The 140392-nt window shown below is 48.1% G+C and overlaps 5 protein-coding genes and 1 long non-coding RNA gene across 13 annotated transcripts; 4 read left to right on the top strand and 2 right to left on the bottom strand.

The window, feature by feature from the left end:
• The first annotated feature begins 29912 nt into the window (after positions 1 to 29912).
• Positions 29913 to 32270, top strand: LOC138809385 (collagen alpha-1(I) chain-like). Of its 2 annotated transcripts, none has more exons than XM_069995900.1 (3): positions 29913 to 30011; positions 30508 to 30885; positions 31622 to 32270. In XM_069995900.1, the coding sequence occupies exons 2-3, from the start codon at positions 30508 to 30510 to the stop codon at positions 31886 to 31888; spliced, it is 645 nt and encodes a 214-aa protein (XP_069852001.1). In that variant the 5' UTR covers positions 29913 to 30011; the 3' UTR covers positions 31889 to 32270. The 2 variants fall into 2 exon arrangements, with proteins under 2 accessions (XP_069852001.1, XP_069852000.1); XM_069995899.1 differs by having other exon boundaries at positions 29913 to 30099.
• A 3784-nt stretch (positions 32271 to 36054) lies between these two features.
• LOC138809378 (solute carrier family 25 member 48) lies at positions 36055 to 70439 on the top strand. 3 transcript variants are annotated; one of them, XM_069995889.1, is made up of 9 exons: positions 36055 to 36222; positions 42013 to 42056; positions 42257 to 42302; positions 44535 to 44606; positions 46596 to 46854; positions 57484 to 57741; positions 60242 to 60375; positions 63258 to 63407; positions 69463 to 70439. In XM_069995889.1, the coding sequence occupies exons 1-8, from the start codon at positions 36058 to 36060 to the stop codon at positions 63378 to 63380; spliced, it is 1101 nt and encodes a 366-aa protein (XP_069851990.1). In that variant the 5' UTR covers positions 36055 to 36057; the 3' UTR covers positions 63381 to 63407; positions 69463 to 70439. The 3 variants fall into 3 exon arrangements, with proteins under 3 accessions (XP_069851990.1, XP_069851991.1, XP_069851992.1); XM_069995891.1 differs by lacking the exon at positions 42257 to 42302 and having other exon boundaries at positions 36084 to 36222; XM_069995890.1 differs by lacking the exons at positions 42013 to 42056; positions 42257 to 42302.
• A 126-nt stretch (positions 70440 to 70565) lies between these two features.
• On the top strand, positions 70566 to 76290 carry LOC138809377 (uncharacterized). 2 transcript variants are annotated; one of them, XR_011366824.1, is made up of 4 exons: positions 70566 to 70914; positions 71161 to 71279; positions 72008 to 72171; positions 75902 to 76290. It is a non-coding gene; the product is annotated as an uncharacterized lncRNA (long non-coding RNA). The 2 variants fall into 2 exon arrangements; XR_011366823.1 differs by having other exon boundaries at positions 71609 to 72171.
• Positions 73087 to 76290, bottom strand: LOC138809376 (interleukin-9-like). Its single transcript, XM_069995888.1, has 5 exons — positions 76137 to 76290; positions 76014 to 76049; positions 75900 to 75932; positions 74136 to 74267; positions 73087 to 73203 (listed from the first exon to the last, which is right to left on the bottom strand). The coding sequence occupies exons 1-5, from the start codon at positions 76251 to 76253 to the stop codon at positions 73087 to 73089; spliced, it is 435 nt and encodes a 144-aa protein (XP_069851989.1). The 5' UTR covers positions 76254 to 76290.
• Positions 76291 to 87007: 10717 nt separating this feature from the next.
• LOC138809373 (F-box/LRR-repeat protein 21) lies at positions 87008 to 132574 on the top strand. 4 transcript variants are annotated; one of them, XR_011366822.1, is made up of 8 exons: positions 98023 to 98098; positions 103068 to 103164; positions 105760 to 106126; positions 106537 to 106659; positions 110772 to 110943; positions 111922 to 112055; positions 131748 to 131923; positions 132510 to 132574. XR_011366822.1 is itself a non-coding variant. In XM_069995886.1 (7 exons), exons 2-7 carry the CDS (start codon positions 103085 to 103087, stop codon positions 131826 to 131828), a joined length of 957 nt encoding a protein of 318 aa, XP_069851987.1. In that variant the 5' UTR covers positions 98023 to 98098; positions 103068 to 103084; the 3' UTR covers positions 131829 to 132087. The 4 variants fall into 4 exon arrangements, 3 of the variants coding, with proteins under 3 accessions (XP_069851986.1, XP_069851987.1, XP_069851985.1); XM_069995886.1 differs by lacking the exon at positions 132510 to 132574 and having other exon boundaries at positions 131748 to 132087; XM_069995885.1 differs by lacking the exons at positions 98023 to 98098; positions 131748 to 131923; positions 132510 to 132574 and adding an exon at positions 87008 to 87300 and having other exon boundaries at positions 111922 to 113199.
• LOC138809375 (leukocyte cell-derived chemotaxin-2) lies at positions 119091 to 126443 on the bottom strand. Its single transcript, XM_069995887.1, has 4 exons — positions 126178 to 126443; positions 124685 to 124781; positions 123021 to 123166; positions 119091 to 119513 (listed from the first exon to the last, which is right to left on the bottom strand). Exons 1-4 carry the CDS (start codon positions 126221 to 126223, stop codon positions 119347 to 119349), a joined length of 456 nt encoding a protein of 151 aa, XP_069851988.1. The 5' UTR covers positions 126224 to 126443; the 3' UTR covers positions 119091 to 119346.
• Positions 132575 to 140392: the final 7818 nt, after the last annotated feature.

The raw sequence follows: 140392 nt of genomic DNA, 5'->3' as shown, positions 1-140392 counted from the left end.
CTATAACCCAGGTCCCCTAAAGATCTCTTTCTAAAGGTGAACAGCAGTCACAATAAAATCTGGGGTACAGGGCTGGGAAGGTGGCTCAGTGGTAGAGTGCTTGCCTAGCATGCATGAGGCCCTGGGTTCCATTCCTCAGCACCATATGAACAGAAAAAAGGCCAGAACTGGCACTGTGGCTCAAGCGGTAGAGCGCTCGCCTTGAGGTGAAGAGCTGAGGGACAGTGCCCAGGCCCAGAGTTCAGGCCCCATGACCGACCAAAAAAAAATCTGGGGGGTACAGGTCAGTGGGGGAGGGGGCAGTATCAGAACAATACCATACACTGGCACCGTCTTATATGACACCTGTAATAATTCTCTGTACGATCTCCACTCGGAGGTGCAACAGGTCTATTGTCAGCATGACTATTAGAGTCTCCGTTTTGTGACTGAGAGGAGGCAGAGGCTTCACTGGATAGCTGTGGCTGAAACACCACTGGAGAAGCCCACGGGGTGTGCTCCCACTAGCAGCCTCAGCCTTCATCCTCAACCGGCCACCCCGACAATGCAGTATTCAGAGTGGACGTGGAGAAAGTGTATGTGCTTAATCAGCATGGGTGAGGAACGGTGGAAGAGGAGGAGGTGGAGGAGGAGGAGGAGGAGGAAGAGGAGGGTGGCAGGACATAGAGGTCTGGGAATGGGGAGAGAGCTAGTAAGTTCGAAAAGAGACAGACCTCATAAAGGCATTTTATGGAGTGACCAGGCCCAGAATTGTTGGCATCCTGGTAGTTACTAGCCCCCCAGGATCTGCGGGAGCCGGGAAGTGTCTCCACACCACCTCTCACCTTTGGCCAACTGGCATTCTTGTTGACTGAGAAGTATTTCCCCTCTTGGAACATTTCGGTTCTCTATTCACAATGAGGGTGAGGAAGAAACGTCTGAAAGCAAAGGCTTGGCAGGTTGTGAAGGCAGCTCTCGGGGCTGGAGAGCGCGCCTGGAAAAGCCACCCTGCTCCCCGCCGCCAAGTATGTGCTGAAGAGCTGGGTGGTCAGGAACGCCTCGGCGGGGCGAGGCCAGGCTTCCCAGAAACCGGCCCGATGGGAAGGAAGGTCAGCCCGTCAGCATCAGACTGCCCGCACGCACGCAGCCAGCCCGAGGACCCAAACTACCTCACATCCGGGCTCTTCCGGGATGGGAGGTATCCCGCGCAATGCTCAGACTTCGCAGGGAAGCCTGGAGGAAGCCGTTCTCATTCACAGCCTGGCTGGAGTCCAGAATGGCCCCCGTAGACTTGGGAGATAGCCGGGAAGCAACCCCCTCCTTACGTGGTCCAGCCAGGAGGTGACCGCGAACTCTGGTTTCAGTGTCATGACCATGCTGAGGTGGTGTCTAACAGCTGGAAGAGATATCTGAGGTTTTCCTAAACACCTTCCGCTTCACTTTGTAAAGCTACGGCTGCTCTGTTTCCTTTTATCAATAAGGAATATATAACTCACGAGACACAAAAAGGTAAAGCCGTGAGTTTTTTCTTCTTCTCCTGACCCTCAACTACCTAGTTTTCTCTCCAGTTAACCAATATTCCAGATGTTTGCATCCTAGAGGTGTGTGTGTCTGTCTGTCTGTCTATCTGTATATTTATTTTTTGCACAACTGCACAGGTTTATACATGTGCAATCCATTAATTGATTGATTGGTTGGTTGATTCATTGATTACCAGTCCTGAGGCTTGAACCCAGGGCCTGGGCACTGTCCCTGAGCTTTTGCTCAAGGCGATAGCTCTACTCCTTGAGCCGCAGCGCCACTTCCAACTTTTCCTGAGCAGTTTCTTTTGGAGATAAGAGTCTCACAGACTTTTCTGCCCAGGCTGGCTTTGAACTTCCCGAGTAGCTAGGATTGCAGGTGTGAGCCACCAGCCCCCCACCTATCTTTTATTTTTACTCCTCATCTTTCCCCCTGCCCCCCACAAATGGGAGAGCAGATAGGCTTTAGGGCAGGACATGTCCTGGAGAGGCCTTGAAGAATTACCTATAAAGGAGAGATAGATACAGGGGAGAACACAAAGGGAGGAATTAACCAAACTGTAATCCCAAGCCAGGCCCCACTGGAGCTAGAATGGCTTTTCAGAGCTGTTCCAGATGAGGGTGTGGTGAGCAGACCTTCTGCTAGCCATTGGCCGCAGACATAATCTGGGGAGGCTGCTGTCTTCAGCGAGGGGTGACCCCTGGCCTGGGTTGTCAGCCTGTAGCCCCTAGTTCTGCGGGGGGCTCTGGGAGGGGCTGGCCAGCCCAGCATGCACTCCAGCACATAGGAGGCCCATATTTCTGCACGGAGCCTTTTCACATGACAGTAGAACTTGAAGGTTGCTTTGCATGAGCGTATAAGTTTCCTTGTTCCATTTTTTTTCTTAATGCTGCAGAGAGTTTCGCTGTGTGGATACAGCATGCTTCATCTATTCTTTATTGGTAGACACTGAATTCATTGTTGGTCTTTTGTGGTTACACCCAATTTTGCACGAAAAGTTGTGCCTTCATGTCTGGACAAATAAGTCAAGTACAAGGGTCAAAGATTAGGTGCACTTATATTTAGGGATCTACGTGTGTGTGTGTGTGTGTGTGTGTGTGTGTCTGTGTGTGTGTGTGTGTGTGTGTGTGTCTGTGTGTGTCTGTGTGTGTGTGTGTCTGTGTGTCTGTGTGTCTGTGTGCCAGTCCTGGGCTTGAACTCAGGACTTAGGTGCTATCCCTGGGCGCTTCTTTTGCTCAAGGCTAGGACTCTACCACTTGAGCCACAACACCTCTTCTGGCTTTTTTTTTTTTCTGTGTATGTGGTACTGAGGAATTGAACCCAGGGTTTCATGCATGCTAGGCAAGCACCGTACCACTGAGCCACCTTCCCAGCCCAGGTGCAGTTAATGATTGAAGATATTATCAGTGCTGTGCATTATTGAGGCTTTATCAGCTTGCACACCCGTTCTTGGAGAACCACCTTTGTCCACATATCCCACGTGGTGTATTCAGTGATGAGTGTTGCTGTTGGCTGTGCCCAGGACCGCTGGTGGGTTTGTCGCACTGGGAGTCTGTGAACCTAACTAACCAGCAGATCACAGGTCTGCCTTTGGCAGTGAGGGGTGGGCTCCGAGCCTCTTTGACCTTCCCACAGTCCACTGCGGCTCAGAGGCAGGCTCTGTCCACGCCTTGGGAGGGAATCCACAGGCACTGTCTTCACCAGACTCCCCCAAACTTCGGCAGCTCTTGTGACTTCCCAATACCATGTAGTCTCTCTCTCTCTGCTGCTCTTGATGGTGGGGACAGAAATTATATAGTCCCACTGAGGCCTGTGCTCGACAGTTCCAGTCCCCGGGGACAAGGACGCGTGCTTTAGCAAATAAGTCTCAGGTAAAAGAAAGGGCTTGATGGAAGCGTAAACTCTACATCACCGCCCTCCAGTAACAGAGAGCCTCGTCCACGTTCTGTCCCGCGCATGAGCACATTTGGATCTGCAGAGGGTGAGAAGAAGGACAGGTCATTCTTGCTAGAAACCCACAGGTTCTAAAACTTCACCGTGCATCGCTTTCCCTTGTTAATGAGCGGACAGAAGGAAGGTATGCCCAGAAGCGCCCGCTGTCTCCGATGCTAGAATATGCCAGATTTTTCCTTTCCCATCCAAGAACAGCCCAGCTATGTCCTTAAAGGGAAAAGGATCTTCCTACCGTGAATGTGAAGATGAATTTTATTCCTGTTCTATATTCCGGCAGGTGCTAGCCCCAGGAGACTGCATCCTCTCGGGAGGGAGGGAGGGGCGTGGGGCTGGGAAGAGGGGGGAGAGAGGAACAAGGAGCTTGGGGCGTGGGCAGTGCTCTGTACTACCTACCGAGGCAGGATGAGAGTTGGTTGGTAGGAGAGAATTACACGTGGTGTAATCAGAGAGCAGGGGAGCAGGGGCTCGTGGTGTAGGAAGGCTTCAAGACACACTTGGAACACAAGCCACCCCTCAGAGGACAAAGCCAGCAGGAGATGAAGCCTGCCTAGGGACCAGTGTGCTGTAGAGAGGCCCTGGACAGTCAGACAGACTCGGTCTGGGTTTGTGCAAAGGGATTGTCTTAGAACAAAGCTTCTTCGCTACCTTAACCCCCGGTGCTATGCAGTGTTTACTTACTGCTCAGCTGTGATTTTTCCACTCTCTCCCATCCCTCCTCTCCCCCCCCATCTGTCCCCTGTTTTCTCATTGATGCTGTGCCACAGACGGAGCCCTCAAAACACCTGCTCATTAACTGGCCACCTGCCCCTCCCCAGGAGAGGTGTCTGGTGAGCCAGGATTAGGGAAGCTTAAGCTCAGAGAGGTTAAGTGACTTGCCAAGAATCACCCAGCAGATCAATTTTGGATCCAGAAACAGGAACCAGATGTCTGCACCTTGCTCTGTGCTTACTTTGGAAGGTGAAGCGTGGGGCCCAGGAGGGCCGGCAGAAAGGCTGGGTTCCTCTGGGGGAGGGGGGACGAATTCCAAGCCATCCTGTGATCCTGAACATGTCTTAGGGGAAGACCCTTTTTTAAATAAAAATTCGGCCTTGAAGACACCCTCTGAGGTAGAAGTTTCACCCCGGGTGCGAATTTCTCTCGTGTAGGAAAAGATGCCCCAATGAGCGGAATGGGTAGATGAAGTCTTTGGCGCAGGCAGTATCAAGTATCAAGTAATAAGCTTTCCATTTCCAGCCACACATTCAGTGCTTCTCCGTTCCACCAGAATTGGCAAGAGTTGTACTAGTTATTAAAACAAAACCTGGGGAAGGCAATTAAGTGCTCCCAGGGTTAGAAGGTGGAATCCCGTGGAAACGTGACTCATAAATTCTGCTCACAGATATCCCCGTTGATCAGGGGCTGCGCTGTAGCAGACACACACCGGGAAGAGAGCACCTCACCCCGGCCTGGGTCTTGCTGGCTTGCCAGGATGCTTTGGTGGGGGGTGGGGGGCTCAGTGTGGCTCCAGTTACTCCTCCAGAGGTTCAGAACCAGGCTTGGGGCATCTGTATGCACTTAGAAGCAGACTAAGCCTCTGTGCCCAGAACAAGATGGTGTCTTGGGATGGCTGACTTCCAGCTGATAAAACCAGGAAAGTCTCAGGATACGTTGGGCCCTCTCTGAATGACTCTGGTCTTGTTTTGCAAGAATTCTTATTTCCTGCCCAGGAATTCTACCCAGTGCACGTTCTTAAACCAAGAGGGTGGCGTCTAGACTTCAGGCTCTGCATTCACAGCTGTGCAATGGTCATCTCCGTCTTCCGAGCGTCCCTCAGCCCTGTGGGGATTGTGGGGGACTGAGCGGGCTGGTACTTGGTGCGGCTGGTCAGGGACTTCTCTGCTCCACCCCGCAGGGCTGCCTTAGGAAGCAGCTCAGAGCACCCCTGCAGTCTAGACAGATTCTGCTATTTGATCTAAGAAGTCTTCGGAAAGGAGGTGGAAGGTGCTAATTCTTCATCCTGCAGATTCTATTTTGAATAGTCTACAGCATGCGAGCAGAAACAACAACAACAAAAGACAATTCAGATCGGTTATCGATTTGCTAAGGAGACTTCTCCCATCTTTATTAGACAGAGGGGATACTGTGGGAAAGACAGGAAGCCCCCTTTTGGGAGCCCAGAGCAACCCTGATGCCTCTCAGTAAGTTTGGATTTCTTTGGGAAAAAGAAATTCCATCACACACATCAGTATACCATCTGCTTATCCCCGGAGATGCTGCGTTGCCAGAGCCTCTAGCAATTAAAATGGAATGCGGCTGCTGATTAAGCCTGCCACTCATCGGAAGGATGCTCCTTCCTTTTCCAATGGAGCTAGACCTGCCCCTGCCTGTCTCTCACCTAGAGCCGAGGCTGATGATCAGCCTTCCTCCCAGTACCTTGAGGTTGCCCACTATTGCAAATGGACACGAGTTAAGACCAAGTCAGAGACTCAAGCCAAACCATGGCGAATGTCAAAAGTGGCTGTGGTTATTAGGGTGCTTTTCCATTGGCTTCAACCTACTTTTATCCTTGTTTGACTTTCGTACTGTGAAAGGTTGGTGGATTTCATTTCACATTTTAAACTTCGTTGAAACTTTATGTTTAATTAAAAGATCTTCCATGTATCTTCGTATAAAAATAGCAGGGCTCTGAAGACTGTGTAGTCTAGTGTGGAGAGAAAGCCTGCTCAAAACGATTCTAGCTTCGAAATCTGTTTTAGTTGGAAATTTTGTGTCAAATCAAGTTGCCCGTCGAGGAGTTTTGCATCGAATCGGTGTGCCCACCAGGCCTGAATGGTGCTGGGTAATTCTCTTTGGAGGAACTGTCTTGTGACCCCAACACTGAGATGATCCGAGCCGACTGGAACTTAGAGGCTGGTTTTTTTCTAGTGGTCCTCAGCAGCCCCTTATTAGACCCAGCCCTACGCCAGGCCTCTTTCTGATGTCCCCACATTCGCCAGCCTGCGATAGAGTAGTCAGATGAATGACACTGCTTCTCCCTGTGCCCCAGGCAGACATCACCAATCAATCCATCGCTCTCTTTTTCCTCCTGAGTCCCAGGCAGACATCACTCATCCATCGCTTCCCTCTCCAGTCCCGATGGCAATCTGCCTTGGTAACACACCCCTCCCTAAGTAGTTGTGCTGTGAATTAAATGGAATGGAGACCCAAATAAAGAACAGGTAACATCCTGGCTTCCTAGCAGCCTCCTTGCTCAGCTTGCCAAGAGAGAGAAGAGAAGCTCTGAGTGGAAAGGAGAAAGAAGAAGGGTGTCTGGAAGGGCCTGGGGCCTGCAGCACCCCCCTCAACTCACAGCCGGTGTGTGGTGGGGTGGGAGGAGGGAAGGGCAGATCAGCCCCCCACACACATACAACCCTCCCTCAGCTTCCCAGAAAAGCCAGAAGCCTCCTGGATCCTTTGTCCTTCTGGCTTCCTGGGTCATGCGGTCAGAACACTCCAGAGAAAGACCATTTCCTCATCAAATGGTTGGGGAGACACTGGAAAGGCTGTTTAAGAAGAGGGTATGGCTGATAGGCCAAGGGTGTCTGTCCCCGGACACAGAGTCTCCGGAAGCCAGACAGCCGAAAGCAGAGGGCAAGAGCAGCCCAGGCCGGCACGCGGGCAGGAGAGACTTTAAAGAGGACTTTTGGCTGCTGGATGAAACGCCACCGGGAGCCTCCTGGGAGCCTGGTGTGCTGTATGAAGGCTTTTGATGGCAGCACCGAGCGCACAGATGTGTCCCTCCCACACAAGCGGCCAGAGGCCCAGTCGAGGCTAAAGCCACTGGGACCAGTCTTCCTTCAACCCCCCCCCCCCCCCAGCTCTGCAAAGACAAAACCTGCTCATGTGCTAGGCTACCACTACTTTGCGTGTTCAGACGGCTCCAGGAAATGGCAGGGACAAATCATATGAGAGCAAAGTCAGCTCTCCTGGCCTGGCTTGAACCTTTGTCCTTGGAAACGTATTATCTCTCTGGCAGCCAGAGCTGATGCTGTTGGATTTAACTCGTCACAAGGTCACAAGTCCCTCCCCCCCCCCCCCAAAGCCGTTCAGTGTCAAATCCCAGCTCCCGGCTGAGACAGGGTGCTAGACTGACCCTCTAGCCCATCACCCCTCCTCACCCCCTCTTCCCCATACCCAGCCTTGCAGCTAGTGGCATCCTGCCTGGCCCTGCCCGGCCCTGCCCGGCTCTGCCCGACAGAACCTCTATGTCTGTCCCTCTGCCTGGATTCTTGGAAGCAAGTTGCTTCTTGTCATTCACTGGTTAACTCCAAGGTCACCATACCCTGATGGGCCACTCACTGCCCTGTCTTCTTCATAGCTGTCTAAAATTACTGCTAGTTACTTTTTTGGGTTCCTCTTTGCTTCCTGTTTGTTCTCCTTACAAGAACGGAAGGTCTTTGAGAGCAAGGCCTAGTGGCCAGCATAGTGTATGTTCTCAATAAGTTGGACTACAAAGGGGCCTTTGCTCCTGGGACTACAGGATCATTTTCTTTGTGTGTGTGTGGGGGGGGGTGTGGGGTGGGGCGGGGGGAGTCGTGGGGCTTGAACTCTGGGCCTGGGCGCTGTCCCTGAGCTCTTCAGCCACTTGAGCCACAGCACCACTTCCAGTTTTTTGGTGGTTCACTGGAGATAAGAGTCTCACGGACTTTCCTGCCCCGGCTGGCTTTGAACCGTGATCCTCAGATCTCAGCCTCCCTGAAGTAGCTAGGATGACAGGCGTGAGCCGCCGGCGCCCGGCTCCAGGATCATTTTCTTTCCCTGTTTCCCCAGCCAGCATGGTGGGCAGAGGGCGAGCAGGAGCACCGTCTGACTGCCCCCAGCTGGATCCCAGCCGATGCCCGCACCAGCCCGGGCCTCTCCCTTCAGCCTCTGCTCCGTGAAGAGGGAGCGGCCTCCCACCCACCAGGCGGGCCTCTCTCTCTCTTCCCGCTTCCCCGGGCCGGCCCCCCATCTCGGGCAGCTGTGCTGGCACCCTCCTCCTCCCGCTGCCTGGGCTGGAGGCGGCAGTTTCCGCTGGGAGCCCAGCTGCGGGACAGCCTCTCCTCTGATGCTGGCCACATGTTGTGGCTCCTGCTCCGGCCGCCCCGCCAGGAGATGGGGTGTCGGGGGCGAAGTAAACACATTCCCAGTCACTGGGGAGGGGGGCGTGGGGGGGGGGAGGAGAAGGGCGGAGGGCTCTTCATCACTCGGCAAGAGATGATGCGTGCAGAGGTCTCACCAAGAGCAGGATCTTACCCACCCCGTCGTCACCCAGGGCACCCAGGGCGACAGGCTCCAGCCTGTGCCAGGATAGTACAGCACATCACAGGGTTAGGATGGGTCGGACGCACTGCAGGTGTGAAGGAGGACACACACACAGACACAGACACAGACACACACAGACACACAGACACACACAGACACACAGACACACACACACACACACACACACACACACACACACACACACACACACACACACCTACCCCTGCAGGTGAATCAGAAGCATACCCATGCCCAGTGAAGGTGACAGGAATGTGAACAGAAGGGTCAGGGGGCGTGGCCCCAGGGGGCAGGGGGCGTGGCCCCAGGGGGCAGGGCCTAGAGGCCCCAGGCAATTAGCACAATTAGCATCAAGCCTCCCAGTGTTTACCTCCAGGAGGAAGAGATGGAACAGAAGCATAATTAGAATCCCTCTTCGGGCTTTTTGTTAGGAGAAGCTGCCTAAGTGCTTGAAAAGCTCCATTTACATGTTCCGTCTGTACGTCTGTACTCTAACCTATAATTATGTTGGTGGGGGGGGGAGGGAGAAAGAGGATAATTATGAAAATTTCTAGGCTCATTAAAGGCACACAATTGACATCCCAAATTATTTGAGCTGGAAATGTTGCTGGGATGAAATAAATCTCTTTTGAGAGACCCAGGGGAAAGAAACTTTGCTTTTTAAAAAAGGTGTGTGTGTGTGTGTGTGTGTGTGTGTGTGTGTGTGTGTGTGTGTGTGTGTGTGTGTGTGTGTGTGTGTGTGTGTGTGTGTGTGTGTGTGTGTGTGTGTGTGTGTGTGTGTGTGTGTACACAGTTCTAGAATGGTCCAGTTCATCTCAAACCAACTGCCTCTGAGAATCAAGAGGCAGAGCATAACTGTAAAGGGACACGAGAGAACTTTCCAGAGTGATTGGAAATTGCTTACTAACTCTATCTGGCTTGGGGTGACGGTTCTGCTTGTCTATATAATCGTCAGCCTTTAGGATCTTTTCATGTTGGGTTATGTAAACTCTCACGTGTTTTATTCTTAAAGAAGCAGCATCTGTGGTCAACAGTGATGGAAAACTTTTCGTACCTGAGCTCCGGGGCAGATGGGCTCGGGGCCCTGGGGCCAGGCCCGCCCCCCAATCCTGCTTCTAAAGGTAGATTTGGTGCCGGCAGAGATCTGCCTCCCCCATCTCCCCCAGAGATACAGATGAGGCCTGTTGCGGGCAGCCAGGAACCTGGCTTCTCTCAGGATTGGAACTTGCGGGTGTGATCGCGTGAAGATGAGGTCACACTGGGAAACAGTGGCCTTACAGCCCATGTCTGGTGTCCTTAGCAGCAGGCCTAGGAAAAGGCCCTTCTTGATCATACTTGCCTGGGCTTATGATCCCTTCAGTGGGCCGGGACTGTTTCTCCCACGCCTCCCCATCTGCTCAGCCAGGCCGGGCACTGGAAAGCCAGCTCAGTACCACACCTGGTTCTCGGCTGCTCACTTCCCCTCTCCCCATCTCCCCTCTCAGCACAAATGCCTCCTCCTGCTCTGGTGATGTCTGAACAATGCCACGCCCGGTGCGTGGAGTCTGGAGTTGGTGGAGGAGGCTGTCAGCGTCCCAGGCTGGGGAGGCCAGGGATGGGTGGAGGCAGTGCAGTTGTCTAAATATGCACGTGCATAGGAGTTTAAATCGAGCTAAAAACAAGGCTCTTTCCTTCCTCCCTCCCTCCCTTCCTTCCTTCCTTCCTCCCTTCCTTCCTTCCTTCCTTCCTTCCTTCCTTCCTTCCTTCCTTCCTTCCTTCCTTCCTCCCTCACTTCCTTCCTCCTTCCCTCTTCCTCCCTTCCTTCCTTCCTCCCTTCCTTCCTTCCTTCCTTCCTTCCTTCCTTCCTTCCTTCCTTCCTTCCTTCCTTCCTTCCTCACTTCCTCCCTCCTTCCCTCTTCCTCCCTTCCTCCCTTCCTCCTTCCTTCCCCACTCCTTTCCCTCCCTCCCTCTCTCCCTCCCTCTCTCCCTCCCTCCCTCCCTCCCTTCCTTCCTTCCTTCCTTCCTTCCTTCCTTCCTTCCTTCCTTCCTTCCTTCCTTCCTTCCTTCCTCCCTTTCCTTCCTACTGAATTTAAGTTCCAAGGCCCAGTGTTTACCAGGCCAGTGATCTACCATGCCACCAGTCCTTTTTCTACTTTTAGGATTTTATTTGTTTAGTTTGATTTTTTTTTTTATTTTTCTTTTTTTTTTGGGGGGGGGTGGAGTGGGTGGATGGGTCAGATAGAATCTCAGGTTAATTTTGCCCAGGTTTCTGATCCCGCTCCTACCTGTGGTTCTCCTATGAAGGGTTGTGCACTGCCGTGCTCTGCCCACGCTGTTTCCGTAACCTGCTCAGTGTCTTAGTTCCACGTAGGAGATCTTCAACCTAAACCTGCTGACTACACTGAACAGGCCGCTTTCAGCCAGCCTCCCCTCCCTCCCCGCCTCCTCCCTCCCCCTGGTCAGTTTAGGGCCTTCTGAAGATTTTCCTCACACGTGAGTCGGCTGGCTCCTCTTGAGTAGTGGGTAGGATTCTGGCAGCGTTCTTACTTTAGAGAAGAGGGAGCTGAGGCCCAGAGGTTGGGTGGGTTAGATCAAAGCCAGCTTCTTGTGTTCAGTATGTGCAGACTTGGGAGTGTGGCTCAAATGGTAGAGTACCTGCTTAGCAAGCTTGAGGTGCTGAGTTTTAACCCCTGTATTATTATTTTTTAAATCGTGCCTATATTTAGTAATTACTGTGTTCAAGATATAAGCTGAGCCTTACTTGCATGATCTAATTTTATCCTTCCCCCCCATTAAGTCTAGACAGATCTTTTCTTTTGTCGGTCATGGGGTTTGAGCTCTGGGCCTGGGCGCTGCCCCTCAGCTCTTCAGCTCAAGGTGAACACTCTACCACTTGAGCTACAGCACCACTTCCGGTTTTCTGAGTGGTTTATTGGAGATAAGAGTCTCACCGTCTTTCCTGCCCAGGCTGGCTTTGAACCGAGATCCTCAGATCTCAGTCTCCTGAGTAGCTAGGATGACAGGCGTGAGCCACTGGCGCCCGGCCTAGACAGATCTTATCTTTATTTTATACATGAGGGAATGAAGGACATAGAGGAAAAATAATTGGCCCAGCACAGCCAATTCTGACAGAGTCAGAATTCAAACCCAACACTGACTGGCAAAGCTATGCTTTATTTATTAATATATAAAAGAATATTAACGTATATAATTATTTATATAACATAATATAAATATATAATATGGTATATATTATATCATAATATTAACATATGATACATATATACATCATATATAGATATATATATATAGATATATATACACACACATATATATATTGTCAGTCATGGGGCTTGAACTCAAGGCCGGGGCGCTGTTCCTCAGCTCTTCAGCTCAAGGTGAGCGCTCTACCACTTGAGCCACAGCACCACTTCCAGTTTTCTGGTGGTTCATGGGAGATAAGAATCTCATGGACTTTCCAGCCCGAGTTGGCTTTGAACTGCGGTCCTCAGATCTCAATCTCTGAGTAGCTAGGATGACAGGCGTGAGCCACTGGTGCCTGGCCCCTTTGGCTTTTTTGGCTCAAGGCTGGTGCTCTACCGCTTGAGTCACAGCTCCACTTCTGGCTTTTGTAATTTATTGGAGCTAAGCATCTCCTGGTCTTTCCTGCCCGGGCTGGCTTTGAACCGTGATCCTCAGCTCTCAGCCTCCTGGGTAGCTAGGATGACAGGCGTGAGCCACGCACGGGCACCGGCTTCTGGTCTGGATTTTATTGGTGGGTAGAATGGCTGTCAGCACATCCATTCATGGTCTTACTGGGAGCGGCGCTGGCTGCCAGGCAGCAGAGGAAACCAAGCTGTTCCAGGGCGGCTCAGGGGCCCAGCCAGGTCGGAGCCTGTGCTGCCTCCCACTGCTGGATGCTCAGCAGGGAGGAGGCCGGGGCAGGGCAGGGGAAGGAACGCTAGCCCTGAGTCAGGCAGAGCCCCAGCTGGCCTGCGAAAGCCCAAGTGTCTTCAGCCCCAGCCCAGGACACGCCCCCCCACCCCGTTTCAGCCCTGAGCATCCCAGAGGAGAACCCCAGGCCACGGCCACGGCCATGGCTCCACAAGCCCGAGCACCTAACCCCGTTCCTTCCCTCCTCACTTCTAGAGCGCCACATCCGCGCAGCTTGAGGCTGGTCAAATGCCATTTCATTTCACGCTTCTATTGACGACGGCCCTGCCGAGCTGATTTTCACTGTTGTACAAAAAATACAACAAACTATTCTGAGAAGAAAATGCACAGCAGATTTTTTTGCTTCGTGTATTAAAACCTGCTGTAGAATTGTCTTTTTCTGACAGCAGAGCAAAGACCCCTGCGGCTTCCTGAGGTGCCCTGCTCACGGGGGAGGGGGACAGAGGGGGGCCGAGGGCGCCCCTGTGGGTCTTTGACCTGTGGCCCCTGAGGACAGGGACGGGGTTCGCCTGGACCCCCTGGTCGCGGGCTAATTCCTCCAACCCCACCCAAATCCTAGACCAGAGTTCAGACAAATGGCGTGGAAAACTGGGACCACCCCCCCCCCCCCCGATCTTAATCCAGGTCTCTCTGAGCAGCCAGAGAGCTGGGTGCAAGTCCATTTTGTTTTTCTTTTGCTTCAGAGGCTTAGGCTTAGCCCAGGGCCCCGAGCGTCTCCGTGTTGTGGGCAGAGTCCTGAGCTTCCGTCTCAACCTCGAGACACCGTGAGCCCACGTTTCTCAACTCGACTTTCTCCTTTTTGAGCAGAAATAATAGGAATAGGTACGCCGCATGGCTGCTGCAGGTCCTATCGCATAACGCCGGCGAGGGATCTGAACCTGTCTTCCTGGAGACTCAGGAGGCATAGGGAGAAGGACCACCGTCCGAGGCCAACACCAGGCAAGAAGTACAAAACCTCAGTCCAAAAATTAATAGCTAAAGTGGACGCCGGTGGCTCATGCCTAGATCATCCTAGCTACTCAGGAAGCTGAGATCTCGAGGGCTGAGGTTCAAAGCCAACCCGGGCAGAAAAGTCCAGAGACTTCATCGCCAAAATAACTCACCAAAAGTTAGGATGGGGGCGTGGTGCCAGTGGTCGAACGCCAGCCATGAGCAAGTGCAGGACCCTGACTTCCATCAACCCTAAGTACCATCAGGATAAAAAACAGGTGTACCCCAGCCCAGCAATCACCCTACCCACCCCCACCATTCTTCACCTATGCATGTGCACCAACGCCTGTCCTGCTTTTCCCAAGAATATTATTGATTGGGTCTCTGGATTAAAAAAGAATAATAACGCTATGAAGTCTTTGTTGATCCTACCATGGAAATGTGTGCAGCCCAGCCAGTACTGACTCTACTCCAGGCTGCCGAGTGGGGCCTCTGGTATAATTGCTCCCTCTGAATGCAAGAGGTGGCTGGGTTTTGCACCATCTTGCAGACTGCGTGCGTTCCTGGCTGCGCAGGAAATGGGAATTACTGTCACCGGGAACCCAGGGCGGAAACGATCATCAAAGGGCAGGGAAGGCTCCAGCCCGCTAATATTTACCATGTACATGAACCGCATGAAAGAGCACCAGGCCTCTGAAGCCACTCTGTCTCCCTGGCTGGATCTGGTTTTGTTTTGTTTTATTTTGATCACCAAAAAAAAAGAGGCAGGCTTGTGTCAGGAAACAAGTATGGGTCTTGGAGCCAGGCTGTCTGGGATCAAATCCCTGCATGACTACTTAACAAGGCCTGTGCCACCCTGGGCAAGTTATATAACCTCTCTGGTGCTGTCCACTTGCTCCGCTGTGCAGGGAGAGCATTCGTGAACACCTGGGAAGAAAGCTTTGAGGAGTGACTGTAACGTGTGCACTGGGCCTAGGATAGGTCAGAAAGAGGAAAGATAAATAAAAGCTCAAGGAATGGGAACGAAAGTTGTGGCTATTTCTGGGAGGAAGAGCCAAGTGGCGCTTAGAAACCCGCAGGGAATCTGGCCTCGCTCACACAGGAGGCCTGGACGGTGTTCCCAAGGCTGTATGATGCTGCATGGATTGCGTGGGTGTGGACACCGCTCCTGCTTTCTCCCCTTGCCACTGAAGTGAGCTCAGGGGTGACAGGCACCCACTGGTGACACTGACCGACGTCAGGTGGGTGGTTTGTCCCCACAGTACACTTCTCACCGCAGTAGAACCCGACTCCTCGTCTAGGTCTGCGATTTTCCCCATCGTGTGTGATACACGTAACATACTGTCTTGAACACTAGTGAGGAAAAGAGCGTGCCCCCGAAGCCTTCTCCTGGTCAACGGTAGGTTATGCGTGTGTTTTAGTGAGTGGCTTCTGGTGGGGTGCCTGACATCCTAGCTACTGGGGAGGCTGCGATTGGGAGTATTTGAGTTTGAGGCCAATCTGGGCCTCAACCTGTAGTAAGTCGTAGTGCTATGCGCCTGTCATCCCAACTACATGGAAACTCTGGGGGGGACTGCAGTTCCAGACCAATCCATCCAGGAGCAAAAGGTCAAGGAACTATCTCAACAGCAAAAGCTGGACGTGGTGGTCTGAGAGTATAAATAGAAAGATGGAGGCCCAGGCTGCCCTGGGAAAACAAGGTGGATTTCACCTCAAATCGGAGTGGCTCGAGCCGGGCGCTGGTGGCTCACGCCTGTAATCCTAGCTACTCAGGAGGCTGAGATCTGAGGATCGTGGTTCAAAGCCAGCCCGGGCAGGAGAGACCGTGAGACTCCTATCTCCAATGAACCACCAGAAAACCGGAAGTGGCGCTGTAGCTCAAGTGGTAGAGCGCTCGCCTTGAGCTGAAGAGCTGAGGGACAGCGCCCAGGCCCAGAGTTCAAGCCCCACGACCGACAAAAAAAAAAAAAAAAAGCGGAGTGGCTCAAGCAGTAGCGTTATCTGTCAAGCCCTGAGTTCAAAACCCAGTACCGCCACCGAAAGACGTTATTTTGTGGACTTTCTACTCTGCAGTCAGTAATGCTCAGAGCAGCACAAGAATCTCGCAGGAAGTACCGACACCAGCAGTGTGTGAACACAGGCAGCAAAGATGGCGCTGAGAGGGAGTTGAGTGGGCAGAGCCCAGTTTACTGTAGAGCACATGGGCAGCAAAGATGGTGCTGAGAGACAGTAGAGTGGGCAGAGCCCAATTTGCCTTACGATCTGTGCGTAACCAGCCGGCTACCACGCCACCTGCCCTTTTTGGCTTTAAAAAGGGCTGCTCTCTGTTAATAAAGGAGTTTTCTACCTGCTGGAATTGGCTCCCCGCTGTGTCTGATGGTCTCCCCGGCTGAGGGAGGCTGGGGAACGGGCAACCACCGCACTTACCTTTCCTCCGACCCTGTCAGTCTTTTGTGGGACGGACGAAGACCCAACGCAGCAGCATTGAGAAGACCAGGGCAGAAGAAGCAGACGGCAGGTTCGAAGGCCAGCCCTGGGAAGGCACAAGGTCTGCGTGGTGGACAGTCTGCAGACACACCAACACCCAGAACTTTCCAAGGAAGCTTCTTCCAAATGACACCTATCCATGATCGCGCCATTTTAGGGACAAGAGATGCTGCTTTGCCCAACGCCACTGCAAAGACTGGACCCAAGAGGCAGGGCCCGGCCATCACCACCTTCTCAGGAGCCCCAGTCCCAGCCTCTCCTCCTGCAGCTCCAAGGATGCATGGGGCCTGTTGAGCAAGGAAAACCCTCCTGACTCCCAAACCCTTCCGACGATGGCCAAAGCCGTCTGTCCCTCTGTGGCCTGGACAGGACCCCCGTTTCCTGGGAGGCGGCTCTTCTAGATTGCTGTGATCTTTCGGTTCCGGGTCCACCCCAGGTGCCGATGCCACCTGGATGCTTCCTCCTGGCTTCGGCGGCTGCCACCCTCCCACCCTGGAGCCTCTGGGATTTCTCCCCTGATCTGCACAGCCCCTTCCCCCCACCCCCCACCCCTGCCCACCCACCCATCCTGCCGGCTGCATGCTTCCTCTAGTTCCCCCCTCCCGCTCCCCGCCTCCCCCAGCTGCTCTTAACGACTTGAAAACTTTCCACGTCTTACTTGCCCTTCGCCCTGAATCGTCGATGATTTTTCTAATGGAATCAAAGCGGTCTTTGTTCCCAAGTTCTCTCATTGTTTTCTTTCCATGGCATTGCAGAAAACATCTCCCGCCAGGCACACCCTACTGTTTTTGTGAAAATTATAGGCTGCAAATAACTGCTTCTTGAGTCAACTGCCAGACGGGGTGCTCTCCTCGGAAGCGGGGGGGGGGGGAATTCTGGCTGTTGAGTGCGTTCATGGGCTTTATTTCGGGAGTGCAGACTCCATCAGGAACAAAACTCTGAAGAAGAGAATTTTCCAGGTGACCTAATTCCATTCGTAGCACACACCATGGTATAGGAGATGTCTTGGGTGGACTACTTCCTTCAAGGTCACATTATGACCCCAGTACCTCTTCACTCTCTTGTTCTGGTGACTTCTTCAGGTTAGTCCTTTTCACTGTCTTATAGTAGACATTCTAGGGGACACAGCAGGAGGAGCAAAGACTAGAGACAAGAAAGGGGCTCTGAGCCGGGGTTGTACCCTCAGCGAACCCCATGGAGGCTGGTCTCATGAGTTGGGGCATTGTCCACGGGAGATGTTACCTGGATTCTTCTCTACCTGGGAATAACTTAGCCAGGTTATTCTCTCGGCTCCGTCTCAACTGTGACCCCGCCAAAACCGTGAAAAGAAGCTGCCAGAGATCTGTGCTCAAACCACAAAGATCTGTTTGGCTTTCACACCAGCAATAACCCAAGGACTTCCTCTTTTGCTTGTAGCCTTTAACAGACAGCCAGGCCCGGCCGGTGAGCGTGAGCCAGGCAGCCTGTCCCAGACCTCCCCAACAGCGATCTGCATGCTAACGAGACTCCCAGATGTCCCAACGGCACATTAGAGTCTGAGAAGCGCTCTCCTAGTCTGTATATCTGCCCCTTTCAGTAGCACAATTGCTTTTTGATTCCAGGCACTTTGCGTGAGTGATTGCCGGTAGTTTGGCCGCTCACACTTCTCAAAGCTCCTTTACGAGTAAGAACGGCCATTTCCTCAGAACTGCTACACTGTGCATTTCTGGAAACACCAGGGAGCCCAGCGGATTCCTCCCGGGCAGCCCTGGCTCAGCTTTGCCTTTCTGTCAGCTGCTTAATTAGTAGCTGACCCAGTGGCTGACACACACACACACACACACACACACGCACACGCACACACACCACACATCACACATGTAGAGGCCCTTGGAGAAGACAGGCCATTTTGCATGTGAAGAAAACAAACAAAAGCCAGGTGCCGGTAGCTCACGCCAGTCATCCTAGCTACTCAGGAGGCTGAGATATGAGGATCGCAGTTTGAAGGCAGCCTGGGGGAGAGAAGTCTCCATGAGACTCCTACCTCTAATAAACCACAGTATTCAAAAAAGCTGGAAGTGGCGCTGTGGCTCAAGTGGTAGAGCGCTCGCCTGGAGCACAAAGAGGCTCAGGGACAGAGCCCAGGCCTTGCGTCCAAGCCTCAGGACTGGCCAAAAAAAATCAAAACAAATCTAAGGCCTAGGTAGGTCAAGAGGGACCTAGCTCGTATAGGGTAGGCATCGAGACTGACGCTAGCCCCTGGGGAGGGCTGGCCCGGCCTCCATGGGTGCTTCCCCTTGGGGTGGGGGGAGTCTCCCGGAGGGGCTCCATGCAGGGAGTGGGGTGAGAGGGGCTGCTCTAGGAGGCTGAACACCTGCTGCTCATTCCCCCAGGACCCTGGAGTGGAAGCGGCTGGGGCAGTACTACTCCAAGGCAGGTGGAGCTTACGGATAATGGTTTCCGGGTTGGGGGGCGGGGGGCAGCTCGTGAAGTTGGAACCGTTTATCCCTTGGCTTCCCTTCCCTGCAGGCCTTGGGCTCCGGCCATCCACCTGGAGCTGGTTAGACGTGGTCAGAGCGCGGAGAGGGGCAATCCTGGAGGAGCGCAGGTCCGCCACCTGCCTGGCCAAGACGGACGGACAGACGGATGGACGGATGGATGGACCCTGGGTGGTCATCAGGAAAGGCAGGAATTCTCCACGCTGCAGAAAAGCGGACGAGGGCTTTTGCTGCTCTCCAAATCCCTCCCACCCTAGTCGCGGCCTTAGAAAAGTCCTACCCTCTGTGGAAAGAGGGGCAGGATGGGCAGAGGTCTCTCCGTGAGGACAGCAGGACAGTTTGGGTTGGGGGGGGCGGTGAGGGTCAGAGCACCGCACCTGCCCCTGCACGGTCACCTGACTTCCATCTGGGCGTGCGGGCTGCAGGCGCAGTAGAGGGAAGGCAATGCTGTCCGTGTGGGCACTCCAAGCAGTTACACCAGGAACTCGTGGTTATTATTTATTCATTTATTTAAATGTTTGCTGCATTTGGGAATTTGAACTCAAGGCTTTGGACTTGTTAGCCAGGCATGCTACGGTGTCAGTGAGTCACACTTCTAGCCTTTTGTTGTTGTTGGTGGTGGTGGTCGTGGGGCTTGAACTCAGGGCCTGGGCGCTGTCCCTGAGCTCTTCAGCTCAAGGCAAGTGCTCTACCCCTTGAACCACAGCGCCACTTCTGGTTTTCTGGTGGTTCATGGGAGATCAGAGTCTCATGGACTTTCTTGCCGGGGCTGGCTTTGAACCGTGATCCTCAGATCTCAGCCTCCCTGAGTAGCTAGGATGACAGGCGTGAGCCACCGGTGCCCGGCTTGTTGTTATTTTGAGATAGCGTCTATTTTTGGTCTGGGCCAACATAGGCCACAGTCTTCGTCTTTGTCACTGGGATAACAAGTATGGGCCCACTGTGCTGAGATTTTTCTGTTGGGGTGAGATCTCATGACCTTTTGGCCTGGGCTAGCCTTGAACCACTGTCTTCCCAGTCCCTGTCTCCTGAGTAGCTAGGGTTGCAGGCTCAGGGGCATTGCTCTGAACACTTTCTGTGCATGAAGTCGTTTGCCCACCGTTCTAGCCTTAGGAGACAGAGAAGTCCTGACCATCGCAGGTACAGCATGGCCACACAGAGGCCCAAAGCCACATGCTGGTGACAGAAGGTCCTCACCACCTTTCCAGGTTAGTATGGGGGGCAGAGCCGCGGGGTCTGCTGTACAGAATTGCAAGGGAGACATGCAGTGCTCTGGGCTCACCAGGCAGACGGGTGAGACCGAGCTCCGCCCCGTGACAGTACAGATTGGCATCCTGGGAACCTGGTGGGCTCTCCCATGGGGAGAGGCTGCGTCTCGGGGCAGGAGGAGGGCTGAGAGCTGAGCTTGGGCCCACACGGTGGCGGCAGGAGGCCAGCCGGGTGTGGGACAGCCGGGGCGTGGTCTCGAGGGTCTCTCTTCCGGGTGGAGGCTTCCTGCCCCAATGCCTCTTTCTTGGTCTCTTGTCTGTTAGTTACCGTGGCAGGGATGGAGCTGGACTCAGTTTCCCGGTTAGACCAGTGGCCGCCTTCTCCCCCCACCCCCCCCACTGCGCCACAGCTCCTCCTAGCAAGCAACATGGACTGAGCCATTGTCCCTCCCCGGCTCTTCTAGACAGTGCTGGGGGGGGGGGGGGAGGGATGCCACCCTGGGCCAGGACTTCATCCCTCAAACACTCCAAAGCCGCAGGGGAAGGGAGGAAGGGTAGCTATTTGGGTACCAGAGCATTGTAGGAAAGAACAAAAGGCTTGAATTACCAATAAGTTAATGCTTCCAGAAAGAAAACTTCCAGCTTGGCTCTCTCCGTTCTTTTCTCTCGGAACCACATGTATCTATAATCAGGAAGCTAGCTGGGCAGCGTTAAAACCTGTAGCCCTCCGTACAAAGCCTCCTTCTCCCCACCCCACCCCCCCCCGGCCCTGCTGGACCAGGTTGTAGCTTTCTGAAGCTCAGTTCAAATGTACCACCTGCGCCATGACAGGTCTGGGGGTTTCCACCTGGAACAAGGCAGTGCCTGCGCCCCCGAAAGGCAGGTCTGCGGGTGCGCTGCCCACAGCCTTATGGTGGCCGCGGCTTGGAAGCCCCATTGGAACGGAATTCTCATCACCGACCGTGTGTTTTGTCCCCCCCGAAGTCCTCCTCCTCCCTTCCAGTCAGAAGCTGCGGCTGCTTCCCACAGGGAGTGGGGACCCCTCCCACCCTGCTCCCCTCACTCCCCCAGCCTCTGAGCAGAGTGCGATCATGAGGGAGACTAGGGAGAAGGGCCAGGCCCTCGGACCCCGTGCCCTGCCACGTGCATGGCCGGCGTAGTGGCTGAGACAGCCGGGCATTGGCTGAAGGGTGTTATGTAGGTCACAGCTGTGCGGTTTGGATCTCGGGAGGAGGGCAGGCCTGTGGCGCATCGAGGAGGCCCCGCCTAGTCTTCCACGCTGCCCTGGAGGGCAGCTAGCGCTGTCAGAAGGACCCGTGGTCTTGGATCTCACCGGCTACTCTTGGTCATTAAGAGGAGGAATGAGCTTCTCAGAGCTGCCTTCCTGGGACAGCAGCAGCGTCCCTCGGCCTCTGTCTTTATCTCCCACAGGAGCCCATTTAGACTCAAGTTGAAGCTGGTACTCGGACCCCGGACCCACATTCCAGCTGTTCCACAGGTCCGATCCAACCACTTGGTCCTAGACACCAAACATTGAGATAGGATAGAGTGGAGCCAGGCGCTGGTGGCTCACGCCTGTCATCCCAGCTACTCAGAAGGCTGAGATCCGAGGATCCTGGTTCAAGGCCAGGCCAGCCCCGGGGCAGGAAAAGTCAAGGCCAGCCCCGGAGCAGGAAAGTCTGTGAGACTCTGATCTCCAATGAACCACTCAGAAAACCAGAAGTGGTGCTGTGGCTCAAGTGGTAGAGCGCTCGCCTTGAGCTGAAGAGATCAGGGACAGCGCCCAGGCCCAGAGTTCAAGCCCCACCACCAACAAAGAGTAGAGAAAGGAGAGTTTCCTATTTCCTGGCAGCCATGGGAAGATGGCACTTCCGTACGGCCGCAGCCATCCTCCTAGGGGGCAGACATTTGACTTAGGTTTGATGGATACCCGGGGGTGGGTGGAGAGGTGTACGCTTCGTTACTAAACAGTCTTGATGAAAGTATGGCCGCGGCAACTCCCCACGAGAACTGATGGCCCCTTGCGAACAATCAGACCAGGTCTGGGTGTCCAGCGGGAGAGGGAGAGCTGGGAGGGATAACAGGGGACAGCTCCCACCCCGGCGCTCTGGGTGCAGCCCAAGACCCCCTGCTGCCTCTAAGCATGCTCCAAAGAACACCCCTGAGAAGTTCAGCTATGGGGCTGTGGACTCTACACAGGCTGGGAATTGTGTTCTGTGGTTTCCTCTTTGTCGTCAGTTTGAGAAGGCCCAGGACAGAAAAATCAAATGTCTCCTCAGCCTGTGTAGCAGCTGAGCAGCTACAGATTGTTACTATTATTATTACTATTATTTTGTCGGTCGTGGGGCTTGAACTCTAGGCCTGGGTGCTGTCTCTTAGCTCTTCAGCTCTATCCCTTGAGCCACAGTGCCACTTCTGGTTTTCTGGTGGTTCATGGGAGATCACGGTCTCACGGACTTTCTTGCCTGGGCTGGCTTTGAACCACGATCCTCAGATCTCAGCCTCCTGAGTAGCTAGGATGACAGGCGTGAGCCACTGGTGCCCGGCTCTTACTGTTCTATTCATTCACGTTCTGCTTGAACACAGTATTTTGTCAGGCTGTCTGGCTGTCTCTTGGTTCATCTATCTGTGGTTCTCTGATGCCTGCCTCAAGCTCCTTACCTTATTAGCCACAGTGGTCCCCTCTGGGCCATTGGGACATCTAGATTGGTGTCCGAACGACCCAAGGGTGTGAATGTGTGTGTGCAAAAGAGGCTGGTGGTGTGCGCAGAACGTGCCTGCCTTCCTCTCCTGCGTGTGCTCTTCATTGTAGCAAAGAGGGAGGGAAGTGGGGAGGGCAGGGAGCTGGGGGGGATGGATTAAATCAGGCTCTGCCATTTTCAAACTCTGTTTTCTGTGGAGACTCAGTTTCCAGTTTCTTCACCTGCACGGTGGGATTTGATCAGAGCGCTCCTGCAGCGTCAGGAGGTTTGAACCATCTGTTTACACAGAGCTTGCCGGGGAGGGACCTTCTCGTAAGGGACTCACGTCTGATCCGACATGATCTCAACAGAGATCTTAGGGGAGCTCACAGACCCCCCCCCCCTGAGGTCCAGCCTGGATCACCCGGGCCTAACGGTTCTTAAGGAGCCAGGGCTGCTCGATTGACACGGCTTTCTCCAAGCACCCAGCTTTGTGGTCTGCGTTTCCCCCCAAAACTCTGTATGTGCTCTCTTGTCTCTTCAACTCCCTGCGGGGCTGATGACACAGCCCAATGGCGGCTTCTCATTGGCTGATCAGTTTGCACCTGCTGTCTGGGACCACCATCTCCTGTGGAATCTACCCCCAAGCCAGCCTCCCAGGAAGATGGGCCTCCAGGGCCGGGGGAGGGTCCCCCATCTTCCCATCAGCCAGCGCAGTGCGGTGACATTTTCTCTCTGCCACCACCTCGCCTCTTCACCAGTTAGCTTCCAACGCCCATGAAGCGTTGCGCTCAGTGACCAACTGAGGATTCTTTGGGCTTCTAGAACTTTCTCAAGAACTCCTCCGCGGCTCCTGTTGGAGTCATTTTAAATGGTAACAAGTAGGGGGGTGGGGGAGGAGAGGGGGCAGCTCCCTGGCAATCGTGTCTTTTTACTTAGGAACGGCACCAGCCGCACCGTAATAACCGTAGCTGAAATGTTGCTTTAATCACCCTCATCCTGGCACTCGGGCAAATCAACTGTTTTCCATCTTCCCAGCCGGTGCTTTCCCCACACGGCTCTGATCGGAGCCGGTCTTGCGTCCTGATTCCTTGCTCAACCTTGGCCCCTGCATCACAACGACCCAGATGCGCCCTCCCTCCTCGCCCTCCCGGTGGCTTTTTTACCTACCAGCTCTCTCCCCCTCCCCTCTCCCCCCTCCCGCCCCCCCTGTTCCCGGCAGAGTTCCCCCGCAGAAATCATCGTGGCGATTTCCATCATTTCTCAATGTGACTGGGCTCTAGAACCCTCTGGCATGAAAGCCCTTCCCCAGAACAGATGCATCACCATTTCCAGGGCTGGCTCTCCTCTCCTTCCTCAACAATTGCCTTCTTTGTCCAGAGAGGCTCCAGCCAGGCCCCTTACACGCACCCACGTTTTCACTTAGCGCAATGATGCCTTATTGTGTGTGTGCGGGGGGGGGGGGGTTCGTGGGGTCTGAACTCCGGGCCTGGGCGCTGCCCCTCAGCTCTTCAGCTCAAGGCGAGCGCTCTACCACTTCTGGTTTTCTGGTGGCTCATTGGCGATCAGAGTCTCACAGACTTCCCTGCCCGGGCTGGCTTTGAACCACAATCCTCAGATCTCAGCCTCCTGAGATGACAGGTGTAAGTGACTGATGCCCAGTGAGATTATGCCTTTCAATAGGGATTTTTTTCCCTCTTTGCCTTCTGTTCCATCATGATCATCATCATGATCATCATCATCATGATCATCATCATCATGATCATCATCATCATCGGGATATCATGTATAGCCATTTTTCCATGTATCAATCGCCTATTACCATTCACTGCTACTTTGATGATACTAGTATTATAGTGTTAACATCTCAGTGACGGACGGAAGGCACTGAGGCTCACAATGCTGACCTGGAGGAGGTGAGGTCAAGTTACTCTCATCCCAGAAGGGACCCACCTCATGTCATCCCAGGTCCTTGGAGGAACACCCCCCCACCATCGAGTATGGGGCCAAGGGCCTGGGGCACAGACTGGGGGGGGGGTGCAAGGCCCAAACCCGGGCCCTACCTACCCTTGCCTCTGCCCACTGAGCCGTCCTTCAGGCCTGCCACGGGCATTCTTCACGATGCCCACAGAGCTCTCCCGAGCAGAACGAAACACCCGCAGCCAGGCCGGTGTGTGGAGTGTGCAGGAATGGTTCTTTGGAGAAAAGGCCAGGAACCTAGGAGTCTGCAGGGTCCGCAGATGTGGGGACAGAGCCTTGAGGTAGGGAGAAGAACAAGTGCAAAGGTCCTGAGGTAGGAGACATCGCCATGAGTGCCAGGGAGACAAGCAAGGCCGCTGGCCTGGGTTTTGTTCCGGGTTCAGCCCTGATGGTGGTAGAACACAGAAGCCCCCCACCCCACGGCGGACCCTTCCTCGGGTCACCTGCTTATCTCCCCTTCTTCCACGCCATTGGGACTATGTTCCCTGTAGACGCCCAAGTCTGCACACACACACACACACACACACACACACACACACAATGCATGCGCACACACACACACGTCTGTCCGACAGCTCATTTACATCTGTGGTGTCTGTGTTCTCAGGAGGAGCTGTGAACAGAGCAAAATGACCTTTGTGGGAACCCTGGGAAGCTGCCCGCAACCAGGGAGTGGACTGGCCGGCCAGGGGGAGCCCCCCCTACCAGCGCCCCCATGTCTCTGCCCCCGATCCCCCCAGGCGCACCCCTTCGCCCCATCAAGTCTCCCCGCCAGGCTCTTGGGCCGTTCCTCCAGTCCTTCTGGCTTGGTTACTCCCAGGGTAGACGGTCTTGCTTCCTGCCCCGTGGGCCTAGGCCCTGAGCCTTCTGGTGCTTCCCAGCATTGGCCGGGAAGGAAGGTGTACGCCACCGGACCTAGCCATTGGTTGAAATGGAGGCCTCACACACGCCCTGTTGCCTGGGCTGGCCTTGAACTGTGATTCCTCTCGCCTCTGCCTCCCAAGCTGCTGGGATTGCAGGTGTGAGCCGCTGTGCTCAGCTGAAACGCAAGCTTGGAATGGCAAGCTTCACGTGCAGTCTCAGAGCTCAGGGCCCGGGCGCCGTCCCGCAGCTCAAGGCCAGCGCTCTACCTCTTGAGCCACAGCGCCACTTCCGGTTTTCTGGTGGTTCCTTGGAGATCAGAGTCTCATGGACTTTCCTTCCCAGGCTGGCTTTGAACCTGGATCCTCAGATCTCAGCCTCCTGAGTAGCTAGGATGACAGGCGTGAGCCACCCGCACCCAGCTAAGATTTTAACTTGGATGAAGTCCAATCTAAAAGTTTACTTTTATGAGTCATGCTTTTGATGTCAAGTTGGAGGATTAATTTCTGAAGACTTTTCTCTTAGGTTCCCTTTTCTTCCTTCCTTCCTTCCTTCCTTCCTTCCTTCCTTCCTTCCTTCCTTCCTTCCTTCCTCCTTCTTCCTTCCTTCCTTCTTTTCCTCCCTCCCTCTCTCCCTCTTTCCCTCTCTTCCCTTCCTTCCTTCCTTCCTTCCTTCCTTCCTTCCGTCTTTCCATTCTTTTTCTTCTTTTCCTCTCTCCCCTTTTCCCTTCTTCTATCTCTTCTCTTTCTTCCTTCCTTTCACTCTCCCTTCTTCTATCTCTTCTCTTCCTTCCTTCCTTTCACTCTCCCTTCCTTCCTTCCCTCCTTCTGCTTTCCCTCCCTTCCTCCCTCCCTCCCTTCCTTCCGTCTTTCCATTCTTTTTCTTCTTTCTTCTTTTCCTCTCTCCCTTTTTCCCTCCTTCCATCTCTTCTCTTTCTTCCCTCCTTCCCTCTCTCCCTCTCTTCCTTCCTCTTTTGAGTATGAGTTTGAAGGTATCTCTTTTTCTGTTTCCGTCTGGGATCCATTTTGAGTTAATTTTCATATACTACATGAGACTTGGGTTGAAGTGCATGTTTAATCTTTCTGATCTGAATGTTAATTGCTCCAATATCCTCGCAAAATCAAAAGGACCATCCAAGTGCTATTGATTTGCACTTGCGCTCTATGAAACATCGCTTGGCCCCGTCTGGGTGAGTCTCTTCCTGCCTTCTCTCTTTCTTCCTTGATCTGTGCGTCCCTCTCTCTGCTGACCTACAGCCCTGATTGGTGTAGCCACAGTCATTATGCTAGACCCTTGCAAGCTTCTCCCCAATGTGCTTTGTAGGAAAAGCATCCCTTTGCCTTTCCATGTGAATTCTAGAACAATTTTCATGGATTGTTTGGTGACCAGGTTTCACTTAACATAGCTGAGGCGTTCAGATTTTTTTCTAGCAACACACACAGTTCTAGATCCTAACTTTAAATTGTTTCATAAGACTCTTCTTGTTCATGGATCTGATTCACGGCCCATTGTTGGATCCCAAAGGATTTTCCTTTCTTTTTGAACTTTTTGTTTAGTTTTTCCTTTTACACACAGTACTGGGAGGAATGTCTGAAAACATATCTAGTTATTTCCTTAGGAAAGACTTCAAGTGAAATCTCTGGGTCGTCTTGAATCTTCTGTTGTGGGTTTGTTCTTTTTTTTTTTTTGACCCCAGATGGGCTTCCAGTTCTTTGAGCCGAAGCTGGTATTTTGTTTCCCGTCTGGCCCTCCCCTTCCGGGTTGGCCCCTCTTCTTCCGGGTCCCATACTCTTTGAAGGCCACAGACCAAAGATGGCCACGTCTCCAGTCTCCAGCCTTCCCATCGCCTTCCAGGCTCTCCGGGTAGCTCTGCGCTGTGTGTCCTTTCTCTCAGCCCAGATGGAGAACAGATGGGAAATGGATGCCGGGCCTTACTCTTTCTGCTAGATTCCCCTCACCCCAACCCCTCCATCGATTTCCCCGGTGATTCTGATGGGGAATGGGGAGGGGAGTTCTGATGGGGAATGGGGGGGTGTGCTCTTCCTTCCCGGAAGGTGGAAAAGGGGGTTCCACTGCACAACCCAACTCCACTGTCTCTGAAGAGGGCCTTTCCCTGCCCGGAGAAGCCTGGCACTATTTTGGAGGGGGGGTGAGGGGGAATTCTTTAAAGGCTTCAGAGAGTAATAGGATCGCTTTCTGGGATGCTTGTTAAAATTCTTGAATATGTTTAAGGGATTTGCATTTTCAAAGAGAGAATGTTTTCCCTTTGATGTCGAGGAGAAATGAGATGTGTGTGTGTGTGTGTGTGTGTGTGTGTGTGTGTGTGTGTGTGTGTGTGTGTGTGTGTGTGTGTGTGTGTGTGTGTATTTTTTTCCTTTCCCTTCCCTGCAAATTTAAACAATTTGCTCTGCTCTCTGGTGGTGAGACCACAGCGCTCTTCTGCTCGGGCTGTGGCATTGGTCAGAAATCCCCGGGACTGACTGCAGGAAAGGGGGGGGGGTGATTTTGAAGAGTATTTTCCAACAAATGGCCATCTGTAAATTGTCAGCTTAGAAACGTGGCACCCCTCCTTGAGCAGGAAGATTTCCTTGGAAAGAAACAGTCTCTGTCTCTCTCTGTCTCTCTGTCTCTGTCTCTCTCTGTCTCTCTCTGTCTCTCTCTCTCTCTCTGTCTCTCTCTGTCTCTCTCTGTCTCTCTCTGTCTCTCTCTGTCTCTCTCTGTCTCTCTCTCTCTCTCTCTCTCTCTCTCTCTCTCTCTCTCTCTCTCTCACACACACACACACACACACACACACACACACACGAGTGTGAAATGATCATCAGTGAGGGCCCGGTGGGTACCTCCTGAAAGACGTGGAGCCAGTCTGCCCCCTGCTGGATGAGATAGGGAAGCACCGTCTCTTCTCCCGTGAAGCCACGGCGGAGTTCAGAGAGGACCCTACCGCAAAGGCTGTCTTCCTTCTCACTTAAAAGCAATCAGAAGTTACATTTTAAGGAAGATTTGTATTGATCTAACTAGACGTTGCTATGTAGCAGTGAATGGACCTTGCGACATGTTTTAGAATGGCGTAAAATAAGTAAAAGGTGCAGAGTTATCTAATATGCAACATATACCGATTGTATATGGAAGTCAGTGCTGTCCGTCTCCTTGGTCTGTGGATAGGCTAGGGCGGCAGGTGACTTCCTCCTCCTGTTCCTTCTACCACCGCGCGAGCCGAGGGCTTCGGGCACACGGGGCATCGCGGATGAGGAGGTTTGGGGAGAAGGAACTGTCATCATTGTTCTTGTGACGACTGTTCACCGATTTAATTCCCGCCACCAGGCTGAACTGTTATCTTCCTCATTTCCTAGACGTGAAAGCAGATTCAGAGAGATCTGTGAACAAACGCCCAGCACCAAAGACCTGGTTCTGATCACCATGGCAAAGCTACTTCTGAGAGCCAGAGAGACAGACAGAGACAGACAGAGACAGAGAGAATTGACTTCCCCCTGTGATGGAGAGGTTGTGGCAGGGATGCAGCTGGGGCCCGTTCCCTGCCCTGTACAAATCACTCAATCCTGGGCTCGTTCTGATTTGCTTAGTCCCCAGGAGTGGGGGGTCCAGTGCCTGGCAAATAGGAACAAATGAGGGGAAAAATAGCTTGGATTTCATAGAAACGTAAAACTAGTCCCCAGACTTTGCAAATAAAATGAAAAAAATATAAATCTCTGACAAAGGACGTGTGCTCAGCATATATAAAATAGAGCTTAAACACACACACACACACACACACACACACACACACACACACACACACACAGAGGGAAGGCAGCTCAGTGGTACAGTGCTTGCCTTGCATGCATGAGGCCCTGGGTTCGATTCCTCAGCACCACATAAGCAGAAAAAAATGGAAGTGGCACTGTGGCTCAAGTGGTAGAGCACTAGCCTTGAGCTGAAGAGCTGAGGGACAGCGCCCAGGCCCAGAGTTCAAGACCCATGACCCCCCCCACACACACGCTAAACAAAACATGGCATGTGGACTGAGAGGAAAAGTCTAGAAACTGATGAAGTGGTTGTAGCTAAAAACTTAGGTTATTAGGCAATTTCAGATCAACTAGGAAGGGAGAGAAATGAGTTATTGGCACACACTGTTGAGTTAATGGACCATCCAAAATGCAAAATAAAAGTAGAGGTGAATCTATTACCACTTAAAATGGAGATGCCACGCGGATCAGAGTGAAGTCAATTTAAAAAAACCACAATGACGTTTGGCTTACAAGGCTGAGCAGTCCCAGGGCTTCGGGTTCTGTGAAAGCGGGGTGCAGACGTGGGGCCGGGGGGGAGTCCACCCGGGCCCCCTCCCCAAGAACTCCATTGGGGCAACTCCCCCAAGTCTGGGGCGGCAGGCAGGTAAGGCCCCCTGGGACCCGGTGGGGCGGGGCGGGAGAGCTGATGTGATTGCAGGGGGTTCTGCATTTTCTTTGTCCTCCCCCCCGCCCCCCAGTCCCTTGGGGAGTCGCGGATTAAGCTGAATTACAAGGCAGGTGCAGATCACAGGTGCAGGTGGGGCCAGGTCGCCCAGGTCGCCGGGGAGGGGGGGGGGGCTTGTGACATCATGGCGGAACCTTCTGGGAGCTGGAGGAGAAGGTGATGCCAAGGCCCGGAAGTGGAGGCCGGGCGGAGGAGGCCAGGAGGGAGGCCGGCCGGCTTGGGCGTGACCATTCCACTCCAGCACTGCAGGGGTGGGGAGAGGGGGATCTGAGGCTCCAGCCGACTCCGCAGGACACACACGCTCTGGCAGGAACCGGAGAGCCGGTCCTGCCCCTGGGGGTAGATACCAACCAAACGTTTGAACCGATACTTCAGGGCAGACGGGGTGCAATGGGTGACAGGTGTCAGGGTGGTGGCTTCAGTAATGGACAGTGATCTTGAGCCAAGCCCTGAGCAAGTCACGGGGAAAGAGATTCCAGGCAATAGAATTAGCATGTGCAAAGGCCCTGTGGCCAGAGGACACTTGACAAGAGAGAGGCCAGGGACCCTGTGTATGGTACAGATGAGTGAAGTAGGAAAAGATTCAAGATGGGGGGGCCAGCCTGGGCTCCCCAAGGCTCTCCCTGGATTCAGCCATGGGGTAGGGGCACTGCTGGGTTTCCCAAAGGCTGTGCAGGACCCTACCCCCCGCCCCCAGGGGGGCAGGAAGTAGGGTGCCGTCACACACCGAGCCCCCTCTCTTCCCAGATGTCGTGGAAGGGCCTTGGGCCGGGCCTCTTCGGCAGGACCGACCCGGGACTCCTACCCCAGCAGCCGCAGTCCACCAGCCACGGCCCCAACCCCCACAAGGGAGCCTCTGAGCCCCGGCCTCCCCTCTGTCCCCTCCGGGCTGGGGAGGAGCTGGCCCCGTGGTCCGTGGTTGGCAGGGCCGGCGGCACGGGGTGCAGCCACGGGGAGGAGCCGCCCCCAGAGGACCAGGCAGCGCCCGACCCCGGCTTCCTCCCCTACTACCGCTCCCCGGAGGAGATCCTCTGCCCCAGCCCCGGGGCCTCCCGCCACCCAGGCTCGGGGACGGAGGCCCAGGCCGGCAGGATCTGCGGGATCACTGTCCGGGACGCAGGCCGTGTGAGTTGGAAGCGGGGTACAGGAATGGCGGGGGACGTCGGGGCCATGCTCTCCTCTCTCCTTTAGGAGGCAACGCTTCTGTATTCTTTCTTTTTTTGGGGGGGGGGGTTCATTCAGTCATGGGGCTTGAACTCAGGGCCTGGGCGCTGTCCCTCAGCTCTTCAGTTCAAGGCGAGCGCTCTACCACTTGAGCCACAGCACCACTTCCAGTTTTCAGGTGGTTCATGGGAGATGAGAGTCTCACGGACTTTCCTTCCCCGGGCTGGCTTTGAACCGTGATCCTCAGATCTCAGCCTCCTGAGTCGCTAGGATGACAGGCGTGAGCCACGGGCGCCCGGCTAGCATTCCCATTTTATGGATGAGAAAACAGAGGCTCAGAGAAGTGATGTAACTTGGCCATGCACATGGGCGGGCAAGGGGAAGGCCTGTGTTTGACCCAGTGTGTCACCCTCAGACCTGGCCAATAACAACCCCACATCAGCATCCCAGGACGGGTGCCCAGTGCTGGAAAGCATTGAGGCTCTGGGTTCCAGTCCCACGCCCAGCCCGGCCCTCCCATTGTAGATGCCTGGGGACCAGCAGGTGGCCCGGCCGAATGAGCCCTTTCTGCAGAGCCAGCCGGGCCCAGCCTCCCTCCCCTGGGCACCGCCGTGGTGATCAGACCCCCAGATGACCTTGTGTGAAGCCTGGGCAGCCACCAGCACCCGGCTGATGGTCTCATTTCCTTCTGACCTAGGCCGAGTCCAGGGGCTGGGCTGGCCTCTCCGGGGCCTGGCGCTCACCAGCCTGCAGCCCGTGCCCCCCGGTCCACCTGGCACATGCCCGGTCCCATGGCCAGGACGCCCTTCCCGCCACCAGCCAAGCCCCGAGCCCCTCCGGGTTCACGCCTTACTACAGAAGCCCGGAGGAGCGGCTGAGCACCAGCCCAGGGCCCCCGACCCCTGCGCTGGGGGCGAATGGGCCTCCGGGGGAGCGATCCCCGCTCAGAGCGGCCACCCTGTGAGGAAGGAAGCCATGGACCCCCGCGGACTGGAGGTGAGGGTCTCACCGATCAGACATCTGGCCCCTGGTACCGGCTCCCTTGGGGAGAGGAAGCCGCCAGCCAAGGTCCAACGTATCGCTGCCCTGCAGAAACAACAGGACCAGCTTGCCCCCCCCCCCCCCGTGCGCCTGCGCTCCCGTGCTGTGCGCCCCCTCCCCCTCCCGTGGACCCCTTACCCACCAGGCAGGGCCTGAGACCCGCGTCTCCTTGGCCCTCCCCTGGGGGCCATTCTGCGAAGCCTCCCGTCCGGCCCTGCCCTCCTGGCCCAAGGCCCGCTGCTGTCTAACCAAACGAGACGCATGTCCCCAAATAAAAGCCGGTGCTTTGGCCAGAGCACGGCCCACGCACTTGATGACCTGCTAGAGGTCATCTTCCTAGATCCTTGGAGGTCATTTCCATGGCAGAGGTACAGATGGGTGCAGATGCTTGGGGGGGGGTTCCAGCGCCCCCTGCTGGAGAGAAGAGAGCTGTCACCCCAGCACATGGCCGCCGTCCCTAGCACTTGGGCATGCCCAGGTTCACGCAGCCATGGTGGGGGGAAAAATGGGTGTACACTCCTTACACAGAGGAGCTGGGAAGGGAGGGTGGAGGCGGGGGAGCCTGGGGGGCCCCCCGTGCTGGAGGGAAACCGTGTGGGCTCGATGCTGGGCGTGTCTTGGAGCTCCAAGCACCCCAGGTGGCTTCGGGCTCTCCAAAGTCTGTCCTAACGGAGACCCAGGTCCAAGCCTCCCGGGGCTGCAGGCGCTCTAAGGAGGGTCTCAGGAGAGACGGGCTGATCAGGCGTGGGAAAAGCGGAGGGCCGCTGACTCGGGGTGGGTCTGAAATCCGGGGTGTCTGATGGCGCATGTGAGGTTCCTCGTTGTCTCTTGGGAGGCCGTGTGGGGGACGCTTGACAAAATACCATGGTTTGGGGGGGACTTCTGGGACCCGAGAGACAAAGTCTTCAAAGCTCTGACCCCTCCAGCCTCGCCCGCCATGTCCTTTCTTCTCCGTGGCCCTGTGAACCGTTGCTTCCCACGGCGCCGAGTCTGCCCTCAGATTTTCTTTTTTGCTCTACAGCACCTCCGGCCTCTGTTCTTCACGCCAGGCATGCCTGAGCCCGGCTGGTCTCCCCCAGAGTCCTGTGGCTAGGGGCCGGTGAGTGCCAGATGGCTGCCGGGCGCCGGTGGCTCATGCCTGCCATCCCAGCTACCCAGGAGGCTGAGATCTGAGGATCGCGGTTCAAAGCCAGCCCAGGCAGGAAAGTCTGTGAGACTCTGATCTCCCAGGAACCACCAGAAAACCAGAAGTGGCGCCGTGGCTCTAGTGGTAGTAGCTTGGAGCCCTGGCTGGACACCGCAAGGGCTGTACACTGGCGCCCTCTCCTGGCATGCCTTGGTGGAGCACCCACAGCTGGCGTCTGGGGCTCAGAACTTCAGCCCAAAACACACACACACTCACACACACTCACACACACACACACAGCTGACTGGCCGGCAGTCTGTGTAGGAGGACTGACAGACATGTAAGGGATAGAGGGTCCAACACACTTGAGAGGAACGTGGCCTCCACCCAGGACTCCGAGGGGGCCCCCCGGGGCGTAGGAGACCTGCAGCTGAGACTCAGCGAGGAAGAGGTTGGCTTTGACAAAGTCAAAAAGACAACGTGGTCAGTGCAAAGGCCCTGGGGCAGAAAAATGCTAGTACATTGGAGGACCGGGAGGGAAGCAGGTTTCTGAGATGTTCCGGGGCCTCCCAGGAGCAAAGTGGCCTCCTCTGCTTTCCTTTGACCCTGGACGTTCCCCTCTGGCTTCCAGTCCCGCTGGTGACTGCCCTGTGATCTCAGTGATAAACCCTACTGGCTGAGTGCTGACCGAGCTCCAGGGGTATCAGGCTCTACACAACCGGGCAGGAAATGGCCCAGGCCCGGGCCGAGCTGCCAGTCACTCGGCGTCCTTCCCCTGCTCCCTGGGGGCAGTGGGGTCCTGACAGGCCGAGTCGGGCACACACTGGGGAACGGAGCAAAGCGGTTCATTCTGAAAAGAATCCCACTCCTTCCGCTCTTCCCCGGCCCCTTGGCAACTGGCTAGGCCCAGGACATTGTCCAGGGCTGCCAGGGACCCTGCCTGCCAACCCCCGGCCTCCCCAGGGGGGGGCCGAGGGGCCGAGGAGTGGGTGGGTGGCGGCCGGCCTGGCTGCACGTAGGTGGTCCTGGGAGAGCGGCCTTGGGAACTGGCGCTCTGGGGGGATGGACGGGCTCCAACGGCCGACTCCCCAAGCCGGCCACTCTCCAGAGGCCTGGCGTTTCCCATAACCACTTCAGGCACAGATCCCAGACAGGGCACGGCTCAGAGGCCTCAAGACTTGGGGGGGGCAGAGGGGGCAGGGGAGGCAGGGGAGGGCAGGGGGGACCCCTGGGGCGTGCAGGAGCTGAGCCGCACCATCCCGGATTCTTCCCTCAAAGGGAGCGCAGACGCAGTTCCTCTCTCCAAACACCTGGGGATGAAGGGGAGCCCCCCCCCATCACTGTCCCCCATTCCTAAGCAAGCTCTCTGTCAGGATCAGCTTCTGGGGTCACAGTGCTGGAAGAAGGATTGGAAGAAGGCCTGGCCGGCTGCCAAGTGGCTCACGCCTGTGATCCTAGCTACTCAGGAGGCTGAGATCTGAGGATCACAGTTCAAAGCCAGCCAGGGCAGGAAAGTCAGTGAGACTCTGATCTCCAATGAACCACCAGAAAACCAGAAGTGGCGCTGTGGCTCAAGGGGTAGAGCACTCGCCTTGAGCTGAAGAGCTGAGGGACAGCGCCCAGGCCCAGAGTTCAAGCCCCACCACCGACCAAAAAGAAAAGTGAAAACTGATTGAAGGAAGGCTACGCCGATGATGAGGGAGGATCTTTGTGTGTGAGTCCCTTGGCGGCAGCCCCTGGACCCGTGGTTTTGATGGAATCTAAGCCCCACCAGCCGGGCCTGCGTCTACATGTGTGCACAGACCCTGGACTGTAAAGACCCTGCTAGAGGGGGCAGGTGTATTGTGTGTGTGTGTGTGTGTGTGTGTGTGTGTGTGTGTGTGTGTGTGCGTGTGTGTGCGTGTGTGTGCGTGTGCGTGTGTGTGTTGATTTCGGCCGTCCTGGTGGGAGGATGGGCCTCCATGTCAGGAAGCCTCCGGTGTTGGGCCTTAGCCCTCCCTCCCCCTGGGGCAGAGCTGTCTCTACTCAAGGAGTGGTGGAGGGAGGTGTGCAGGGATCCCATTCTAGGCTGAGCCCCCCCCGCCCCCATCTTTCCCTGGGAGAGCCAGGCTTGGAGGAGGGAGCTGAAATCTGCCCCCAGACAAAGAAGCCAGTCAATCAGACACAGCCATGTTCCTCTCCTCCTTTTCCAGAAGATGGAAATCCCGGTGTGTGATATACCCGCGTGTCACGTACACTCGATGCATAGCGATCCCCCTTGCGTGCGGTGTGGGGTTTAATCGTGCCGGCCTCCCCTCTACCATGAGGAGCCGGGTGTGAGTTGAGGTTAAGTACAGGAAAATGTTGGCTCAGGAGGAATTAAGTAGGGCTGGCTTGAAGCTGACTTCTGGGGAAATGGAGGCAGTCACTCGTAACCCCAGGGCGTGGAGGGGTGAGCGGGCCTGGACCCTCTACTGTCCGTGGTATTTCTCATGGTTTTCCTGCCCGGGCTGGCTTTGAACTGCCATCCTCAGATCTCAGCCTCCTGAGCAGCTGGGATGACAGGCGTGAGCCGCCGGTGCCTGGCGCTCTTGTCATTACTTCACAGACAAGTAACCCCCTGGTACTGGTGACCGAGTACTTCCTCACCTGCTAGGAAATCTGCTGCTGCTGCTGCTGCTGCTGCCTGGTAGGAAACAAGAGGCACTGGTCATCCCAGCTACTCAGGAGGCTGAGATCTGAGGATCGAGGTTCAAAGCCAGCCTGGGCAGGAAAGGAGGTGAGACTCTGATCTCCAATGAACCACTAGAAAATCAGAAGTGGTGCTGTGGCTCAAGTGGTAGCTGAAGAGCTGAGGGGCAGCGCCCAGGCCCGGAGTTCAGAAACGACCGACAGAAACAAAAAGGCCCCAGCCCGGGTGGAGCCCGGGCGCCCCGCCCCTCCGGGCCCGGGCCGCGCGGCGCCTTTAAGGTCGGCCTGGGGCCGTGATGTCAGCCAGCAGCGCGGGCCGGGACTGGAGGCCAGCAGGACGACGGACTGACAGACTGACTCGGGACAGAGGAACAGACGGGACAGGGCGGCCGTGCCCCGCGGGGGACCCTGGGCCATGGGCCGCTTCCAGCTGGAGGACTTCGCAGCGGGCTGGGTCGGAGGTGAGCGGGGCGCTGGGGACCCCGCGCCAGGACGGGGAGCTGCCGAGGGGGGGGGCTGGAGCCGCAGGTGCCCTGGGGACCCCTCCCTCCCCCCACACCCCTGGCCCGGGTCCTGGCTCTTGGGTTCCTTCCCTGGGTCGCCTCCCCCACCCCCAGCTGTGCTGGGGCTGTGGGTGCTTTATTATTATTATTATTATTATTATTATTATTATTATTATTGATGATGATGATGTTGTTATTGCCAGTCCTGGGGCTTGAACTCAGGGCCTGGGCACTGTCCCTGAGCTCTTCAGCTCAAGGCTGGCCCTCTACCACTTGAGCCACACACAGCACCACTTAAGGCTTTTTCTGTGTCTGTGGTGCTGAGGAATCGAACCCAGGGCCTCCGGCGTGTTAGGTGAGCCGCCTTCCCAGCCCTGGAGCTGTCTTTTAAAGGGTATTCTCTCCCCCTCCCCACACCCTTTTCTTGTCTCTCATTCACACGCACACGCGTGTGCTCATCATTTCCTATCTCTACTGCGTGTTCCTTCCTGACGCACCAGGCCGCGCTGCACAGGCATCCCGGGCTGTCTATCCCTCTGTGTCTTTATAGAGAAGCGTCCGCCTCGGGGATGAACGGGGAGGTTGGTTGGCTTGATTCCTCTGTCACTCGGTTTTCTAGCTTCTGACACGAATGATGTTTCTTCTTTAAACAATCTTTGAACGAGCTGTTTCTTAAATGAATGGGATTTAACATTTTTTTTTAGTTGTAAAGATACTGTACGGAGGGGTTACAGTTACAGGAGTAAGATACTGAGTGCATTTCCTATGAGCATTGTTACCCCCTCCTTTGTTTTTCCCTTCCCCTCCCTTCCCTCCCCAACTCCCCAACTCCTCCCTCCCGGCCCCAAGTTGTAAAGTTCATTTTCAACGTAGTGTCTTGTACATCTCTTTGTTGCAGTGGGTCAACCTGTATCCTTACTTCAGCATTTTGTTATTTCTCTTCCCCTCCCCAGACTAGAACAATGTATATACAAGATGCAGGGCACCAGAATCTAATACAGTGACAACAGGGGTTATACCATGAGGGAAGAACATACAAAGGAACAACAAAAAGATCACATAATACATTGAAAACAACAACGACAAAGAAAAAGCCTTCTGTCCTTATCTTGGAGTTCATTTCACTTAGCATCATCTTACATGGTCATATGTGCATAGCGTTTGACCTTTTCTGCTTGTCTGGTAGGATTATCCTAGACATATACTAATTATTGCAAATAAGTTCTTTGCAGTGGGGGGGGGTCTGGCTTACTTCACATAATATAAATGTTTCCATGTCTTTCCATTTCCTAACAAATGGGGCAGTGACATTCTTTCTGATGGAGACATAGAATTCATATATATATATATATATATATATATATATATATATATATATATATATATGTATGTATGTACTTTTCCTGATCCTGAATGGTATTTTGCATTATCTTTTCCTATCAAAATTTTAGCTTTCTTGAACATAGCACGGAGCAACCCTCAGATTCAACCGAAGGACCTTTTAATTACGTATAACAAAAAGCAGAAGTTCATGCTATTCATCCTTTACATAATAAACTCAATTAAGTTTAAAAAAAGACTCCATGAGCCTTAGAGATCTTAAAGAAACTTGCACATGCGGAAAGAAGTTTCTAAAAGGTTATTCTCAAATACATCCCCCCCCCCCCCCCCAGCGAAAAAGACACTGAGATTAAAACAAAAGAAATAAGAGCAAGAAACAGATCGGAGGTGAGGTCCTCTCCTGGCAGGAGTTCGAGTCTCTCCTGCCCGCTCTCCCCTCGGTGCCTGCTTCCAGGGTGGTGGGTGGTTCTCTTGGCACCCAGCACCCTTGGGCTGGGCCCAGCCCTGCCCTCTTGTCCCACCAGTGGAGGCTGGACACACCCACACCCTCTGTAGACAAGCCTCCAGTCATTTGGAAAGGCAGGTGAAGAGGGAAGCGCTCCAAGCCACCGCCTTCCGCATCAGACCAGATTTGACGGGCTTCAGGGGGCTGGTTTACGAACTGGCCTGTGAGAGGGTGGGGGTGATTGGGTCCACAAAGCTCAAGGTGGCTCTGATTGGACCAAACCCTCTCCATCATCACCGCAGAGCTGACAGAGACGATTTGGTTCTGAGACTGTTCTTTGTGAATGCTAGCGTGCCTTTGTTTTGTCTTCATGAAAGTGATGGAGAATGTATGGACACTTAATAGGTGCCAGGTGCGCCCCCCCCCCCCCACACACACAGTTGGTCGTGGGGCTTGAGCTCTGGGCCTGGACGCTGTCCCTCAGCTCTTCAGCTCAAGGCGAGTGCTCTACCACTTGAGCCACAGCACCACTTCTGGTATTCTACTGGTTCATGGGAGATAAGAGCCTCACAGACGTTCTTGCCCAGGCTGGCTTTGAACTGTGATTCTCAGATCTCAGCCTCCTGAGTAACTAGGATGACAGGCGTGAGCCACCGGCGCCCGGCTGCTCGGTATATTTTTAAAGCTACTTCGTTGAGATTTATTTCACATACCATGAGAATTCTCCCATTTTTTGAATGGATATAGTTCTGTGGATTTTTTCCATATCTTTTATTAAGTGGTTGAAGCATTGCTTATAAATTAGAGGTAGAACATTTTCATCCCCAGAAAGACCCAGACCGAGAGACAGCTGAGCCTCGCCCCTCCCCTGTCTCCCAGAACAAATCACGCATCTACTTTGGGCAAATTTGCATATATTTGTATTCTTTTCTGTGAAAAGGTCCAGTGCATCTATAGCTTTTCTCAGGGAATCTGAAACAAAACAAAGCAAGAAAAAAAACCAAAAACCTTCAGAAGGGACAACAGCCACTTCTGAGCATCTTCTAGAAGTTCAAGCTCTCTGCTAGGACTTCACGTACATCACGTCGTGACCCTAGAGCAGGACCTATTATTCTCACCTGCACCTCTGAAAAGGGCAGTTTAGAGAAGTAACCTGCAGGTAAATTAAAACCTCCGGGAGATTCCCTTCACCTCCTCTCACTCTCTTAATTTTCATTCATTCATTCATTCAAACTGGGGTTTGAACTTACGGCCTCCTGCTCTCCCTTTGCAATTTTCCTTTCTCAAAGCTTGGCACTCGACTATGAGTCACACCTCCACTTTGACTTTTTGCTGGTTAATTGGAGGTAAGAGCCTCTTGGCTTTGTCTGCCCAAGTTGGCTTTGAACTTTGATCCTCAGATCTCAGTCTCCTGAATAACTGGGGAGTGGCTAGTATTACAGGCAGGAGCCATACAGGAAGGCCATTCCCACCCTTTAAAGTTGAAATCTACACGATATAAAATCAACCATTTTAAGGTAAGACAATCCAGAAGCATCTGGTACCTTCACCATGCCCAAACGGCCCCCTCGCTGTAGCTCCAAAGCATTTTCCTGATAACTATGACATTAAAATGGCAGCCAAGGCTAAAGAATCCTAGGGCAGATGAAGCCACTGATGGGTGCCTCATAAATGACTTTGACTTTGTCTGGACTATTTCTTGTAAATGCATAGATCAAAGATAAATCGAAAGGGCTGGGAAGGTGGCTCGGTGGTAGAGCGCTTGCCTTGCATGCATAAGGCCCTGGGTTCAATTCCTCAGCACCACATGAGCAGAAAAAGCCAGAAGTGGTGCTATGGCTCAAGTGGTAGAGCGCTCGCCTTGAGCTGAAGAGCTGAGGGACAGTGCCCAGTGCCCAGGCCCAGAGTTCAAGAGTCTCCTATCTGTGGCTTCCAAATAGCCAGAGTCACAGACACATGCCAACACGCCCAGCATTGACTGTAAATTTCTTCCAGCTTTACTTCCACATCTCTCTTTTAGAAGCCTCCCGCTTCGGTAGCTTTGGTGGAGCTCTTCAGCCACGTCTACGTTGGAGCTACTTGCATCATTGTTGTTTGCTGAGCAAATGCTTTACAATTTTATTGGACTTCAGTTTGTTTATTTTTTAGCCAGACCAAAGAAGATCCTGTACTCATTACACCATCACGAGCTGTTCCCCTTCCTCCCAGCCCGGCTACCTACTAACCTACTTTCTGTCTTTACAGACTACCCAAGTCTGGATTACTCATATAAGTAGAATATACAGAATGTTGCCTTCTATGTCTGGCCTCTTTGTCCTCACACTAATGTGTTTTTGAGGTTCCTCTGTGTGCTAGCATGGCGCAGTAATTCTTTCCTGTTCAATTCTTTCCTGTTCATCACTCAGTGGCTGTGCCATGGTTTATCCTTATACATCAACTGATGGGTACTTGGGTGGTTCCCACCATTTTTTTTGTTATTGTCTTTGTCAGATATGGGGCTTGAACTCTGGGCCTGGGCGCTGTCTCTCAGCTCTTCAGTTCAAGACTAGTGCTCTACCACTTTGAGCCAGAGCGCCACTTCCGGTTTTCAGGTGGTTCATTGGAGATAAGAATCTCACAGGGACTTTCCTGCCCAGGCTGGCTTTGAGCCACGATCCTCAGATCTCAGACTCCTGAGTAGCTAGGATGACAGGCCTGAGCCACTGGTGCCTGGCCTGTTCCCACCGTTTGTGCATGTGTGTGTAGGTACTCATTGGCATAGCTGCTTTTAATTCTTGGGGGTATATCTAGGAGCGGAATTGTTGGCAGTCATTCCTTGTGTACTTTCTTTGAGGAATAGTCAAATTGTTTTCTACAGTGACTGTTACATACAGAGTTCCAGTTTCTCTACATTCTTTGCCAATAGCTGCTATTTTCTTTTTTTTTAAATAGAATATTTCCATCTTAGGTATGAATGTGAATCTCATTATAATTTTGATAAGCATTTCCCTAAATGACAAGTGATTTTGAGCATTTATTCATGTATTTCTGTATTTGTATTCTTCAGAGAAATGTCTATTCAAATCCCATGTCCTTATAAACATTCATATTTGCCCCACAGAGCTCTTAATGTATTCTAGATACTAGACTTTTTTCAAATATATGACTTGTAAATGTTTTACCCATTCTACAGTTTCTCTCTACTTTCTTTCATTCTTTCATCCTTTCTTTTTTCTTTTTCTCTCTTTTTTTTTGTTGGTCGTGGGGCTTGAACTCTGGGCCTGGGCGCTGTCCCTCAGCTCTTCAGCTCAAGGCTAGCACTCTACCACTTGAGCCACAGCACCACTTCCAGTTTTTTCTGCTTATGTGGTGCTGAGGAATCAAACCCTCATGCATGCAAGGCAAGCGCTGTACCACTGAGCCACCTTCCCAGCCCCTTGGATTGTCCTATGACATACGGAAAGCTTTTGATTTGTACAAAGTCCATTTCATCTGTATTTTGTTTTATTTATTGTGCTTTTGGTGTCCTATTTAACAGCTCATCACAAATCTCAGGTTGTGAACCCTTTCTGCTATATAAGCGTCTGATGGTTTTCTTTCCACTATATAAGCGTCTGTTCTATCTTTTCTGTTGAGGTCCTCGATCTGGTTTGGCTTTGTGTTTTGAATCCATTTGGGATATGGTGTAAGGTGGGAGGGCTAACTCCGTTCTCTCTCGTATGGACATACAATTGTCTCAGCACTGCTGCGGCTTCTCCAGATGGAGCCCGGGTCTGACTCCCATTTTCTTCACTTTCCTTGATAGTTGAACCAGTGCCTCATACATTGGAAGCGCCCCCTAGCTAGTGAGTGCTGGACCGAATGAGCAAATACGTGTGCCCCAAACCTATGTCCTATGCCAGGATCCAGATGGTAGGAAGTTAGAACCACCACCACCACAAAAAGCCCGGATGGGAAGTGACCAGGTGTGCTCTGATCTGCAGGTGCAGCCAGTGTCATTGTCGGCCATCCCCTGGATACAGTCAAGGTAGCACCACGCTTCCCCTGGGGCCTGGGGAAGCGCTCAGGGATGGGACCACCCTTGGGACTTGGGCCTGCTGTTTCTGATCCCCCAGCCCATCACCAGCCGGGAGCAGGCTCTCTGCCTCCCAGCCCAGAATGGGTGTGTGTGTGGGGGGGGTACCCGGAATCCTGGTCTGGAATGGCTCTCTTCTTGTTTGTTGGCAGTGATTTTGTTTCTGTGACTGTCTCTTCTGCCTGCAGGTTCTCACAGGTTGGTAGGGGCAGGGTGGGGTCCCCCCAGATTTCCCGAGAAGCCAAGCCATCAGGAAAGGTTTCGCGTGTGAGGCAGCACCCGAACCCCAGATGTGAGGATTAGAAAGGCTGCAGGCTGTGTGTGTGTGGGGGGGGGAGTAGCAGGGTGGAGGCGGGGAGGGAGGGGCGCCGGGAGTGTGTGCGTGGGGGTTAGTTAGTGCTTGGGAAACTCCACGTGCTCGGCTTTGGGGGCGCATCTGGGTCTAGACGGCAGCTGCCCAGCAGAATTTGGGCAAGACGGGTCCGTGGGTCCTCAGAGGGGCTTGAGGGACAGGTTAGAACTCGGGTCCACGGTGGAAGTAGGGGGGCCTCGTAGAACGAGGAGGTGTGGGGTGTGGGGTGTGGGGACTGTGGATAGCAGGGTCCTCCCGGCATTGGGGTGAGCACAGATACAGAGAGGGTGAGGAGGCTCGCCTCAGGTCACGTGGGTTAAACACTGAGGGACGAGCGTCTGCAAAGGGACGCACTTGGACCCCATCCCATCCCACCACCCGTGGGTCCCGTGTGACCCACAGGGCTCAGCTGTTCCCTGGGAGCGTGGCCACCCATCGCCCACCCTCACCTCGCACTGGACCCCTGAGGCCCGCCTCGGGCGGGTGCTCTACACCCCTTGCCATCCTCCGCATTGCTCGACATAGGCCTGCTTGCTGCTGCTGCTTCTTTTTATCTTTGGCCAGTCATGGGTCTTGAACTCTGGGCCTGGGCGCTGTCCCTCAGCTCTTCAGCTCAAGGCGAGCACTCTACCCCTTGAGCCACAGCACCACTTCCGGTTTTCTGATGGTTCATGGGAGATAAGAGTCTCATGGACTTTCCTGCTTGGGCTGGCTTTGAACCTCGATCCTCAGATCTCAGCCTCCTGAGTAGCTAGGGTGACACCCGGCCGTACTGGCTTCTTGATGAACAGATCCGCCTTTTGTCTTCCCTGTTTGAGGTAACTGTGTAAGTAGAGAAGGAGGCTGTTCAGCTGGTGGAGGGCACAGCTGTAGTGCAGAGCCAGATGCAGCCTCGCACTGGCTGCGTGGCCCTTCCCCAGAGTGGCCCCTTCCAGGTCTGCCTGCCTCCCTGTGTCTTCCCATGCTGTTCCCCGCACACGGTGTAGCTTTTCCAATCACCTGAAACCCGGTCCTACATTCTGGGCTCAGCTGCCACCTCATCCAAGAAGGAAGGGCAGGTGCCTGTTTACTCTGGAACATTCGCCTTCCTTCTGGCTGACATTTTCTCTTGAGTCTCCGCCCTCGGAGAAAGGCCTGGCATATCCACATTACAGTCTACCTTCCTGCAATGCAGGGCATAGCTCTTCACCTCCCAAAGCCTCCATTTTCTTTTCTTTTTCTCTTTCTGATGGTTGTGGGGCTTGAACTCTGGGCCTGGGCGCTGTCCCTCAGCTCTTCAGCTCAAGGCTAGTTCTCTACCGCTTGAGCCACAGCGCCACTTCCGGTTTTCTGGTGGTTCATGGGAGATCAGAGTCTCACAGACTTTCCTTGCTGGGGCTGGCTTTGAACTGTGATCCTCAGATCTCGGCCTCCTGAGTAGCTAGGTTGACAGGCGGGAGCCACTGGCGCCAGGCCAGGCCTCCATTTTCTTGCCTATAAAATGGCTCCTCTCTGGTTAAAGTTGGGTCACAGGAGTTGGTCACACTGAAGACAGAGCCGGAGCTAGATAGTCCCACTCCAGTGAAGCGAGGTGCAAGGTAGCATCATCCCAGCTACGTGGCCAGAAGTTGAAAACCAGCTCCTGCAGATCTGATGAGCCCCAGGCTGAAAACCAAAATGCTAACGAAAGGCTTGGGGATGTGGCCCAAGTGATAGAGCACTTACCTATTGTGCACGAGGCCTCGGGTTCAATCCCCCACCACACATGTCCCTCGCCACATTAAGCACACTGAGAACCGTGTCACCCAGGTGTCCCCCAAGGACACTTAGTCGGGAGCGTAACGGCCGCAGGAGACAGGATAGAGACACAGAGGCAAGAGTCAGCCAGGCAACCGCGCATGGACACAGCTAACTGGCCTCGGTGGTCCTCTCGGACAGTGAACTGCGTTGAGTAAGGCTGAGCGGGGATGAGGGGGTGGTGCTGGCCAGGATGGAACCCAGGGCTGCATCCCAGACCCGTCCTTCGGGCATCTTTTGGGGCTTTGGGATGTGACTGATCTCTGAGCGCTCGCTCCCCCCATGCTTCCCTCTCTCCGCAGGCCCGCCTGCAGGCCGGCACTGGCTACGGGAGCACACTCAGTTGCATCCGCACGGTGTACCAGAGGGAAAGCGTAAGTGACCCTTGGTCGGGCAGCCCGAGCCTCCCCGACACAGGGGACCAGCCTTGCTCCCCGTCCATATGTCAGACAGGAGCATGCTCATTCTTGCTCATCAACCTCTTTGACCTAGCATTCACCCTACGTTATATTACCTTAACTTACCTGTCCCCTGTCCCTGGTGCCCCTCCCAACGTTATTGTCAAGGGGGAAAGTGGTGGTGGTGTGTGTGTGTGTGTGTGTGTGTGTGTGTGTGTGTGTGTGTGTGTGTGTGTGTGTGTGTGTGTGTGTGTGTGTGTGTGTGTGTGTGTGTGTGTGTGTGTGTGTGTGTGTGTGTGTGTGTGTGTGTGTGTGTGTGTGCGCTCCCTGGAGAAAGCTTGAAGAGTTTTGGAACCACAGTGTGGAAAATTCCTACCAACCCCCCCCCCCCCAATGTAACCTGTGTGTCTGTCAAGTAGGAATGAGGGCTGGGTTTGTGGGTTTGTGGGTGTCATGCTGCCCTTCGTCCGGGCATGGCATCCCTGTCATTAGCCACACAGGCTGGGCCTCTTCACAGGAGAAACCAAAGAATTCTCCCTTCTGGAGAGAAGATTAGCCAGGGACTTCCCAAGTCATGCTTTAGGGGAATTGGAAATAAAATTTCAAACTCAGGATGGACTGATGACCCAACTTCAAGAAGCAGTCAAGTGCCGGGCGCCAGTGGTTCACACCTGTCATCCAAGCTACTCAGGAGGCTGAGATCTGAGGATCGCAGTTCAAAGCCAGCCTGGGCAGGAAAGTCCATGAGACTCTTATCTCCAATGAACCACCAGAAAACCAGAAGTGGTGCTGTGGCTCAAGTGGTAGAGCGCTGGCCTTGAGCTGAAGAGCTGAGGGACAGCACCCAGGCCCAGAGTTCAAGCCCCATGACCAACAACAAAAAAAAACAAGAAAAAAGAAACAGCCAAGTGCAAGCCTTGTTTGTAACACAGCCTTGTAGGTTTTCCTTGAGTCCCGGAAATCTAGCCCATTACGACCATTGTGTCTGCTGGGCTTGATTCTCACAAGTGCCCTCCTCTAAGTTCCTTGATCATCCAACAGAGAAGTATATCCCGGCTTCCTGGTGGTGTCTTCGCCCTCTTGATTGGTGTCTTGAAAGTCAGAGCGATCGCTGCAAACCCAGTACTTAGTGTTCCGGGGTAATCCTGTGCCACTCCTAGATCTTTTGAAAGGTGGCCATTGATTCTTCCTCTTGGCACACATTCCCCACACTGTCTGCCCGCCAGCGAACCAACCCCACAGCCTCAGTGCTGACTTTGGATGGGATTTCTCAGATGCCACAGAGCTCCTGGCTAGGCCGTGTCCCAAGTTATTGACCGACCTTCGTTATGGAGAAGAGCCTGGAGCAGCGCGTGTGTGCATTTGTGTGTGCGTGAGTGTACACACTCGTCCGAGTGGCCTGTCTGCGGCAGCCAGGTGCAGCACACTTGGCCGGCATTTCTATCTTGTGCACGGTTTTGTACATTATCAGTTGGTACCATCTCTGGCAAGTATGTGTGTGTGTGTGTGTGTGTAGTCCCAACTCCTCCAAGAGCCTGTGGAATGTTCTAGTGTTCCTCAGAGCGTCTGTTGGTAACCATTGAGAACGGGTTCCAGGAAAACCCCCAACTCCAGGGAACAGCACTGCACTCAGCCTCTGACATCCTGTGTGTGATGCCAGCTCCTTCCCGTGCCCTTCCAGGCTCCCTGGCCAGGGATCCCATGCTCAGGAGCCCCATCTGAAGACGAGCTCCTCACAACAGGCTGCATGGATTGAACTATCATCATCTGTCCGTTTGTCTGTCCCTAGCAAACCGCCCACCCCAGGAGTGACCGTCCCCACCATGTCTCGGTTCTATTAGCCCCATAGTGGATGTTTCCACCCTTCCCCCTCTCCTGCAGGCCCTAGAGAGACAGGCCCAGAGCATCCTGGGAAATCTGTTCCTGGCTCGGAGTCTCTCTCTCTCTCTCTGGGTTTTGCCACAGGTGTCCGGCTTCTTCAAGGGCATGTCCTTCCCCCTGGCCAGCATCGCTGTCTACAACTCGATGGTGTTTGGGGTCTTCAGCAACCTGCAGAGGTTCCTCAGCCAGCACCACTGCGGGGAGCCTGAGGCGGGTCCTGAACGCCACCTGTCTGACCTGCTCCTGGCCAGCATGGCGGCCGGCTTGGTCGCTGTTGGGCTGGGCGGGCCCGTGGACCTCATCAAGATCCGGCTACAGATGCAGACACAGCCGTGTCGGGAAGGTAAGAGTTCCGGGGAGGGAAGCCTGGTGCCCCAGGCAGCCTGTGACTCTTCTCTGAGTCACCGCATCTGGGCTGTGATTGTTAATATCCTGTCATTGAGTGAGCAGGTGTGTGTGTGTGATCACGGCACGGCGGACAGTAGCGCTCTTTTCTTTGTAGCCATAACTACCATCTGTTACATTGGCACGTGCCAGGCCCCCGTGAAGGGCTCTGGCTGGTTTCTCTGAATATCGGAGCCCCTTGCTCAAAAAGGGTCTGTGTGCCAGGTGCCAGTGGCTCACGCCTGTCATCCTAGCTCCTCAGGAGGCTGAGATCTGAGGATGGAGGTTCAAAGCCAGCCTGGGCAGGAAAGTCCATGAGACTCTCATCTTGAGCTGTGGCTCAAGTGGTAGAGCGCTCGCCTTGAGCTGAAGAGTGCAGGGACAGCGCCCAGGCCCAGAGTTCAGGCCCCATAACCGACCAAAAAAAGTGGGGGGGTAACCACATTTTACAATGACAGTAGCATGAGACGCTTGGACTGAAGAAGAGAGAAGGGGCAGGCATGTGTCATGCAGAGCAGAGCTTGGTGGCTGTGCAGTAGCACACCTCGCGTGTCTGATGCGTATGAATCCTGAACATGAGCCACTGCTAAGGGTGACGGGTCGGCTCCCTCACCCTGGGGAGACTGAGGCACAGACTCCACAGCCGCTCCTCCTCCAGGAGGAGGTCTGACGGCGCTCACCAACCAAGCCTCTGCTTCTGCTCCAGGGTTGAGTAGACGCTGTAGCTCTGCCACCCGGCATATTTCCTTCCAGGAATCTCTCCAGGAAAGGAGGGCAGGCGTCATTTTCTTCAACTTTCTAGACCAGAAGTAGAAAAGGCAAAGACTCATTGGGACCAGGAAGCAGAGGTGTCCAGGAGGTGTGTCCGCTCCTGGTTTTGTTTAGACTCTACACTGAACACGAATACATCTCACCCTCCGCCTTCCTCTGCTATTGGAAAAGCCAGCTTAGGTATCTCAGGGGCAGTTGGAAATAGTGAGGACTGCGGCCCAGTGGACTGCCTTTCTTCCAAGGGGGTGGCATGACCCGCCTACCCCGCCCCTGTGTACCACATCCCTGGATGCATAGAACCTCAGATAGTCTCTTTCCTTTCCTTTTTCCTTTCCTCTTTTTTTTTTTGGTCAGTCGTGGGCCTGGGCGCTGTCCCTCAGCTCTTTAGCTCCAGGCAAGCGCTCTACCACTTGATCCACAGCGCCACTTCTGGTTTTCTGGTGGTTTATTGGAGATCAGAGTCTCACGGACTTTCCTTCCTGGGCCGGCTTTGAATCATGATCCTCAGATCTCAGCCTCCTGAGTAGCTAGGATGAAAGGCGTGAGTCACAGCACCTGGATTCCTTTGATTTTTCTTAAACACACACAGAGAGAGGAGACAGAGAGAGAGAGAGAGAGAGAGAGAGAGAGAGAGAGAGAGAGAGAATTTGACTGTTCTGAAAATTCTGAGATGTTCAGTTGGAAATGGTTAGATAATTCCAGTAAAACCAAACCCTGTGTGACCCCAACTTCTGACAACTGCACAGATGGGGCCAGGGCTGAGGGGGGCTGCAGGGGTAGGGTCTGCACTCTGGGTCAGGCCTCTCTCCAGGTGACTTTGCTGACAAGAGCGTCTCCAGGCAGCCGTGGGATCACGCTTGCCTTGTGGTGTTACCCCCGAGTTGCCAGTCCACTTTCGGGGGGATGGACGTGTGGTGGGAGAGGCTACTCCCCACACTGCAGCTGGCTGCCCAGTGGCTTTTGGCTTCCCTGCTCTGGGGCACGTGAAAGGTGGACCAGAGGCCACTCACTCTGAGGTGAAGGCCTGGGTCATCTAGTTCAATGAGTGGCAAACAGCGACCCAGAAACTCCCAAGTGAACGTTGATGGTGAGCCAGGGTTGAAAATTTACAGACTGGGGAACATGTGCAGTCTGGAAGGGGCCACCTCTGCTGGTGACACATTAACGGGCTCCCTGGCCAACCCTGCAGAGACGCTAAGAGATTGTGCCGGGCTCCATAGACAGTGTTATATTCTTTTGTACTCAATTACTTTCCACGTAATTAAAGCAACATATAAACTTATTTAAAATAGGTGGGTCCTTCTTCTTCTCCTTCTCCTTCTCCTTCTCCTTCTCCTTCTCCTTCTCCTTCTCCTCCTTCTCCTTCTCCTTCTCCTCCTCCTCCTCCTCCTCCTCTTCCTCTTTCTTCTTCTTCGACGGTCCTAGGCCTTGAACTCAGGGCCTAGGCTCCATCCCTAGGCCTCTTCGTGCTCAAGGCTAGAGCTCTACCACTTGAGCCATGGTACCTCTTCTGGCTTTTCTCCTTATGTGGTACTGAGGAATCGAACCCAAGGCTTCTTGCATGCTAGGCAAGCACTCTACCACTAAGTCACTTTCCCAGCCCATTCTAAAATAGATGTGTAATTTTCTTTCTCTGTGTCTGTCTGTCTCTGTCTCTGTCTCTCCCTCTTACACACACACACACACACACACACACACACACACACACACACACACACACACACACACACACACACACACACACACACACACACACACACACACACACACACACACACACACACACACACACACACACACACTGAATCAGTAGGGTAAGAATTTATTTTCTGGCTTAGATGGACTGCCTCTAATTCTACCTGCACCTAAGCTAAGAAACTGTGGGTGGTTGGCTGAAGATCACCAAGCATCAGTTTGTCTGAAAGACAGATATAACAATAGTAATCACATTCCAATGGAGAAGGAATGGGATGACATTTCACACATGAGGATCTCAGCATGAGTCTAGCATGTTAAAAAACAAAACAAAACAAAACACGAGAGCAGGGCACCAGTGGCTTACATCTATAATCCTAGCTACTCAGGAGGCTGAGTTCTGAGGATCATGGTACAAAACTAGTTTGGGCAGCAAAGTCCATGAGACTCTTATATCCACTAAACTTCCAAAAAAAAAAAAAAGCTGGAGGTAGAGCTGTGGTTCAAGTGGTAGAGCACTAGCCTTGAGCAAAAGAAGCTCAAGGATAGTACCCAGGCCTTGAGTTCCAGCCCCAGGACCAACACACACACACACACACACACACACACACACACACTTAGGCTGTTTACAGTTTGTTCTGTCCCCAAAACAGAATGTGACCAGCGACTTTGTTCATGAAGAGCTGCCTTCATTTCGTTTGCTCCCTGAACATGTGGGTGATTAGATTCTCGAGGGGGTCAAAGGGTAGAGCCATTTTTCACATTCTTGGTGCACATTGTGAGATTGTTCTTCAGAAAGGCTGACAGCCTTACCCTAGTCGTTGCTCAAGTTTTCGGGGGAATTTCCACTTGGTGCTGAGGACTTTTTACACACTAACAGAAGTGATCGGGGGCGGTCCAAGCTCTCCCCACGCGCTCGGGAGGTATTCTGGATGGCCAGGAGGGAGGGGAGGGTGAGGGGAGGGGATTTACTGAGGAAAGCTAGCAGGGTGGGCCCAGGTTCAGTGGGCGGTGCCCTCACAGTGCACCTTCCCGTTCAACATCATTACTATCCTTTGCATGACCACGAGCCTAACAGAGCCTCTGCCTACACCGGAAGTTGGAGCTGGGTCCTGGTGGCCAGCTACCCCCTGCTACCCAGCCAGAGAGTCCTTCCTATCCCAGAGGCCGATGGCCAGCTCTTAGGTCTGTGTTTTCATTTAAAGCCCCCACCCAGCTTGGGGGAGGAGAGGGGGACTTAACCATTTACTGTGAGCTGCTCATCTCGGTCCTTTGACCAGGCTCAGCTGCGCAGTTCTGTGAGAACTCACGCCTGGAATTCTCTTCCTTCACATAAATGCTCCCCGAGACCCCTCTGAAGTCTGGTGGAGTGGTAAAGCAGAAGTCCTGGGTGCACAGCTGTCTGTCTGCCAGCCCACACTGTGTACGTAGAAGGGTACAGATACATAGGGGAAGTAAGAAGGGGTTGAAAGGCCCCAACTCTGGCTGTGTGCATGAAGAAGGGGCTGTTGATAAGTCTTTGAGTGCGGGGTGGAGTCATGGGGAGAGAGGGTGTTTCAAACTAGGGAGAGCCAGGGAAAGGCAGGCATGCGGTGGGGGATGCAGCTGATTTATTTTACAGCGCATGGTGTGAGTGGATGTGGAGTTGTAGAGCGCACGTGTGCATCAGGATTCTCTCCACCAGACAGGGAAGAGGTTTGAACACCAGGAAGACTCAGGCAGAAAGACAGGTGCCCTCTCGCCCATCATCCTAGCTACTCTGGAGGCTGAGATCAGAGGATCGTGGTTCAAAGCCAGCCCTGGGCAGGAAAGTCTTTGAGACTCTGTTCTCCAGTGAACCACCAGAAAACTGGACGTGGCGCTGGGGCTCAAGTGGTAGAGCACTCACCTTAAGCTGAAGAGCTCAGGAACGGCGCCCAGGCCCAGAGTTCAAACCCCATGACGGACCAAAAAGACTCAGGCAGAGGTGTGTGGTAGGAAGGTGGACCCGGCCACAGGAGGTTGATATGGAGGTTACCCCAGCCCTGGGCGCCAGGCCGGGGAACAGAGGAGCGGTAGACAAACACCATCAGTGACACAGAACCAATAGCCCTGTATGAGGAGCGTGTCAGAAATGGCCCCGGGATTCCGGTGGCGGCAGAATGCCTTCCTGAGGTGACCGTGCTGTCACCACCGCTGTTTTGGAGCCTGATTGGCTCCAGCGAGGGCATGGCCGAGTTGGCCCAGATGCTGTGACGCAAGGTGCCTGCTAGACGGACAGGGTCAAGCTAAGGGGATGGGCGGAGGGCGCGCCGGGCCGGGGATGACGATCAAAGCCACGGCGTTAGGGGCCCATGCCAGGCAGGCGTAGGGACGAGGGAGGCTGAGGGCGAGAAGAACCAGGAAAGGGATCTGGGGAGGAGCTGAGCGTCAAGTGGGGTGAGCCGCCGTAACAGGCCGGCCGAGGCCATGGCGCACGCGCCAGGAGGCTGTCAGCGCTGCCGCTCGCTAACAGGCGCTGTCAGTGGCTGGGTTTTACACACGTGAGGCTTGCTCATACTCCTCCAGCCTCTCAAACCCCAGAGGCAGAGCCCCCGGGGCCGTGGTATTACAGGTCCTGGGGAAGGGAGAACTCATTCTAAAGAGACATGGATGGGAGAAGGAACAGAAGAAGGAAGTTATTTTCTAAGTTGGGAGGAAAAGAACGAGAAAAGACAGAATTTTGTTGTTGTTGTTGTCATTGGTCGTGGGTCTTGACCTCGGGGCCTGGGCGCTGTCCCTCAGCTCTTCAGCCCAAGGCACGCGCTCTACCCCTTGAGCCACAGCGCCACTTCCGGTTTTCTGGTGGTTCATTAGAGATAAGAGTCCCATGGACTTTCCTGCCCAGGCTGGCTTTGAACCATGATCATCAGATCTCAGCCACCTGAGTAGCTAGGATGACAGGCGTGAGCCACCACTGATGCCTGGCTTAAGACTGGAATTTTTGAGGGCAAGAGGAAGAGTATTGGGAGAGATGATATCAGAAGGCCTCACTCCGACATGTGTAAGATAATCTAGGTGGAGAAAGAGGACAGACGTTGCCCTATACTGGATATACCAAGACAATACGACAGGCTGTGCTGAGAGGTAAGCAGGGAGGCCATCAAACCTGTTCTAGAATATGAAGCCCTTTGGTAGAGTGCTTGCCTAGCATGCATGAAGCCCCGGGTTTGACTCCTCAGTACCAATAAACAGAAAAAGCCAGAAGTGGCGCTGTGGCTCAAGGGGTAGAGTGCAGGCCTTGAGCAAAACAAGCTCAGGGACAGCGCCCAGGCCCCGAGTTGAAGCGTCTAGACTGGCAAAAACAAACAAACAAAACACAAGATGTGTCACTCTCAAGAAGAAAATCCTCTTTTGTAGGCAGTGTGAGCTTGGGGAGCAGCAGCAAGTTTGGAAGACTCCCCTAGTACAGGGCAGGTATGATAGTAGACCTTTGAGAAGTCACACACGGTCCCATCCAGCTCCTAAGGAAAGACTTCGTGGAAAGTCAGAAAGCCTTGGGGACATGACAAGGGACACAAAATCCTGGAGCCAGCCCAGGACTATCCAGTCTGGGCCTTGGAGGGCACTGGATTGGGGCACTAGCAGCCCAGGAGCGGGAATGAAGCTTGTGGAGAGGCTTGGGTAAAGAGCTAGGCAATTCAAAAGAAGTCCTGGAGTTCTAGACAGTTCCGGACTAGATCTCCTTTTTCAAACTGTAGTCCCACATAGCTACCAGAGGCTGATGAAGGTACGTGCAACGTAATCAACCCTTGGAAGGCGATACGTTGTTGGTTGTTGGAGTCAACTGACCAGAGCAAGCATTGTCCTCGATTTTGAACTTGCTGTCAGTCTTGGTTATTCTTGGCTCTCGATGATGAGCACCAGCGATCATGGCTACAGGCCAGGACATCTGAGGTTGGCACGTCCAGTACTTTCAGAGTCATATCAGGACAGGTTCATAAACATAGGAATGACAGCTATTTCCTCTAAGGAAAGTGGATTTCTGCAGCACGCATTTGAATCGAGTGCACTTGTCGCCATTCTCCTTCAACACAGAAGCTGAAGGAGGCCACCAGTGCTCCTCCTGAAGAGGGGACGCGAACCCTCCACCCCTTTTGACAATGTGGAGGAGACAAAGGCAGCGAGGTCGAGTCCTTTGCACAGGGTTGTACAGCCCATAGCTGCTGAACTGGGATGCAAATGACCCCTGTGCAGGGCTTCTCCCACTAAAGCAGGAGCCTGTGTTGGCTCTCCGGGCCCTGGGGCAATTGCTAGACTCTTTAGAAAGTAGAACTCGGGGCTGGGAAGGTGGCTCAGTGGTAGAGCGCTTGCCTCCCATGAATGAGGCCCTGGGTTCGATTCCTCAGCTCCACATAAGCAGAAAAAGCCGGAAGTGGCACTGTGGCTCAAGTGGTAGAGCGCTCGCCTTGAGCTGCAGAGCGGAGGGACAGTGCCCAGGCCCAGAGTTCAGGAAGTAGGCCCCAGGTTCCCATTGGTGAGATCCTGGGAACATGCCCGAAGGGTTTGGCGGTCTGCTAAGTGATGACCATACTGGGTGCTACTAAACATCTCGGATGGGTGTGGTAGGTGGGATGAATGATTTGGGAAGATCATTGGAGTGTCGTTAGCCCAAGGGTCCAACAGCACAGGTGTCAGATGCTTGCTGAGCGGAGCCCATGAACTTGGGAGGCCACGATGCTGAACAATGTGCTCTGCTTTTAATGGCAGAGTGCTCACGATAAGAAATGAGTAAAGCTTGGCTTATCTCCATTATAGAAAAAAAAAGGAGAGAGCATCCTCGAGAAATTAAATAGACTTCACCAGAGAAGCATGTCTATGAGTTTCCAAGAGCTCTTTGCCAGTAACCCCCCAAATCAGCCTCGGAGAGTTACCAAAATGTAGTTTTCACCAACTACAACCTATGCCGTGGTAAGTGTTACTGAGAACTCTGTTTTGTCTCAAGTGGAAGAAGTGATTTTCTTTGGAAGGGTGTGGTGACGTAGGGTCAATGCAATTGTCACGTATCAGCCTCGTACTTAAGAGCTCAACCTTTTAGTGAGCGTCCCTTATACCTCCTTTTAGAAATAAACTAATATAAATGAAGATAGAAAGCCAGAGGAGACCAAGCCCAGAGGCTCAGGACAGTGACTGGTCTCTACTGAAAAGACAGGAAGGGAAAGAAATCCAGTTAAGCCCTCCTTGCCTCTGGGTATGACAAGGAAACTTCAGACTGACTGTGAATGAGGACTTTTCTCTTAACAAGAAAGGGGCGGGGCTGGAGGCGGGGCTCAGTTGGTAGATCGTTCGCTGGCCAATGAATGAAATCCAAAAAGGAAAAGGAAAGAAGTGGGATGCACTCTCAATACAATGCTGGTGTCAAAGAAAGCCCCGAAAGGCTGTGGGAATGTTCCCGATAAAGAGCTGGATGTTTCCGTTGGGAGACTTTGTCCCAGAGGGAGAAAATGCTACAGAGTTTACAGTGAGGTCAGATGAACAGTTTACAGATAGCAGATTAGATTAAAGGAGTATTACCAATGTAGATGTATAAAACTGATTACTGTCCTTATCAGACTGCATGCTTACTCAGGAAATAGGTTCAGCAGTATTTAGGGGTAGAGAGAGTCCTGATGTTTGTGCAGAAGAGTTTTCTTATTGAAGGGGGGGAAAAAGTAAGACTTGGACCTTTTGACAATGCAGGTTAGTTGACCTGTGACTTGCCAATAGAGTAGCCTGTAATCAGTAGCCCCTAAAAGCCACCACTACCCTAGTTGGGAGCTGGGAGAGAGCTAGAAGGAGCATCACAGTTTCTGGGGTTTGGACATGTGTTTCCTGCCCCCCCATGCATTAAGCAAAGACTTGATCTCCAAAGTGAGGCAGTCTGAAGGTGATGGAGGCTTTGGGAGGCGGAGCCTAATGGGAGGCGGAGCCTAATGGGAGGAAGTGAGGTCTTTGGGGATAGTAAGACCCCACCCCTCCCTTCCCCATTCCCTTTTGCTTCGTGGATGATGAGGTGAGCTGGTTTGCCCTTCCTTGCTCCCTCACCACGAGATACTTGCTCATGACAAACCCAGCTTGGAAAGGGGCCTCCCAAACGGAGAACCAACATGAATCCTTTCCCTCCATCAGGTCTTTTCCCTTACGCCTTTCCTTACTGTCACGGAAAGCTGCGTTAGCGCTTCAGTATGACTTGGGATCCATGGAGAGCTGTGTCAGCATCTTCACGACGGTGGCCGCCACGCCAATTACATTAATCGGCACTTAGCGAATTCTCAAGCAATGAAGAGGCGATTGCTTAGGTCCCGAATGTAGGAGAATGGGAATTTCCTTACTGCTTACCCTGGAAAGAAAAGGAAGAACCCCAGCTTCCTTCCCCTCCCACCCCCTCTCCCCAGCAAGCTGATCTGGCCGTTGGGCAAGCGTTCTTTCAACATCTCCACCTCTAAACAAGAGGTGGTTTGTCTGTACATTGCCTTTCAATCAGTAACTCCTGACAGCCACCTCCTACCCACCCAGAGTTGATTCATGAAAACCTTGACTCTTGCTCAGGCCGGCTTGAGCTAGAGAGGAAAAACAGCCAGCCGGAGTTCACACAGAGCAACAAGGACATGTTTCCCATCTGAGGGCCACATCACCATGTGTTTGGGGGAGGAAACGTATCTCAGGGGCTTTCCATGGCTGATCTCGCCCTAAGGAGCCTTGTGCCCCCTGCCCTGCCCCACCCCGAAGGAGGGAATGCCAGAGGCTCAGACTGATGTCCTCACCCCGGAGGTCTGGGATCTCACCCTGCTCCCCAACACCCTGGGAAGAGGGGAGGAGTTTGTTCAAGCTTTCCTCTCAGGCAGATAGAAACCTTCCCTTGACCTCAGTCCACACCAGGTCAGCACTAGTGGCTCACGCCCGTCACCCCAGCTAGTCAGGAGGCTGAGATCTGAGGATCGTGGTTCAAAGCCAGGCAGGAAAGTCCGTGACAAGTCTTTTTTTTTTTTTTGTCGGTCGTGGGGCTTGAACTCTGGGCCTGGGCGCTGTCCCTCAGCTCTTCAGCTCAAGGCGAGCGCTCTACCACTTGAGCTACAGCGCAACTTCCGGTTTTCTGGTGGTTTATTAGAGATAGGAGTCTCACAGTCTCTCCTGCCCGGGCTGGCTTTGAACCGCGATCCTCAGATCTCAGCCTCCTGAGTAGCTAGGATGACAGGTGTGAGCCACCAGCCCCCGGCCCGTGACAAATCTTATTTCCAGTGAATCGCCAGAAAAGCCAGAAGTGGAGTTGTGGCTCAAATGGTAGAGTGCTAGGAGTCCTAGCCTTGAGCAAAAAAAAAGCTGAAGGACAGGACCCAGGCCTTGAGTTTAGGCCCCAGTACCAGGATGCATGCACATGCGTGTGCATACATACACAGTGTATATATATGTATATATGTATATATATGTATATATATACATATATATATATATATACACATACACACAGTATATTAGGCTTTTTAGCCTTGGCTTCAAGAAAGAGCGTGCTGTAATTGTCACAGTGAATCCTAGGCATTCTGTTTAGAAACATGTAATGATGCTTGACCAGAAAGCAGTTGGAATCCCAAGCCACTAATCCTTATCACCTAGCTGGAGAGTCTCCAGTTTGGGTGCCTGTGTGTGCTTGCTTGCTTGCTTGCTTGCTTGCTTGCTTGCTTGCTTGCTTCCTTCCTTCCTTCCTTCCTTTCTGTCTTTCTTTTTGTTGGTCATGGGGCTTGAACTCTGGGCCTGGGTGCTGTCCCTCAGCTCTTCAGCTCAAGGTGAGCGCTCTACCACTTGAGCCACAGCGCCACTTCCAGTTTTCTGGTGGTTCATGGGCGATCAGAGTCTCACAGACTTTCCTGCCCGGGCTAGTTTTGAACCTCGATCCTCAGATCTCAGCCTCCTGAGTAGCTAGGATGTCAGGCGTGGGCCACGGGCGCCTGGCTGGCAGCGTTTCTCGTCGGGAACCCTGGTGGGAGTTGCCGAGATGATAAGAAAGGTTTGGTGACGACAGATAGGCCATGTGATGGCGAACTGCCAAGAGCGGGAGACGGGCCCTGGTGCCGGTGACTTACCTTCCTGGGTCACCCGTCATCTCCTCCCCCTCCCCCTGTCTTTGCAGCCAACCTCGGTTTGAAGCCCAGGACGGTGGCGTTTGGGGCGCCGCCAGTGTACCAGGGGCCCGTGCACTGTCTGTCCACCATCGTGCGGACCGAGGGCCTGGCGGGGCTGTACCGGGGAGCCAGTGCCATGCTGCTGAGGGACATTCCAGGCTACTGCCTCTACTTTATTCCCTACGTGTTCCTAAGCGAGTGGATCACACCCGAGGCCCACGCAGGCCCCAGCCCCTGTGCCGTGTGGCTGGCAGGCGGGGTGGCAGGTAAGGGAGCCCCTATTCCCGGGCCTGCCAAGGTGGGCAGGGTAGGGAGGTGGAGAGGCAGGATTGGTCCAGCAACACCCAGCAGTGCTTGCTCAGGTAAACCCAGGAAGAGCAGGAAGTGGGTGGTGACCCCTGGTACTCCCCTCCTGGGTGATTGGCAGTCCTTCTGTGAGTTCCTTTTTTTGGTGGGCCACGGGCCTTGAACTCTGGGCCCGGGCACTGTCCCTGAGCATTTCAGCTCAAGGCGAGCGCTCTACCACTTGGGCCACAGTGCCACCTCTGGTTTCCTGAGTGGTTTATTGGAGATCATGAGCCGTGATCCTCAGATCTCAGCCTCCTGAGTAGCTAGGATGACAGGCGTGAGCCACGGGCTCCCGGCCTCATTGGACCCTCTGTCTACACCCTGTGTCATGGCTTGCGGGTAAGAAGGATTGTCAGGAGGCCTGTGAGGTAGGAATCCATGTCAGAGATGCTGAGCCACCAACCCAAGATCACACAGCTTGGACAGGCAGGCTAGCCAGGACTCTGCCATCCAAAAGCCCCAAGTTCAAATCTACACTTGACTCATTTTGTGGCCAGGGGCTCGCCTCCTTCATCAGAATCCTGCACTGCACCCCCACTTTATTTGGGGGCTGAGGGGGAAGTGACAACATCTTCTGAGTGGCTTGCCCGTCCCTCTCTGGCCTCTCAGCTACGCCGCTGACCTCATTTGCGGTTCCTTTATCTCCTCCACGCTGTCCTCTTTGTTGCAGCTGGAACCACACTCTGGTCTTGGTCACCACAGGACCTAGCTGTACTTTAATCTCAGCAAACACACATCAAAGCTCTCCTCTCAGTGCCCCCACAATAGCTTTCCACCTGCAGGTTCTCTGGGAGCCCGCCCTGCAGAGGTGGTGGTGGGCATGCTGATTGGCTGGAAAGACAGCAAGTACCCACCTATCATCTGCTGAGAGCAGCCCTTGTGGCGGCCTGATTGACAGGGGCAGCCCCGAGGGAAGCGGCCCGCTGTCCTAGCAGAAGCAGGAGGGGAGTGGACATCAGAGAAGCTTCCAGAAGCCCTGGGAGGCAGAAGGCCTAGGGAGGAGCTAGGGTCCACTTTGAGAACCACTGAACAACAGATATAAAACCTGGCAAACCAGCTGTCCTGGACTTTGATATCTGTTTTCTCTTCCCATCCAAGGTTATTGTGTTTATACAGTAACCTGGCATGGTTTGCCTGGCGTCCTTCCCAAGTGGCAGAAATGCCCAAGCCAGGGCCCCTGGTTTCATTACCCAGCAAGCGTGACCAGTGGCATGTGGCTCCTGGGTTTTATGCCACAGCCCTGGACAGAAACTGTTCCTGATTTTCTTCTTACTTCTTTTTTTTCTCCACATTTTGTTGTTATCACCAGTTATATGTTTGCCTTCCTTCTCCAAATAGTGCCCACTGCCCAACAGAAACCTGACATTTCTCTTTCTTGAGTGTCTGCTAGTTTGTTCAAAGGGGTTTCAGCGTGGATTTCGTTGTGTTTTCTTTTTCTGTACTGGGGGTTGAATTCAGAGCCTCGAATTCGCTATCTAAACACTCTACCACGTGAACCACGCCTGCAGTTCTTCTTGCTTTCCGTTTCTTTTTCAGATAGGGCTTCTCGCTGTTTGCCAAGGCTAGCTTTGGACTGTGATCCTCTCTTTTCTGCTTTCCAATATCCCTGATCTTTTTTTATCCCCCCTAACCTCCAAGCTTAGCACTACTTGGAACGTCGCCTCTGTGCAAATGTTTGTACAGCTTCTCCGAGTCCAAAGTAAATCCTGCCTCCCGGGAGCTGCCAGCCACCAATCACAGACCCCAGGTTCTGTGTGCCCTCGGGAGGTGCTATGAAGTTCTGTGGAACATGTGGCCTGCCAACCAATAAAAGCTGCTAAGGGGTTGGAGACATAGCTCAGTTGGTGGAGCGCTAGCCAATGAGTGAAGGTATCAGGTACTGCGTTTGAGTCCTGGTCTCAGACAAAGAAAAGGATAAAAAGTGCTAATAACACTGACGTGCACCAAGTCCCGGCTATGAACTGGTCCTGTGTTCAAGGCTTCTTCATGGATATCGCTTCCCAGGGTCCATCAAGCAACCCCATAAAGAAGTGGCCCTAACACCCCAATTCTCAGATGAGGGGACCCAAGGCTCAGAGGAAGCAAGAGACAGCCACCAAGTCCCACAGCAGGAGGACCAGGAACAGATTCTGCACCCTGAGTTCTGCAGATTGCAGAATTTCTGAATGGGAGAAGTCCTCAGGGAGCCGGTCGTGGGGCTTGAACTCTGGGCCTGGGCGCTGTCCCTGAGCTCTTCAGCTCAAGGCTAGCGCTCTACCACTTGAGCCACAGCGCCACTTCTGTTCTGCCTGGTGGCTCATTGGAGATCAGAGTCTCACGGCCTTTCCTGCCCTGGGCTGGCTTTGAACCGCGACCCTCAGATCTCAGCCTCCCGAGTGGTTACCCGGCTAACACCCGTTCCTTGTCTCTCCTCCGCAGGAGCCATTTCCTGGGGCACAGCAACCCCTATGGACGTGGTGAAAAGTCGACTCCAAGCCGATGGCGTCTATGTGACCAAATACAGGGGTGTCCTAGACTGCGTCGCCCAGAGTTACCAGCAGGAAGGCCTGAAAGTAAGGTCCCCACGGCCCCGGGGGGGGGACTGGACAGCCCTGAGCAGGGGACCCTAGAGGGGGCTGGAGCTTAACGAGTACCAAGCACTTCTGGGAGTACAGCTGAGCAGGGTGGCCCAGCCCTGTCCGCAGTCACCACAGTTGGCCTTCTCAGGATGGGATGAGCAGCCTTTCCCCGCCCCTCCCACCAGGGGGCGCTCTCCCGTCCCTTGGTCACCTCCTCTTAACCCCCTCCAAGCCTCCCGATGGGCCTTCCCTTCCCCTGGCCCAGGTCTACAACGCCAGAGATCTGGGCTTGGAATGGAGTCTCTTCCATCCGGCTCCCTGGACTCTGCACCTCCTCTTCTCCTCTTCAACAACCCACGCCCCGGCCATCGCCAGCCTAGCCCAGAACAAAGACGAAGCTTCCCTGCCCACGGGGGAGAAACAGATTCATCGCCCTCCAAAGAGGATGCTTGGCTCTTAGAGTTGGCAGTCTTGAGTTCTAACTACCCGAGAGCTGAGGGATCCAAGCATATGGTTTTACCTCAGTTTCTCTAATCATCCCACCACAGAGTCCAGGGTGTACTTAGGATCTAGATGAAATTAGGCGTATGAAGGATGTTTAGTTCCAGGCTTAATCCAGGGGGGCAGAGTTAAGTCTGTGGTCTGTAATATTAGACACACATACATACACACGGATATACACACACGTACATACACACATACATGTATACACGCATACATATTTATCTATGTCATTGTTATCATGGAGCCTATCCCCGCCATGGCTAAACCCATGATGATTCACCCCATTCCCCTATGCCCAGTACACCCGTCCCCAGACTCTACTGGGCTTCTGGTCCTGCACGTGCCCATGCGTTCCACATCTCACCCACCACCATGGACAGCGCCTTCTTTCCCAGCCTCTTCTCCTCCTACTGTTAGTTGTCCGAGATCCTGGTCTGTTCCCTTTGCTGCTTGGGAATGTGCCGGACCTTTGGATGGCCCCACAGGGGAATGGCTGACATTCTGTGTGAAGCAGGCTGGATGCAAACTCCCCCAAAGGCCAGACCAAAGGGCCCACCAAAAGACAAAACGACCAGAGATCAGTCAGAGCTACCTTGGTAGGAGGTGGTCAATCTGATTTGACAAAAGTTCCTGGAGGGAACGCCTCCTGTCTTGCGTTTTCAGTTCCCCGATACCGGGGCCCCTGCCTACTTTGTAAACACTGATGTAGATGGGGTGATATTCTCGGGCCTGGGGAGCTTGGTCATGTTCGGATGAAGCCAGTTTTCTAGTGACTTGTCATTTCCCTTCAATTTCCTCAGTGGTGAGCCCAGACCTGATGGGTTCTGGGCCTGGGTTGGGATGCCTCTGCCCCAATCAGATCACAGGTGAATGCACATTCTCCCCAAACCACCACCCCGTTAATTAAGACACTGATGGTACACAAACAAAGGCCAGGAATTAGATACCACAGCCTATAAAGAAAGGCCCGGCACCAGTACTGTGGCATAAGACGTAAGATATAGACCACCTTGTTTCTGTCTCTGTGTTAGAAGAATAGTTCAACTTGGAGCTTTTCTATTCTCCATACTTGAACATTTTGTGTATTTGCGTTTGTTTAACCAGAGTTCCTTCTAGAAGCCTTGGTATGGCCTCTGCTGGTTTTTGCATTTGATTTTTTTTTTTTAAGCAGAAACACAGCTAAGAGATCCAAGTGGGTGATTGTCTTTTTGAGATGTCATGCTCTATTTCTCCTAAATTTGCGTGTCAGTTCAAAGAGATCCATAGAGGCAGAAATATACAGTTGATACGGTTTCCTCCCAAATTCACTGTGTTTTGTAAAACGGAAAGCCTAGGGGGCCGCTTTATAAAGGCCAGAAGATGGGTTTTGTGATCTCAAGAACATTTAGCTCCTGTGAGCTCAGGGACAGCGCCCAGGCCCTGAGGGCCTCAGTGACCTCCAGGAGCTTTGTCTGGGGTACAGGAGCCTAGTTCTCCAAGCTGGGCCTAGGCAGACTCAGCCTTGCACAACAGAGCCAAGCCAAGGCCGTGGGAGGCCTCTGTGGGTACCCGGCATGGAATTTTCCTCTTGGAGCCTGACCCAGTTCCTTGCCGCCACTCAGTCACTGTGAGTGAGCCCGGGGAATTCTGAAGAGATTAGACATTAGACGGGAAAAACGATCACTACCCAGATCCTGCTTGTCCCCTGACTGAGAGGCTTCAGCGGATTGGTGGAGTCACCTGCTTGTCTCTGTGCAGTCCAGGCCCTGGGCGGGTTTCCTGGATCAAGCTGACCTCTGTGGCCAATGACAGTGACCTCACCACAGCATGCTGGGAACCAGCAGCACCAAGGGCTTCTGAAAAAGACCAGCTCCATGGATTCAACTGAGGAGATGATACAGGAATCAGAGCGGCGGTGCTCACGTTGATGAGCGCGTGCCTGGCGCCACGCATGGATATTTAAGGAGATCATGAGGCGCATGCTCTAGTATTCTCTAGGGAACAGGTAGTGGCAGATGCAGATCTCAGCAGGAACATGGTGGGGGGCTCCTTCTTGCTAAGAGATGACAAAGTAACACAGGGACCTGGGAAAGCGACGTGGCTTATCCCACGGCTGTGGTGGGTCTAGTGGCTTTTCTCTGCCACTCTGGGGGGTGTCACGGGCAGGACCTATCACCATGTGGCAGAGCCTGGCAGACTCAGTGACCTGACTATGAGGCTCGGGGTCTTGCCTCGGTCTCCAGGACACTCAGGACCGGGCCGGCAAACGTGGCCTGGGTCAGCCTGCGGCGGGCCTGAGACAGGTCCTTTGCGGTTCCATCGAGGCCGGCGCGGGGCTGGGCCAGCCCCTTCCGTTTCCGACCCTGGCACTAACCCGACTCGTGCACCCGCAGGTGTTTTTCAGGGGTTTCACGGTGAACACAGTGCGAGGCTTCCCCATGAGCGCGGCCATGTTCCTCGGCTATGAGCTCTCCCTGCAGGCCCTCCGCGGAGACCACGCCGTGACCAGCCCCTGAGCGCCCCCCCTCCCGACCCCACCCCCGGTGAGTGTGCACCTCCTTTCTTCATCGTGCAAAAGCAGCCAGTCGGCAAATGTCACTCTGCCCGTCCTGGGGTAGGTGGGGCTGGAGTTTTCCCCCTTGCTCGTCTTCTCTGGTCTTCATCTCCTCCGTGACAGCACTGGCTGAGGAGCATTCAAGCCCCTGGGGAGGGGGGGGGGTCTCTGTGTCCTGTGGCTTCTTCTCACCTGCCAAGTCCAGGACACAAAGAGAGACAAGTCACAGAACTTTCTAGTCGATCCAGAAGCCCCCATGACTACAGATTTCCCCCCAGCAAGGAGGGTTACCTCCAAAGAAGCCCACCGGGCCTCAATGCCGCCTCCTCCAGGTAGGCCGCCGGCAGGCTTGGGTGGCGCCGCATCCTGGCCGCCAGAAGCGGGCACCACCGGCCACCCAAGACCTGCCCTTGAATCTGCGTTCCTCGGCTCCCTCCCCTGCCCCTTAGACACCCCGGATCCACAGCTTTTCTGGCCCTGGTCTGTTGCGTTCCCTTTGTAAAAGGAAGAGGGTAGAGACACATTTCACATACATGCACATCTTGGTGAGGAGTAACTGAATCCGGGTAATCTCCTGGGCAGGGCTAGGGACGTGGTTTGGTTATTAATGCCCTGTTCAGATGTCACAATCCCCCTGCATCCGAAGAGGTGAAGATGCTTTACTCCTATAGTAAAATCAATGTGTTGTCAATTGTAGACAAATAGAAAATGCAAAGAGATAGAACAAAACACAAATACCATCACCAGACCTTGTTATTATTCTGTTGTTTTGTGTCCTAAGGCTTGAACTCAGGACATGGGCACTGTCCCTAAACGTTTTTGCTCAAGGCTAGCGCTCTACCACTCAAGCCATAGCTCTACATCTAGCTTTTTTTTTGGGGGGGGGGGGATGTTCACAGACTTTCCTACCCAGGCTGGCTTTGAACCATGATCCTCAGATCTCAGCGTCCTGAGTAGCTAGGCTGACAGGCGTGAGCCACCGGCGCCCAGCCTTATGTGTCTACTTCTTAACTCTCTAAACTTGTTCCCCAGCACTGGGAAGGTTTGTTTTTTCCGATACCTGGGTTAAGACTCAGGGCCACCTGATTACTTGGCTGGTTCTCCACCATCTGAGCTATCAGTTCATAGGAAGAAATGAAAATTGGACAGGCGAGGAAGATGCCCTTTGTGGTAGAAATGGGGGTGGTCATAACCACCATTTGTCCAGGTCTTGTCTCTGGCCCACCACCCTGACCACGGCTCCAGAACTTTCCTAGAACGGTACCGCTCCGCTCTTTGTCCTGATACACACACTCCCAATTTCCGGGGCGGTTTGTATTCTTCCTTCCGGTACCAGGAAATTTCCCTTGAGGAAAAAAGATAGTCTTCTCCTGCCTTGTTCCTAAATAACGCACACAGCGCCCCCCCCCTTTCAGCACCCACGCGATCCTTGGCACGTGGCGGGCTCTTCTAGAACAGTCTCTGGCAGACTGCTGACCCCTACATGGAGAGCTGGTTCTTGTGGCTTCTCCTTTTCTCTCAGGGCGGTTCAGAACCTCAGAACCTCATTCCGTTACCTGACGAGGCTGACCGACTGAAAGCCAGCCATCGTGAATCTTCCAGAATCTCCCAGAAGAGGGAAGGAAGGGCCTAGCCACCCCGAGTGGGGGGGACTCTGGCCCACATGCTAGCCTCGGGGTGCCTTCACCCCCCCCCAGCTTCTGAGGTTGCCTGGGAAGGAATCAGTAGACTGGGGGCTGAGGGGAGACACCTCCTCTTTCAGTTCTAGACCCAGCACCTGGAAAGATCTGAGCCAAATAAACCCTGCACCCAACCCCGTGGTCCTCTCCCTTAGAATTCACAGAGGAGCTCCAAGTGGCTCTTAACGTTTCCAAATAAAAAGCCCTGGAAACCTCTTCGTGTCACGTCTGGGTCAGATGCCTCTGCCTGCTTGCTGAGAGGCTTCGGCCATCCGGGTCCCTGTCTCTGCATGGTATCTCCGGCCCCAGGAGACAACTGCTCTCCTCAGGTAACTCCCCTTCGCCTCGCTGCTGAAGCGGGCAGGGAGAAGGCGCTGGCTGGAAGGAGAAAGCCCTGCCGATGCTGGCCCCAGCCCGAGCAGCCTGGCACGTGGTGATGAGGCTTCGGAGGATGGTGGCCCTGGGCTTGGGTGGGGCGGGGCTCAATGCCTAAGGTCCTAGCCACAGGAGATGATGGCTGCCCAGCTGTTGGGGGCATCGTGTTCATGATGAGCTCCCGAAGTCCGTGCCTGCCGCAGCCCACACATTCCCCCCCGGAGCCCCTTCCTCTGGGAGATGAGGGCGGCTTGTGAAGCCTCCAGTTGTACCCCCCTAGAGTGCATCGTGACAGGCACTGTGGATGCTGGGCGGAGGTGCCCTGGGGTCTAGTTCATCTGGCTGCAGTCCAGATCATCTAGTTCATCTGCTTGTAGTCCAGATCATCTAGTTCATCTGGCTGCAGTCCCCATCATCAAGTTCATCTGCTTGTAGCCTAGATCATCTAGTTCATCTGGCTGTAGTCTAGATCATCTAGTTCATCTGGCTGTAGCCTAGATCATCTAGTTCATCTGGCTACAATCTAGATCATCTAGTTCATATGCCTGTAGTCTAGTTCATCTAGTTCATCTGGCTGTAGTCTAGTTAATCTGATGTAGTCTAGTTCATCTAGTTCATCTGGCTGTATTCTAGGTCATCTAGTTCATCTGCCTGTAGTCTAGATCATCTAGTTCATCTGGCTGCAGTCTAGATCATCTACTTCATCTGCCTCTAGTCTAGATCATCTAGTTCATCTGTCTGTAGTCTAGATCATCTAGTTAATTTGGCTGTAGTCTAGATCATTTATTTTTAGTTCATCTAGCTGTAGTCTAGATCATCTAGTTCATCTGGCTATAGTCTAGATCATCTAGTTCATCTGGCTATAGTCTAGATCATCTAGTTCATCTGACTGTAGTCTAGTTCATCTGGCTATAGTCTAGATCATCTAGTTCATCTGGCTATAGTCTAGATCATCTAGTTCATCGGGCTGTAGTCTAGTTCATCTGCTGTAGGTCTGCCATGTCCGGCCACGTGCTGGTCCCTGCCGCCCAGTTCGATTGAAAGTAGCCATTCTGTATGCTCACTGAGAAGCAACGATCTGATTTGTGTTTTTGGACCCTTCCAGCTTCTCTGAATTCTTTTTTTTTTTTTTTTTTTGGCCAGTCGTGGGGCTTGAACTCTGGGTCTGGGCGCTGTCCCTTGGCTCTTCAGTTCAAGGTGAGTGCTCTACCACTTGAGCCACAGCGCCACTTCCAGTTTTCTGGTGGTTCATTGGAGATTAGAGTCTCTAGACTTTTCCTGCCCGGGCTGGCTTTGAACCGTGAACCTCAGATCTCAGCCTCCTGAGTAGCTGGGATGACAGGCATGAGCCACCAGTGCCAGGCTCTCTGGATCCTCTTGATGCCCCCTTGAGATTAGGAGGAGAGGAGAGGAGATGGCACTGTTGACCCAGTTTGAAGAAACTGAGGCTCTCGTGAATCTGTGCCCCTGCAGAGGACTTGGATCTTCAGTCCCTCCTGGTAATTCACGAAGATCAGCATGTGTTGGCTTTGCCCCTGCTGAGCAGTCACTGGCCACAATGGTCAAGGCCATTTATAGCAGCAAAAGAGAACACTATTGGGAGATGGCTACATAGGAGTTGTGGATTTCTTTTTTGTCTTCCGTGGGGCTTGAACTCAGGGCCTGAGCGCTGTCCCTCAGCTATTCAGCTCAAGGCGAGCGCTCTACCACTTGAGCCATAATGCCACTTCTGGGTTTCTCTGCTTATGTGGTACTGAGGAATCGAACCCAGGGCTTCATGCATGAGAGGCAAACACTGTACCCCTGAGCCACCTTCCCAGCCCAGGAGTTTCGGATTTCCCTGGAGAAGGTGCTCTGGTGGTTCACGTGGGGCCACAGGTTCCAGTTCTCAGTCAATACACCATGGCCTTTCACGCATTCAACCATAAAAATGTGTGTTGAGCTGGTGCCGGTGGCTCTATTCCTACCTACTCAGGAAGCCAAGATCTGAATATCACAGTTCAAAGCCAGCCCAGACAGAAACCTGTGTGAGACTCTTATTTCCAATTAGCCAGCAAAAAGTTGGTATGGGAGGCGTGGCTCAAGCGGTAGAGCGCCAGTCGTTGAACAAATCAGGTAGCTGGAGCTTGACCTGACCATGTGCTTTTACTGGAAACATGACATCCATGTCCCAGCAGTACCCTATCAACATCAGTTCCCCAAAGAACGTTTGCTTATCTTCCACTACTTACCAGAAATGGAGAATTAAAAAATAATAATCACTAAAAGCAAACTAACAGTCATGGCTTGTAAATGTGAAGCTTCCTAAGACGCTATGTCGAGGAATCACCACTTGGTGGCAGCAGAGATCAACCCAACCCAGGCAGGTGTCCGCCTGGCAGATTTCGACCTTGGCCTAGATGACAAACCAATCCACCACACCCAGACCCTTGGCACCTCCCTTCCCAGATTCCCATTTCTCATTGCTTCTCCATGGGGGGTGGAACTCCAGCTAGGGAGACCTTCACCAGCTAGGGTTTCCTCCCTGGTAAAATGGCCACACCAACCTCCTGGCCTGCCATCCACAGCTCTCCTAAGAATCAAGTGCACATGCGGTTTTTTGATCTGTAATGTGCAAATACAGTTTGGGGTTGAACTCGTGGGTTTGGGTGTTCACCTGCCATGGTCCTCTCAGAGAGCCTGGGTTATAATTACCTTGTAATTAGAAATATGTAACGTTTGTGAAATACAGTTGCTTGGCTCTTAAGGCTTTGGGGCTCCGATCCTTCCATGAATTGTTGATTAAAGCCCTTCAGGATTTTGACTCCCAGAGTCTGCTCTGCCCAGCGAAGAGTAGTCTAGACTGTGTGTGCCAGAGAGCCAGAAACCCATCTGCTCGAGTACCGTGTCCGGTCTCTGGCTGAGCGTGGAGAGGGGCCCTGCTGGTTCAGTCCTCTAGCCACGAGTTCAAGTCCAGCCCCATTCCTCACCATACCCTGAGCGCCTGGCGTATTCTTGATGTTGGGATGGCCAAGCCGTCTGCTCAGGTGGCTTCAAATGTGTGTGGGAAATACACCGAGGCTTATTTTACTACTTTTCCCCCCTACCTAAATTTAGGGGGTTTTGTTTCCAAGCCTCCTTTCTACTAGTTGGCAGAAGATGTGATTTATTGATTGATTGATTGATTGATTTTGGCCGTTTCAAGGTAAGATTTAGACATTGCAAGAGAAACACTCAGTTCAAGATCTTCTTCTCCTCCTCCCTCTCAGGGGACCCAGGATTCTGGGGAATGAGATGTGAGGAGACTGCCAGACCTGGGGAGACCTTCTCCCCTCCCCTGGTGCTCTTCCCAGCCTGCCCCGGGGCACGGCTTCCCTTGGTACCAGCTCCTATGACAGCAGCTCTCTTCCCACCTAACCCTTAGACCCCTGGGTCTAGCCTCGGTCAAGCCTTGTTACCTGGTGGGAAAACCTTGTCTTCACTGGGACCCCCAAGGGGCTGTGTCAGGCCCTGCCTTAGGGGTAGGAGACTCTGCCTACGCCTTTCGTGGAGTTTAGCCACCTGCCACCCACAGGCTCTGCAGTACCCCCAGCAGGGGCTGGCCTTCCTTGCTCTCTGACTTCTCTTTCATCGCCCGCCCCTTGGCTGAGATTCCTATTAATAAGGAACCACCATCCAAAGCCGAGCGCCGGTGGCTCCCGCCTGTCATCCTAGCTATTCAGGAGGCTGAGATCTGAGGATCACGGTTCAAAGCCAGCCCGGGCAGGAAAGTCGGTGAGACTCTTCTCTCCGACAAACCACTCGGAAAACTCGAAGCGGCGCTGTGGCTCAAGTGGTAGAGCGCTCGCCTTGAGCTGAAGAGCTGAGGGACAGCGCCCAGGCCCAGAGTTCAAGCCCCAAGAATACATAGCTCACAGGGCTGTTGGGAGACAGTCCGTGAAGCGTGATTCACAGCGCCTGGGGTTCAGGAAACCTGCTGGCAATGTAATGATCTCCTCTCCTTTCTCCAAGGTGGCTTCTTGATTCCAGGTCTCACAGAGAGGGGAGAGCCGTGTTTGCAGACCTCAGCGCTCACCCGCACATGCGACCTCGGCCACAGGACGCTTTTCTATTTATTTTCTCTTTGAGAAGACCTAAGGGAAAACACCAGGTTTGCCAATTGGCTCATCTGTGGCAGTGAATGGTCACCTGCTGCTGCTGCTCTGGCCCATCTCCGGTGACAGGCTGCCTTCTCTGAAACCACCCCCAAACCACCAGATTCTGCCAGGTCATGATCCTGGGGCCCCCAGCACCGTGGAGGCGGGGTTTCCTGAGACCGCAGACTGCACTAGATTAGCATAACACAGCTGCCTCGGGACCAGCACTTAGAAAACCCAGATGGAAGAGGAAGTACCCCATTGCTCCCCAGCCCTCCCCCGCCCGCCCCATAGCAGCCTCTGTCCCTCCAGGAAATTGCCCGGGCCCCCCCAGATAAAAGTGTGGGTGAGCCCAGAGCAGGGGGAAAAGAAAGCAGTAATCCAATCCCTTATCGCCCATTGTGAAACCCAAATAGCTCAGACAGCTCAGGGGTGTTTTGACTCACTGGCCTTCAAACCTCGCCTCGTGTGAAAACTCATTTCGGCAGAAGACTGATGTGTTCAATTACAGAACCTTGCCCTGGGGCACCGCTGTGGGTGTTATATAATACATGGTGCATGGGTCTTGTATTCATTTTCAAGAAGGTTAAAGAATGAATCTCGGCTGGCCACTGGTAGCTCACACCTGTCATCCTAGCTACTCAGGAGGCTGAGATCTGAGGATCATACTTCAAAGCCAGCCTGGAAAGGAAAAGGCCATGAGACTCTTATCTCCAATAAACCACCAGAAAAGCAGAAGTGGTAGAGCACTCACCTTGAGCTGAAGAGCTGAGGGACAGCACCCAGGCCCAGAGTTCAAGCCCCATGACTGACCAAAAATAAATAAATGAATGAATGAATAAATAAAAATAATATCCGTGTCCTGTCATTCCTAGGACATGAAATGAGGGACTGTCTGTTTAATATATACTGTCAATGTTTAAACATTAAGTGCTTGATGCCGGTGAATAGAAACGCTTTATTTGCTAGAGCTTTTTACGTCCCCAGGAACCAAAAACGATGGGAGATTCTGGAATCTGCTCGTGAGAGTGGAAACCCGAATCCTTCTTCCCACGGGGATGGGAGGGGCTGCGTCTAGCCCAGCCCAACCTGCCCCCCCTCCCCCCGTCACGAGGGAAGCAGACAGGTCAGTAGTGGGTTGATGGGGTGACCCTCTGAATCCCTGCCTTCCCCCCAAAAGAAAAATGTCAGGTGGCCGCAGAGGACCCTTCACTGAGAAAACCAACATGTTGCTCTTTGATCCGTGTCTCCAGAACTAACTGAAAACGCGTCTCTTCTCCCAGCTTCGACAGGAAGCCTGAAGCAGCCACATCGTTGGTCTATCTGGGTGAGCACCTGGATGGGTGCTAAAATAAGGGGGGAAGGGCTGGACTCATGACTTCGTGGTAGAGCACCTTCTTCACGAGCATTAGGCATGGAGTTCAAACCCCAACACCACCCACCAGACCTACCCCTGTATGATTGCCTCTCCAGGCCCTCCTAAGTTCTGCACCCAGATAATAAGACCTTCCTCAGACTTAGTTCCCTGGACCCCTTGGCTAAGTCCCCATCTCTGTTACCCCTGTTTTGACAGCGTGGATATGGCGACGAGGAGAGGACAGATCGATGCTCACCTCATCGCCGAAAGAGCTGCACAACTCCATCCCTTGGTCCGTGCACCTCGACGCGGGCCGAGGATTGTCTGCAGGACAGGTGAGTCCAAATGAAGGACAAAGCCCTTTGAGGGTCTCTGTCTCTGGAGGCCCTGAGGTTTCTAAACCATTGGCCAGAGAAGTAGCCAGGGACAGGCTAGAGTACCCGGGAGGGAAAGCAACTGGAATCTCGGTATCTCCAAAGCAGGTTTTGCTACAAAAAGATGTCATCCTTTGAGAAGCCTCTGGTTTCTGGGGCTGGGGAGGTAGCTCACTGGTGGAGCACCTGTCTCGTTAGGAACAAGGCCCTGGGTTCCATCCCCAGCTATGCAAAAATGAACGAAGTAAATAATAAACAAGGCCTCTGCTATTCATTCCATGCCTTTAAAGCCACAGATGGCCGGCGCCGGTGGCTCACGCCTGTCATCCCAACTACTCAGGAGGCTGAGATCTGAGGATCACAGTTCAAAGCCAGCCCAGGCAAGGAAAGTCCGTGAGAATCGTATCTTCAATAATCCACTAGAAAACTGGAAGTGGCGCTGTGGCTCAGCCTTGAGCTGAAGAGCTGAGGGACAGCGCCCAGGCCCAGAGTTCAAGTCCCATGACCAACAAAATAAAGCCCCAGATGTTGGGGTGAGGGTCATTCCACGGCCAGACTCCTTTACCTCCTGCCTTGACCCTGCCTCCACCTGCCCACCACAGGGCTGGGAAGGCCAAAGAGGAGGTTGGCAGCTTCCCTCCCGGTATGGGGAAGGCAGCTGCGGTGTGCTCTGGCCGTTTCTCTTCCAGGCGTAGCCAGGCCCCATGTAGATACCAATATCTGGACCCCGTTGAGCATCTCCATCGCATGCCCACACCTCGTAGGCCTTCCATCCGGGTGGTCCAGGCTCACCGAGCACCTGCCCCACGCCAGCCCCAAGCGGGCACTTGGAACACACCGCAGAACCACACAGGTAATCTGCCCTGGAAGCAAAGAGGTGGGGGTGGGGAGCCCACACAGGGCGCACAGTGGAACCAAGGCCAGGATGGAGGCCTGCTGTGGTGGAAACACCAGCCAGGCCCGTGCTGACATAGGAGAGGCGCTCAGTGAAGAGCTTGCTGGTGACTGGACAGCGTGGATCCCAGGGTTTCTCGGGCTTCGGGATCCTAGGCAAAGGGCCTGCTGGATGCCAGTTCTCCAGCTCAGCACTGAACTCCATGCTCTTGCCTACTGTGTCCACAGTGCCCTGTGCCTCTCCTCATGGCTGGACTTCAGACTTTGCCCCCTAGTGAGCCTTCCTAACTGTGCCTACTGCCCAGCCAGGGTGACCCCAGGCAAGAGTGTGTGTGTGTGTGTATGTGTGTGTGTTGGTCGTGGGGCTTGAGCTCTGGGTCTGGGCGCTGTCCCTCAGCTCTTCAGCTCAAGGTGAGCACTCTACCACTTGAGCCACAGCGCCACTTCTGGTTTTCTGGTGGTTCATGGGAGATCAGAGTCTCACCAACTTTCCTGCCTAGGCTGGCTTTGAACCATGATTCTCAGATCTCAGCCTCCTGAGTAGCTAGGATGACAGGCGTGAGCCACTGATGCCTGGCTTGTTTGTTTTAAATAATGGAGTCTTTGATCTATTTTTGTCCCTTGTTAAAGTTTCTAGCTGCCTTTATTCTGCTCAGCAAGGAATAAATAGGAATAAGCTTATGTTCTTTTCTTTTCCCCCCTCCCATGTATTTATTCCAAAGTCAAGACATAAAAATTTCAAACCAATAGTCACAAGAGATTTTGATTTAGAAGAGCTTGCTCGCTTCATTGTTTTGTTTTGTTTTTTTAATTCACAACAACTTAAAGAGAAGGCCTTTAAAATTCAATAAATAGGATAAATAGCATTATTTCTTCACATTTGGCCTCCCATGGCTCCCGTGGCTTTCTGGAAGGTTTCCCGGAGTGTCCTCAGAAATGTCATGGTGTTACCAGCCATGGTTTGGTTGCACGGCTGTTCACAGGAAAATGACTGTAGAGATAAAAAGAAAAAAACGTTGGGCCAAAATTGGCAAAAAGCCTTGTGGGAGCAAGAGGCTTGGGGACCCCCCCCCCCCCGCCTAGAACCTGGGGGTTCCAGTCCTGAGACCCACAGTAAATCAATGAGAGGCCGGGGCTGGTGGGCACTTGATAGAATCTAAGTGGCTGACATGGTTGACGTACACACATGGGCACCATTCAGGTGGCCCTAAGACCCTCCTTGTACCCAATTAGAGGCCACCTCGAGGGCTACAATGCCTCATGATTCTTTTGACTGGTCCTTTCAAGGTCATTTCATTATCACAGTGAACCTGGGAGTCACCAGATCCAAGTTCAATCTCCGCTTTGCCACTTATCACGTAGACTGCATCAGGTAAATTCGAGGGCTTCCCTTTCCTCCTCCTCCTCACACAAGGAGAGCATTTAGAACCATACGTCCTCCAGTGTAGCTCAGTGGCCAAGTGCTGGGCTTCCTGCCTTCTGCACTTTCCTACAGATGCTCATGACAGGGACTTAAGAGATGCCCAGCCCCCACCCCACATCGCATGGGAATGTCCACTCCGATGTGGGTGCATGTCCTTAAAAACAAACAAACAAACACCTTTTTCAACCAATCAAAACAAAAAAGAAATCTGCTTTAGCATATAGGCCAGCATATCCATCTTGATAGCAAATTGAATCTTTAGGATAATTGGGTATTGTATGAGGCACGGGCCTGATTTTCTTGATTACACCTTCTCTTGACAATCAGGACAGATTCTTTCATTCGCCAATAAACAGAGAGAAGAACGTGGCCTCATCTGTGTCAGCATTATTTTTTAAACTACGGGGAGCAATGGAATATCTGGTGGATTCCGTTTTGATTCTATTGTTTAACAGCCACATAAAACCCTCACCATGACGTATAAACTCATATAAACTCACCGGACACTTGTTGTACTTTAGAACTTCAACTACCTTTCTCACTCGATAGAAAATCTGTTTTCTATCTGTTTTCTGGGTGACGTTGATCAGCTGGGACAGCCCCTCCCGGAGACAGGGTGTTGGACAGTTGTCCTGGTAAAGAATAAAGATTTATGTAAAAAGGAAACACTCTCAGGATAGCTTTCAGCAGGGATCACGAGAGAGAATGGCCTTTACTTTGGACCCAAATGACCTTGCACTATTTATTTGTTTGCCAGTCCTGGGGCTTGAACTCAGGGCCTAGGCACTGTCCCTGAGCTTCTTTAACTCAAGGCTAGCGCTCTACCCCTTGAGCCACAGCGCCACTTCTGGCTTTTTCTATGTATGTGGTACTGAGGAATCAAACCCAGGGCTTCATGCACGTTAGATGAGCGCTCTACCCCTGAGCCACCTTCCCAGCCCCTTGCGCTATTTTTTGATAGGTCCCTTGCCAATCTAGGAAATGAGCTTTCAAGGATTTCAAGAGTGAGGTCACTTTTCATTTCTGGAGATTTCCAATGCATCCCATCCAAGAAACCTGAGAACCCTGGCAAATTGACATCCCTTATCTCTTTTCCAATGGTGCCCCTACTCCAAAATCTAGTCGCAGTGAGTTTGAAAGTTTAGAGAAAGGGAGAAGCTCTGGGCACCAGCCACTAGGGTGCGCACTTGGGTTGTGGCAGGTGTGCCAGTGTAGCTGCAGTGGAGGGGGCCTGGGCCAGGCTAGGACGGGCTGTCTATGCAGGATCCCCTCCTCTCCGCTTCTCATCTAACTGAGGATGGTATGACAGCGGACATCCACTGGGGGGCGTTTAGCTCTGGCTGAGAGGAGTTAGGAGTCAGATTGGACCATCCCTGCCAGAGCGAGGGCTCTTCTCTCCCAGAGTCCCTTCCTTCTCCCTCCCCTCCCCCAACACAACCACAAGGGCTCTCTGTCCTCTGCAGCAGCCGTAAGAAAATCATCTTAAGAGCCAGAGGCCGGTGGCTCACGCCTGTCATCCTAGCTACTCAGGAGGCTGAGATCTGAGGATCGTGGTTCAAAGCCAGCCTGGGCAGGAAAGTCTGTGAGACTCTGATCTCCCACGAACCACCAGAAAACCAGAAGTGGCGCTGTGGCTCAAGTGGTAGAGCGCTAGCCTTGAGCTGAAGAGCTGAGGGACAGTGCCCAGGCCCAGAGTTCAAGCCCCACCACTGGCCAAAAACAAAAAAATCATCTTAAGGACGCTGATGGGAATAAGAGGAGGAGGGAGGGAGGGCGAGAAGAAAGGAAGGAGGGAAGGGAGGAAGAAAGGAAGGAAGGAAAGAAGGAAGGAAGGAAGGAAGGAAGGAAGGAAGGGAAGGGAGGTTTGACACATCAAAGACAGAGTTACTATTTTATTTATATTACTTCATCCAATTTTTCTACATATGCATTAGAAAGCAATATCATATCATTTACTATATTCCTTAGAAGGCATTTACTATATTAATTCTAGTTGTATTTCATCATATGTGTGGCCATTCATTGTAAAAGATACCCATATATTAAATATATGCTATATAATATATAAATATTAAAGATACTAAAAAGCCCTCAGAGTCTTCAAGGATTCTAATGCTCACTGCTGAGAAATGTCTACCTAGTAGAAAACTTCCAGAGCCAGGTTTTACAGGGACAATAGTGATCTGTAACAATTGCAGTAGAGTCACAATCCCTAATGTAAAATATGGAATAGAGCCGTTTATAGTTTTCTTTTTCTTACTTACAGGAGGGATGGGCAGACACAAACAACTGGTCACCTGCAAGAGACAAATCTCAGTGTGAACACTCTAGCTGCAAACCCCCAGACCCGGCTAGGATGTCGCCCAACGTTTACTCACGTTGGCGCTGCAGCTGCAGATGGAGGACGGATCTTTCTAAAGGTAGACAGGCGAAAAGCCGCCGTGAGTGGTACATTTCATTCCCCCCTCCCGGATCTATTTCCCTACAGCCCCCGAGCCTACCTGCAGCTTCTCGATCAGGAAATCAGCATTGAAGATTGCTATCGAGGAAGAGCATCTTTGGGCCTCTGTGGAGCAGAGGGAGAGCAGGGTAGAGGTTAGGACCACAGCCAGAAGCATCTTCGACAGGACACTGGAACTAAGACCTGCAGACACCTTCCAGTCTAGTTATATTTAAAGCTCCTTCAAACAGGGTGGGTCGGGGGGCGGGGGGGGGTGGGAAACCCCATTATCAAACTGATACCCTGGCCCACTTTTTCCCTGTAAGTTGGGGCCACTTGATATGAAAAATTAAACACACACGCACACCCAAATCATACTGAGTCACTTGACTGAAGCTGTGTGGTGCCAGGAAATAACATTCCCCAGAAAAGATGCAAAAGTTGAGTTGTGAGATGCTGAAGAAAAATTAAAGATTAAAAAAACCCCACATAATTAAAAAAAAAAAAAAAACAACTAAAAGCAGGGATTCTGGTTGTGAAAGTCAGCATGCTTTTCTATGAAAAAGCCCAGATCTGTGTTTTCCCTTGTGTTGACTGATTCACCAGTCCTGGGTGCTGTAATGCATGGGGGGGAAGAGGGTACAGCCTAGGGATGGGGGAAAGGGGGGGGTCGAGACAGAGCAGGACGGTCCAGTGACTGGACAGCACAGGACACTTTTTCTTTGCCTGATGGGGGTTTTCCTTAAGTGCTTGCAGTCTTAGTGCTGAGTGAAGGCATCTGTAATTGTCTCTTGTGCCCAGGAACAAACCCCTCCACCTGGGTGGAATACAAGCGTCAGAAGGCCACACAGGTGTGGATTATAACCTCCTCCAAGCTTCCCCGCCTTTCTAGAGGCCTTCCAGAGGGAGCATTGTATAACACAAGTGGAGGCTCGGCGCTTATAACGGGCGTGTGCCTCTTGTTTATTGAGCACTTACTACATGCCACTCACCGTTCGTGCGCTTTATATCAACCGAGTAGTACCACCAAGTGAAATCAGTACATATTTGGCACCTTCCCTTTCTAACTCTTCAAATGCAGTCTCCCTTTTGGCTTCTGGGTGCTTTGGTGTGACTCTGTTACTTTAAATCAGGAAGTAAGCTCATTGAGGACCTCTATGTAGGATCATCATTGTCAGTGTTTTATAGCTGGAGAAACTGAGGCACGGAGAAGCAAATCATTTTCCCAAAGTTGAGCCACTGGAGGCCATAGAGTCTGTATTTAAGTCTGGTTCTTGAGTATAGCTCTTAAACTCTGTTGCCTCTCTTCTATTCATCTGTAAAAAATATACACTGTATGTTGTTACCAGCTGCAGTATTTCCATGTGATATAGAAATTAGACATCATTCTTCTGCGTTTTGTATTTCCTACCCGTACTCCCTGTCTCCTTCCTCCCCATATTCTTCTTAGCCTCTAATAATCACTCTTCTACTCTCTTCTTATTTGAGAGTGACATTTTTTTTTCTTGCCAGTCCTGGGGCTTGAACTCTGGGCCTGGGAGTTGTCTCTGAGCTTCTTTTGCTCAAGGTGAGAACTCTTCCACTTGAGCCACAGTACCGCTTTCAGCTTTTTTTGAGTAGTTTTATTGGAGATCAGAGTCTCATGGACTTTCCTGCCCGGGCTGCTTTGAACCACAATCCTCAGATCTTAGCCTCCTGAGAAGCTAGGATGACAGGTATGAGCCTGGTTTGAGACCAATTTTCTTAGCTTCTACCTATAAGAGAGAATATTTTGTTATTGTCTTCTGAGTCTGGCTTTTTCCACTCCCTTGAATGCCTAGCTTCATCCAGGATTTATTCTTTCTTCTGGCAGAGTAGCATTCTAAGGTGCACATATACCATGTTTTCCTTGTCTGCTGTTAGACAGGTAAGTTAATTCTGTATCCTAGCGATGTGGACACGAAGGTGTGTCTTTGGCATGCTGATTTTATGTCCTTCAGATAATATCCCAAAGTGAAATTTCCAGATCGTCCCTGCAGTATCTGTTTGTGCACATCTGTTTTTAGTTTTGTGACCAACCTCCAAACTGTTCTCCATAACGGCCATGATGATTTCCGCTCGCACAAGCAGTGTGCAAGTTCCCAACACGCCACATCCCAACCAGCATTTGCTGTCTTCCTCCTCTCCCCCCCCCCCACACTTTTGACCATAGCAATTCTTCCTGGAATGAGATGATATCAAGAGAAAGAAACAGAAGGCGCTGGGCACTGGTGGCTCACACCTGTCACCCTAGCTACTCAAGAGGCTAAGATCTGAGGCTCACAGTTCAAAGCCAGCCTAGACAGGAAAGTCTATGAGTTTCCCATCTCCAATTAGCCACCATCAAGGTGAAGGAGAGCTGTGGCTCAGGTGGTAGAACACCAACCTTGGCTGAAAAAAGCTAAGGGACAGTGGTCAGACCCTGAGTTCAAGCCCCAGGATTGGCATACAGGAAGGAAGGAAGGAAGGAAGGAAAGGAGGGAGAGAGAGAGGGAGGGAGGGAGGGAAAGGGAAGGAGGACATAGAAATATGAAGGGAGAAAGTAAAATGATCTTTTCTTATTGATGACTTCACCAGAAGTTGACTGGAGTTGCTAAATAAATTCAGTGAAATTTCAGGAGGCAAGGGTCAACATATGGAAATTGGTGGCATTTTTATATACTAGGAATGAGACCGCAGAGAAACAGATCATGAAAGCAAGCCATCCCATCCATAACAGTGACAGGAATAACATAAAATGCTTTGGAATAAGAGTTCTGGAGTGTACACCCGTCATCCCAGCTGCTCAGGAGGCTGAGACAGAAGGATCGGTGCTGGAATTCAAAACCAGCCTGGACAGCATAGTGAGACTCTACCGCAAAAGAAAAAAGGAGCAGCCTAGAAAGAACTCAGTCAGGAGGTAATGACCTCTTAGACGGAAATTACAAAATACTGATGGAAGACATCGAAGAAGGTAGGTAAGTAGAGAAGAATTGCTCATGTTCACAAGCTGGGAGAATTCGTATGAAAATATCTATGCTTCCCAAAGGGATTAACAGATTTGATACCGTTTCTGTCCAAATACACATGGCTTTCTTCAAAGAGATCGGTAGTTCAGGAACAGTGATTCCAAGCTCTTCTACATATGTATGCCTTCTTCCTTGCCTGGAGTTAGATTCCACAGGAATCTATCCCAAACAGCTTCTCCTGTTCATTACCTTACTCCCAGGGTAGCAAGTGCTGGTAACTCTTTTAGACAACTACTTCAAGATAGTTTTTTTTAATGAATAAATAACCCATACACTTAATTTTGCAAATCATGATCAGATTCGTACTCTTTAGGAAATGACAGGAGCATGGTACCCAGGGAGATCATTAACACACAAAAAGCGGACTACGCTGGAAGATCGCAGGCAGGAACAGCCTTTGAAGAATGAACTCACAGTGGACCCAACGAGAACCTCCCATTCTCATTCTGGGCCGACTTGAGGCACAGTTAAGTCTCTCCTTCTCTATCTCCCCAGGAAAGCCAGTATGAGCCCCAGAACTCCCGCTAGGAGCCAGGGGGAGGGTTTTCTTCATAATTCTTTCCCTCTTCCCCACCCATTCAAGTCAGGAAAAGGAGCAAAATAAAAACCAGTGGCTCTGTAGTTCAAAACACCATGAAACCAGCAGATTTCTATCTAAGCAGTCTACAACTGGTGAGGTTTTTAGCTTCTAGGATTTTCTCAGTATCAGAAGGCCCGCATGCAAATGAGCTCCCAGAGAAATCCACCCCGCTTAGAAATTACTCACCGACATGACATATTAAGAAAGCCAAGATTCAAAAGAGATAATGCATTTCACAATAAATGACAAAAGATCCTAAGCGACCATTTATTTGGGGCCAGAGATAAAGTCTGACACAATTGTTTTGTGATTTTAAAAAAAAAAAAAGCTCATGTGTCATGGACGATTTCTATAGGAATATATCTGAATGGTTATTAGTTCTAGGAAGCTACAGCCGAAAATGCCCAAATTTTTTTTTAAACTACTAAATTTCTAAGTAAAACCCAGCCTGCATTTTTTTTTAAACTTTAGATCCAGAGATAACCACTCAGGATGGGCCTTGAGCATTAATCAAATAGTCACTTCTAGATCAGCATTTCTTAGCCACATATGATGGGGTAAGTAAGACCTTCTTGATATACTTCTCTCCAGAGGAGGGTGGATTTTCAACAGGCATCCTGGACTTTTTCCTTCTCAGATCTCTCCTAAGCAGAATTCTATATTCCCCGCCCCCCAAACAAGACCAAAAAAAAACCTGTGAAGATGATATAGATAGTTCTCACTACCATATACCTACCTCTAGTTGCCTCTGGCATTAGTATCATATATTAATAAGGGTGCATTTGCTGCCATTAGTGAGCCATTAGTGTATTATTAGTTGTGGAGGTATATACCTTACCCAATGTCCTTTTCCTGTTTTGGATTCCATCCAGGGTGTCGCATTACATTTAGCCACTGTCTCTCATTGAATGCTTCTCAGAAGCGGTCATCTCCCGGACATTCCCGGGTTTGATGATGTTGCTGGTTTTAGGTGATACTTCTCAAGCCTTGTATGGATGCTCTTCAGGTGGGATTTGCCTATTGTGTTTTTCATCTGGTTATATTGGCCATATGGGTTTGAGGAAGAAGACCACCAGAATCAAGTGTATTTTATTCACATCCTATCCGAATTACATATTGTCAACAGGATTTTATCACCTTTGATATTACCTTGATCCTAAGCCTGAGGCAGTTTTTGATAGATTTCTCTACTCTAAGATAAATATTTTCCCCCTCTTTTCTATACTGTGCTCTTTTGGGGAAAAATCCCATCATTTTGTAACAGCTGTATTTAGGTATTTAGAGAGATATGTCCACCTCAAGTAGGACTGAGTACTTCTGTCAAATTCATTGTAATTCTTATGCATGGAATATTTGTTTCCTCCCATGCATCCCTTTGATACTTATATCAGTATAGAATCATGCATCATTATTACTTCATGTCACAGTTCAAGGCTGCTTTATTGATCTTGTTTGACAAATGGACTCTGTGTGCCCTTTGGCCCTGTCTATGTGGGGCTTTTTAATTTTTAGTTTTTTATGATGGAGAAGGAGGCTTTCTGCCATCTCTCTTCTTTTCTTTTCTTTTTTTCTTTTTGTCGATTGTGGGGCTGGAACTTAGGGCCTGCGTGCTATCTCTGAGCTTTGGTGCTCAAGGCTAGCACTCTACCACCTTGAGCCACAGCTCCATTTCTGGTTTAGGGAAAGTTAATTGGAAATAAGAGTCTCATCAACATTCCTGCCCGGGCTGGGCTGTCTTTAAACCATAATCCTCAGATCTCAGCCTCTTGAGTAGCTAGGATGACAGGCTTGAGTCACCAGTGCCCAGCTTTCTTTTTTGTCTTTTTTTCTTTTCTTTTCTCTCCTTCCCTCCATCTCTCTCTTCCTCTCTCTCTCTCTCTCTCTCTCTCTCTCTCTCTCTCTCTCTCTCTCTCTCTCTCTCTCTCTCTCGCTTACTTTCCTCTTACGTAGAAGCTGCCATTTATTCAGAATCCTTTATTCAAAAGCAAGTGAGCCAGGCTTGTGTCTGGGAAAAGAACACTTGAGGGAAATGAAAAGTACAAATCAAGATGGTAGGTAAGTGGACTCCTCCATACTTGTGTTCCACTGAGAGTGTTTTCATGGTGTGATCATATCTTTATCTTCTGGAATTGTTCAACTATCCTTTCCTTTCCATAACAACCTGCTATCAGTGCAATGTAAGAGCAAGAATTATAGTTAACACAGGAAACAGAGATGGTGGGAAAGCTCTCTATTAAGTGGCTCTCTGATGAGGGTCATTTGCTCTAAATGCTCCATTTAAACTGCTGAGTATTTTTACATATCTGGTAATTTTTTGCTTCACTGATGCAAATGGACAGTTGTTCAGAAGATAATCAGCATTAGTAGCTGAGAAGGTTTTCAACTGAGACTGTGTAAGTCAGTGTTATTCCTTTTAGCCCTTGACAAAAATAGAAAACAAATGTACGTGTGTACTTGTTATCTAGCAGCTTAGAGACCCAGTCGTTTTAGAACAGAGATGGTGCTATAAGCAGTTCTCGGTGGCACTTTGATTTTTCCTCTTAGGAGCTGGAATTAGTACAGCACTTGTCTCTTCCTTCTCTTCCTCCTCCTCCTCCTCCTCCTCCGCCAGGGCTTAAACTCAGGCCCTGGGCTCTGTCTCTGAGCCTCTCTGTGCCCAAGGCTAGCGGCTAGCACTCTACCACTTGAGCCACAGCACCACTTCTGGCTATTTCTGTGTATGTTGTACTGAAGAATTGAACCCAGGACTTCATGCATGCTAGACAAGCACTCTACCACTAAGCCACCTTCCCAGCCCACGGCACCTGTCTCTAGGAGACATCTTGCCTCTGGCTGACCTCACAGAGTCCTTCTCTATCCGGAAGACAGCCCCGTTCTTTGTAGACCCAGGCATGTATCTACTCAGCCTCCAGCATCGGTGTTAGGTCTTTGAAGTGGAATTTTGTCTCTCGGTACATCACTTCCTTGTAACCTGCTCCTGCTCTGATTCCATGGAAAGATGACAGAGATGGCTCATGGTTTGGTAATTGGTCATCCCTCTTACTCTTCTCCTACCCCTGCCAGTCAGATTGAAACGTCACCAAATGACAAGGCTAATGCATTAATGATTTACCGTTGTGCAATGAATTACAGCCTAGTTCTATCTTAAAATGACAATATCTTGGTTCATTTGTAGTACCACATGGTTTGTCAGGAATTGGGCCTGGCTCACCCGGGTTCTCTCAGAAGGGCTGGTGAGGATGAAGGTAGCAACAGAGGGGGCATGGTTGCAAAGGGGTTTAGTAGCTCTTTAGGGGAAGATCTGCTTCTAAGCCCACAAGGTTGTACCCACTAGCTCTGTGGAGGTAATGGCACAGTGCCCTTTTACACAGATATAAATTGCCTTGATGAACTCTCCTATAGCTCGTGTATGTCTACTCAGTTTCTCGGAGCCAAGGGAGGCAGAGGCAGCAGGAGAAGGGCAGCTGGCTCAGCCCAGTGATTTCTTTCATTTCTCCCTTGGGTGAAAAAGAAGCTATTGTCTCTGGTACCACTAGAGTATTCCTCGGATACCAAGAATAAGACTTAGCAAAGGCGTCACCCTGATGTCTGCCTGAATTAATAAAGATGGAAACATCTTCCAAGCTGACTTCAGAATGAGATAAAGCAAAGCACAGGACTCGATCACCCTGCTCGTCATGGTGCTTGCTATGAGGCAGACTGGGGGCTCCTGCGGAATCCTCCAAACCTCGGTGACAGTGGGGACCCCTGCTGGCCAACGATCATCACCACGGTTCATCTGATAGGGTTTCCATTTGGCTCAAGGAGCATTTGCCGAGTGGAGCATGGTCTTAAAATGGTGACATCATGTTATGAAGTTTTGTTGCCAGTGGTCTCCTGAGGTCAGTGACTCATTCACGTATGCTTTGGGAAACTCATCTCCAGTTTCCTTCTACAGAGTCTAGCCATGTTTGCTTCAGCTGAATGTCCCTGTCTCTCCCACCCCCACCCCAAAAATCTGTTTGTTTCCTGGCCTTGGTATCCCTACATATTATTAACTTTCTTCCAGTCTCCTGAACGACTTTCTCCCAATGGTCTTTGAAGCTGCTTTGTGTTTTCCAGTCCTTACATATGGGGTTGAGGCAGGGCTTTGTACTGAGCCTACAGCTTTTCTGTCATGGCTTAGATGTCTTTATTCAGTCTTAGCTCTCCACCACCACACGAGTGAATGTCCTTTGAGAGTTCTCTCCAGCTCCAACAGCTCTGCTGAATTACAAACTCGTGTTCAAGTAGAGCGTATTTCAACATGAACGTATTTTCTTTCCTTTACCAAAAATCAGATTATCCTTGTAGCAGCCAGAATGGAAAGGGGTTTTGATTCAATGTGTGCAGGACTCAAATATATAAAGATAGGATAATCTTCTTAGGTGATGACTGAGCTGTGTGGCTAGCTTCACCAGGGCAGAAGAAGATGTTCAGAAGTTGGATGTGTACCTCTCCTAGAACCAAGGCATTATGGGGAGAGCAAGTAGGACAGGGAGGGCAGATGGGTGCTTAATTCCCCTCATTGAACCCTATCGAGCCAGGGCAGATGTGTTATAGCTCTGGAGGATAATGCTGAATGGAGAGGGTTTTTTGGTTTGTTAGTTTTTTTCCTGATTGACTTTTGGGCCCCTGCAAAGAGATGATCCTGCAGTTGGCCTTTAGGCTGCTGACCTTGATAGGGGAGAAGAAATGAGGGAATGTAGCAGAGCACCATGAATGGTCCAGGTTGGTCAGGTAGAGATTGGAGGGTGCTTATAACTCTCTAAAGTTCCCTTGAGGTGAGATGACGATTCTGCAATTCCCATAGTACCAGAGGAACATCATCTAGTGGGGGACACCTGGTGGACATTATCTATGGGGGATAATGAAGCCCACTGGGCTGGGAGAATACAGCATACCCAGAGGGGGATACAGGACCCACCAACATGGGGCTGCGTCAGTCAAGGCACTGAAATATCTCCACCAGCCACACAGGCAGCCAGCTTCACAGGATCACCTGCAGGGCAGGTGAATATGGACCTTGTAAGTTCATGGAGTGCAGGGGAAGAAAGAAGTCTAAGCCACATTCTTTGCCCATGTTTTGTTTTCTTAATGGCATTTATCAGCCATTAACAATCATTGTTTTTCTGGGAATACACTTTTTTTTTTATACCTTCTCTCCCACAGTAATACAAAATTTGAAAACTCGGGGAACATTTCCATCTGGTCTGCCACTATTTTTCAGGCTTGAACAGTGAATGGTGCGTAATTACTGAATGAACAGCTGAATTAAAGAATCAGTGGTTGAAATTACGTTTCAGAGAGAGAGACTGCAAGTTGTTAACTAGCAAAGCTGAGTCTTTACAATTTCTCCAAGAGAGAAGGACGTGGACCTAGAGAAGACACACGCAAGAATAAACCCAGGGAACCAATAAAAGAATTGGCTGAGAGCCAACCATGCATTCATGTTATAAAACATTCAGTACTAAATAATATGGCAGGCAGAGGTCAAAGCCATCAGTGAGTCTTAACGTATTTTATACTTAAGTGTTATAAATTATTCAAAAGTTCAAAAGTAGTTATAATCCTATATTATGCTTGGAAGACAAAACTCTTAAAGAAATTATCTGGAAAGCCCACAGTCAAAAATTAGTATGAATTACACAAAATATTTTTTAACCAAAGGGAAGTATTTTTTTTTAAAGTTTATTCTTTCTAAATTTATTGAGGCTGGTTTGTTGAGCACTATAGAGTCTTTAAGGGAGAATGTGAGTTACATTTAGCAGACTGTGTGGTTTGCTTACTGGAGATGGAATGTTCTATAAAAGTCTGTTAATAAGCCGAGCACCACCGGTGGCTCATGCTTGTAATCTTAGCTACTCAGGAGGCTGAGATCTGAGGATCGCGGTTCAAAGCCAGCCCAGGCAGGAAAGTCCGTGAGACTCTAATCTCCAATAAACCACTCAGAAAACCTGAAGTGGCGCTGTGGCTCAAGTGGTAGAGTGCTCGCCTTGAGCTGAAGAGCTGAGGGACAGCGCCCAGGCCCAGAGTTCAAGTCCCACAACCCTGTCCAAAAAAGGAAAAAAGTCTGTTAATGACTATCCCAAGAAGGCCTTAATTTGGTCCAGTTTATATAGTATATTCCGTTTTGCTAATTTGGTGGAATCATTTCCCTTTTCCATTGTTATAATGTCTACATCTAGATAAATAGAGCATGGTACAATACAACCTTCAGTCGTGCGATTAGAATAGCAAAGAATCTCTTGAGATGTTGCCCACCAGAAAAAATAATAGCACGTTATTAAGTGGCTGACTACTTTTACAAAGCCATGTAAAAGAGAATCTTTCAATGACCATCTTTTGTTCTGACTCTGAAACCTCTTCCTTTTCCTTTCCACCATTTATCTGCATCCTGTTTGTGGTTGACAAAAAAAAAAATCTGATCATGAAGAATGATATAGCTTATATGAAACAGTAGTGAGAATCACCTTGCGATCTCTTCATCAGCATGTGTTCAAGGTTACTAAAACATCACTCATTGTGTTACTAAATCCCAAAACACACCATTTCCTCCAGCCTTCAGCCTTCCACAAATGACTCTGCATGGCCATGACAGAGCCCTGCTACTGGCAGTTCACAGAAATGCTACAGAAGGCTTCTATCGAGTGTCATCATCTTCTGTTACCTCATTTACTCCCGACCTTCAGCTCTGGTAAGGCAGCCTTGAGGTCTGAGGTTCTGCTTTGAGGCTTCTTTTCTCACAGTTTCTTCTGTTCAGCTTAGGAGAAGGAGTCGTACACACACACACACACACAGTGTGCTAGGTTTCAGGGCATCCTTCTATGGCACTCTGAGAGTCTGGTTAGTAAATAGAAACTCTGCAAAACAGTAGGAAAGGCACTATTTTTCCTTCTTTCTCCCCTTCCCTTTTTGCCTTCCTGTCTTTCATCTTCTTCCTTTAGCCATCTGTTGAGTTTTATCAGTGGAGGAAGCTCAGTGGGAGCTTATGGGCATGTGTATGAAGAGTTGTAGAACATAGTAGGCCTTCTATTTGGGAAAACAAATAGTGTCAAGTTCATGGTTTTTGTCTTTCCTGCCGACATGATCGAATCTTTTCTTTGGGCCTATTTAGAAGCAAACCAGTTGGCCTAAACTCTTTTTTCCCTTCTTAGATCCTGAATAAATGCTCCTCCATCTTCGCTTAGATGAATGGATTTTGTGGTCATGGAGTTTGGGATGTACAAAGATCCAAACCATCATTCCGAAGGGTTAGAGTGATTCATGAGGGCAACATTTAAAGTACCACATTTCCATTTTTTTGGAAGGGAGATCAGTAGACTTGATTCAAATCCAGATTTGCTTCCAACATTTGAATGATCAGAAGATGATTCTTTACATCACAGTGCTAAAAGTAGCTCAGGTATTGTTTTCAGACACTAGCAAAAGTAAGGATGGAGTTAGAGTTAGAGCCCAAGTTGCTTTTTGTGGACCACCTTTGTATCGTTGATAGATGGAGACAGAAGCAGATATCTCATTTTAAGACAAAATCATGACCCATATCCTCTGCTCATCTCTCTGCTCTGTCCTACAGGAACAGTGATTTTTGAACTTTCCAGGTAAGTTTCTATTTCCAAACGAGACTAAGGCCCCATACAAAGTGAAATGATTGTGTCGTTAACCCTGTCTGGCCTGACACTTACACCTACCTCTTTCCATCCAGGGTTCTTTCCACACCAACAATCTCTTTTTGCTTTTGTTTTGCTGGTCCTAGGCACTGTTGCTGAGCCTCTTTTGCTCAAGGCTAGCGCTCTATCACTTGAGCCACAGCGCCATTTCTGGCTTTTTTCTGTGTTTGGGGTACTGAGGAATTGAACCCAGGGCTTCATGCATGCTAGGCAAGCACTCTACCACTGAGCCACCTTCCCAGCCCGCATACCACCAGTTTTTCTTGGTCATGTAGCTTGTACTGATTTATGCTTTGGAGCCTGTGATGGTGCTCACCTTAAAAACAAAAACAAAAAACAACTTCTTTATATGATTGGTATTCTGAAGCCATTTTTAGAGCTTCCTGCCTGCCTGGTCAGCTCAGTTGCTGCTTCAGATTCAAGAGAAGTGCAGAATGTCCCATACTGAACCTCAGGGTCTTTGTATTCTGGTCATTTCCAAGCTTACCCTCAAGTTATGAGTTCTTCAGAACTTTAGTTCCCTTACCTATAAAACAAGAAGAATAGATCCAATCATTTGAAAGGCCCTCCAGCAGTCTGTGAACAGGATTCAAGAAAGAAGACCTGTTGCCCTTTCTTTCAGACTACAGCACAATTGGTCCAGGAGAGGTTCTAATACTAGATAGGTTTACCAGGCGCTGGTGGCTCACGCCTGTAATCCTAGCTACTCAGGAGGCTGAGATCTGAGGATCACAGTTCAAAGTCAGCCTGGGCAGGAAAAGTCTGTGAGACTCTTATCTCCAATAAACCACTCAGAAAACTGGAAGTGGCACTGTGGCTCAAGTGGTAGAGTGAGACTCTTATCTCCAATAAACCACTCAGAAAACTGGAAGTGGCACTGTGGCTCAAGTGGTAGAGTGCTCGCCTTGAGCTGAAGAGCTCAGGGACAGCGCCCAGGCCCAGAGTTCAAGACCCATGACTGACAAAAAAAATAGATAGGTTCATGCCAAATGTGCTTGGGGAACTGTTCCTACCAGACTTTACCTCTAGATTGTTGACCATCAAAGTCCTGTTCCCTAACACTAAGACTAGATCTGGTTTGTTGAATTCTAAAATTTCACTATAAGACATCTGTCTTTATGTTTTTTTTAAAATTTCTATTTTTGTCATTAGGGGGTCTTGAACCAAAGACCTCACACTGTCGCTCAACTTTCTCATTCAAGGCTGGAGCTCGACCACCTGAGCCACCCCTCCAGCCCTGCCTTTTGCTGGCTAATCGGAGGTAGAGTTTTACAACTGTATCTGGCCCTGGCTAGCTTTCAATTGCCATCAGTCCCTCCAGGTCTCAGCCTCCTAAGTAGTTAGGGTTATAGGGGTGAGCTACTGGCGGCTGGCCCTTTATTTGTTGGGCTTCTGGTTTGAATTTCTCCAAGAAGGATTAAGATTCCTGGAAGAGGCGAGTGTGTGAGCTGTGACCAGAGAGCTTTCCCGTGTGCTACTTTTGAGGAAAAGAAGAAGAAGGGTTCTGTGTGTCTCAGAGGGGGCTTAGGTGTCGAAGAGGTGCCCCATTAGGACACAAGGGCCCGAAGCCACACTGTAAACATCTGGAGAGTTCCTAAGGGCTCCTTATCTGAAAAAGACCTGTCTTGACCCCAGGTGAGGTCAGCACAGGGCACACGTGTTATCTGTACTTTGAACCCCAGGGAAGTACTCTTGGTTAACCACCAAGAGTGAGCCCCATTTCCTTCTTGGTCTCCCCCCCCACCCACCCCGCCCCCACCCTGTCTGTTCAACCACGGCAGACCCACAGAGACCAAAAGGAAAACTCAAGTGAACTTAGCGAACACAGCAGCCCAGCCTGCTACATTGCCAGGGCTGCTGTTGATAGTCTACGCATCACTCCACTCTTTCGTATGCTAATAACGAATGCAGCAATAGACTTTGCAAGACTTCATGTAAATGTCAAACTGCCACTTGGCCTTATCTTGCATTTTTCTTCTCTCATGTAAACATGTCAGCAGGCGGCAGATCTTGAATCCCTTAAGATTTCCCCTGCTATTTGATGTCTAATAGTGAGGTATAACTGCGTGTAATTACGGTACCGTTGATAGCATAGTTGAAGATGTTCAAATGAAAGGCATTATTTAGCTCTTCATTTATGAGAAATATAAAGTGTTTAATGATTATAACCTGTCTTTAGCCTACCAGGGAGGTATCCTATCTATAACTGTATATTCGTTCTTGTGCTACTTTTCCTAAGAAGGAGAGAAATGGTAGTGACTGGTCATACCAACCTGTCTATCACTGATGTATGTATTTGCTGTCTGTCTGTCTGCCTATCTATCTTCTTATCTCTGACAACAGAAACAATTTTTTTGTTTAGAATTCAGGGCCTTCATTTCCTCATTTCCTCTGATTTTACGCATTACGTGCTTGCTGTATACCAAGCCCTACTCCAAGAAGTGAGAACACAGCAAGGAACAAAGATAAAAATTCTAGAAGCCGGCGCCGGTGGCTCACGCCTGTCATCTTAGCTACTTAGGAGGCTGAGATCTGAGGATAGTGGTTCAAAGCCAGCCTGGGCAGGAAAGTCCATAAAACTCTTATTTCTAATAAACCACTCAGAAAACCAGAAGTGGCGCTGTGGCTCAAGTGGTAGAGCGCTCACCTTGAGCTGAAGAGCTGAAGGACAGCGTCCAGGCCCCGAGTTCAAGCCCCACGACCAACCAAAAAAAAAAATTCTAGAGGGGGAGACAGTCAAGCAAAATTGTGTCAGTCATGTATTATATTATGGATAGTGCTAAGAAGAAACAAAACATGCTATTTCAGTCAAGTCCTGAAGGGGGAGAAGGAACAAGCATCATAGATGTTACAGACAGAACCTTCTAGAAAGGAGGGAAAGTGAGTGCAGAAGCAGAAATGTGTCTGGGGGGCAGAGTGGGGAAAATTGAGGACCAATTAGGAGGACTCTATTTATTTATGTATTTATGTATTTATTCTATTGTCCAGGTGATGTACAGAGGGGTTCCAGTTACATAAGTAAGGTAATAAGTACGCTTCTTGTCAGACTTGTTACCCCCTTCCCTCGTTTTCCTCCTACTTTCCCTTCCCCCCACCCCACCCCCAAGTTGTACAGATCATTTCCAACATGTTGTCTTGTGAATATCGCTGCCACACTGGTTCCCTCCCTGGTCCTTTGACTCACCATTGTGTTGTTCCCCTTCTCTTCCCTAATTCCAATAAACATATATACAATAGCAGGGTACCCAAATCAAATACTGTGACAACAGGGGATAAACCATAGGGGGAAGAAGACATCAAGGAAACTAAAAAAAAAAAAAAAAAAAAAAAAAAATCACATAGTACATTATAAACAACATGGAGGGCTGGGAAGGTGGCTCAGTGGTAGAGCGCTTGTCTTACATGCATGAGGCCCTGGGTTCGATTCCTCAACACCACATAAGCAGAAAAAGCCAGAAGCGGTGCTGTGGCTCAAGTGGTAGAGCGCTCGCTCACCTTAGCTAAAGAGTGGAGGGACAGCGCCCAGGCCCAGAGTTCAAACCCCATGACTGACAAAAAACAAAAAGCATGGAGTGGAGGGAAGAAAAAAAGAAGGAGGCAGTAAAAGATGAATCCAGAGAAATGGGCAGATGGGGAGAAGTCCTAGATCCTGATGAGACTTAGCTTTTAGAGGGGGCCGAGGAGAGGAGAGATGCAAACTGACGTGGTGAACCTCCCCTGGTTACTGTAGTGAGATACTATGAGCTGGGTACCGGTGGCTCACACCTGTCACCCTAGCTACTCAGGAGGCTGAGATCTGAGGATCACAGTTCAAAGCCAGCCTGGGCAGGAAAGCTGGTAAGACTTTTATCTCCAATGAACCACCAGAAAACTGGAAGTGGCACTGTGGCTCAAGCGGTAGAGCACTCGCCTTGAGCCGAAGAGCTAGGGGACAGCGCCCAGGCCCAGAGTTCAAGTCCCACAACTGACCAAAAAAGAAATCAAATAGAGTACAGGTCAAGGAGGCAGTCAGCACTGAAGATGAGAACCTAGGACTCAGCCACACAGTGAGGAGAGGGAGAGGTGGCCTTAGGAGCAGCTGAGCTAGAGGAAGGCCCTGCAGGGTCTAGAGGCTGGGGAGAGAAGAGAGGAACTGCCAGGAAGACTGGCTGGAGCAGGTGGAGGACAGAATTTAAGTGCATAGTGTTTGACAGTGGACTAGTTTACATGCTCTGATTATTTTATGTTAAAATATTATAGAATTGTGTAATAGATTAATTAGACAATACAATAGATTATAGATTAGATTGTATAACAGTACAGTAAATCTATATGAATTTGTAAGTATACAATTAAATCATATGTAATTCATTTATATGTTTCTATTCATCTATATTTATAACAATATCTCTGATTAGGCCCAAGAGCAAGCTAAATTAAGCTAAAAGAGTATTCGATTATGTCATTCAATCACAGAAATCTGTGTTGCTATTCCTCCCCTGATTTTTTTCTACTTTATAAAGAAGCTTTACGCTAAAGTTCCGAATTCAAAGTATTTGATTTCAAAATGATTTGGAAGAGTTTGTTCTGCATAATTCAGAAAGATGATAATTGCCGTTCTCAACATCTTTATAGGGGATGATGCCAAAAAGCAATCTAAAAATTGAATTTAGATGACTTGAAAATAGATCTCAAATGAATTCCCAAATTTTGAGAAATCTGAATTCATGAAAGGGATCTTTTGCTCAGATTAATTATCTTTCATGATTGGATGACTGTCTGTAACCCTAACCAGAGACAATTCTGGAAAACACTGGAGATGCTATGAGTCTTCTATAAGCAGTGTTTTGACTTGTTAAATTTCTAGATACATAATTTAATGTACAACTGAAGTGTTTATTCTTAGGAGCCAATAAAGTGTTTGTACACTATAGCCACTTCTAGCTAAAGATGACATAGGTATGTTTTTATCTATCTAATTCCTACAAGTTTTTAATATTTGAAAACTCCCCTGGATTGAAAACAGAAGCTCTTTTCTATAGAGAACGTGTCAATATAATGAGAGTTTCTCTGGGTTCTCATCTGAACCTGAACCATCTGTGTAATTATCCTTCTAAAATTAACAAGACACTTCAGGATATGACTAACTAGCCATTGACTGTTAATGAAACACATTTCAATCAATAGTGGATGATGGTGTGATGTCCTTTCAAATATCTGAAACGTTCCTGAACAATAAGCATATTTGTGTGATTGATGTTGATAAAGAAAAACATGTAACAAAATACTCTCTGAAGAGAATAACTTCCCTTTATTATTAAACAAAAGAGCAAAAACATTCAACAAGGGTTTGGGGTATCTAAAATATACCTTTTAATCAAATTCAGTCCAAACTGAATATATGTGATGAGAATGGTCATATATTGGGGAAAAAAATACAGTTTCAGTTCTCACCAGAGGGGTCAGTTGCTTTCTCCTTCTGGGAGGAAGGGTTTTGTTGGCATTTGGAAAGGCTACTGATTTTTGTGGGTTAATTTTGTCTCCTGCTACTTCACTGACGTTATTGATAAGCTCTAGGAGCTTGGGGATGGAGTCATTTGGGTCCTTTATATATGATATGTCATCTGCAAATAGGGATAGTTTCATTTCTTTTTTCCCTATGTGAATCCTCTGTGTGTGGCGGGGGGGGGGGTAGTTGGGGGGCTTGAACTCTGGGCCTGGGCACTGTCCTCAGCTCTTCAACTCAAGGCGAGTGCTCTACCACTTGAGCCACAGCGCCACTTCCGGTTTTCTGGTGGGTCATTGGAGATAAGGGTCTCATGGACTTTCCTGCCCAGGCTGGCTTTGAACTGCAAGCCTTAGGTCTCAGCCTCTTGAGTAGCTAGGATGACAGATGTGAGCCACTGGTGCCTGGCTTGTGAATCCTTTTTAGGTCTTTTTCTTGCCTTATTGCTCTAGCTAGGAATTCCAGAACTATCTTGAAGAAGAGTGGAGAGAGGGGATATTCTTGCCTTGTTCCTGATTTTAGAGGAAATGATTTTAGTTTTTCACCCATCAGTATGGTGTTAGTCTTTATTATTTTGAGGTATGCTCCTTCTATTCCTACCATCTCCAGAGCTTTTAACATGAGTGGACTGTTCTGCATTGTTTACAGAGTCTTCGGTTGTTAAACCTTGTTGGTGTTGGTTAATCTGTTTCTTCGTCTTCTTAAGTAACTTCATTACAAAGAGCTGACCTACTTTGTTGGTAATGGATTGATGTTTTTTCTGTAGTGTTTTAAATACCATTCCCATTCAATATTATTGTATTTTTGTCCCGTTTCCTTCTCTGATTGAAGTATTCTACTTCACCAAACCAGTGTTCAGTGGTTGGCCATACAGTCGGTTCTTAACGTAGTAATACTGATCATCTTTTTTTATTTTAATTTTATTGTCAAGGTGATGTACAGAGGGGTTACAGTTACATAAGTTAGGTAGTGATTATATTTCTTGCCTAACTTGTTACCTCCTCCATTTTTCTCCCTCCCTCCTTCCTTTCCTAATCTCTCCCCCCCACACACACACCAAGTTGTAAAGATCATTTCCAATATATTGTCTTATGAACATTATATATATTATATATATATGCTTATCTATAAATGGAAGGGGAACAATAAAATGGTGAGACAAAGGACAAGGGAAAACCTATGCAACAGTGATCATCTTTTTAAGAAATACCTTGGACCATTTTTTTTTTTCTAAAACCAATCAACCAAATTAAACTTCGAGGTGATACATGTCTAAGTGTCTCCAGTTCCAGGACAGAGATCAGCAAGATTGTGGTCCAAAGGCAGCCAAGTGAAAAAGTAGGTAAGCGTCCTCTCCCCATTTTAGCTAACAAGCCATACCAGGTAGATGGCATCTATACTATAACCCAAGCAGTGTGAGAGGTAGAGGTAGAGAGATCATGGTCTGCGACCAACCCGGCAAAACATGTGAGACTGTTCAATGAAAAATGACTAATGCCAGGAAGGATGGGAAACATGGCTCAAATGATAGGCTCCTAGCCTAGCAAGCATGAGGCCTTGAATTCAAAGCTCCGTTCAAAACGAACAAACAAAAAACCCTATTATGTACCCTAAGATATATCCATTTTAAGATATTGGGAATTTCTTAACAAGAGGGAACTTGCCATAAACAGAAAAATTAAGGTATAGAACACTGAATAGGCTTATAAAAATATATCAATGTTAACATTTTCCTTTTGTTCCAAAGGGAAAAAAAATCTAAGAATTTATCACTTTTGCTAAGGATCATATTTTGAAAGATCTTTGAAGGGCCGATCACCAAGGCAACTGTGGAGCCTGACCTAGTAACTCGCCTACTCACATTAGTGCTTTTGAATGACTGACCCTATTTCTCAATGATTTACGCCAGCAACGAAAATAATAATACAGGGTTTTGTCTTTCACAAATACAGCGCCTACAGAGAGAAGAGTCTCTCGATTGACAAAGTATTTCTGTGGCATTTTTAGTTCAATATGGCAACAGATCCATTTGGTTTTGAAGGAACTAATTGTATGTACAGCATATATTCCTTGATTTGCTGCTTCTAAACCACAGACTCAATAAAGAGGCGAAGCGGATTCAGTGTAACATGTTAAAGACCTTTCAGTATTACAAGCTTGGCCAGAAAAGCAGCGGTGGGTGGAAAGTAACAGGTTACAGATGATTATTTTTTCTTTCTTGATTTTTTTTTTAAAGTAGTAAGTTCTGATCTGGAAGTCTGCGCGGGACAAGGCTGCTGTCACCGGAAGAGGCTGGTGTTAATGAAATCGTGAGCTCCACGCAAGTCTTTTGCCTTTATTCACCCTTCACAGCAGACTAATAGCTGTGAATCAATGTTGTCAACGGTGACTAAGCCTGACCCATTTAAGAGAGGCTTGTTTCATAACTCCTCGTTTTCAGGGGCTTTATAACCGAATACAATGCAAAAAGGAGTGAGTTCTGTATTTCAAGGGTATGCTACAGGGAGAGTTTGTGATTTTTAAATGAACAGCATTGGTCTTTAAAGTTCAATCTTTCTTTTGCTCATTTCTCCTAAGAAACAGCTAATCTAAAAAGAATATATATGTAAAATAAATATAGAAATACATATATTCATCTATCAGTTTTTATTATGTATATAATAATATACATACTACCTATTTGACCCCTATACATTCTCTATAAAGTTACTGTGTTAATTTATAATGTATTTTTGTTGTGTATTGATAAAGAAATATAAGATAAAATACAATAAAGCTTTTTTTAAAAAAAAAAGCTGAAGAAAATGAAGAGCTGTTTCTCAAAAATTTCGATACATTTGTATCAGCAAAAGAATACTTATTTAGAGAGCAGAGTCTACATCCTCTTAAAATAGTTAAGAACCAAATTCCTAAAGGAAAAATACAATAGATTCTCAAAGCATCATTATGCCCACAGTAGATGGAACAAAGGGAAATCTCGAAGAATTTCCTACAAAGGGAAACCCTGAAGAATCTTTTCAGGCTGGGAACCTGTTTTTGTCAAGATGCAATGTGAAAAGGTAGTTTTTAAATATATATATATATATATATATATATACTTTTGTACAGTGCCATTAGATTATTATTGTCCATCACACGGCCAGAAATACTCCTCAACACATAGAAAATGTTAAAAAACATTTCTTGTAAAAGTGCTTTTCTTTTCGATAAGCTAATATAAACATGGTTTCATTGTGGACTTTGGAAACAATTGTTGCATCAGGTCTGCTTTGACCCTGATGTGGTTAAAAAAAAGAAATTAATCTTCCCTTAAAGAGCGATCTAGTCTTTGTGCTCAGCTCCTGCAAGTTGATCTCTTAGTCCCTGGACCCCACTGGACACTCTTAACAAGGTGACATGTGAGGGAGATTTTGGGTCATAGCTTGACCTTGAGGATAGTGGTGACTGGAAACTAAAAGGTCAACCACGCAGGCAAATGAATCCTGTCTACATGACCGAATCACAATCAAAAACCTAGGTGAGCTTCTTGGGCAATGTCCAATGCACAACAGTCACCGTTTTACCTGGAGAGAGGTTCAGGGCCAGCCACGGTTTCACCAGGAAGAGTTCTCCTAGGAGTTTTGCATTCAGGGATCTCTCCTGGATTCTGCCCTGGATACTTTGTCCTAATCACTATTCTTCTGCTTTCATAAACCATCACCATACCTCTCACGGCTTTCAAGGAGATGTGTGTGCATTTTAGGGAACCATACAATTTAAGTGTGGTCTTGAGGACCCCCCCGCCACTCAACTCTAGTTGGTGTCAGAAGTGAGTGTGATCTTGAGGAATTGTTCACTCAAAAAAACTATGCTCCCTCCAACCCCCCCCAAAAAACCCCCAAAAACCTGGGATATCTTTTCTTTTCATTTGTAATGCTTGAGAATATTTTGGTTGCATCCTTTTACTCCCTAACCCTCAGTAGAGTTGTTCCCGAATGTTCCAGGCTCACCCCTCTTGGTGTGAAGGAAGATTAGACTTCTGGACTACTTAAAAGTCAGGTGCTGCTGATTCAAATAGCTTTGGCCAGCAGGCCCACCCCCCTCCCCTCCCTTCCTCCCCTTTCCTTCCCCCCCTTCCCCCATCCCTTCTCTCCTCTGTGTGTTATAAACTCCAACTTTACACAGAGCCCACAGTGCAGCACAGTGGCAGAATGCAGAGCCCCGGGTTCGAGCCCCAGCACGGGTAAAAGAAACTCTTCTCAAGGGAAGGGGGCGGGGCGAGGGGAGGGAGCAAGAGGACAAGGAGGAGAGGGGCGGGGCGTCCAGGGAAGACGTGCCAGGGACTAGGAGGGGGCGTGGCAGCAAGGGGAGAGGGGCGGGGCGTCCAGGGAAGACGTGCCAGGGACTAGGAGGAGGGGGCGTGGCAGCAAGGGGAGAGGGGCGGGGCGTCCAGGGAAGATGTGCCAGGGACTAGGAGGGGGCGTGGCGGCAAGGGGAGAGGGGCGGGGCGTCCAGGGAAGACGTGCCAGGGACTAGGAGGGGGCGTGGCGGCAAGGGGAGAGGGGCGGGGCGTCCAGGGAAGATGTGCCAGGGACTAGGAGGGGGCGTGGCAGCAAGGGGAGAGGGGCGGGGCGTCCAGGGAAGACGTGCCAGGGACTAGGAGGGGGCGTGGCGGCAAGGGGAGAGGGGCGGGGCGTCCAGGGAAGACATGCCAGGGACTAGGAGGGGGCGTGGCGGCAAGGGGAGAGGGGCGGGGCGTCCAGGGAAGACGTGCCAGGGACTAGGAGGGGACGTGGCGGCAAGGGGAGAGGGGCGGGGCGTCCAGGGAAGACGTGCCAGGGACTAGGAGGGGGCGTGGCGGCAAGGGGAGAGGGGCGGGGCGTCCAGGGAAGACATGCCAGGGACTAGGAAGAGGGGGCGTGGCGGCAAGGGGAGAGGGGCGGGGCGTCCAGGGAAGACGTGCCAGGGACTAGGAGGAGGGGGCGTGGCGGCAAGGGGAGAGGGGGCGGGGCGACGAGGCGGGCGTGGTCTCCAGGGCAGGAGGGCGGGGCTAGACGAGGGGGCGGGGAGCGGCGCGTGACGCAGGTGGGGGCGTGGTGCGCGCGCGCCTGCGGGCCGGCCGAGCCTGTGGGACCCGCGCGGCCAGGTGCGGTCCGCGGCGCACCTGAGGAGCCGCTCCGCCGCCGGCGCGTCCCGCCGGGCCTGGGCCGGGGGCTGACCCGGCGGCCACCACCCGCGCCTCGGCACTCGCACCCGCGTCCACAGGTAGCCTTTCTCCGCGGGGGGCGGCCGGGTCCGCGTCGGGAGCTGGGTTTGGGGGGGGGCTGGACGACCCCAGAGCAGGCCGGGGCTGGGGCCTCCGCACGGGGCCGGGGTCGGCGGGGCCGGCTCCCCTCAGGGTCGGCCCGGCCCTCAGGTCCGGACGGGCCCGGTTCCCCACAGGGTCGGCCCGGCCCTCAGGACCCCGGACCCGGCTCCCCTCAGGGTCGGCCCGGCCCTCAGGACCCCGGGCCGGTTCCCCTCAGGGTCGGGCCGGCCCTCAGGACCGGATGGGGCCGGTTCCCCTCAGGGTCGGCCCGGCCCTCAGGACCCCGGGCCGGTTCCCCTCAGGGTCGGCCCGGCCCTCAGGACGCCGGGCCCGGTTCCCCTCGGGTTGGGCCCGCGCGGTTCCGTGGATCTGTCCACCTGGCCGTGCTGAGTTCTCCCTCAGGACAGTGGACGGACTGACTGACGGACGGACGGACGCACGCTGGCTCGCTGCTCATGACGGCTCGGGTCTTCGGCAGACGTGCTTCTGACTATTCGTTTTCCAAAGTAAGAAAAAAGAAAAACCCAAACCCAGGATTAAATCCTCATTATTTTCTCTCAGAAAAAAGAAAACAACTGCAAAACACAAAGGAGACTTACGAAATCCCTTGCGTTAGTGTCTAGATGGCCTTCACGTTTAAAAGTGGGGGACAACACGCCTCTAAGTCCTAGGTCCCCAGAAGACTGAGAACTGGAGGAGCCCCCTTAGAGGCCAAGCCCCGGGCTGAAAAGTTCCCTGGACTCCATTTCCAAAGAAAACAGTTAAAAAAAAAAAAGTAGGACTGGAGGTGTGGTTCAAGGGGGTGGAGCACCAGCTGAGTGAGCAGCCAGGCCCTGAGTTCAAACTCTGGTACTGCTAGGGGGTGAGGAAAAGAGAGGAGAGAGAGCTTCCCAGTAAGCCTCTCCACACTTTGTCTGAGTTTGGGGGTGGTGTGGAGTAGGAAACGGCTGTCTCAACACCGACCCCCCCTTCCCCGAGACGTTTTAACTCAGTCCTAGTTAAGTTCTGTGTAGTGTTCTTCCTGCCTCTCCAAAGGTGTTTGCATCCAAAGGCATTTTGCAAACTTCAGTTTTCAGGTGTTTTATTTATTTTAAAAAAATAGACATGCTCAAAAGGTTTTCTTGAAACCACCAAGAGACTTGGCAAGTGCAGAAAACTGGGAATAAATCAGTGGTGAAATGTGAAAACACTTAAGCTGACTGCATTAAGAGAGTTTGACATTAGCACTCCTTATCTTCTTGAAGCCCAGATGCTATCTGATCTGATCCACTTGATTTTGAGATTTTTTTTTAAAGATTGTCTCTTTTAAACCAGAAGTCATGCAGGCTACAAGGAAAACACAGCTTTCTGACACCATATTTAAATTCCATTTTTGTCTTTTGGTTTACAACATGCCATTCCTTATTGCAGGGGATTCTTTGGGTAGAAAGCTGTGTTTTTGAAAACTGTGTTTTGGAGCAAGTCTTTCATTTTTTTTTTTTTTTTTTTGTGGTCCGGTCGTGGGGCCTGAACTCTGGGCCTGGGCGCTGTCCCTCAGCTCTTTTAGCTCAAGGCTAGCGCTCTACCACTTGAGCCACAGCGCCACTTCCGGCTTTTTTCTTTTTGCTTATGTGGTGCTGGGGAATCAAACCCAGGGCCTCATGCATGCAAGGCAAGCACTCTACCACTCTACCACTGAGCCACCTCCTCAGCCCTGTCTTCAGTGGAGCAAGTCTTCAGTGATCTGGCTTGACTGAATTGTCCATGTACCAGTCATGGATATTGTCTGCCTGTGGTAGAAACACAGTTTCTTTATATACCACTTTAAAAAGTAAATACAGGACATTGGATACTTCTGTCCATTTTCATCTTGCTGACAGTTTTCATTTGTCCAGCCTTTTGAGGTAATTTTGAATGTCTGTTTTGTCAACTGATGTTTGCACATTGTATCTATTGTTATAATAGTTGAGAATTTAAGGGTTTTCTCTTATTAAAAAAAAAATTGCAGCCGGGTGCCGGTGCCTCACACCTGTAATCCTAGCTACTCAGGAGGCTGAGATCTGAGGATCGCAGTTCAAAGCCAGCGTGGGCAGGAAAGTCCGTGAGACTTTTATCTCCAATAAACCACTAGAAAACCAGAAGTGGTGTTGTGGCTCAAGCAGTAGAGCACTCGCCTTGAGCTGAAGAGCACAGAGAAAGCGCCCAAGCCCAGAGTTCAAACCCCACGACCGACCAAAAAAAAAAATTGTCTCCCCTTCCTGTGGTGCTGGAGATTGAAACAATGGATTTGGGCATACGGGGCAAGAACTGTACCACTAACTACATCCCAGCTCTTGCTTTTTTTTGACACATAGTGAGCTGTGGCCTCACTCTGTAACCCAGGCTGGCCTTGAACTTGTGATCTTCTTTGCCTCTACCTTCTAAGTGCTGGGATTACATGGGTGCACTACCAACCACATCCAGAAGAAAAAAATTGAAGTACCTGTTGTGTATGCATTTAGCCAGTTGGAAAGAACCTAGTGATGATTGAAAAGATCTTCACTCCCATCATTGCCTTAGCTTTGGGATATCTGATCAGTCTGACCCTTGATCTGTCTTTGATAATCTTGCCCTCAAATCTCTGTGAGATTACTTTTAGAGGACCTGAGATTTATGTACCTACCTAATCTTTGTTTGCCAGATTAGTCAGTATACCTAACAGGAATTTGGGTAAAGTAACCACTAAATGGACTTTGAGTTTCCATCACATTGTTTCCTAAATAATGTTTCTGATATACTTGTTACAAATTCTGGAATTGGGCTTCCCATCCACAGCTCAATCATGTCTCCTATTTTGAGAAGTATGGCTTACTTGGTAGAGTATGGTATCCTGGTTCTCATCCCTCATAATTTCACATAGCAACTTAGACAGCAGTCACGTTCTTTCTGCTGCCAAGGAAGAAAGTCATCTGGCCCTGAACACCTCTGAGAATTGATCTGAGATTGACCCTTGTGTGCCAGTAGGAAGCAGTTCCCACCTTTCCAGATGACTTCAGAATTCTCTGCTTAAATATTGGTCCACAGGCAGATACAGAGGGATGGTCTTTCAATGTTTTTCATGTTCCCTTGAGTGTGGTAGCCACAGGCTAGAGGGGAAGGCAGGGTAGGGAGTAGCAACACCTTGAGGAGGAGTAAGATCTAGTGTTCCACAGCCCAGAGGGGTGACTTAGTTCACTAGAGTGAGAACCAGAAGAGAGGAGCTTGAAAGCTCCAAACACAAGAAAGGTAAAGGAAATGGAACTCCAGGCACCCGATTTGATCAGTTCCTGTTTTGCATGTGTGTGGAAATTGACAATGTACCCCCTACAAAGGGACAGGTGTTGCCTGTTAACAATTTTCTAAAAGATTAAAAGGAGTGGATTAGGGAGAAATGATCAGGTCACTTGACTCGTGTTGCTTCTGTTTATGGTGTTTTTCAGAGTGTGTTCAGTAGCTCCTCTTACTCTTCTGGATAGAATGTACAGAAGGGAGAGCTGCCTCTGCCATTATCTGGAAACAGTGATTTGACAGATGGCATCAGAGATCAGATTGCAGTAAACCCAAGTGCATTCCCTCATTTGCCTTTCAAAGGTCAGCTTGATGAGTGGAATTCAGAAGGATACTGAGAGAGAGTGAAGCCTTAAAAAAAATTTTTTTTGCAATGCTGACGTTTTAAGCTCAGTGATATTCTGCTATCAGTGGCATGCTGCAGCCCTGTTTAGAATAGATTCTTGCTTTCTATCTGGGCACATGCCTGTGTCACAGAACATGTATGTTAGCATTCACTACTGTGTCCAACTCCCTTCATGGAGATGGAGGCTTTTGCAGACTTTTCTCCCCCAGGCTGACCTGGAACCATGATCTTCCATGATCTCAGACTCCCAGGTAGCCTAGGATAACTGGTGCACATTATAGCACCCAGTTACAGGTTAAGAAGGGGGTCTCATGATCTTTTCTACCTGAACAGGCCTTCATGAAGCTAGGATTACAGGCATAAGCTACTGGCACTCAGCTAGATTTAAGAAACATTTTTAGTAGATTAATGGGTTGCTTCACTTACTACTTTTATGTAGCTTACAGAAGTAGAAATAGCACTTACTTGTTTTACATTTACCCATGATGCCAAGGACATGATTTTATCCAAGTAACTTGCTATTATTTTCTTCCTTTCTTTTCTTTTTTTCTCTCTCCTAATTTAGACAAATCATTTGCCTGGATTGGCCAAACCTCAGATAAACTATGAATGAGTCTATGATAGATCTATCACTATAAATGAAAAGTTGAAAAGCTCTTGTGTATGTTCCATTAATAGCAGAGCAGTTGTGTTCATATGGAAACAATAATACTATACAAATATTTTGGTTATTATTGCTGTGATTGTGTTCTGTGCTGCAAACATGAGATCTGAAAGATGTATACAACCTGTAAACAGATAAGTGTAGGGATGGAGCATGGTAGTACACACCTGTAATCCCAGCTACTTTGTAGGTGTAGGAGGAGGATTGCAGTTTGAGGCCATATAAAAATGCAGGCAAGCCTATCTGAAAAATAACTCAGAAAAGGACTTGGGAGCATGGTTCAAGTAGTAGAGCATGTGTCTAGCAAGAGTGAGGCCCTGAGTTCAAATCCTAACATCACACACACAAAAAGCCTAATCAACTAACCAAACAAATCAAATAAATAGAGGCATGAGCTACCTTAAATTTTTGTTAATCTCTCTCCATAAATGTTAATTCAAATGTGAGTTTTCAGGCTTTGCTCCATCTATAGGAGAGCCTCAAGTATTGTAATACTTCCAGGCTAGTAATTTGGAATTAGTAATTCCCTAGCACAAGCCTTTAATATGTACACAATGGTATATAAATAAACTGACTGGACGTGCACTTCTATACCCTGATGAGTATGTTCTGTGGCATTTTGCTGAGACAGGGGATGACATCAGATGGATGCTGGTGAATTTCTCCTGGCTGAACTTGCTCTATTTCCTTGGCTCAGAGTTACTTATGACATCAAAGATTTCTTTAAGGTAAGACTGCTTGGGGAACAAATACCAAAAGGACAACAACAAAATACAGTAAAAAAAAAAAAAAAACTTAATCAATTTCTTTAACTTGAAGCAATGATCAGTTTTGTAAATAATCACATATTTTGACTAGAATTTTTTTGGGGGAGTCGGTTATGGGGGCCTGAACTCTGAGCCTGGGTGCTGATCCTCAGCTCTTCAGCTCAAGGCTAGCGCTCTACCACTTGAGCCACAGTGCCACTTCCAGCTTTTTCTGCTTATGTGGTGCTGGCTTTTTCTGCTTAATTTGGTGCTGAGGAATGGAACTCGGCCTCATGCATGCAAGGCAAACACTACCACTGAGCCACCTTCCCAGCCCCTTGACTAGAATTTTTATATCCAACTTTTCAAGGATAAAAGATGGATTTGAGGGCTGGGAAGATGGCTCAGTGGTAGAGCGCTTGCCTTGCATGCTTGAGGCCCTGGGTTCGATTCCTCAGCACCACATAAGCAAAAAAGAAAAAAACCAGAATTGGCGCTGACTCAAGTGGTAGAGCGCTAGCCTTGAGCTGAAGAGCTGAGGGACAGAGCCCAGGCCCAGAGTTCAGGCCCCACGACCGGACCCCAAAAAAAGATGGATTTGACTTACATTCTACAATATATTTTTGTGGTCTGCATTGTCATAAACTTGCTTTATATAAAGTTTGTAATTTGTAGGGGTGTTTATGTTCCAATAATTAATATACATCAGGAAACAAGAAATTGAAAGCATTATTTTTACTGTCATCAATATTAATATAATATCATGTAATTATTTATGCTAATTCTACTATTAGTCATTTGCCAAAATGACTTTACTCAATTTTAACGGTCCACATGACATAACAATGAGATTTAATATGTAGCACAATGTTTAAGAGAATTTGCAAAGCAGTTTTTTAAGATGACATTTGGATGAAGCCTGTGTTTTATGTTTGGCATCACTTTTTCTAATAAAGGATTATTTTAGGAGTAACCTTTTTTTAGAAATTAAGTTGAATGAAATGTTCTCCATTTTGTAGATTACTAAATGAAACTGATATAAGCAATATTAATGAGTGTGTTCAATCTTCTGAGTTCCAAATCCAGTTTCCACTCCTTACCTTAATATTTTATGGACCTAGTGTTACAGGCTTATATATTTCTATTTTGTGGGGCTGGACAACCCAGGAGATAGTTGTGTATGTAACTGTCTTGTGTAAACACTGAAGTGGATGTAGCAGCTCTTTCTCTAAAGAGATACAGCTTTGCAGCTGTTTTTGTTTTCCACTTCAATTTTCAAAGTCCTAAAGATGACTTTTCATTTTGTTCAGTAATTTTATAGGTCAGTCATGCTCCTGGGAACCAACTCTGTGTTATGGTTAAGAAATGCTTCCCATCAGACAGAGTGAATCACAAAGCAGATATATTTTCGTATTAAATAAGCACTTTATTAGATTTGAAGGTATGTTTTAGTTATGACACCTAATCTCCCAGATATGTTCTTAACATTGCAGGGAGAAAGTGGGACTAGTTTTCCTAAAGTTTAGAACCTCACTTAGTATTTTTTCCCCCATTTAAACAGTTGTATACTTAAGATGCTTTGGATTCAGCGCCAAATACATGTAGAAAGTGACCATCCATATTTGGATCTATCTAGGCTTCAAATTAATTGGAGCTTAGTGGTATCCAAGGATGGCTAATACGTGAAGATGTCATCATTTCTTTGGGGGAAAGGGGAAGAATGTCTGCTACCAAGCTGTTTGTCATTGCTTAGAGAAGATCGAGTGTGTTGCTTGAACAAAGACTGTCCCTGCTGAATCCCCCTTCTCTAGAGCCCCGCCTCTCCCATGTGTCACCTGTCATCTGAAAACTATTGCAGATCATTTGACTTTTTGTTAGAATTGTGCTTTGAATGAAGCAATGAAAATAGTTCAGAAAAAGGCATCGGGATGGTTTCACATAGAGCAGCACAACTGCAGCACTCAACTGAGCGTGTGCTGTGAACTGGCACGTCAGGGAGCTTCAGTTCCCCCAGCAGCTCCAAGTAGTGCCTTTGTCCCTGCCCCCACGACTGGCACGGGGAGGCCTTGCCACCATCAGATCACAGGGCCAATAAGCGGCTCAGCTGAGGGGTACTAGAGTTGTTCCTTTGGTTGCACTGTCTCCCAGAGCTCTCCGGTGTTCTTAGCAGAATGTCAGTACCATGCTTCCTCCTTGGTAGGAGATACAATCATTATCCAGGAAAACAAACAAACTTGAGACATTACCTCTGGAGGTCTCCTCATCCCATACACACTCAGTCACATGACGTCTCTTTATTTCACTGTAGCCGGTCCCATCTGTTTCCATGCCGCTGATTTCTACTTTACCATTGATTATAGCTTTGAGACTAGATTTACGCTTATTTATCTCTGTGTCTTCAGCACGGAGCAGCACCCATCAGGGCATAAAAGTGGAGGAGGATAGAATTTACATTAATTAAACAATTTTCTAGTTTCTGATATCATTCTTTGCAGTCAGAGTACAAATATTTTACGGAAATATTTGGCGGGGAGGTTGGGGAAGGTCATACATGTCACACTTTTCTAATGTTTGCAGGATGAAGAGGAATAACCTCTCTGTGGTGAATAAAATTGTCCAGTGTTCCCCGGCGCTAAAGCAGCCCAAACGTGGGCTCTGCTCTTCTCTCCACCAGACTCACATGTGTGCTGCCGCTGTCGACTGGGGGGGTTTGCCTCACCATGTGGTGTTGCAGATTTTTCAGTATCTTCCTTTAATAGATCGAGCCCGAGCATCTTCTGTGTGTAGGCGATGGAATGAGGTCTTTCATATTCCTGACCTTTGGAGGAAGTTTGAGTTTGAACTGAACCAATCAGCAACTTCGTATTTTAAGTCCACTCATCCTGATCTCATCCAGCAGATCATTAAGAAGCATGCGGCCCATCTCCAATATGTCAGCTTTAAGGTAAGGAAAATAACACTAAGTGGAAGCATGACTGACCATTTGCTAACAGCTCTTGTGTAGATCCGGATCTGTTTCTTGAGGCACTTGATTAAGTGGCAGCATTTTTATCACAAACCCTTTCCCTGGGTTTCCCTAGTTAGCGTAGGGATTGAAGTGGAGAACCTAAACTGTAACTGAACAACCCAAAGTTTGGTTTTCTTCATCTGGCTATTACTGTAAAAGATTTGAAAATGTGAAGTGTTTGGAAAGTTAATTTGTCTTCTTTATAATCCCAAGACATTTTGTATAAAGAAAGATATTTATATGGATGGCAGGGATGAATAGAATTTCACAACTTGTTTAAGTGACTCTATTTGTAGTAACTCTGTCAAGTCGTCTTCAGGAAGTTCAGCTGGAAACTGTCTTTCTAGGTGGATAGCAGCACTGAGTCAGCAGAAGCGGCCTGTGACATCCTTTCTCAGCTGGTAAACTGTTCCATCCAGACCCTGGGGCTCATCTCCACAGCCAAGCCCAGTTTCATGAATGTGTCAAAGGTAGGGATGCTGTGCTTTCTTGTCAGGTGTGCTAAATTTCTTAAATACTGTCAAACCAGTCAAAAAGGATTCTTTTGGTAAAGACAGTCCGTATCCCATGATTAGTCAGAGTATTTGTACTTACAGCTTTCTCTTGACTAGTACTTGTTGCTGGCTGATTTTTTTTAAGCTATCTTGTCATTTTAGTAATTTTTCCACAGTAGATGTCACTTACATAGCACTTATATAGATGCTATGCTGACTATGTTCAAGTGCCAGTGTATGTAATTGCTTTGACTATAAAGCCATAAAGGCTATTCTGGGTACTTTTCTATAATACTAGGGTCTCTTGCTTGGCAGTAGAAGAATACAATATTTAACTGAATAAACTATGCTAGTTAGAACCATGTTTGGTTTCATATAGTAAAGCCTATATCACTGAAGTGTGTTTCTCTTACATTAAAGAAATCCACAGGTGAGGTATTCTGTAGCTGGTCTGGAATTGTTAAGAACTGAGGCTCCCACTAGCTTCTCTCCTCTCCCCAGAGTGCTTTCATTGTTTTTCAGGGTCTTGCTGGCTTTCTGAGGGCCCTCCATGATCCCGTGCTGGCTGAGTAGCTGGCTGGAAGGAATGGGGAAGAAGGGACCACTTCCTTCTCGTGGAAACTTCCCAGAAGTACTTGAGACAATCCCATTTATATCTCAGTCTTGGGGCCTGAGGTTTCAGGGAAAACAGGAAATCTTTTAGCTCAGTGGCATTGTACCCATCTAAAAATTAATACTGCATTCCCAAAGAAGGCTAGTTGATTGTTAGGAAAAAATCCACAGACTCTGCCACAGAAACTGCTACCTTCCCTTCACTCAGTTCCTCATCTGAGTGTCATCTTCTTAGAGGCCTTCCCAAATCACATTTGTGAAAAAAGCACCCTACTTTCTGTTGTATTGCAGTATTTTACTTTTATTTTTATTTTTATTTTTGGGTCCAGTCGTGGGGCCTGAACTCTAGGCCTGGGCGCTGTCCCTCAGCTCTTCAGCTCAAGGCTAGCGCTCTACCACTTGAGCCATAGCGCCACTTCCGGCTTTTTTCTTTTTTTGCTAATGTGGTGCTGAGGAATCGAACCCAGGGCCTCAGGCATGCAAGGCAAGCGCTCTACCACTGAGCCAACTTCCCAGCCCTGCAGTATTTTATATTCAGTACTTGAAGTCTCTTCCGTATTTAACATGATCCTTGTCTTCTCCCCACACCAAAACAGATTCACCAAAGAAAGACGTTCTGTCTGTTCCCTTTACCCCAATAAACCCATAATTAAAACAGTGTCTGATCTGTAATAAGCTCTAAACTATGGTTGTCAGTAAACTGGACAATGGAAACCCCTATCATAGAAGATAGAGGGACAGCAGCATCTTCACTCTTGCAAACTGGGTCGTGTTCTCTTCAACAAGCCATCTGCTGGCCTGTTTATCTTAAAGAGTATATGGTACACTGAAGGAAAATGGGTCATTTAGGGATTAAAGTAATACAAGTAATCAGATGAAAACTTACACTGGCAGTTACTTTCCTGGTTATGAACTACAGGATAAGAGTGACCTGAAATGCTTTGTAGATACTAGCAGTTATGCCTCCTGTTGTACTCCAGCCTGTAGGGCCAGAGTCTAGATTCACTAAGGCAATCACAGATGAGGTACTTACGGGCTTCTTCTCAGCCTCCTTCCGTTCAGTGTGAGTGGTATGGTTGCTGTGACCTTGCTCAGTGGCACTGGAACTTTTTTCCCCCATGTAATCTAAGGGAAAATGGGATAAAATTATTTAGCACTTTACTAAGCATAAGAAGTGCCTATCATGCCAGGCGCCAGCGGCTCACACCTGCCATCCTAGCTACTCGGGAGGCTGAGATCTGAGGATCACGGTTCAGAGCCAGCCCAGGCAGAAAAGCCCGTGAGACTCTTAATAAACCAATAAACTACCAGAAAACGGGAAGTGGCACTGTAGCTCAAGTGGTAGAGTGCTGGCCTGAAGAGCTCAGGGACAGTGCCCAGGCCTAGAGTTCAAACCCCATGACCGAAAAAAAAAGTGCTCACCAAAGATATTACCATGATAAAATATGTATTCCAATGCTCAAATTCTATCAAGATTAACATCGAATTGAGAACCAGTTAAAGAATTCCATTTCTCAAAGAAAAATGATTCATTCTGTCATAATTTGTAATTGTAGATCTGTCTTTTTTTCTAAATAATTATGTAGCATTTATGGCATTATAGTTGTACATTCTAATGAGGGCCAGAGAACCTTTAATAGAATTCAAATTGATTTTGAAAAAGAAAAAATGATTATGCCTAGATTTGATTTCCAGACCTTTTCTATCTTTCTCAAAAAGAAAAACTAGTGAGTATGAAAGTGTTTAGAATTCTGTCAGAGAGGGGTGCCCGTGGCTCATGCCTGTCATCCTAGCTACTCAGGAGGCTGAGATCTGAGGATCACAGTTCAAAGCCAGCCTGGGCAGGAAAGTCCATGAGACTCTTTATCTCCAATAAACCACTAGAAAACCGAAAGTGGCGCTATGGCTTAAGTGATAGAGTGCTCCCCTTGAGCTGAAGAGCTGAGGGATAGCACCCAAGCCCAGAGTTCAAGCCTCATGACTGACAAAAAAAAAAAAAAAAACCAACAAAACTTCTATCAGTTTTGGAGTGAAGCTATGAAGCTGTAAGTTTTAATTTGTAAGTCTTCATTGCATGTAAAGATTTGGATTTGTGCTGCTTAGATAATTTACTAGGAAAAGCATGTCATTGAAGAATGTGATATCCATTCATTCATGCCTGCATTCCTCACTCATTTTCAAGAAACACTTACCATCTACTAAGTGCCAGAGGCTATTTGAGGTCTGGAAATATGGGAATGAATAAAATGCATTAAAATGGCGTGTCTTCTAGGGGAGGAGTTGAAATCCTCCAACCAACAAGCATCATGGGCTTTGAGGTTCTGCCAGCTCTGCCTCACGTGCTCAGCTCCAGAAAATACAGACTACAGAGGTGGACAGACATGGCTGCATGCCAGACATACTGTGTTTGTAGACATTGAGATCAGTTCCATATAGTTTTCATGTCATACAATATCGTTTGGTTATGTCATTCAATAAAGGTGTGACTGTGAAAGCTGTTAGCTCATAAAGCATACAGAGATAGACCATGGGCTGAATTTCACTGGTGGTCCATTACATGCCACCCCCTCTTCTAGGAAACAAGTGTTCATAGATCTTCGGTATCCTCAGGGTTATGGTTTCAAGGAGATCGCCACTGAGGAAAAAACACACATGCTCAGGATGAAGAGAGTTCAGTACTTGATTTTTGCTCTCATTCCACCACCCAACTTTTACTGAAGACATGTTACCTTCAACAAATCTCAGGTTTTCACTTTGTCACTAAAATTAGGCACTTTCACTTTTGTCTTGCATTTGCTTTTCTGGGGAGGCATATTTTCCCAAAATTAAAGGTGGAGAAACTGCTGACCACACCATGATTTAATTACAACTAGTGATAATACCAGCCTGAGAGTTCCCCTCATCATCTTAGCTGTGTAATGAGAATGTAGAAATTAAAATTTTTTTGCTGTTGTTTTTAAAAAATATACATATTTGTCCTTTTAATACTAAAAACCAAATCCCTTAACATTGAAAATAACTGCAAGTCCTTATTTTGTGAAGCTTTGGAAACTTGTTCCTTTCTCATCACTCCATTTATCATAAAATGATGAATGTCCTCTGGCTCATGATACTATGGAAAGAGAAGCATTTTGACGGTGTTTTTTTTTTAATTTTTTTTTTTTGGGTCCCGTCGTGGGGCCTGAACTCTGGGCCTGGGTGCTGTCCCTCAGCTCTTCAGCTCAAGGCTAGCACTCTACCACTTGAGCCACAGCGCCACTTCTGGCTTATTTCTTTTTGCTTATGTGATGCTGAGGAATCAAACTCAGAGACTCAGGCATGCAAGGCAAGCACTCTACCACTGAGCCACCTTCCCAGCCCCATTTTGATGGTTTTTATTGTTTCCCTAGCATCTGTTGACATGAGTTGTTTCTGAATTAATTGAAGCTGGGATTTTAAAATAACCTTCTCGTGTTTTCTTCTTGTTGCCATGCCAGACTCATTTTGTGTCGGCACTCACTGTTGTGTTTGTCAACTCAAAATCATTGTCATCAATTAAAATTGAAGACACACCAGTGGACGACCCTTCCCTGAAGATTCTTGTGGCCAATAATAGTGATACACTAAAACTCCTAAAAATGAGCAGCTGTCCTCACGTGTCATCTGATGGTAAGTGATATCTCTGAAGAGTGAATGATTTTTTTAAATTATAGTAGTTGTAACAGAAGTACTTGCTGAAAATTACATGCATATGAAACAATTCCTTGAAGTAATTTTATTCAAAAGGACTCTTAATCTGCAACCTAGATATAGCTTAAATTGCTTCTCCTGAGAATATCTTCCTTCGTTCCTTTGTTCCTTCCTTCCTTCTTTTCTTCCTTCCTTCCTTCCTTCATTCCTTCCTTCCCTCCTTCCCTCCCTCCCTCCTTCCCTCCTTCTTTCCCTCCCTCCCTCCCTTCTTCCTACTTCCCTCCCTCCCTCCCTTCTTCCTTCTTTCCTACCTTCCCTCTTTCTGTCCCTCTCTCCCTCCTCCCCCTCTTTCTTTCTTGTCCTGGGCTTGAACTAAGGACCTAGGTGCTGTTGTTGTTAAGCTTTCTGCTCAAGACTACTGCTCTATACTTGAGCTATAGCTCCACTTAGGCCTTTTGGTAGTTTACTGGAGATAAGAGTCTCACACAGGCTTTTATGAATGCAATCCTCAGCACCCAATGAGAATATCTTAATTTTACACACACACACACACACACACACACACACACACACACACACACACTTACATATCATGGCAACTTTCTGCTTAGAAATTATTAAATATAGTTGGGTATGTTATAATTTACAATCTCAGTTATTTGGGAGGCACAGATTAGAAAGATCACAGAAAAATTGATGGGTAAAAAGTTAGCAAGACCTCATCTCAACAAATAGCTGGACATGGTAGTACATGCCTATAATTCCAGCTAGATGTGAATTATAGATAGGAGGATCAAAGTACTAAAAGGCTCTGAGTCCAAGCCTCAGTATTGCTTTAAAAACAAAGAAGAAAAAATCATTAGATATTAGCAGATAGTAATCAAGATCAAAACTCATAAAACATTATAGTAGCATCAGTATGATTCTTTGTTCTTTTTTACCCCCGGTTGCCTCCAGGAATTCTGTGTGTCGCTGACCATTGTCAAGGTCTTAGAGAACTGGCATTGAATTATTACATCCTCAGTGATGAACTGCTCTTAGCACTTTCCAGAGAGACCCATGTTAATCTTGAGCATCTTCGAATTGATGTTGTAAGTGAAAATCCTGGACATATTGAATTTCATTCTATTAAAAAACACAGTTGGGACGCACTTATTAAACACTCCCCTGGAGTTAACATTGTTATGTACTTCTTTTTATACGAAGAAGAATTTGACACCTTCTTCAAAGAAGAAACCCCCGTGACTCACCTTTATTTTGGTCGTTCAGTAAGCAAAGCGATTCTGGGCCGCATAGGTCTTAACTGCCCACGACTGATTGAGTTAGTGGTGTGTGCAAATGGTCTTCAGCCTCTCGATAAGGAACTTACTTGCATTGCTGAACACTGTAAAAACTTATCAGCCTTGGGTCTCAGTGAATGTGAAGTTAGCTGCAGTGCATTCGTTGAATTTGTAAGACTGTGTGGGAGAAGGCTGACCCAGCTGTCTGTCATGGAGGAAGTTCTGGTTCCTGATGGTAAATATAGTCCAGATGAGGTTCACACTGAAGTCTCTAAATACCTGGGAAGAGTATGGTCCCCTGACGTGATGCCTGTCTGGTAATCTGCTACTAAAGAACTTTCTTTCATCAGTAAGATTATCAGCTTTCTGTCTATGCAAGTGTAAATGTTAGGATTCATTGCTGAAATATTTTAGTGCTAGCAAACAGTTTTAATGGACTGGGGTTTTTGGTTGTTGTTTTTGTCAGTCATGGGGCTTGAACTCTGGACCTGGGCATTGTCCCTCAGATCTTCAGCTCAAAGCTAGTGCTCTACCACTTTGAACCACAGCCCTACTTCTGGTTTTCTGGTGACTAATTGGAGATAGGAGTCTCTCGAACTTTCCTTGCCCGGGCTGGCTTTGAACCATGATCCTCAGATCTCAGCCTCCTGAGTAGCTAGGATTACAGGTGTGAGCCACTGGCACCTAGCTTAATGGACTGTTTTTAATGGATTGCAGAGTCATTTGAAAAAATATGTATAAGAAATCCAAATAGCCAAAAGTTCCTGGTAATATATGACACTGACAACTGTGTGAATTAGATGGTTGATAAGATATAAACTACAGATGGTTCTGAATACTCTTCAGCCTTTCTTGAAGACATATTTTTAGCTTCTAAGCAAATTTACAATATTAAACTTGGATCTCTTTAAATTATGCTTTTACAACTCCATATTGTTTCAGTTGCAGCTCATTCATCTTGGTGTGTAACTAATCTTGGTGAAAAACTAAGAGTAAAATCAATATACCGATACAGAGGCTTCCTTCATTGTATTTACAAAACTTTTAGCACTCTTAAAAATCATAAGATCGCCAGGCGATGGTGGCTCATGCCTGTAATCCCAGCTACTCAGGAGGCTGAGATCTGAGGATCATGGTTCAAAGTCAGCCTGGGCAGGAAAGTCTGTGAAACTTTTTTTTTGTCAGTTGTGGGGCTTGAACTCTGAGCCTGGACACTGTCCCTCAGCTCTTTAGCTCAAAGCTCGTGTTCTGCCACTTGAGCCACAGCACCACTTCCAGCTTTTTTCTGCTTATGTGGTGCTGAGGAATTGAACCTGGGGCCTCATGCATGCAAGGCAAGCACTCCACCACTGAGCCACCTTCTCAGTTCCCCATCCCCTTATCTCAAACCACCAGAAAACTGGAAGTGGCACTGTGGCTCAAGTGGTAGAGCACTAGCCTTGAGCTGAAGAGCTGAGGGACAGCGCCCAGGTGCAGAGTTCAAGCCCCATGACCGACAAAAAAAAAAAAAGAAAGAAATCACAAGATCATCCTGTTATTCAATTAACCCCTAATATCTAATGTAGTTGAAATTCTACTTTATATTAACTTAGAAGGTAATTGGCATTTGATTACAATTAAATAAACTAATTCAGTTTATAAAGATTAAATGGATTAATACTAGATAGATACAGAAGTAAGTTCTGCAAGATGTGTCTAGGAATCAGCATTTACTGGCTCCCTGCTGTGGTCCTGGAATGCTGTTAGTCCCTTTGTATAAGTGATTTAATCATTTAATTAGTAGTACAGTTAAAACTCTTCACCCGCCTGCTATCTTTAGGCAGATGATCTGTCATCACAATGTCATGGAATACGTGGCTCCTTCCTGCTTCGTAGCCTTCTTAGCCATCATGGTACTCCTTGCCCTCCCTTCTCCCATTTCTCAGTTCACTGGAGCCTTCCTTACACCTGGCCCAGCCCACTCAGGCCAAGTCTCTGCTGTGTGTACACGTGGCACTCTGTGTTTCCCCAGATTTTTCCTCACCTGAGTCTTCTTCATACCTGGTCCAAACGCTGGAGCCTTCTTCACACCTGGCCCATCCACTCAGGCCGGATCTTTGCTGTGTGTACGTGTGGCACTCTGTAGTTCCCTGTGACATTTATAGCTGTGTTGGTTTCCTAGTTATTTGTCTCTTTATTACCTGTTCATTCCATTGCACTGGAAACTCGCATCAGTGCCAGATAACTGTTTTTTTTTTTTTCACTTACTGTAACTGTTAGAAACCAACTTCTTAAAAATAAGCAAAATATTTATTATTTTTCCAGTTTGAATAGTTATAAAAATAATTAAGATATTCTATGGGTGGTTCTAGGAAGCAGCAAGCTTTATGACCCTTGGCATTATTTTCTCACTGAGCAGTGCCTCTCTGTGACTGGTTAAAGCAGGTTGCTCGCACACACCATTTTGCTCCTCACTCTTGAACACTATCCTTCATTAGGCAGGCACAGTATATTCTAATGGAACTAGTAAAACTAGTTCTGTGTGTGTGTGTGTGTGTGTGTGTGTGTGTGTGTGTGTGTGTGTGTGTGTGTGTGTGTGTGTGTGTGTGTGTGTGTGTGTGTGTGTGTGTGTGTGTGTGTGTTCGTGTGTTTTCTCTGTCTTTGCTGGTCCTAGGACTTGAACTCAGGGCCTGTCCCTTAGCTTTTCTTGATCAAGGATAGTGCTCTGCTCCTTTGAGCCATAGTTCTACTTCTGGCTTTTCAGTGGTTAGTTGGAGATAAGAATCTTATGGACTTTTCTGCCTAGGTTGGTTTGGAGCCATGATCCTCAGATCTCAGCCTCCTGAATAGCTAGAATCACAGGCGAGAGCTACCAGTGCCCAGTGTAAAACCAAGAGTTACTGCTGTTGTTAGACATTTCAGGAAGGCACAGAAGGAAGGAGTGAGGAGCCTTTTTTCTGCCAAGGACCATTCAGATATTTATAACATGATTCATAAGTCATATAAAATTATCCACACAGGCAGATGGCCTTGGGCAGCTGGTGAGAAGCCTTTGAAAATATGTGTCTGTCCCCGATCATGTCCCAAACCATTTCAAGGTCCTTTCATAGTCCCTGGGATGGAAATTCCCTACCCTTGAATTCAAATCCAGTCAGAATAACAGAACAGAACCACAAACAAAAGACATGGCTTAGCAGAGATGGAGCTGGGGGTGAGAGCAGTGGTGGAGATACTTCAGGGATCAGCCCCCAATCTCACCCTGTGTTATTTTAACATGACATACAGAATGAGAACCCGGTACCTAAAAGGCAAGGGAACAGAATGGTCTAGTATTTGCTCTAGAAGCTATGGAAGCAAAGGAGAGAGACTGGAGAAGAGTTGTTGAGGGAGAATTCCCCATAGCTTGCTGGCACAGAGAGAAGGAACAAACAGGACTGGTCACCTTGGGAGAGAAGTTCTGATATTAAGTGGAGCTTCTCATTGACCTTGTAGTTGAACCTCAAGAACTAAGCACTGACATGAGTCTTAAAGCAGAAGATCTAGTTCATTCATGTCCATTTCCTCCAGTTGGTTTGAGTTTTACTGCGTTAATAAAAGGAAAGAGTAGAACAGTTTTTAAGACAAAAAAAAATCCCAAATAGTATTTTTAATATTTTACCCAATTAGAAACATCTCCATATACCTTAAAGTTTATGAAAAGTACTATTTTTCTAAGATTACAGAATTCTAACTAGATAAGTAAATGAGTTTGTTATCAAATGTATTCCCAATTTTAGTCTTTGAAACATTCACAGTCCTTTGGGCTTATGTGTTGCTGTTCATTTGTTGGTTTACATTTGTTATAGGATTCTGGAGAAGTCTGAATAATTTTTTTTGGGAGGAGTCAATGGAGAGAGTGAGGAAAGGATCCTTTTGTAGGTTATACTGAATAAACACAAAAATAGGCTTCATATGCTTTTCTTTTCCTACCTTATGAGTCTCGCTGGCCTCATTTGTATTGTACTCATGCTGGAGAGATGAGTCAGGAGTCAGAAGATTTTTAAGTGCTTATATATTGCTTTTATGTTTTTGTGTGTGATCAGTGTCCTTTGAAGAATGTGAGAATTCTTCCTTTTCTAGGTCTGGTCTCCTACATTAGCCATGGATGCTTTCTTCCTTTCATGTAACCCCCTAAGTTGACATTTTTTAAGTAATAATTACTTTTATTCACAAATAAGAAGTAACAATATCTGACATTACATTTTTGAAGTATTATTATAATCATTCTTACTACAGAAATTTAACTAAGGACTTTTACTCCTCTATAACTTGAATTCATAATGTTTTTACTAAAGTTGAATATGTTATCTAAACAGGTAAGGGGAAAAGCCCCCATTCATAAAATGCACCAGGGGGCGCTGTATTCCAAATCTTCAAGAGAAATGTCCTTAGTCCAGGGATTGCATTTTTATTGAACAGAGATAAATGCTTAGACAGAAGTCCATATTCTTGCTCTTCTTTGAACAAATTTCGGGTTTTTTTGGGGGGGGGGGTCCGGTCGTGGGGCCTGAACTCTGGGCTTAGGTGCAGTCCCTCAGCTCTTCAGCTCAAGGCTAGCACTCTACCACTTGAGCCACAGTGCCACTTCCGGCTTTTTTTTTTCTGCTTATGTGGTGCTGAGGAATCGAACCCAGGGCCTCATGCATGCAAGGCAAGCGCTCTACCACTGAGCCACCTCCGCAGCCCTCTTTGAGCAAATTTCTATTCCAGATAATGAACTTTGTTTTAAAGCAACATCCGTATCAAGCTACTAAATGATCACCTCCTAAATAATCACTTCAGAAGATGAAAGAAAGCTAAGCACAGAATTTCATTTGTCAAATAATTTACAGTTCTTTTGAAGTTGCCTTCAGAACCTACAGCTGATTTTTTTTTTTGGTGCCTTCGCTAGGAGCACTTCCTTTATCTTTTTAAAGCAAATGTAACTCCCAGAAGCAACCTGAAGTCATTGGGTGCTGATAAAAGAATAAGGAAGATCATTGAAACCTATAGTGCTGGATATGTTTTCTTAACCAAAACATAAGTTCTTAACTTGTTAGTCTTTTTTTTTTTTTTTTTTTGCCAGTCCTGGGGCTTGAACTCAGGGCCTGGGCACTGTCCCTGCACTTCTTTTGTTCAAGGCTAGCACTCTACCACTTGAGCCACAGTGCCACTTCTGGCTTTTTCTGTGTATGTGGTACTGAGGAATCAAGCCCAGGGATTCATGCATGCTACGCAAGCACTTTACCACTAAGCTACATTCTAAGTCCAACTTGTTAGTCTTATACAAGTTGTCATGACCCAGTAGGGAATGGGGTCTGACTGGATAGAAGAAAGCACTAATTGTATAACATAGCTTCTCAGCCACCTGAGAAATAATACTATTAATTCTTTCTTTTTCCTGGACACCCTCATGCTGGGCCTTTTGCTTCTGTAACATTATTCATACTAAAAAATACCCAGGGAATCACCCAAGCTATGAAATTACATCATTGATAGTAATTTAATCTTTCTAAACAATCTTCCCCTTTCCAAACCTAAGGGAGTATTCATTATTTTCTTGGTTTCCTTTTTAGTTTCATTATCTCTATATGTGTCTTTATTTTATATGTTATTGATTTTAGTTTTATTATCTCTGTATTCGTTGGCTTTGATTGCAGATATTTTTAACTTTATTTAAAAAGAGTATCATGCCTTATGAGTTTTTGAATATTTCATAAACCTCCTATGTATTGCTATGACTCATCTATTTAGTTATTACTAAGTTAGGGCCTAAGTTGGTTAGTTCAGCTAAGGCCCATTTATTGTGATAACTGCTATATAATATGTTAGTCAAACACAATTTTTAAAAATCTAGGTCACTGTTGATGTGACATTGGGCTTGTTCCAGGTTTGTTTTTTTATGACAAATGGTGATGTTTTTTATGACAAATGGTGATGTCATGAACATTCTTTTCTTGTTTTTTTTTGTTTGTTTGTTTAAAGCAGAGTTTTACTATATGGACCCCAAGCTAGCCTGGAACGCTGATCTTTCTGCCTCTGCATCCTGTGTACTAGAATTACAAGCCTACTGGCTTAATGAACATTCTTATATGTAGGCTCTGGTATACCAGTAGAATAATTTCTCCATTGGTAAAGTTTAATTAACCTTTTCCTTTAGCATATCTAAATGTAAGAATGGAGTCATTCTACTGGAGTTTTCAAGAGAACTTAAGCAAAATTTTGTGATGTAAGTTTCCAGAATGATTAATTCATCTTACTAATTTCTTATTGATTGGATTAAATCTACAGAACTGGAATTATCAATGTTTCTTTGAACATTTGTCTGGCCTGTCCCCTTTTATTACTTTTTATCAGTAAAACTAAGAATAATTTGTGTTGTAATTTTACGTAGTAATATATAGAAGTAAGAAGCCATGGTATGCCTGTAGTTAGTTAAGGGCCACTGGTCTAGTTCCAGGAGACACTTAAGGTAAAGAAAGTTAGTCTTCTTTCTCTTTCTAACATTTCTGGAAGTACAGTCTCACTGAAATCTAGAATATGTGTTCTTTCTAGAGTATGCCATCATTCATTCCTTAGGAAACCTGCCATCTTACAGAGAGTAGAAGAATGTGGTGCAAAGCCAGCAGATCCTTTCTTATCCATGTAAGCAGATTTCTTTCCCTCTAGCTAATATTGAAAGTCTTTCTACTTTAGTTCAAAAGACTGTCTATTAAGCACATACTGGAAATAGCAGTTGTAAACCACTCTTCATCCATGTTCATGGAAAGACCTTTATAAAGGCACTTTCTCATATTCAGGCAAAAAAGTGACTATTTTCAGAGGTGTCAGAAATAAAGCCAGGAGCTATTTGAATATGCTTGTTTATTCATCTTAGTTCTTTAAATCTGAGAAATCTGAAACACAAAACTACCCTAGGTGCTGGAGGACCCAAGAAATATCAGAGATCTTTAAGAAATTGTACCTAGCCATCAGAGTGACAGTGAGGTGAAATCAAAATTCTGTTTTTCTGTGTTGCATTTATGTCCTGCTGGAACACAACTGTGTTGAAAATCAGAGTGTGCATCCAGGCTTTGTGTTTAGGCCATCTGGTCTTTGTCTTTGCTTACAGGTGTGCGGTTGGGTCACTCAGGTCACAGTTTTCAAGGTGTATGTGCGGCTGTATACCAGGATAGACTTTTTGCACAGGCAATGCAGTTCCCAGTTTCTCTCCCTTCTTGATAGAACCTTTATACTTGACTGGCTTAATGTAGAAGATTTTCACACAGAAACCTAAAAGAAAACGAGTATAATTCTTTATTTTCTGTACTTCTGTAGCCTTGATTCAGAATTTTAAAACAAGCACACAAGTGGAAAGCAAAGAAAAAAAAAAAGAATTGAGGTTGGATGAATTCAGCGGAGGAACAGAGGAAGATAACAGAAGCCTATTAAAAAAGGTAGAGTAAATTTACAGGATGGCAAAGGGAGGAAAGATTCAAATGATAAATTACCAGGAGTATTGAAGAAAAACAGAAAATAGTAGAAAACATTAGGTAGTAGAATACTGACCCAGACCAGTGTCAAGTCCAAGACATAGTCTGATAAAATTATCAGACTTTAAGAATCTTTCCTAAATTTCAAGAGAACTTTTATAAAGGACTGCACAGAGAAAGGGAGATTTAGTATAATGAAATAGTTCTACAATGATACAATATTGTTGGGACTGAATCTATGAGTCACAAAACTACCCTATACGTATACATATATACATACATATAAACCTATATGTATGTATATATGTATACGTATATATGAGTTTAACTCTGTTGACATTTTTTCCTGTTGGTTTGAAAAGCAGAACACAGTTCTGTGCCATATAGAATAACACAGTGATTGAAAAGACTAAAAATAAAGACTTGGACAAAGGTTTCCCAAGCAAATGGAAGCAAAAAGAAAGGAAGGGTTGTGATCCTGTTGCCAGAGAATGGAATTCAGGCCAAAAGCTTGGAAACAAGGAGAGCAGTGTGTAATGCCAACTGCCATGAATTGTCCATGCACTCAGTCACACAGAAGCCATCTGTATAAAGTGTAGACGATAGGAGGAAACGCAAAGAGAAATGGAAAGAAACCCACTCATAAAGGGGAGGTCTTAAACTAGTCTCTGTGCAAACAGGTCAAGTGGAAAAAACCAAAAACAAAGATGGAAAGCCATGAAATTGTGCTATCCAACATGGTAGCCATTATCTTCATGTGACTGCTTAGCACTTGAATGTAGCTAATCTGAATTAAGATGTACTTCTGAGTAAAATACATAATGCATTTTGAAGGCCTGAATATAAAAAAAGGAAAAGAGCTCCATTTCCTTATTAATCACACATTTGAAATAATATTTTGGAAAGATTGAGTTGAATAAAATATTAAAATCAGCATCAAATGTTTCTTTTTACTTCTAAGACTACTCAAACAATTTTAAATTACATAAACAGCATGTGTTACATTTCTATTGAACAGTACTGCTACAGGAGATCTAAACTCCTTGGAAGATCTTGTGAATATACATTAAATGTAAGATGTGTGAGACCTCTACACTGAAAACTAGTACAACTACCAACACAACAATCAAAAAAAGACCTCAATAGTCAGAGGATGTAAGATACCCATTGAATTGCAGGACTCATTACTATAAAGATGATCAGTTTGTTAACAGTTTTTTTTTAATTTGATCTATATCCTGAAATCCAATCAAAGTCCCAGCAAGATTTTTATGGAAATTGGCAAGCTATACATTTGGAAATGTGAGTTTCCAGATAATGTGAAAGAACACAGTCAAGAAACTTACCCTTGGTGCCAAGATAATGTGAAAAAACAGAGTTTAGGAATTTAGACTCCCAAATATCAGTGTGTATTTTTAACTATTGTGATCAAGACAGTGTGATATTTGTACCAGATTGAAAACTAATGAGCGTGTGTGCCAGCGGCTCACACCTGTATTCTTAGTTGTAATCAAGTTAATGTTGGTAATGTTGGGTTAATTCAAAATCAGTATGAGAAAAAAAACTTCAAGTTTCTTACACAAACCAATCAAAATGAAAGTCAAAACAATAATGTGTATAGGAGAATACCCAAGAAATATTTTCATGTATTCACGTTGGCAAAAGTGTGTTAAAAATGTGTTCACAATAAGGGAAATAGTTAACTAAATTTGACTACATTAAAAATAAGAATTTCCAACTTGTAATCCTGACTTCTTGGGAGTCGAAGATAAAGAGGACTATGTCTAGGTCAGTAGCACAAAAGTCGGTGAGTATCTCAGTGGAAGAAGTTGGACATAATGGTATGTGCCTATCATTCCAGCTGTGGTGAGAAGTAAAGAATAAAATCACTGTCCAAATGTGTGTCTGAAAGTAAGACCCTATCTCAAAAATAAACAAGAAGTGGGCTTCAGGCTTGACTCTGCAGTATCTTATCTACTGAATACCAGGCACTGAGTTCAAGCTCCAGTATTGCCAAAAGAACAAATATAAGAATTTCTGTCTAATCATAAAGGAAGTAAAAAGTTAGTTCACAAAGTGGGAAAAGAGTGGACTCAAATCTAGAATATGTGGGCTCCATTTCAATAAGAAAAAGTCAGATAATTCCATAGGAAAGGGGCAAGATATTTGAATAGGCTCATCGTAAAAGATATCCATGTTAACAGTAAATACGGGACATTGCATTTCATTAACCACTGGGGGAATGCAAATTAAAACCGCAGTGAAACACTCCATCAATCAGAGTGGCTGGAATCCAGCAGTGCATAGGTAACATGAAGGACTGTGTGGGGAATAAATGGAATGCTCATACACTCTTGGAAGACCTGTAAAATCAGTACAACTGTTCTGAAAAACTGGCAGTTATCAGCTGTAGCTGAAGATGTGCATGCTCCAAATGACAGCCGTTTCCCTCTTACAGTCTTCTATCGACTGCTAAGGGCGTTGGTTGTGGAACCAGAGAAATGGCTGCAAGGTAGGTAGATAGACGGAAGTATATGCATATCATGGGATAGTTTACATCCAACAGAATGAACAGGTGTACAAAACCACAGATTAATCTCACAGTGGTGAGAGGCAATGAAAGAAGCCCACAAATACAAGTAGCATATATTGTTTCATTCTATATATGTCGTCTTTTAAAATGGACATGCTGGAATAGTACCTGAACTCTTATCTAGCACAAGAGGTCTTGACCAGACTGGCTTACTCTGTGTCTTGATGTGGATGTTGGCAACCCAGTGTATTCACTTGATGACAATTTGTGGAGCTGTACTTAGGCATGAAACGTGTTTTTATATGTTGTGTTATACCTCAGAAGAGTTAAAGCTCAAGACAACTCCAAGCCTGGCATACCAGAAGACCTGCTCTACGTAAAACATAAGAGGACTTTGAAAGTAGTTTACATTTAATCCTGGCTGAAATGTCAACATTTACAAATTGTGAGACTTTAGTAAATGAAGATGTCTTTCCATTATGGCTAATTTTACTGAAAGTGATTTTGTTTATAGATTTTTTTTTAAAGTAGAACCACATAGGCCACAGAGAAAGCACACCCATCCATCACCTGTAGACTTGGAGGATCCTGTGGCAAAAAATGCAGTCTTTGGGGAAAGTGTTGGAACGGCTTTGCAAAGTTTTGCTTAATGTATCCTTTATGTTCAAGATACTGTAGTGTTGAAAGAAGCACACAACATCTGTATATGAAACCTGCATGAAATCAATCATCATCTCTAGCAGCTGACCTGGGTCTGTACTTCACCTCTCTTACCTCTTCCAGAAAGCCGAATGCCATTGTTAATAGCATTTTTGTTTTTATAAGGTTTCTCCTGGCCCATAATCATTCCAGTGAATGGTGCATACACAGTTGATCCACCAGAACACAGGACATCTACTCCCTGGTGAGACCTCTGATTTCTAGGATATAAATAAGAGCAAGCAGATTGTAAAGATAAAAACATTTAAAATAGCTGCTACATGGCAAACCTGAAACAAATATTAGCTATTCTTACATAGTATTTTGAGGAAAAGCATATATGTAGATTGTTGAGCATATATGTAGATTTTATAGCTATCTGAATCAGGACTATTTTGAAGAATTGTCTTTTAATGAGAACCTATCATAAAAGACATGTTGCCAGTCGCTGGTGGATTAAATCCTAGTTACTCAGGAGGCTGAGATCTGAGGATCGTGGTTTGAAGTCAGCCCAGGCAGAAAAGCCCCTGTGAGACTCTTATCTTATCAAAAACTGGAAATGGTGTTGTGGCTTGAGCCCAGAGAGGCTCAGGGACAGTACCCAGGCCCTAAGTTCAAGCCTCACACCAAAACAAACACAAAAAAGACATGTTGCCTTAATCTTACTTTTCTTCCAGTTTGAAAAAAGAAAAGTCCTTGAAAACATCATTTATTTCGTCTGGTATTTTAACTTGATGAGGGATACCTCTTGGGTTTATTAAACTGCATGAACAAAATACAAAATGCTTCCAGATGGTGACGTTTCTTGGGGTTGTCCCTAAATTACCCCTCAGCTCTGACTTTCCATTCTCTTGCCCCGTCTGCTCCTACCGGCCTCTTTCCCCACGCAGCAGGCTACTTACTAAGCGGAGTCACTAAAATGGTTAGAATAGTGTGTAAGGCAGCACGGATCAGATACCCAGAGAAGAGCCAAAAAGTTGTCACATAAAGTTAAATGACTAAACATGACAGTGTGAACTAAGTCTTAATTTTGACAGTCCAGAGGTCATTTATCTATTTTGCCCCATCTCTTCATCCCATTTCAGATATTTGAGGTAGTATCTCTGTAAGGGTGAATTCTACTCTAATTAGGCTGGAAATCAGCAATGGAGTTGGACATACATATGACTTTTTTCAGACCGGACCCCTCCTCAAGGTGGTATGTATATTACTGGAAATTCATAAATGTGGCTCTCATTGTCTAGGAGACAGCAGGCTTTCTTGTCTGCTTAGGGTTAGCTGCTAACATCTAAATTTCACAGCCCGAGTCAGTGACAGCATCGTTGATGGGAAGAGAATCCAAAAGCCTGCATTCAGAGGTAGCCTTTGCCATCTCCAACCATGAATGCTTGGTGGAAACCTTCATTCTCTGATCCCTTAGATCAAGCTCCTTATCTTACGAAAGACAGTAATAGTGTTTGGCTTTTATCTTTGGAAAATCAGATGAGACAGGTAAATGTAGAGAGACGTTTGAGACGGAAAACATTGTGTTGCTTCTTTCATGGTCTGTCCCCAATTTACTACTTATCCTTGAAGTACGGTTCTTGGAAGTTGCTCCAAAGACAGTATTGCTTCACACGTCTCTGGGTTTTCATACTGTCCCAGGGGAGGTCAGGTGAGCCCTTGAGAAAACATAGGACAAGGACACTAGACAAGGGGAAGAGCCAAAGAGGTTGCTATTTGCCTGTGAAACCACATACCTTTGAGCAGAGTATGCACCACAGCCGTGGCTGTCACATGTCCGGATCTCGTTGGAGGACTTACCGGCACACATAGTTGCCCACTGCCCGGCCAGTGCTGAAAAAGAGAACCATGAGTGCTTTGGGTACCTCCAACCTCCATCTGCCTTCTTAGTCTCTGGGAACTCCTGAGAAGCCTGCTTTCACTGTACTTGCCCCGAATTCCTGGAGTTTTATGGGAAAGATCTTCTTTACAGAATTATGTTCCCTGATTCAGACGTCAAAACTGGCTTTTTCCCTAGCCAGTTCTGCTGTATGACGTATAAAGTATCTATTTCTTTATAAGCACTCACCTCCAACATTATCCCCTTGTTTCACACTATCCACTAATAAGTGGTATAAATTGTGCTTTGTAAATTTCCTGACATGGGAACCACTGTGTTGAAGTTAAGCAAAAATAAACAAGCACCAATCAGATAACTTTAGAAATTCTCTTTGAAATGCTGCTTTGTGGTTCTAATAATCAAATTTGAGCAAATGTTAGAATTAAAGGCAGAGCATATTCTGAAATAACCAAGTTTATTCAACCTGAACTAAATTTTTTTTTCCTATTTGTGGACGTGGAAGAGAGAGATTCTCAAAATCTAAAATGTTGAAGTAATTTAAAGTGAGGTCAGAAGAGAAATGAGGAAGGAATAGAAACAGTTGCATGGTAACAATGGAAAGACTGTCTCTCTTATACTTCCTGCAAACTTTAACTGCTATTTGTATTTTCAGTACCATAAGCATTGTCAAATGAATTAAATTCTCTAATTTCCGATATTAACACACACAGTTAACAAACTCAGCCTTTCACTTTCAAACTAATAAAACCAGAAGCAAAATCAAGACCTTGTTAATTTGGTGGTTGATTCTATTTAAAGACATTTTTCTCTTCACAAATAAATATACTAGGTAGGAAAGCTATAGGTGTGGTCGTTCCTTAATGTGATTTAAATTGTGTGTTTCAAAGTCTTGCACCTTGGAGCCAGGTTTCAGATCAACACCCTGATCAACATACAATGTAATCACTCTGGCAGTGGCATTAATCTTTGGGAACGGAGGCATCTATTAGACAATTTAATAGTCTATTAGACAATTTAATAGTCTACTTTTTCTTCCCTGCTATGAGCATTAAGGAGAATTTCTTTGTCCTAATCCATACTGCCCTTTTTCTGTCAGGAATTTTTGAAGTCTGATTCTTACAAAGCTTTTTGTTTTCTAGTTGTGTTCCAGTTAAATTCCAGACCGAGATTTGGAAGGGTTTTCTAGAAATCTTCCTGTTTGTGTTTTCCTGTGTCAAAGAACCAGAGCATTCAGGAAGAAATTGACAGTTCCCCCTTCCTCCTGCTATCTATCCTTCCTACCCCACATTTAATAACAACACACACGTTTCAGCCTCCATTTTCTAATCTAGCCCTGAAATCAATTTAGTAGAAATTAGCCAAGATTCTAAAATTGTATTTTTGACTTACCAGTAGAAATCAAAGCAGCCAAAAGTAGTACTTGTGTGGAAAACATCTGGATTTTGCTTCCCTTAGGTTTCTTCCTCTAATTAAAATTGCCCCACACACTCTTTGAAGAGAAGTCAAGTTTGATTATTTTTTGGCAAGTTAGCCTTAGAATTCTGCTCCTCTTGATTCTTTTAATTTAGCATGAGACAGAAAATTTATAAGAGAATAGAGCGAGTTGGATTCCAGCATTCCATAAATGGCTATTTGACTTGCATGTAAAACCCATGTAAAAGCCTTTGATCTGAAGAAGCCAGTTTTATTGGCAATACTGACTAAATATTAACAGAAATGATAAGGTTAAGTGCAGACTAATGGTCTTTGGGCTGTAGCTGGAAGAATATACATATGAGTAATTACATATTTAGTACCGTTTGTTAGGAGATGTGTTCATTTTCTGGTTCATTTTCAGAAGAGAATTGAGCAGGAAAAGTGTGATCCTCTATAACATAGTCTTCAGGATGCCCCTTAGTGTTAAAAAGTTATCAGTTCAATTATGTTTCATCTGTATAATTACAGATAGTAACATTTTGAATAAAATATTTCATTTGAGCTAGATGCTGGTGGCTCACGCCTATAATCCTAGCTACACAGGAAGCTGAGATTTGAGGATTTCAATTCAAAGCCAGGCAGAAAAGTCCCTGTGAGACTCTTATCACTAATTATGCACTCAAAACCGGAAGTGGTGCTGTGGCTCAAGTGGTAGAGCACTACTACCCTTGAGCACAAAGAGGCTCAGGGACAGCACCAAGGCCCTGAGTTCAACCCCCACAACTGAATATACATATATATATATATATAATATATACATTTCTTTTGAATATGTGACTTTAAATATTTGTTTGTTGTAATGAAAATTAAACATTTAAAGTACCTATCAGTAGGGGAAATGGTATCTGAACATGATATAATCATACAATGGAATATAACAGTTTTAAGACAATTTATATGCATTCATATGGTTAGAGTTCTATACTGTTGAATAAAAATACATCCCTTCCCCATACTGGGGCTTAATCTTAGGGCTTCATGTTCTTGTTCAGTTTTGGTTTTGGTTTTGGTCTTTTCACTCAATGGATGCTCTCCACTTGAGCCATACTTCCAGCCTTTTACAGGTTAACTGGAAATAAGAGGCTTGAGAATTTGTCTGCCAGACTGGTTCCAAACCTTGATTCTCAGATCACAGCTTCCTGAGTAGCTAAGATTATAGATCTGAACCACTGGCACCTGGAAAAAGGCAACTTTTTCTTTCTTTCTTTTTCTTTTTTTTTTTTTTTTGCTTTGGGATGTTAAATGCTACCTACACTTCTCTGAATTTAAGATTCTCAAATATATATTGATGTTACTATCCTTAACATTAGATAAGGACCTGGAATTTTCTATGGATGTATCCTCATTTAAATAATTGTCAGTAGCAGCAGGAGATTGGGACTGAGTCCTCTACAGAGTCAGAGAGGGGACTTTCCCAACCCTTTATTTTTTTTCTTTTCTTTTGGTTTTTGTTGGTTTGGGGGCTTACACCCAGTGCCTGGGTGCTGTCCCTGAGCTCTTTCACTCAAAGTGAGCGCTCTACCACTTGAGCCGCAGTGCCACTTTCAGTTTTCTGGTGGTTGGGGAGATAAGAATCTCATGGACTTTCCTGCCCAGGCTAGCTTTGAACTGAGATCCTCAGAGCTCAGCCGCTTGAGTAGCTAGGATCATAGGTGTCAGCCACTGGCACCCAGCTTGTGTGCAACTTTTGACTTCACATACAGTCCTTCAAGAAGGCATGTAGTATATAATGTGCAGAATGTCAGTGTCTTGAGAACTGAGCCTATGTACTGGCAAAAAGAACCAATCACTGCTATTAACAGGAGATGCAAAAACAGACACAGATACATATAGTGTACGGAGTGCTTCATGTGATAAAAATTTTGACTCCATGAAGGGAGAAGATAAGTAATCTCTCAATAGTACCGAGACAGCAGCTGTCAAGAAATAAAACCTTGATCCATACATCAACGCAGACCAGACGTTTTTATCTTAAATAATAATACAAAGAGGGGCAGGAGAGAGGCAGAGAAGAAAGGAAGAGAGTAAAAAAGGGAGGAAACCATAAATTATGACATTCTCTAGTTGTTCCTGAAATAGTCTTGGAATAAGTTAAGCCTTTCAAAGAATGGAAAAAGCCCAGTAACTAGGAAGAAAAACATTTGCTAACCTCTGTTGTGACAATGAAAACACTCTATAAAGCAAACTTTACTAATCAGAGTCACACTAAGATTTACCCACATACATGATACATAAGGAGCTCATTTCCCCAATATATTGAGAAATCTTAAAAAATACAAGATGTAGACAAACTGATAGATAAATGGGCAGAAGGTGCTAAGAGGCTTTCACAAAGAATAAACCCAAGCTAGCAGTAAGTAATTCAAAATGTTGTACTTCACCTATAATGAATTTGAGCTACAGAATTTAAGCGCCAGTTTTCACCTATCAAATCAGCAAAGCAAGGGAATGTGGAGATGTGTACTTTTATCAAAAGAGTAAGTTGGTTTAACCTTGTTAAGAACACAATTTAGCAACAGCACTGACATTTTTTAAAGCACAAAGCCTTTGCTCCAGAAACTCTATTGCTTTTTCTAACCATGGCTCACATTTCCTGCCATTTAGGGAAAAATGTCTGTTACTAACCATTGCAGTCTATCCTCCTCTCTAAAACCAGAGCAATTCCCTAAATGCAGAAGAGACAGCAGCATTCTGTTTCAAACTCTAACAAAATAGAGTAGGCAAGAATCACGTAAACCCTGCCAATTTTTACACAGTCTGATGATATTAGAAATTATTTCTTTAAGCAGGATATGTTAGGACTTTACACTGATGTTTAAAAATACATATGGAGCTGGGTACTGGTGGATCATGGCTGTAATCCTAGCTACTCAGGAGGCTCAGATCTAAGGATCACAGTTCAAAGCCAGCCCTGGCAGGAAAGTCCATGAGACTCTTAGCTCGAGTAAACCACCAGAAAACTGGAAGCAGTGCTGTGGCTCAAGTAGTAGAGTGCTCGCCTTGAGCTGAAGAGCTGAAGGACAGCGCCCAGGCCCAGAGTTCAAGCCCCACAACCGATCAAAAATAAAACAAAAAAAATACATATGGAAAACAAAATGGATGTGATGTTTCAGATTTGTTTTTAAAATAACCCAATTGTAGGGAGTAGGAACATTGTTGAAGGTGGGTAGTAGGTACATTTACTACATCTGTTCTCTCTGGTTTTCTTGCATTCCTGAGATTCTTGTTCCATTGTTAAAAAATAGTAACGATGTTTATATCATGTTGTAGGTTGGCTGACACATTTTCTTGTTGTTTTCCTTCTGTTATTTCTCTCTAGGAAGCTATTAGGACAGTATTTGCTTATCTTTGCTTAAGGCTGAGGTTCTTTTCGTAATTTTTCTGTTGATTTTTAAGAAGTAGCTATATGGATGGCTCTGTTATACAAATAATGTATCTTACTGCAAAAAAAAATCATCCCCAAATGCAAAACAATATAAAACAAATCCCCATTGCCATTTTGGGTGTTTGTATGCAATTCTTTTTATTTCTTCTTGCCTCTGATTTTAATAAATGTGTACTCTCTTCAGCTGACGTTGTATTAAAGTTAAAATGCAATAGATGATTTCAGTTTTCTGCAAACTATAAAATAGTAAAAGAGTTAGATGTTGGGCAGGGGTCTGGAAGGTTCCACTTGGAAATTTTTCATCAGACCATTTTGGTTTTATTGTCTTTGGGAATAATTAATAAGAGAAAGCCAAAATCAGCATTTTTGATCCTTAGTAAAGTTGATCTCTATGTAATCTGTAGGTTAGGATTCTTTGTGGGGATGATAGGACCAATGTACTTTCAAAGGGTTATTTACCTGGACCTTTAGACCAAACCCTCAAACCTCTTTCCTGCTCTTTTCCTACTGAGAGTTCACTAGAAGAAACCTACCCAGAAGCTATAAGCTATGTTGAGCCATACAGCTAACCAAATGCATTCAAAAATTTGAAATAAGCCCAGAACCACTCTTAGAGTCTGTCTATCTAGTCGCGATCAGAGAGAAGAGTCAATAAAGGCATACATTTTGGTTACTGAAAGTCTTAGGTTACAGATGAATACCCACTGGGTATTTTCCCCTTCTGATTTAAAACTATGCAAGTCATCCATATTCATACTCATTTTTCTCCCTGTCCTTCCCCTCCCTCCTTCCCCCTTCTCTATGCTAACAGAAAAAAAAATGGTAATCATTACAAGTACCAGAGATTACTTATCACCATATTGGGTGAAATAAGCAAGAGGGGATTTGTTATAAAATAATTTTAATATGGAGAGTCATTTGTAAGTTTTCTAATGTATAAAATAGTCGACTTAGCCGAAAACCTAAAGAAGCATTTTCCAGGAAACCACTCCCTTTGTCATTAATAGAATGAGTAATCGGTGGGACACAATACAGCCCTTACCAGAGTGAGCATCCGGTCTGATATACTTTGTTTATTTTTTCCTGTTCTTGGGGTTTAAACTCTGGACCTGGGAACTGTCCCTGAGATTTTTTTTTGCTCAAGGCTAGCACTCTACTCACATTGAGCCACAGGGACACTTCCGGATTTTTCTGAGCAGTTTATTGGAGATAAGAGTCTCATGGACTTTCCTTCCCTGGCTGGCTTCGAACTGCAATCCTCAAATCTCAGCCTCCTGAGTAGTTAGGATTACAGGTGTGAGCCACTGGCCACCGGGCGTTGATATACTTTAAATTAGATCGTAAGCTGCTGTAGATGAAGCATGCCATGTCTTTATGAAATATAGGTTATACATACAATGCAACTTTGTGTCATTTCTAATGCAGTATTTCAAGGTTAAGGGATATTGAAGGAGGTCTTGCTAGAAGTCCCTGGAAAGGGTAGGACACATAACATGATTTTCTTATGTGTTCAAAGCAGACCTTACTAAGCAAGCATGGTCATCTGGCAAACTAAATGCAAGCATGTTTCCAGAATTTTGCTCAGCCCAGGTTCTTTCTTTACTGTTACTACATTGAGGTTACAAACATAGATTCAGATCTACTAGCCATGCCTGATGGTGGTAACTCAATCCAAAGTCTGAGCCTTCGTTTTTCAGTGTTCCAGTCTCTCAGATTTAAGGGAAGTGATTCCAGTTCATCACGTTGCTGGGGAACAAATAAATGAGCACAGATAGACAGGTAAATAGCTAGATAGCTAGATGATAGATGGATGGATAGATAGATAGATAGATAGATAGATAGATAGATAGATAGATAGATAGACAGACATACAATAAGTAGGATGGATGGATAGATGATTTTCAGTGCTCAGGAAAGCTAGCAATTGAAGTAAGAGTGAAATTATGAAGAATTTAAAAACTTTATCCAACCAGCATCATGATTCATTATGAAATTTCTTTCTTTCCCATGAAGAAATAGAATTGACAAAACTTGTTTAATGTTTCTCCCTTGATGTCACCAAACAGACATGAAGCTGATTTCTGCCTCTGTTTTTCAGCAAGGAGTTGCTGGAGTTGGGCCAGGTCGTACAGGAAGCCACATGGCAAGCACAGCACTCAGCGTGTCCATGTTCCTTTAGGATGGGGATGAGGCAAGAAGAAAAAGAGAGCTATCTTCTGTTGTTGGCTACCATTTAAATGTTAAAGTTGAGATTAAGTGCACATACCATACAATGTATTCTTTTGAATTATGCGTTTCTTTTTTATCTGTTCTTGAAGTCATATAATCATCACCACAGTCCCATTCCAGATTGTCTTTATCATCCAAAAATGAACAGTGAAACACATTAGTGGTCACTTTCCATCTCCACTTTCCTCAGCCCCTGTCAACTTGGAGTCTACCTTTTCCCTCTCTGTCTTTGGTTATTTTGGACAAGTCCTATGAATGGAATAGTGTAATACTTACCCCTACCCCTCCTTTTTTTTTGTCAGTCATGGGGCTTGAATTCTGGGCCCAGGACTATTTATCTTTTTGTTGTTGAGTTGTAATTGTGTATTCTGGATCAGAGTCAGATAAATAATTTGGGAATATTTTGCCTCACTATGTATGTAGTCTTCTCTCTCCCTCCCTCTCTCCCTCTCTCTTTGCAAATGTTTTTTTGAGACAGATTCTTGCTATATAGCCCAGGCTGACCTTTAACTCAGGGTCTGCCTGACTCTGTTTCATGAGAATGGAGTTTATAGGTGTGCACCACCATGCCTTGCTCATTTTCTTGAAAGTGTATTTTGATGTATACAAGTTTTTCTTAACTTTTATAAAGTTTAATATGTCTATAGAAAACTATAGGGGCTGAACATTCCCACCAATAGTGCATGAGAATTTCACAGTAGTAAAACAACCAAGAAAAGCCTAGGACTGAAAGGATACACTGCCAGATTCTACCAGAAGAACTAACACCAATGCTTCTGAAACTATTTTACAAAGTACAAAGGGCAACAACATTTTCAGACTGATTCCATGAAGCCAGTATTACCGTGATTCTCAAACGAGGTAAGAAACAACAGTAAAGAAAAACTATAAGCCAGTTTCTTGATGAGCATAAATACAAAAAATCCTCAATAACACAATACTTTCAGAATGAATTCAGCTACACAGCAAAAGGATCATACATCATAATCAAGTTGCCATCCCTCCAGGAATTCATTCCAGGATGGTTCAGCATACACAAATCAGTAAACACAAAATGGCAGGCATATAAACAGAAGTCAGAGCAAGAATCACATGATCATCTGAATAGATGCAGAAAATGTTTTTGACAAAATCCAACATCTTTTCACAGTCAAATCACTGAAGAAATGAAATAGAAGACACACAACTCAATATAATAAAGGCTAGAGATAACAAATCTACAGCCAGGTTACTCTGAATGGGGGAAAAAACCCTAGAAGCAGTTCCTCTAAAGTTAGGAATGAAACAAACATGCCATAGTCATGATCAAAGTATGTGATATGAATGTATGGAAATGTTACAATGGATGAACCCTTTATGCTATGTACAGTTGAATATATGCTAATTAAAACTATATAAGGGATTTCATTTCTTCACATCCTCACCAACATTTACTACATTTTAAAAATAATAATTGTCCTAAAAGGTATGAAACATTTTTGTGATATCACTTTGTACACACACACACACGCACACACACACACACACACACACACACACACACACACACACACACACACACACACACACACACACACACACACACACACACACACACACACACACACACACACACACACACACACAGCCTTGCCAGACAGTATAGGAATCAGGCACTGATATATAAGTAGAATGTATATATGTAGAATATTCCTCCTACCTGTGTGCTTAGGACAAGATGAAAGCAAGGGTGTTACCTTCCCAAAGTTTGTTAAATTACAGGGTCCACATTTGCAGCATCCGTAATTAATCTTTATCTAAAGTTACTCTTGTGAGCTGGCTGACCATCTTTGGCATACTTTCTTGGCCAAAATACACTGGAGATGATTTACACCAAACAAAATACTATCACTCTAAGCCAGTGACATTTAAATTAGACATGAGCCTTGCCCAATAAAACCTTTCTCTACCTCATTGGGTAGGAATATGCAGTCAAGACAGACTCTACACCTACTTGTTACTTAAGCCCATTCTTTTCAAGTGAGAGGGTCTGTGTTTTAAAATTCTGTGTGTGAGCTGAGTACTGGTGGCTCATGCCTGTAATCCTAACTGAGGATCACAGTTCAAAGCCAGCCTGGACAGGAAAGTCCGTGCGATTCTTTTGGGGGGGGGGATCCGGTTGTGGGGCCTGAACTCTGGGTCTGGGCGCTGTCCCTCAGCTCTTCAGCTCAAGGCTAGCACTCTACCACTTGAGCCACAGCGCCACTTCCAGCTTTTTTCTTTTTGCTTATGTGGTGCTGAGGAATAGAACCCAGGGCCTCATGCATGGAAGGCAAGCGCTCTACCACTGAGCCACCTTCCCAGCCCAGTCTGTGAGATTCTTATCTCCAATTAACCACCCAAAAACCATAAGTAGAGTTGTGGTTTAAAATGGTAAAGTACTAGCCTTCAGAGAAAAAAAAAAAAAGCTCAAGGACAATACCCAGGTCCAGGTCCTGAGTTCAAGCCCCAGGACTGGCACCAAAAAAAAAAAAATCTGCATGAGACTTTTAAAAAATGGGAACAGACTATTTGATGTTAAAATTCCAGAATGTACTAAGCCCCAGTTCATAAACCATTTCAGTCTATCAGACATTCACAAAATCACAATGGACAACATTTCCTCACCCTCCCTCACCATCTGCTAGTACTTTGACCAACAGAAAGCAAACAGCTCAGAGCCACCTAGGGAAACACAGACCTGGCTTAGCCTGAGCCGTGGTAAACAGATGTACTTGGCCCCCTGAGCTTTGAACCCTGACATTACACCACACACAGACATGCTGAGTGTGTTGCCAGAGGTTACAACAAACACACACACACACACACACACACACACACACACACACACATTCTTGGCACCTTTGTTCTGATTGACTCAGACCAGCTGAACATATTAAAAGGAGCGATAAATCCACTTTTGACAATGGAAGAAATGATGCTAGCCTGTTTGAGGATTAAAATGCCTTTCTTGCTACTGAAGCCTCCTACGAAAGGGAATCCTGTCAACAAGGCATCGCCCTCAGAGTGGGTTTTAGTACTTGCTTCACTGCTCAACTACCAAGCTCTTATCCCAAGCCCAGTGAGACCCTGACAAGACAGGAAGACAAGAAAGATGTCACCTGGGCTGGCCGAGCCATGGTACAGAGGGGAGGGCCAGGATGAGCTCAATTTTGTAAGCATTTCAGAGGGCATTGCAAACCAGCTTTCTGCTCAGCTGGCTTCGCTCCCCACCACGAAGATGATGTTTCTGAATTTTCCCTTGACTCGAGGGAGATCTGGAATTTCTCTAGGAATATTTCTGTGGGATACTAGGAGAGAGGGAAGTCAGGACAGGCAAAAGCATTCATGCAAGGCTTCATTTTCTGTTTCCAGAGCTTCCTCGGAAAACCTTTTGTGAGAAGTTATGCTTGCGATGTGGAGCAATCCTTTCTGTGGTGATGAAAGAGGAACCTGGTTGGACAGCAAAGAGAGAGAAATGTGACCTTCAGAGAGGATATCAAGCCAGTCTTCACCAGACAACAGGATCAGTGGTTTTCAGAGAAAACTCAGGTGACGCTCCTAGCTGGATGACATCTTCTGGGATTCCAAATTCAGACAGTTTTTTTTTTTCCCATTAGTTTTATTTTCCTTTTCGGAAACAATTGTTTTCTCTCTATAATTAGCAAGAGAACTCTGTCTATAATAGCCAGGGCTCTCTGGAGAATCAGTACCGGCATTCTGTGACCAGAATGCCCCAGAGAAAGGAAAGATTTATTTTGGCTCATGTGGTTTCAGAGGGTTCCGTCCATGGTGGTTAGGCCCCATGGGCTTGGGCAGGAAGTCCTGGTGGTGGCAGTGTGTGGTGGAGGATGTGTTTACCTTGATAGGAAACAGTGAAGGGGGGATGGGACCTAGTACCAGGGTGACTTTCAACAGCACCCCTCCCCCCGACCCCCCTGGGTCTACTTACTCCAGTTAGCCCACACCTCCTAAAGTCTCCACCGTCTTCCAAAATAGTGGCCCCAGCTTGGGACCAAGCATTGAACACATGAGCCCAAGGGGAACACTTTCATATTTACACCATAACAGGGAGAGATAGATGATTGATGGATACATAGATGGATGATGGAGAGACAAACAGGTAGATAAAGTGATTTTAGATAATCAGTTCATGCAGTTGTGGGGCCAACTGCAGAGTGGGAAGAGTTGGTCCTGCATCTTGGGGTCCAGAGGCAAGTCTTGAGATCGAATTCCCCTTTTCTTAAGGGCTCTTTGTCTTTTCTCGTTCTTAAGTTCTTCAACTGATTGGATGAGGCTCATCCACATTATCTAGGGTAATATGCTTTATTCAAAGTCTACTGACTTGAATGTTAATCTCATCTACAAGCATAAAGAGTAAGCAAGCGATAGAGAGAGACAGAGGCAGAGAGAGAACATTTTATAGCCACATTTGGACTGATGTTGGACCAAATAATATCTGGGTACAGTGACAAAGCCAATCATCTTTTAGAACCTGAGCTTCAGGAGCAAGGGTTTTACTGTGATCCTTTGACTTTGAGCGATTAAGAAGATCAGGAGCAGAGTTTGGCCTGCAAGGGAACCCAAGGCTATGCACACCTTCCAGGGACTTGAAGAAATGTCATTTTGTCGGTTTGGTTTATGCAGGCATTTATGTATCTAATTACAATCTCATTGGAAATTTTCTTCGTGGCCTGTTCCATTGAAAACTTTCGATGAGCAGTTCAAAGAGAAATAAGACATGAAAACGACCCTATCAGGGAAACCATCCTGAGTTTCCACATTCAGGAATGTTTTACATTTGCAGGACTCTTTATATCCTTGCATTTGACAAGTGCCAGACCATCCAGAAACAGCAAGCAGGGTTCTCATTACAAAAGCAAGAGTAGCTGGTGTGCCTAACCAAGCATAGAGCAACCCAAAGGAACAATACTCACACTGGCACAAGTAGAGGCTCAATGTTCACTGGAAGAAGAAATTTTCACCTATGATATTAGAAATGAAAACCACTGATCAAGAGGATCAGTGCTTTTATTAATCCATTTTCTTCTTGGCAAAAGTATTAGCTTCTTTCTGTTTATTCCCCAAAACTTGATTTAAAAAGAGAGAGAAAGAGAGACTTTCCCAATCTAAGAGAAATACACATATAAATCTTCCATAACAATTCAGGGGATTTCACTCCTGGGTGTGTTTTTTTTTTTAATTTTAATTTTTTTTTTTGCCAGTCCTGGGGCTTGAACTCAGGGCCCAGGCTCTGTCCCTCAGTCACTCTGTGCTCAAGGCTAGTGCTCTACCACAGGAGCCACAGTACCACTTCCATCTTTTTCTGAGTAGTTTACTGGAGATTGAGTCTCACGGACTTTCCTGCCTGTTCTGGCTTCGAACCATGATCCTTAGATCTCAGCCTCCTAAGTACACAGCTAGGATTATAGGGGTGAGCCACCTGGTGCTGGTTGGTGTATTTGTTTGTTTATGTCAGTTGTAACTTGAACGCTGGGCCTGGGCACTGTCCCTCAGCTCTTCAGCTCAAGGTGAGCACTCTACCACTTGAGCCACAGCGCTACTTCCAGTTTTCTGAGTGGTTAATTGGAGATAAGAGTCTCACAGGGACTTTCCTGCCCAGGCTGGCTTTGAACTGTGATCCTCAGATCCTCTTGAGTATCTAGAATTACATGAGTGAGCCACCTGGAACCTGGCTTGATGTGTTTCAGGAGAACAAAACACCTTTTTGTTTTTTGCATTTCTTACCTCATTTGTTCCTGCTCCTTTTTCCTGCCAACACCGAAGCTCAGACAAGCTGGGACGTTGATCTTGACTGTTGGGGAAGCATCTACGTGCACACCCCTGCTCCAAGAACAGACTCTTTGGCCAGTGGCTCCCTCCCAGGTCTTGGGTGTCTGGGGAGTGCCCTGTCTGATGTTGTGGGACACAGGTTTTTCCTGAGTGTGTCTCCCATTGATCCAATACCTGGAGGTGAAAGGAGCACCCTCTTCTGTCAGAAGCTGCCTGAGGGAAGATCAGGGAACTGAGGGTGGAGCCAGGAAGGGTAAGTGCCACTCAAGAAGCATTTATTTTAGTTATTAATTTTTTGGGTCGGTTGTGGAGCTTGAACTCTGGACCTGGACGCTGTCCCTCAGCTCTTCAGCTCAAGGCGAGTGCTCTACCACTTGAGCCACAGCACCACTTCCTTTATTTGATTTTTAAGTTAGCATAAATCAGTCACACAGGGAGAATCTCATTCGGTATACTTTGAGCATCCTATTTCCATACCCCTCTCCTTGCTTTTGCAAGGTATTTGGTGGGTTTCATTATGCTGTCTTTACGCATCACACACACACACACACACACACACACACACACACACACACACACACACACACACACACGCACGCACGCACGCACGCACGCACGCACGCGCGTGCACTCGATATGCTTTGATCCTTTTCACCTGTTGATTTCCTTTCCTTTCTCCCTCCCCCTCCTACTGAGCATTCCCCGACTGTCCCCATTTCACGTCCACGTTCTTTTATTAGTATCACCTTAGGTCTAGATTCCACAAGGAAGCAAAAACATGTTTTTAAGCCTGGATCATCTCACTCAACATGATAGTGTGCAATTCTGTCCATTTGTCCTGCAAAAGACATAGTTCTATTTTTTTCTTATAGCTGAGTAATCATCCATGGTGTATATGTGTGGGTGCATGTGCTTTCTTTTCCTCCTCCTCCTCCTCCTCCTCCTCCTCCTCCTCCTCCTCCTCCTCCTCCTCCTCCTCCTCCTCCTCCTCCTCCTCCTTCTCCTCTTCTTCCTCCTCCTTTTCTTCCTCCTTCTCCTTCCTTCTTCTTCTTCTTCCATTCATTGTGGCTCCATTCTCAATAATCAAGCTGTGGAATCAGCCCAGGTGCCAAACAACTGACAAACGAATAAAGGATCATTTTGTCTAGTATTCGTGAGGGTTCAATCTCCAGCACTAAAAAATACAGAAAAGTTTTTTTAAAAAGTGGGGGGAGGGAAGGGAAGGGAAAGGAAGGGAGGAGGGAAAGGAGGGGAAATACAGGAAAAGAGGGAAGGAGAGAACGGAAAGGAAAGAAGAAAAAAGGGAAGGGAGGGAGGGAAGAAGGAAGAAAGGAAGAGAAGAAGGGCTGGAGGGAGGGAGGAAAGGATATTAGAGGGTAGACAGTGTATCAGGATGAGGCACTCATGTAGAATAACCCCAGCCTTCCGAATTAAGTAGAAGATGTGGAGGAGTGAGGAAATGGCAGAGAGTTTAAGATGCACAGGGCTTGGGCTGCCATGCAGCTGATAAGGGAAAACAAGCTCAAGGATTGCCAGCCAGCAGGGCCCAGAGCGGGAAGCAGGCAAGGTGGCCTTCCAGCAGTCTGTGGCTGCCCAGCAGTGGGGGGCAGAGAGGGAGGGAAGGAGAGAGGGAGAGAGCTAAGGCTCAGGACAGCATCATAGGCTGGATTCGGAGGCAAGAAAAACACAGGAGAGGTCAGAAAAGTTGGCATCACAATGAGAGGTGCGTAGGTAGGATTGCTGTGGATGACTAGCCTCTTGTTCAGTGAAAGAGATTCTTCCTGTGTCAACTCTTTGCATGCCTTCTTGGTAGCTTTCACCATCACCCTGTTCTCTGCCCTTCCTTTCCTGCTACCTAAATACCCTTCCATCTTCTAAGGCATAAGTCCTACTTCCATACCTTCCCTCTCAACATTTCTAGACTTATCGAGGTCTTTCCTAAACAACTTTGTGAGGTGTTGTATTGGTTCAGAATCTTGAGTCTTTTATTGTGTCCTTTGTGTAGATTCAGGGTTCCTGTGTATATGTGAAATGTCTTTGAACCTGACACAGGGTCCTACACTGCTTTTATTTCCCTTCTGTGGTCACATTTTAGTATTTTTTTTTAAGTATTAGTTGATTCATTATCCGGTAATTAAAGTATTAGTATTACACCCTTATTTTTTGAGACTATTTGGTGATGTTTGTCAGATTTTTTTTAATGTGTTGACAGTTTAAAATGTGTCCTCATTGTGTGTGTGTGTGTGTGTGTGTGTGTGTGTGTGTGTGTGTGTGTGTGTGTGTGTGTGTGTGTGTGTGTGTGTGTGTGTGTGTGTGTGTGTGTGTGTGTGTGTGTGTGTGCATCCTCGCACGTGCCAGTACTGGGGCTTGAACTGAGAGCTTCTGCTTGGCTTTTTTGCTCAAGGCCACAGCTCCGCTTCTGGCTTTTTGCTGGTTAATTGCAGATAAGTGTCTCATGGACCTTTCTGCCTGGTCTGGCTTCTAACTGTGATCCTGATTAGTAAGGATTAGAGGCCTGGGGGTAACAGTACCTGGTTATGTGTCCTCATTTGGAATGAGAAGCTTCAAAGTATCTGTCAAATAATTCTCATTTCTAAGATTATTTGTATCTAGAAATCATTAGGGCCTAGCAAAATTTTCATGGTTTAGTAGTAGTTGTAGAGTTACTAAAGTTTGATAGAATCAAGAGAACCAAGACCTTCT

Source organism: Dipodomys merriami, unplaced genomic scaffold (assembly GCF_024711535.1).
Source record: "Dipodomys merriami isolate MVZ:Mamm:240054 unplaced genomic scaffold, mDipMer1.0.p SCAF_496, whole genome shotgun sequence".
NCBI classification, from domain to species: domain Eukaryota; kingdom Metazoa; phylum Chordata; class Mammalia; order Rodentia; family Heteromyidae; genus Dipodomys; species Dipodomys merriami.
Note: the sequence above shows the minus strand (reverse complement) of the source record. Positions and strands in the feature narration are given on the sequence as shown.

Coding starts and splice junctions, on each gene's coding strand:
- LOC138809385 (XM_069995899.1), top strand. CDS start 29,920: ATGCCAAGGCCCGGAAGTGGAGGCCGGGCGGAGGAGGCCAGGAGGGAG. Junction 30,100..30,507: donor AGCCGGTCCTGCCCCTGGGG/GTAGATACCAAC, acceptor CTCTCTTCCCAG/ATGTCGTGGAAGGGCCTTGG. Junction 30,886..31,621: donor CTGTCCGGGACGCAGGCCGT/GTGAGTTGGAAG, acceptor CTTCTGACCTAG/GCCGAGTCCAGGGGCTGGGC.
- LOC138809378 (XM_069995889.1), top strand. CDS start 36,058: ATGTCAGCCAGCAGCGCGGGCCGGGACTGGAGGCCAGCAGGACGACGG. Junction 42,057..42,256: donor ATCCCCTGGATACAGTCAAG/GTAGCACCACGC, acceptor GTTTGTTGGCAG/TGATTTTGTTTCTGTGACTG. Junction 60,376..63,257: donor ACCAGCAGGAAGGCCTGAAA/GTAAGGTCCCCA, acceptor GTGCACCCGCAG/GTGTTTTTCAGGGGTTTCAC.
- LOC138809376 (XM_069995888.1), bottom strand. CDS start 76,253: ATGCTTCTGGCTGTGGTCCTAACCTCTACCCTGCTCTCCCTCTGCTCC. Junction 75,933..76,013: donor TCTGCAGCTGCAGCGCCAAC/GTGAGTAAACGT, acceptor TGTCTCTTGCAG/GTGACCAGTTGTTTGTGTCT. Junction 74,268..75,899: donor TGTGTCTGCCCATCCCTCCT/GTAAGTAAGAAA, acceptor ATTCTTTACCAG/GACAACTGTCCAACACCCTG.
- LOC138809373 (XM_069995885.1), top strand. CDS start 103,085: ATGCTGGTGAATTTCTCCTGGCTGAACTTGCTCTATTTCCTTGGCTCA. Junction 103,165..105,759: donor ACATCAAAGATTTCTTTAAG/GTAAGACTGCTT, acceptor TAATGTTTGCAG/GATGAAGAGGAATAACCTCT. Junction 110,944..111,921: donor TCCTCACGTGTCATCTGATG/GTAAGTGATATC, acceptor GGTTGCCTCCAG/GAATTCTGTGTGTCGCTGAC.
- LOC138809375 (XM_069995887.1), bottom strand. CDS start 126,223: ATGTTTTCCACACAAGTACTACTTTTGGCTGCTTTGATTTCTACTG. Junction 124,782..126,177: donor GGCTGCTTTGATTTCTACTG/GTAAGTCAAAAA, acceptor TCTCTTTTTCAG/CACTGGCCGGGCAGTGGGCA. Junction 119,514..123,020: donor CATTCGGCTTTCTGGAAGAG/GTAAGAGAGGTG, acceptor GTTTTCTTTTAG/GTTTCTGTGTGAAAATCTTC.